General features: G+C 41.5%; 2 protein-coding genes across 2 annotated transcripts; one reads left to right on the top strand and one right to left on the bottom strand.

Annotated features, from left to right (window-relative positions):
* Window positions 1–17,131: 17,131 nt before the first annotated feature.
* Window positions 17,132–58,686, bottom strand: HEATR9 (HEAT repeat containing 9; the record flags this gene model as incomplete). The annotated part of the gene is made up of 17 exons (XM_081319001.1): window positions 17,132–17,194; window positions 19,354–19,644; window positions 19,893–19,986; window positions 21,652–21,743; window positions 21,844–21,930; window positions 22,763–22,814; window positions 25,412–25,485; window positions 27,502–27,621; window positions 28,919–29,011; window positions 31,079–31,267; window positions 31,402–31,532; window positions 34,358–34,421; window positions 37,890–37,946; window positions 42,552–42,608; window positions 46,486–46,576; window positions 47,715–47,890; window positions 58,648–58,686. 17 exons carry the CDS (start codon window positions 58,684–58,686, stop codon window positions 17,132–17,134), a joined length of 1,770 nt encoding a protein of 589 aa, XP_081175127.1.
* Window positions 58,687–61,340: 2,654 nt separating this feature from the next.
* XYLT2 (xylosyltransferase 2) lies at window positions 61,341–108,830 on the top strand. The gene is made up of 11 exons (XM_081321626.1): window positions 61,341–61,482; window positions 83,060–83,531; window positions 87,803–87,978; window positions 90,113–90,315; window positions 91,604–91,684; window positions 92,821–93,037; window positions 97,563–97,739; window positions 99,069–99,331; window positions 100,329–100,524; window positions 102,753–103,086; window positions 106,399–108,830. Exons 1-11 carry the CDS (start codon window positions 61,342–61,344, stop codon window positions 106,719–106,721), a joined length of 2,583 nt encoding a protein of 860 aa, XP_081177752.1. The 5' UTR covers window position 61,341; the 3' UTR covers window positions 106,722–108,830.
* Window positions 108,831–138,080: the final 29,250 nt, after the last annotated feature.

The following is a 138,080-nucleotide window of genomic DNA, read 5'->3' as shown; positions in this document are numbered from 1 at the left end:
GAAAAGAATGGGGAAGCGCACATCCTAACAGATGTGAGAGAGCAGCTGCCACCCAGAGAGATATGGAGGAAAAGCCAACTGGGATAAATATCCTATGCTTATCTAAGTGGGGAGTAGAATATTGGAGTAACAGTACTGAAGTAGCCGAAGGACCGCTCGGGACGACAGGCTAGTTAAACAACAAGTTTATTTAGAGCAAGGCAAGACAGAGAATAACTTGTCCGGCTTTTATAGCCGGCAGCTGGTAGCGAGGACCAATCAGATGTATTTATTTTGGCGCCGTGTCAGGCAGGGACCAATCAGCGTCGTCTTCTGTTGACAGCTCCGGCTTCCGCGTGGTGTGGTGTTTTGACAGCCGCGAGCTGTCAGTGGCTGCGCCTGCGCAGTGTGGCGGACGCTTTGACAGCTCAGTCTTCTTCACGGTCCGGAGTTTGACAGCCGCGAGCTGTCAGTGGAGGCGCCTGCGCAGTACGGGGAACTTTGACAGCTGTCAAAGTTCCCGCGTGTATTCCTGTCAGGCGGCTTCCCTTATATATGCTTTGACGATGCTTTTGTGCTGTTAACATATACACTCAAGGGAATGTTTACATCATGTTATATCATATATAATACACCCCTTACCCCTCCCCTGGTGCGTTTCTTTCCTCTTGGATGTTTGACCCTGCCCACTGATAGTCCTTTAGGTAAGTGGGTGGTCTTCGATTCCTGGATGATCGGCGAAGGGGTGGTGGATGGTCTGGTTCTGGTTCTTCGTTTTGGTGTTCAACTTCCTGGTTTGGGATAGGCAGCATTTCCGGTGGGGGTTGTAAGTCGGCGTTGGTTGGTTGCTTGGAATTGTGTGGCGGTTGTCTGGGTCTGAGCTGGTCAATATGGCGGCGTATGTTGCCCTGTGCCTGCGTAGCTATGAGGTATGAGATGGGCCCTGTTTGTTTTATTACTGTCCCTTGAACCCACTTGTTTTTATCTGTGTATGATCTTGCCCATATTAATTGACCAGGGTTGAGTGTGCGGCCGGGGTGGGGGTGCTGTTTTTCTTCTGGGTATGTGTCGGGGTGCAGTCTGTCGAGACGTGTTATTAGCCTCCTCCCCCATCTTAATTCCGCTGGTGATTTGCCCGTTGTGGAGCATGGCATTGTGTGTTGTGACAAGAGGAACTGGCTGAGTCGTCTCTGCCAGTTTCCTTTAACGAATTTTTTTAATGCTTCTTTCGTGGATCGTACCATAATTTCAGCCATTCCGTTCGACGACGGGTGGAACGGCGCCGACGTGACCAGCCTAATACAATTCTTCGTAGCGAAGATCTGAAATTCACGAGAGGTGAATTGAGGTCCATTGTCGGAAACTATGGTGTCAGGTAGGCCGTGCGTTGCGAATATTTTTCTTAAGGCTTGAATAGTGGCTGCGGACGTTGTTTTCCTAAGGGGCGTGACTTCCAGCCATTTGGAATAGCTGTCTACTGCTATTAAGAAACTTTGGCCCTGGATAGGTCCTGCAAAATCTATATGTATACGTGACCAGGGGTTCCTTGTAGTCTCCCATTTATGGATCGGTGCCTGGGGGGGTTCACTCCTGGTCTCCTGACAGGTATAACACCCACCCACATACTTTTCAATTTGTTTATCTATGCCAGGCCACCATACATAACTTCTAGCCATTGCCTTCATTTTTACAATTCCAGGGTGCCCTTCATGTAAAATGTGTAATGTTTGGTCTATGTTTTTCTCTGGTATGATGACCCTATTTCCCCATAGTAGGCATCCTCTATGTGTTGAAATCTCGTTTTTCCTGTTATAATAAGGTTGGAATTGGGGTTGTGGGTTTTGAGCTGGCCACCCTGTTGTGGCCCATTTGAGGACTCTGGCAAGTATTTTATCTTTTGCTGAATTATTAGCTATAATGTTTGCCGTCAGGGGGCATTCTGGAAGCTGAGAGATTGCTAAAATTAGGCTGGCTGGGGCTGGATCTGAGTCCCTGGTTTGTATGGGCAGTCTGCTGAGGCAGTCAGCATGTCCTAATTCCTTACCTGGTTTATGTATTAGTTGATAAGAATAGGCTGCTAAGAACGTTGACCATCTTAAGATTCTCGGGGAGAGAATTTGTGGTGTAATTTTATTCCAAGTAAATATGCCTAGCAGGGGTTTGTGATCTGTAAATATCGTAAATGGTCTTCCATACAGATAATCATGAAATTTTTTGACCCCTGCTACTATCGCTAGGGCTTCCCTGTCAATTTGTGCATAGTTTCTTTCTGCTTTGGTCAGAGTGCGAGAATAGAAGGCTATGGGTCGTTGTGTGCCATCCTTGAATAGGTGACTTAAGACTGCCCCAATTCCGTAGGGAGAGGCATCGCAAGCGATGCATATTGGGGTGTCTTCTCTGAAAAGGGTGATGGTTGAGCTTTGACAGATAATTTTTTTTAACGATTGGAAACTATTTTCATGTTCTTTGGTCCAGGACCAAGTTGTACCCTTATCGAGGAGCCTATGGAGAGGCTCTGCAATAGTGGCTTTGTGGGGAATGAAAGCATGGTAAAAGTTTAACAATCCCAAAAAGGATTGAAGCTCTTGCTTATTCCTAGGGCTGGGTGCGGTTTGAATAGCCCTTAGTTTCTCAGAGGTGGGGTGGATGCCCTGGCTATCGATTTTATACCCTAGGAATTCTGTAGAAGTGACTCCAATGGAGCACTTTTCCCGCTTAAGTTTGAGACCGGCTTCTCTGAGCCGGCTCAGCACAGCTGACAGCCTGTCAGCTAAACTAGCTTCGTTTTCTCCGGCGATGAGAACATCGTCAAAATAGGGGCAGACCCCGGGTATTCCTTTCAGGGTCTTTTCCATGATACCCTGGAAGATACCCGGGGCTGCAGATATGCCGAACTGAAGCCTCTTAACTTTAAAAGCACCGCGGTGGGTGACAATAGTTTGCGCTTCCGCGGTGTCGTCTGTGACAGGCAGCTGTAAATATGCCTGCGAGAGGTCGAGCTTGGCGAAAATGGTGCCAGAGCGGATGGAAGCAAATACGTCCCTTACCGCTGGCACCGGGTAAGCATGGGGGCTGAGGGCTAGGTTGACTGTCGCCTTATAGTCAGCGCATACTCTCACTTCGCCATTAGGTTTGATTGGGGTGACAATAGGGGTCTCCCAGGTTCCCCCATCTGTTGGCTCCAGCACCCCTAGACTCACGAGTCGGTCAAGCTCATTTTCAATTTTTTCTTTGAGGGCAAAGGGTACCCTCCTAGCTCTTATTTTAATTGGTTGGATTGCTGGATTTAATTGCAGGGAAATGGGGGGACCTGTATATTTCCCTAAAGTGCCCTCGAAAACGTCGGCGTACTTTTCGCAAACGGCTTCCAGGCTGGGTGTTTGAATGGTATTAACCCCAGATAAGGCGATGCCAAGTGGCGTGAACCAGTTAAGCCCTATCAAGTTGGTACGGTTCCCTGGCGTAACTAAAACCTCCAGGGTGCCTTTGAACCCCTTATACTGTACAAGGACCTTGGCTTTTCCTTCCAGCGGAATAGGGGTTTTCTGGAAGTCTGCAAGGTGAACCTGAGTTTGTTTCAGGGGAATTTGTCTTCGGCCTTTCTGACAGATCTCCTGATAGGTAGTTAGCGAAATTAAGGAGACCGCTGACCCTGAATCCACCTCCATGTGGCAAGGCACCCCCTGAATTCTGACCCAGACCTTAACCTTGGAACTTATGCAGTTTACCCTATCGATTGTCTCAACCCGGTTGCCTGGTGGGGTTTCCCTGTTGGCCTGGGCAGCTGGCCTACCTGGGGGGTTTGCCTCCACCTCATTGACGTTGTCCCGGCCCTTGCTGCGGCACACCGGCTTGATGTGGCCAGTCTTCCCGCAGTTGTGGCATTTTGCGTTCCTAAAGCGGCAGCTTCCACGGGCATGGTTGCCCCCGCAGCTGGCACAGGCGGCTCGTTGCACGTAACGCGGGGGTGGCGGTGGAGGGTCCCTGACTCCTCGGCGGTCCGACGTTTTTCCCCTCCTCGGCTGTCGGTGCTCCATCCTGCGCTGTAGGGCTTCTCCATCGGTGAAATCTACCGACTCTCCGCTGTCGCTGAAGGTTGCGCTTTCCTGGTAGACGGTCGCCGGGGTCTCTGGGGTCATGTTCGTCGGCTTCTTTTTGTGGCTGTGTTCATATGCCATGATCTCCCTGGTCAGCTCAGCCAGATTCATGTCAGGTTTGGACGTCAGTTTTTTTTGTAGTTTCTCGTCCCTCAGACCGATCACCACCTGGTCCCTGATGCGGTCTTCCAGGTCGGGGAAGCAGCAGTTCCGCGCGGCGTGTCTGACCCCGGCGATGAACTCGTTGGCGGGCTCGTCCTGCCGTTGTTTCTTTTGTGCGAATTGCACCCGCCAGTACAGTTCCGAGCGAGCCGGCATGTAGTACTTGTTCAGCTGGTCCACCAGGTCCGCGTAGGAGACGTCCGTGATGGGCACTGGGCTGAACAGCCCGACGGCTGCGTCGTACACCGGGGGCCCGCTGATGTACAGCAGGGCGGCGGCCTTTGCTCGGTCGTCAGTAATTTTACTGACGAGGAGAAATCCTTCAACTTGGCCGAGGTGTGATTGCCATCTCTCGGGATGGCGGGTATCAAACTCCCTCACACGGCCGAAGTTTGCCATGTCGTCCGGTCCTGGGTTGCTCCGATGGAAGTTAAAACTTCCGTGTCAGCTCTTGCCGGGAACTCTCTTCCTCGGCCGTGACTTCAGCTCCGGAGCGATCCCACCTTCGTCGCCAGTGAAGTAGCCGAAGGACCGCTCGGGACGACAGGCTAGTTAAACAACAAGTTTATTTAGAGCAAGGCAAGACAGAGAATAACTTGTCCGGCTTTTATAGCCGGCAGCTGGTAGCGAGGACCAATCAGATGTATTTATTTTGGCGCCGTGTCAGGCAGGGACCAATCAGCGTCGTCTTCTGTTGACAGCTCCGGCTTCCGCGTGGTGTGGTGTTTTGACAGCCGCGAGCTGTCAGTGGCTGCGCCTGCGCAGTGTGGCGGACGCTTTGACAGCTCAGTCTTCTTCACGGTCCGGAGTTTGACAGCCGCGAGCTGTCAGTGGAGGCGCCTGCGCAGTACGGGGAACTTTGACAGCTGTCAAAGTTCCCGCGTGTATTCCTGTCAGGCGGCTTCCCTTATATATGCTTTGACGATGCTTTTGTGCTGTTAACATATACACTCAAGGGAATGTTTACATCATGTTATATCATATATAATACAAGTACTCATACTATCTTTAGCTAACTCTCTAGATCAGAGGTCCCCAGGCTTTTGAGCACCAGGGACCAGTTCCGTGGAGAGAGGTTTTTCCGCAGAGAGGACATGGTTTCATGTACTGCCTGTATTCCATGGATGGGGCTTTTCTTGTTTGCGCAGACCAGTTTTTGCCATGCCGTCATCCGGTGCCGGTCCACAGACTGGGGGTTGGGGACCCCTGCTCTAGACTACCAACACAACAAGGGAGATTTCATTAGATGCAGGAAGCCTTACTTTGCCAGTAGAGAAAGAATTCATTCTCAAATGCCTGGGCAGTCACTTCTAACTCAACCTGCTGCTATTGGATTTATTGCAGGTGTTATCTGGGCCAAGAGGAGGAATTTGTAAAGAAATATTGCTTAGAATTGAATCAAAATGCTCGTGTGGCTTTGCTCACTGTATAAAAAGAGAACAATTCACAGGTGCTGCCTGATATGCTGTATCTTAAATTATAATCCTGAGAACTCAAACAAGCTGGACACATAGAGTTTTAATAAATATACTATGACTGTAAAAGCTGAAGTTCAAAAAGGTAGATGTATATTCATTTTCTCTCTCTTTGGGAAGGTCTGTAATGAAAAGTTTCCTTTCCAATTCATGGGCGCAATTCTGTTTGTATTGTTATAATTAATTCTATTTATTTCCATTTCTGATACATTGTGTCCCACAATGAATTTAGAGGAAAATTTAATCTTTATTACATCTTTTTTTTCCAGACAATTGGCATGTGTGACATTGATCTATAAGAAATTAAATTCTGCTTTCTGCAAAAAACATGAAGATTTGGCTTGCCAAAAACTGGTTTTCACATCCTCCAACATGCTTTGGATGCAATAAACTTTGTCAAAGACAACTTAAGATAAAGAAATCCTTCCAAACAAGTATTGAGAAATAAATTTGGAAGTTTCTTGTGTTTCTTGTGATAGTGAATGGCTTGCCTTTTTTCATATCTATCAGTGTTTTCCAGGGAGTTCTCCTGTTTTGCTTATTAAAATGACAGACGTGCAGGGACGTAGGAGAGTAGATGGCTGCCCTGTGCAAATTTATATTTTAACTTTAAGGCATAGAGCAGTGCTTCTCCATCTTAGCAGCTTTAAGATGTGTGGACCAGCTCCCAGAACTTCCCAGCCAGCCTTGCTAAGTGGCTAAGATTGAGAAACACTGGCATAGATCAACATGTCTTCTCTGTACATTAGCACGAAGGTTGAGCTTTTGGAGAAAGTGAATAGAATAGAGCTGAAAGGGACCTTGGAGGCTGCCTAGTCCAGCCCCCTGCTCAAGCAGCAGAACCTATACCATCTCAGACAAGTGACTGCCTCTTCTTAAAAATCTCCAGTGATGGAGCACCCACGATTTATGGGGGCAAGCTGTTCCACTGGTTGATTGTCCTCACTGTCAGGAAGTTTCTCCTTAATTCCAAGGAGAAGTCTTTTCAAACTTAGAACTTCAACTCCCAGAATTCTCGGGCTCAGACATCCTACCTGGGAAATTCTGGGCATTCAAGTCCATCCCTCTGGAAGCTGAGAAGGGCTGTTTTGAAACTCCTCATTATTTGTTATTGTTTCTTGCTGCAGCAGCTTTTTCTTTAGCACCATAGATCAAAAAAGAAATTATATCTGGCTACTAAGCAGCCAGACCTAATCTCTCCAGACAACAGCAAAATCTAGTGCCAGTTCTGTTTCTACAGAGTGAATACGGGGATTCGTTTTAGCTTTCTTAACTCTCTCCTGGAAATACAACGATTTTCTTTCTTTCTTTTTCCTCAGTTTCCAACACGACAATATCATTGAACCTAACAGCTCCAATGCTTGAAACCCAAATTAAACTGCAACTAGCTGTCTCAGAAAACTATCCACCATGCGATGCTGGCATGGATGGGATAAATAGCAAATGTTTCTGCAAATGAAGCTAATGTTAGATTTAAGATGGCATTCTTCTCTGTAAGAAGAATAGCAGATTTTTTTTAAGTCTACCTCTCAGAGATAAGTAGTCCTCTACTTAAACCAGTTACTTAGTGACCATTCGAAGTTACAACAGACCTATTCAAAAGCTACTTACCACCTGGTAGTAAAATATGGCCACTGTAGTACCCCTCACAGTGACATACATAAAATTCGGGTAGATTCGTCCTTATGACTGGCCACAGGGATGCTGCAGCAGGACCTTTCACCTATCTTCCCCCTTAGGGTCCCCAGTCTTGGGCATGCTTCCCACCTACCAGTAGATACATTGCGACCTTTTGTTATTTATTTGTCTCTTACTTCCAGGGCTTTGAGACACAGGTTGTCCTTGCTTAACAACCAGTCACTTAACAACCTTTCAAAGTTACAACAGACACAAAAATAGTTATTTATGAACTGTTCTCAAAATTATGACTGCCTCCTCCCCACACCACACACAATCAGAAGAAGGCACTGGGGCACCTGGAAGCTGCTTCACATTTACAAGTTGCAGTATCCCACGGTCACGTGAAAATGATTTACGACATTTCCCCCCCCCGCCCCGTTTTCTGGCAGAAAATGGCAAAAACGGCCCATTGGATATAATGGATCCACTTAACAACCCCAGATGGTCCACTTAACAGTCATGGTGACGTGCTTAGCTAGCATCACAAAACTGATTGTAAACTCGAGTCAGGTCATGTAATGTTGCTCTTAATGACAGCTATGAATTACAATCAAATTATCTGTACCAAGGAGAAATACAAATAGGTTAAGGGATGTCTCGGGGTGTGTGTGTCAAAAAAAGCCAAGAGAACAGCCACAACTGGATTCTGCCTCCTTTTTACATGCATTTTCAGAGGCAAGGCTTCAGTTATAGAGTCATGTCTGTCCTTTCTATGCCTACCTTCCCTAGAGAAGTGTTGATCTATTTTGAGTGAATTACCTACCATTTTCCACTCCTCTATTCCTTTTTCCATTTGAACCTAGTATGCACAAACCATAATAATTTATCCCTGCATCTGTCTGAAAAAGGCAACAATTCCTTGCTTGTGTGCTCTAGCCTCAATAAAAGCAGTCAAAGTTCTTCCTGATTAAGCATGCAGAAGCATGAAAAAAATACCACATCTTTGTGGCTGAATAAATTATTACCAGAAGGGACCCTCACCACACCGAAATGATGGAAGGGCAAAACCAGTGGGTGCTGGAAAGATTTATTAACCAACTGGTTTCTCAATTCCCAACCATGTTTTGAATATAAATCTTGTTCCTTGGAGGAAAATGATATAACATATTTTTTTTAAAAAAAATCTATATTTTGATTGCAGTCTCACCCTATTTACTCCAGGGAAATTGGAGTTATTCAACGGTGACAGAGTTATTAGAAAAAACGGGGGAAATCCATTCAAGGCTGTTTGTCATAGAAAACATTCCTCTGCTCCCTACCCACTTCACATACACACACTTTGCGAATATGTTCAGTTGTGAAATCAATCTCTTTACTGTGTACAAACCAGAGGGCATTTCATTCAGTTAAAAAAAAAACTGGCTATGCAACTGGTATAGATGCTGCCAGTGCCACTGCTGGCAATGGCAAAATATAACAAAATAAGTGACCATTTGTTAAGCATTGCAATATTCTGAAAATGTAGAAGACCAGATGGAATATGACATCTGTGTAATCAAGCCTATCATCAATTTAAACACTCAGCTTAGGAATTATCTGGTCATGACAATGTGAGGTCAGTTCTTCATATGCTTTGAGTTCTTCCCAAGACCTAGGATGTCATAATGTATTGGTACAGTATTTGTGCAGATCCAAGCAGCGTAGGCTTTTGCAATTGACAGACGGAAATTTTGCCAATGAGCAGATTTTATAAGTGCCATCCAAGATATTTTTGTATGGTATCCAGTGTGCCAATAAGCACTGGGACCATCGTGCCATAATCCTTGAACTTTGATTTTCAGTTGTTGGTATTTTCTGATCTTTTCCAATTCTTGGTCATCTATTCTACTGTCCCCTGGTGTTCCCACATCAATTATCTACAGGGTGTTTTTTTTAAAATCACAGTTCAATCTGGTGTGTTTATGAGTCAAGACATTATCAGTTTGAACTTGGAAATCCCACAGGAGTACTGACAACCTCATGTGTACAAAGCAAGAATGAATGCTGCGCACTGTCAGATATATCCTTAATTCCTTTAAGAATATTAAGTTCATAATGACTAGACTCATTCTTACAAGTGACCATTTTATCAACACTGACCAAACTGGCAGAAGAAAAATGAGGGTCAAGTGAAAAGGAAAGAGAGAGGGTGTGGGTCAGAGGAGTAAGCAGCTTCTAAGCATCTCAATCTTTTTTTTTTAAGGGGGGAGGCCTTTTAAAACAAAACGTCCATTTTGATGGGCAACAGAACTATAATATCTCCTGTTAGATACAGTTAACTCCAGTAGAAATTTAGCCTAGCAGATGTTTCTTACTGCCTAAACCTCTTGTTGAATCTGCTTTTTTTCCTGGTGATTTTTGTCCATTGCGTTCATTTCAGGAAAAACATTTTCAATCTACCAAACATGAGAAAGCAAATAAATGTAATCATTCCAAGTTATTATGCAGTCTTAGCATTCATTTTTCAAATGTTTCATCATATTAAACAATTAGCTTGTCCTTAACAACAAACAGTACGTAATTAATTGTTCAGATCTCTGCTTCCTTTGCCTGATCTGAAGTTTAGTCCATTTGTAGTTTAGTTCTGTGCATGTCTATTCAGTCTTTTTTTGAGTCATGCTTATCACCAAAAAAAGTATGCGTATGCTGTAATTACCGTCTCTGAATGTTCTTTCACTTAGAAGAACTGATTATGGACTTATTGTCTTGGAAATTTTAAAATAAAGTTACATTTATACCCCTAGTTGCCAAGTGTGTTTATTTCATTTTAGCTTCCCGTTATTGAAAGATGGGGGTGAATTCTGCAGAAATGGCAATTTATTTTTGAAATCTGGATCCTACTTCAACCAAAATAATTTTGGAAAACAGAATCCATCACATCTTATGTTTTTTGGTTCAAAGGTGGTCAGCCTTTCAGCTATGTGAATATGAGTTCACTTAGCACTACTTGAATGCTTCCAAAGCAAGAGAAAATCCCAGCCACTCATTCCTTTCTGAAGAACCCTCTAGAGCTCGGTTGCCTTCTAGAAGAGGTCATGATCCTGGAACTTTCCTGCCTGCCTTCTAGATTCTGAGAATTTTTCTAAAAGAAGCTCCAAGATAAATTATTATCCAAAGGGAAGAGGGAGGAGATTTTGGCAGATACTAGGGGGATTTTTTGTCATGCTGACATTTTCCCATTATGAAGACATGAAAATGTGAACAGTCAGCAGGTCGTCTTCAAAAACAAGAGAATTGTCCAAGTTTTCATGTCGCAGAAGCAGGGCTTTTTTTGTCACAGAACTCTCAGAATGGAGTTCCGGCACCTTTTTTGGATGGAACCTTGTAGGGTAGGCAAGGCGGGTTGTATGACATGTGTGAGTTCCAGCACCTTTTTGTTTTACAAAAAAAGCACTGCGCAGAAGTAAAGGCAGTTGCAATGGGGAAGTTCTAAATTATGCAATATGAAGTTGCATAAAAATCAACATTAAAATATGGTAGCGACTCACCAGTCTTAACTTTGTCAAGACTTTTAAAAAAGACATGGCTTTTTACTGGCATGCTTACAACATGGCTAGATGACAAACAATTTGCTTACCTTCCAGCTCATGCTGCTTCTCTGTTAAGGAAACTAAATTGGGAGGGAGGAGCCCAATAGCACTCCTGTGTTCCCATTCAATGGCCAGAGTGAAGTTTCCACTAGTGGCTTAGGACACCACTGCCTAATAGTAGACTTTCAGATAATGTATTTTTAGTTGCTGGATTTTTAAAACTAGTTCCATTCTCTGCTCCTTGCAAAGTATGGAAGAGATCCAGCAAATAAAGATAGTATTACTGACTACAGCACATGCTATAATGCTGAGGGATTTCAAAGGATTCTTGAAGTCTATCCCAAAGCAAATTAGCAATAGATTCTTGCAAGTGACCAAAAATCTTTGGGGAAATTGTGGTAAGTCAAAGAAATGCAGTCTGAATCCTAGGAGGACAGGGTGCCCAGAAATACTTTCCAACCAGACCCCTGTCCTTCTTGATTTAATTTTTAAAAATATGTTTTCAATTAAAAAAAGAGGGAGGTATTTGGCAGACAAAAAGCAAGCATCAGCCTCTAATATCTTTATTTTGAAGAATGCTTCTTTATCCCAGCTAAAACCCTCTGCATCCATAGTGAGGATTCAGCGCTTCTAGAGCTTCTAGAGATTTTCTGCAAGCCAGAGAAGTCAGCTTCTGGAGCAGGGGTAGGCAACCTTGGCTCTTTTATGACTCATGGACTTCAACTGGCTCAGGAATTCTGGGAGTTGAAGTCCATGAGTCATAAAAGAGCCAAGGTTGCCTACCCCTGTTCTAGAGTGTTCTAACCATCATTGGGCCAACAGAGAAATATTGAGTAAAGGCTGGATAACCTCTAGTTAGACTATGCTATTAAGTTACTAGTGGACACATGGTTTTAAAATATAAACACTATGGCAATTCACTGCTGTGTTGAGAAGTGCCTACAAAAATGAAAAGGCTAAGCTACGATAGTAGAGAGAAATTGGAGGTGGGTGATAGACAAAGAAGGTTGGCAATGAACAACATCAACACTTTAGCTTTAGGGAAATGGAACTGTCAGAATTAGCCAGGCATGCCTATGACACCCACTTCATGATTCAGTAAAGTTCTTTTGGCAACTAAGTTGTAAAGGAGCCCATGGCACGCTCTCCAAATTCTCAGTATTCTCAGAACAGGTTTCAAACATTTGCATGTTGCAATCTGGGTGCACCATCTTTAATAGATTTTTGCTATCAGAAACTGCTAAAATTCATGCCCATTGTCTTCAGACAAAAGGAGACGGTCTGATCATTTCCTCTCATTTTTTAACTCTACCAAAATAAGTTTCAAGCCACTTGAATCCAGGTGTTCAGTGGATACAACACCTATCCTCGTTAATCACTAAGAAGTAAGCTGTATCCCCCTCTTCCCATCCTCCAATCAATTGCAAACATATTAATATTTGGCACATATTTATTTTGCAAAGCTTAAGTGCTCGTTTAATTAAACATGATGAAAAATATGTAATCATGCTGCTCTGCATTGATGCAGGCCAAGCTCCATTTAAACAATCGTTTGCATTTGTTTGTTTTTTTTAAAAAAAAATCCGGTTTGATTATAAAGCTGGTTATTTTAGAAATGCAGCAGCAACCAACCCATGGCAGCATGGATGTTTCCATCCAAGCCCTCTATTTGGAATGGCAAAGAAGCTGCCTGACTATTAACAATCCCAAGGAAACACAAAATGCCCCACTCAGTGCACTGCCATGTTTTCATACAGTGAGTCCTTAAGACCAGGGGCCTCCAAACTTGGCAACTATAAGACTTGTGGATTTCAACATCTAAAATTTCCCAGCCAGCATTGGTAGGCTGGGGAATTCCTGGAGCTAAAGTCCACAAGTCTTAAAGTTGCCGAATTTGAAGACCCCTGTTCCAGACCATAGCCATATTTTCTTTTATGATTCCCTTTTTTCCTTTCAAAAAGCAACCGTTCCTCTCCTGGAAGATAGCCCTTTGCTGCTGATCCACAGAGTTAAAAACAGGCAGGCTCAACAACTCACTATAACCAGAACAAAAGCAGTTTTGCATTTGCTGTGGCAACTAGTGGCCAGAAATAGTACCAATCTGCAAGAAAGAAAAATATTTAAACACAAAGGTGATGTGTGCCAGTGTGTGTATTAGAAGTTCAGTTTTCCTAAATGCGGCCTTTCTGCTTATGCATTTTTATCTACAGTAAAATAAAATAAATAAAAATATCAAATAATCCTGCTGACCTGAATTTCAGCTTCTCCAAAATTCAAAACTCTCTCGTTCAAAGCAAATGCTTTCTTCTGATTTTCAGTGTTATGGAACAAAATCTGAAAAAAGTTTCTGGTAAAAACCAGAGCTGATGCACCTTCAGGGCTCTTTCCTAGTTAGAGTTCATTTCTTGCCTGGGCAACAGTTTCTGAAGAATTGACCCTGGTATTTGCTTGAGGTGACAGCAGCAAGATAGATGTAACTTGGAATTACATTAACCACATGGCAATGTAGAGCCAACAGTCTGCAGGAAAACTGGCTGCACACAGAGAACCTCAAACAGATGGCTTGAACATCTGGCATTTACTGAATCTCCTACAAACGCAAATGGTACCCTGAACCCGCCTGGTCAAAAACAGGCCCTATATTTGGTCTGTTCGGCACACTGGAAACCCAGAGGCAATGTTTTAATGCACCATTTGTGTCTGCATGCCCCCCCCCCAAAAAATCTTTTCATTGGATTATAAAAGAGCGGAGCATCAATTCTTTCTGAATTTCTGAGCGTTGGTCAAGTATCTCCAAGGCTTTGCTAGACTCCCTGGAAAAAAGGAGGCAGAGGTTAGAAAGGGGGAAAAGAGAAGCAAGGAAAACAAAAATAGAAAAGAAGGTTGCCAACAAAACTCCCTTATGATATATGTGTATTTCAGAAACATTAAGAATGTCTGATTACATCCCTTGTAGTATGTTTGTTTGCTGACTTAGTATCTTCGTTGGGAAAGTTGACGCTGCTGAACTGTAACTTTTGACTTCCGTTATGGCAGGGTCCCCAAATGACAGATTTGGACCTCGTCCAGTTAAGTCTTCAGATCCACTTTATTAGTCAGTGCAGTGAAACACTGAGTACTTTCATAGATTGTCCTAAAGCACGCTTAAGCACTCAGCAACTTGCACTGCCTGTCCCCACCATTCCCTGCACCCTCCCAGCTACTGTTAGAAAACACACTGGAGGTGTTTAATCCTACCCCAGTGCAGATGCAAATGCAGCATGCTTGACAAAGGGCACAGCCAAATGGTTGGCTGCGAGACCACCTGCTGCCATTGTCAACCTCCCATCGCCCAGTTCGGTCCCTCAGAGTCGGCCTCCTCAGGGTGCCGTCGGCCAGGCAATGCCGGCTGGCGACCCCCAGGGGGAGAGCCTTCTCTGTGGGTGCGCTGACCCTCTGGAATGAACTGCCCCCGGAGCTGCAGACAGCCCCTGACCTTCGGTCCTTCCACCGTGACCTGAAGACCTGGTTGTTCCAACAAGCGGGCCTGGACTGACTACGGTTTTTAATTAGGCTTTTTACCAGGTTAAATTGTCTCGTAATTTTGCATTTATTGTTTAATTCTTTTTTTAAAAAAATTATTCTATGTTTTTTTAATTTTTATTGTTGTGAGCTGCCCTGAGTCCTCAGGGAGAAGGGCGGCATATAAGTTTAATCAAATCAAATCAAATCAAACTATAGTTCACCAGCATGTTGGCATCAAATTTGTTACCGTACTACCCAACCCTATTTTGCCATGCAGCTGGAATGAAGCTGAGGAAGGACATTGCCTTTCCAGTTCTAATATGGGGCAGGTTAATATAAACGATGAATGGATTTTCCTGGTTCAATTTCCCCTCCCACTGAACATCACATGCAAGTGGGAACAACAGTCACGCCTCACTTCGCCTTGCATGGGGTTGGGATTGCAACTTGGGGAGAAGATGCAGAGTTTGGAGAGATAGCCATCCATGAGTTACCCCAACCCCTGCAAGGGGAAAAGTGGCAGCATAAACTGAGGAGATGGCTTTTTATCCACCAGCTCACTGACCCCATATGCCAAGAAAGAGCAAATAAATAACTGTCTTTCCCTGCTTCTCCTGCTTCCCTTCCAAGCCCTGACATTAAGCTAGACTGATTCAGGCGGGGAACAGCGGCAGGAGAAGCAGAGAGGATCTATCAGACAGCCTGAGAAACAGCAGAAAGGCACAAGGGAGGTAGGGAAGTGAAGCAATGATGACCTGCTTCACTGATCCATTGCTGTTTTGAAAAAGAGCTAAACCCATGCTGTGGTGCTTTCAAGTGTGGGTTTAGTGCAGAGGTCTCCAACCTTGGCAACTTTAAGACTTGTGGACTTCAACTCCCAGAATTCCCCAGCCAGCTAGGGGGTTGAAGTCCACAAGTCTTAAAGTTGCCAAGGTTGGAGACCTCCAGTTCAGTGCATTTCAGAACAGCAGTGAACCCCTACTTAAAGCAGAATAACTGGTGAGGGAATAGTCTCTACTCACGATGCAGCTTCTTGCTGTTCTCACAACTGCTTCATGTCTACCACCCAAACTTATTCTATTTTAAACACAGGTTAATAAGGTTTAGAGCACAGCTAGAATTGTTTGCAGGAGAATCTGGAAAAGGCAGATTTTTAATATTAGTTCTCATTCTCTTGCTTTACTCTGCAACCACCACTAGGGAACTGTTATTTAGGCTGATCCGGTGGGAGAGTTATTTCTTATCCTGATAAAATATCTAGCAATTAACAAAATGAAGAAAAAAATTTAGATTGCCTCCCCTTCACAAAAGAGGCAAGCTGACAGCCCTTCCTATAAAAAAAACAGGAAATGAACATGAATCTTTTCATCATAAATTGTTTATACGTAGATAGATTTCTCATCTAAAGGCATGGCATTCAAGTGAAATTCTAACTTCCTCTTCATAAATGCCATAAATCGGATCCTAGTTTCTTTCTCCTCAAAGTAATTGTTAATCGAGAGTGTATCCACTTGGGATAGTGAGTTGGGCAGCATATACATTTAACTTAAAATTAAATAAATAAAATGTTTCCAGAGTAGACAGCCAGGAGGGGAGTCTGTCGTCCATGTCTGTGAGTCAGCAGTTTTCTCTAGGGCAATGTCGATCCTTTTAGAGACCAAGTGCCCAAACTGCAACCCAAAACCCACTTATGTATCATTGGGTGCCAGGTGGGCATGGCTGACATGGTAATGGCAGACTGGGTGGGACTAAAAAATTCAATCAATCAATTCCAACTTTACGAGATCTTTTTTTTCCCGCGAGAAGTTGAAATTGATTGATTGATGGAACCTTTTTTTGGCACACGGCAGTGGAGGCCTAAAGCGAAAAGGTTTTATGAAACCCAGCTGAAGGCATAGGACTGGGGCGACAGCGCAGGTGCCCACAGAGAGGGCTCTGTGGGCCACCTGTGGCACGAGTGCCATAGGTTCACCACCACAGCTCTAGGGGAACCTAGTTTGAAACCGCTTGATCAGAACAGCCTTTAGTGCTACCATCAGACTGGAACAGCTAAAGACAAAACTGCCTCACTTGAGGGCTGGGGATGAGATCAAGGCAATAACAGTCTCGGTATGTAAAAATAGTTACCACCAGGACATGTTCAGGTACAGGACTTGTTAAATCGGGTGCGGCCGCATGGACACAATAATGAGTCAGCATCGTACGTGATGTTGTTTATTGATTACATGATGGAAAAAGTGAAGCCCAACCACCGGTTCCCCCATTTATGCAACTGAAGCCCCTGAAAATCAGCCAACCCGGTTGCTCTATTTTCCCGCTGGCCAGGAAACATCCAACCCGGCATTGTACCTTTCCCGCTGGACAGGTTGACCAATCAGGCCAGCTGACCGATGCCACCTGGTGTCTGGTTTCAACTCCAGCCTGGCATCTCTCATACATAACACCCCTTCCCCCCCAACGAGGACTACTATTTTGAATTCCTATATCTACCTACCACCCGTACCCCTTTAAGGCCTCACAAAGTCCTTGAAGTATGCCAGGCTCTTGTGAGTCCTGGCTGGGTACCTTCCCGGCTGTTTTCCGGTTGCTGACTCACTTCCAGGAGTTACGCCCCCTACCAATGGCTGATCTGTTGAAATTTCCTACAGTGGCCTTTCTGCTGGTACTGTTTTACTGTCTGTTTCAGTTGACATTGCTGGCCTTGATTGAGATGGAGTTGGGTTTGCTACTTGATGAGCTGCTGCAGGTAGTGGTGGTTGTACTCCATCCGATAGACCCTCTTGTGGTTCTGTAGATGGCCAATTTGGCTGCTGAGTGTAGCCCTCTTGTTGTTGTTGCCGGTTCTCCGGAGCCCTCTTCCTGAGTTGGTCAATATGCCTTCTGACCTGCCGGCCCCCTTCCCCCTCAACAACGTATGACAAGGGCCCAATTTTGTAACCACCACTCCTTGCAACCACTTCTCTCCCACCCCATAGCTTCTGACCCACACTAAATCCCCCACAGACAAGTTTCTGACTGTGTTGGGTTGTTCCACCTCTGCGGCCACCCTATCTGGGTGCAGTCTGTCCAATCTGGTTAATAGTCTTCTACCCCAGCGCAGCTTGGCTGGGGTCTTACCCATAGCTGTACATGGTGTTGTGTGTTGAGCCAATAAGAATTGAGCCAGTCTCTGATGCCAATCACCATCAATAATTCGTCGCAGTGCGTCTTTCATTGATCTTACTATTCTCTCTGCCAAGCCATTACTGGACGGGTGGAAGGGTGCAGCCGTTGTGTGTCTAATCGAGTTGGCCTTGATGAAATCCTGGAATTCGGTAGATGTGAATTGAGGCCCATTATCAGATACAATCACATCAGGTAACCCATGTGTGAAAAAGAGCCCCCTCAGCACCTGTATGGTCTTAGCAGACATCATACTTTTCACAGGCACCACCTCTAACCACCTAGAATAGCTATCCACCACCACTAAGAAATGTTGCCCTTGGAAAGGTCCAGCGTAATCTATATGTACCCTAGACCACGGGTTGTGCGTGGTTCCCCACCTGTGCACAGGAGCATGTGATTGCTCAGGTCTGGATCTCTGACATTGGTAGCATCCCGCTACTTGTTCCTCAATGGCTTTGTCCAGGCCCGGCCACCACAAGTAGCTCCTTGCCAGGGCTTTCATGCACACAATTCCGGGGTGATCCTCATGCAGGTCTTTTAAGACTCTGCTTCTGAGCCTGTCTGGCACTATCGCTCTGTTGCCCCATAACAGACAACCTTTGTGGGAGGACATTTCGTTCCTCCTCACAAAATAAGCCTGAAACTGGGCCCCAGGGTTTTTCTCTTGCCAGCCAGATTGAACCCACAATGCCACTCTACTGAGCACTGCGTCTTTTGCTGTGCTGGCTGCAATGTCTCTCGCCATGAGAGGGCATTCAGGGAGTTCTTGTATGGCTAAGACTTGACCTGCTGGTGCAGGATCAGGGTTAGTTTCTGATAAGGGCAATCTGCTTAAAGCGTCTGCATGCCCCATCTCCTTTCCAGGTCTGTAAACTATTTTGTACGTATATGCAGAGAGGAATATTGACCATCTAAGCATCCTTGGGGACATGATTTGAGGTGTTTGTTTGTCTGCTGTAAATAGTCCCAGCAAAGGTTTGTGGTCTGTGAAAATAGTAAACTCCCTTCCAAACAAATAATCATGGAATTTTTTAACACCTGCGACTATTGCCAATGCTTCTTTATCAATTTGGGCGTAATTCCTCTCTGCCCTGGACAAGGTTCTGGAGTAGTATGCGATGGGTTTCTGTTCCCCATTTGCCTCCAGATGGCTTATTACAGCGCCCACCCCATATGGTGATGCATCACAAGCTATGCAAATGGGCTTGTTTTCAATGAAATGCGTTACTGTGGAGCTACTTGACAGTAACTGTTTGAGGTTCTCAAAACTATTATTATGAACCTTATTCCAAACCCAAGGTGTTTTTTTGTCTAGTAACCTGTGCAAGGTTCAGCTATAGCAGCCTTATGTGGCAGGAATGTGTGATAAAAATTAATTAACCCCAAAAAAGCCTGTAACTCTGCCTTATTTTTTGGAGCTGGAGCCAATTTAATTGCTTTAATTTTGGATCCAGTAGGATGAAGGCCCTGAGCATCAATCCTATAGCCCAAGAACTCTGTGGATGTCACTCCTATGGAGCATTTCTCCCTCTTTAGCTTGAGGCCAGCTGCTCTAAATTTGTCTAGTACAGCTTCTAGCCTGTTAGCCAATATTCCCTCATCCTCTCCAGCAATTAGCACATCATCAAAATAAGGACAAACCCCAGGAATACCTTTTAAAGTTCTCTCCATCACTTCTTGGAAGATCCCAGGTGCTGCAGAGATGCCAAACTGCAATCTGTTCACCCTGAACGCCCCCTTGTGGGTTACAATGGTTTGTGCATCCGCAGTTTCCTTGCTTACAGTTAACTGCTGATACGCCTGTGCTAAATCTAATTTAGCAAAGATGGCGCCCGCCTGGATAGTGGAGAGGACATGCTTCACCGTTGGAACCAGGTAAGCATGCGGATTTAAAGCCCTATTTAGGTTGGCTTTATAATCCGCACAAATTCTAATTTCCCCATTGGGTTTCAGGGGGGTGACGATGGGGGTTTCCCAGGGCCCTCCTTCCACCAGTTCTAACAGTTCCTGGCCTACTAACTTTTCCAGTTCGCTCTCAATCTTGTGTTTGAGAGTGAATGGAACTCTCCTGGCCTTTTCTTATAGGGAGAACCCCGGGGTTTAAATTAAATTTAATGGGGGGGTCCCTTGTATTTGCCCAATTTCCCATCGAACATGTCTGCAAATTTTTTGCAGACGGATTCGAGACTCCTGGGTTGGATTGAGTTGATTCTCCCCAACCAGATCCCTAATGCCCCGAACCAGTTAAGGCCTACCAAACTAGCTCTCCTGCCCTCAGTTACCAGTAGTTCCAATGGACCCTTAAACCCCTTAAAACATACCTCTATAGTGGCCTTGCCTTTCAATTTAATCAGGGCCCGTTGGAAATCTGTTAACTGGATGGGGGTGGGGGTGTAGGTGAATCCGGTGGCCGCTCTTTTCCGAAATTGAAGACAATGTCTCCCATGAAATTATTGAGACAGAAGCCCTTGAATCGATCTCCATCTTGCAGGGAATTTCCTGCAAGAGGACTTCGATTCTAATTTTTGGGCCTAGCATTTGATTGATTGTACAGCGGCCTGTGGATACCACCCCATTCCCCCAGTTAGTGGTTAGTGCCTGGGGCTGAAGGGACTCGGTGCCGCAACGCCGAAAAATTTTGGTACCTGGTGCCCATGCTTCTAAGTCGTGGAGGCTGTCCCGGATCCGGCTTCTGCAGATGGTCTGAATGTGGCCCATCTTGCCGCAGGCACGACACTTTGCATTTTGGAATCTGCACAATGCTCTCGAGTGGTTTGCCCCACAACTGCCACATTTTTGCTCAGCGTCTCGGCAACTGTTGTTAGTGTCCTTCGGTGCTCTGGTTATTGTTGGGTTCCTTTGCCTTCCTCTGGTGTCGCAGCCGTCGTTTCGGATTGGAGTCCTCTCGAATCTTTGGGTTATTTCATCTATCTCTGTTTCGAATTCGAGGTCTCCCACTCCGCCGTCCACAAGGCTTTCTTGGTGAATGGAACTGCTCATGCCATTGCTATGACGGGGGAAGTCGCGTAGATTGGTGGTCTCATGGGTCATTAAATCGTCCAGGACTTCTTGAAGGTCCCCTGTGGGCTTCGCAATCACTTTATTTTGTAACCGTTCATCCCTTAACCCTAAGACCACTCTGTCCCAGATCCTCTCATTTAGGTCCACAAACTTGCATCGGCATGCAGCTTCTTGTACTGCTGCTACAAAAGTCTGTCAGGGACTCGCCCGGTAACTGGTTCCGACGCTCGAATTTTCTTCTCCAGTAGAGCTTGGATCGTCTAGGCATAAAATGTTGTCTCAGTCTTTTATTTAGTTCGACATAAGAAACTGAGGCAACCGCTGCCGGGTGGCACAGTCCCACAGCTATCTTATAAACCGCCAGTCCGCTGAGGGCTAATAATGCTGCCGCTTTCCTGCGGTCCTCATTTATGCTATTTACTAACAAGTAGCCCTCGATTTGGCCCACATGGTCCTCCCATTCCTCCAGGGGTCGGACATCAAACTCCCTCACAATGCCGAGCTTCGACATTCTTCCACCTTAGTTGACGGGTTTTTGAATTTCCCGCGGTGCGCAGCTGTCTCTCGGCTTCTTTGCGGCAACGCTAGCTGGCTTTTTCCGAGTCCTGTCTTAATGAGCTTCACAGAATCCCACCCTCGTCGCCACTGTTAAATTGGGTGTGGCCACGTGGACACAATAACAAATCAGCATTGTACATGATGTTGTTTATTGATTACATGATGGAAAAAGTGAAGCCCAAACCCCGGTTCCCCCATTTATGCAACTGAAGCCCCTGAAAATCAGCCAACCCAGTTGCTCTATTTTCCCGCCGGCCAGGTAACACCCAACCCGGTGTTGTACCTTTCCCGCCGGACTGGTTGACCAATCAGGCCAGCTGACCGATGCCACCTGGTGTCTGGTGTCAACTCCAGCCTGGCATCTCTCATACATAACAGGACTCATACCAGGATAAGCCCCAAAGTTCCTTTTTGGTTCTCAAATAAGCACTTGTTTAGAGTTGGAAATATGATTCTATACTTTTGCTCTAAAGTAACAGCTTCTCTTAATGTGCATAATACCTGCCCAGAATTCCTCCTCCTTGTTTCTTCTTCTTAAGGCTCTTCCTCACATTTATGTTATCAATTCCCAGAGTGGAAAAGGTTCTGATAACCTGTAATGGGAAGGAACACATCCAAAATACTGACCAATCAAAATGATGCAGAGAACGTAGCCAGCCCTCTTCTGTCTCCCTGGAGTGTTCTTCTACTGACCTGTATGCAAACTGCTTCATTGGTGTCCAGTTCTAGCATCTCCAACAAGGCTAAGAACACACTTGTACGGCGGATACCAAGAACACCCTAGTTAAAAACAAAGTAGGGGGATCTTTATGGATTGCATCTAATTAGCCAAATATCTCCCAACAGCCTTTCCCTTGCAGATTCTTAGGCAATGCCCCAATCTGCTCCAGAGAAGTCGGAGGCCCTCAGCATGGCGTCTGAAGGAACATCCAGTACTGGGAGGGAGAAGAATAGAATAGAATAGAATAGAATAGAATAGAATAGAATAGAATAGAATAGAATAGAATAGAATAGAATAGAATAGAATAGAATAGAATAGAATAGAATAGAATAGAATAGAATAGAATAGAATAGAATAGAATAGAATAGAATAGAATAGAATAATAGAATAGAATGGAATGGAATGGAATGGAATGGAATGGAATGGAATGGAATGGAGTGGAGTGGAGTGGAGTGGAGTGGAGTGGAGTGGAGTGGAGTGGAGTGGAGTGGAATGGAATGGAATAGAATAGAATAGAATAGAATAGAATAGAATAGAATAGAATAGAATAGAATAGAATAGAATAGAATAGAATAGAATAGAATAGAATAGAATAAGAGTTGGAAGGGATGTTGGAGATCTTCTAGTCCAGCCCCCTGCTCAAGCAGGAGAACCTATACCATCCCAGACAAGTGACTGTCTAGCCTCTTCTTAAAAATCTCCAGTGATGAAGTGCCCACGATTTCTGAAGGGAAGCTGTTCCACTGGTTAATTGTCCTCACTGTTAGGAAGTTTCTCCTTAATTCCATGTTGCTTCTCTCTTTCCCTCCTGAATTTCACCTATAAGACCCCTTTTGGAGATTGCAGATTGATAAGTTGAAGCTAATGGGCTAGGCAGGAACTAAGACTTACTAAGGTAATTACCGCCTGCTTCCGGATCACATCATTCTCATCCTCAAGCTGCCTGTGGAAGGGGAAGGGACATTTAAATGAAATAGAAAAAGACATTTTCTCCATAGCCTTGATATTTAATAAAAAGAGAGGGAGAGGCATTCCAGTATACCATTCTTTGAAAGAACCCTTTCTAAAGATCTCAAATAGGGAAGCTTTTCCACTCCATACAGGTAGGCCTCAACTTATGACCAGAACTGAGTCCAAAATTTCAGTTGCTAAGCGAGACATTTGTTAAGTGAATTTTGCTCCATTTTACGACCTCTCTTGCCACAGCTGTTAAGTGAATCACTGCAGTTGTTAAGCTAGTGACATCTAGTTAAGTGAATCTGGCTTCCCCATTGACTTTGCTTGTCAGAAGGTGTCAAAAGGGGATCATATGACTCTGGGACCCCGTGACCGTCATAAATATGAACCAGTTGCCAAGCATCTGAATTTTGATCACAGGACCATGGGGACGCTGCAACGGTTGTAAGTGTGGAAAAAAAATGGTCATAGGTCACTCCTTTCAGTGCTGTTGTAACTTTGAATGGTCACTAAACCAACTGTTGTAAGTCGAGGACTATCTGTATTTCCCAGCTTATCGAGTTGGATGACAAACCCTAAAGAATAGCCCAGTTCTGAGTGGTCAGTGTGGCCAGTGAGCCAGAGGAGTCTCCACTGGAGAAGCTGAAACTATGCTGCTTCTCTTAGTAAACATGGCTGGACATGAACAGGTGTTGATGTTTTTGTTGGATTCAATATTTTGGATATGAATCAGGATTGTCCTCCGCCTCATTTAACTTTGTACCAGCATTATGCTTCTGGCTCCACTCTAGGGTTGGACAGGATATACTGTTCAGTCTCCATCTTTGCCTTAGCTATCCTCATTGCCTCTGTGTGTGTGAGGGAGGGAGGGAGGGAGGGAGGGAGAGAGAGAGAGGGAGGGAGGGAGGGAGAGGGAGAGAGAGAGAGGGAGGGAGAGAGAGAGGAGTTCTTTGCTTATCTGGGCCAGTAAGGACTGTTCTACTCAGTGCTTTTTTTGTAAAAGAAAAAGGTGCCGGAACTCACACATGTCATACAACCCACCTTGCCTACCCTACAAGGTTCCATCCAAAAAAGGTGCCGGAACTCCGTTCTGAGCGTTCTATGAGAAAAAAAGCCCTGGTTCTACTACCATATGCTAGTTTATAGATCTTTGGAATCTGTGCCTCACCTCAACCCTCTTCTGCCAGATATACTCAGTTGCAGAATCTCTACAGTTACGAAACAATTGTTTATAGGTAAGATTCATTGAAGGTAGTGAAAATTATTTTTTTAGTAAACCTACATAAGACTGGAGTGTACCTATGAGATTCCATATTTATTTGGACCAGTAGAAATTACTATCAGTTTACTTTTCCTGCTGTGCTGGTCTTCTGTACCCAGGCCTCAGAGTTACAATGCAAAGTCACCCAAGCAGGCCTGAGTCTCGCTACTGAGAGATAGAATCCCCTTAGATCTTTTATGTTAATAATTCCTAACTACAGCCTCTTCCTACAGTACCCAGAGAGAGATCCTGAGGGCAGGATTAGAGCAAGCATCTTCTGATTTTATCACTTTTACTACCATACAGCAAGTCTGTGTTTTTCTCATCACTTTTTAATTAACTCCACACACACATACATACATATAGCCAATACTGATAAAGCTGTCTATGCCATATTTTATCAGACTCTCTAAAAAAATAATCATCTGTGTATAAATGAGGATTTTGCGACCTTCAGAATGTGGTCTCTCGTGTACAAAAGAATAAACACAACAGTGATTATTCTGGAATATAATTATGTGAATGAAGCTCACAGAATTCTCACAGTGCTGCTGCAATAAACAAATTTTGTCTCTTAATGGGTTTCTCATATGAGCTGAAGGGGGAAAAATGGAGCACAATAGGAAAACTTCCAGAAGGGATCTTTGGGCTGTTTCCAGATCAGCACTGCATCAACCAACTCCTTTGCTTCTCTTTGGCAGGTGAATTGATTTATTTCTGGCCCAACAGCCATACTTCCGAAATCACACTAAAGTCAACTTCCCTCTTGAGATACAGAAGGGCATAACATATCTGTACGAAATACTTTACTTTACTGTACGATATATTTTACTAATACTTTAATCATCAACTTACAACCCATTGCTTAGTGACTGCTCAAAGTTATGACAGACTCCCCCAAAGTTACTTACAACCACGTTTCAAAGCTACAGCCACTGCAGTGCCCCTACAGTTGTTCAGCCTTATGACTAACCACAGGAATGCTGCAGAAGCCTCCACCACCACCTACCTCCCCCTATCCATCCCACAAGGTTCTTGATCACACAGTTTGGACTGCCAACTTGACTTTTTAAAAACCTCTTTCCCCCCCCCCAACACCACACACTGGCAAATGCCCCTGCCAAGCACATGTGTCCAGCCTGTACTAAATTATGGAGGAGGATTGTTTGAATGTTTTGCACTCTGATTTGTCAGTACAGGAGAGAGCACTGATTGGCTTGTCTGTTCTCGGCGGTTCAAAACTGGCAGCAGCTAAGATGTCCCTGGGTCACTTTCAAGTCACCTGAAAGAGAGGCAGATCTTTACATTTGTATGCAACTTACCTCTCCACTATTTCCCAAACTCGCGTTTTCATTTTGAGTTCTTCAATAGCCAAAGCCATTTTCTGTCTGACTATCTGAATGATTGATGGAAAGAAACAAGTGAAAGGTTTAGGGACAAATAAAGGGGCACTGAATATTTGAGCAAAATGATCCAGCGTGACTCAATGACTGGATTCTCCTAATATGAGATGGAGTCCTGACGCTTATCAGACTTGCAAACTTTCTGGCCTTAATAGAGGGACAACTGTTGAGTTGGAGAATTTGTTCTTTTTGTGGGCTAGAACCTCAGGCCTCAACCCAAGGATTACTTCCCAATTAGCTGGTGAGCTCCTTCCATAATGCTTCCCATGTAGGGGGTGCATTTACGATAAGCTTTTTTATGCTGCTGTATGCGAAAACCCAGCTCTCTGGAAAAGGTTTTTATGCTAGGAAAGGTGGATGGAAATAGAAGAATAGGACAATTGGCAGCAAAATGGATTGAGTCAGTTACAGTGGCTGCACCATTGAGAGACTTGAAAAAACAGGCTAGGGATAGATCATCATAGAGAAAATCTGCCTAAGTGGTTGCTAAGAGTCAAAAATTATTTGATGGCATATGATAAATAAAAAATCAATATTATCCATGGCTTACAGCACACCACCTGAAATGTATAAACTGTGCATTCTTGGATAGCGCAGCAGCATGTCACTAGAACCAGGGACCTATACCCATTCTAGGACCGCTTTGCCATCTCTGTATTGGCAGGGTTTCAATTCCCCTGAATCTGAGTACAATAAACAGCTTCAGAAGTTGGGAAACATGAGAGTTGAAGTTCTGGCAAACCTGGGAAGGCTGCTATTTTAATTACTTCCGTGAAAGATCCAAGATAAAAAAAATGTGCCTGTTTCTTTCAAATCTCATAGCTATAAAGACCTCATAATTGAGGTACAACATGAACTTTATCTGTGAAGACCCTGTTAGAACAGAAATGAGAGCAGCAGCTGGATAAGCAAGACGATGTACCTAAAATTTGATCTGCAGCAGAACATGAAAGAGAGCGACAGTTTCTACCTGTGCCAAACTTCCTTCCAGACTCAATTTATCTTTCTGGTCTCAACAGATTCCACAGAAAATATGCATAAGATCTTCCATGGAAGCTCCCTGGCCTGTGGGCAATAGCAATGTGGGAATTTTTGCTATGCCATATTCATGACTTGCTATCTCCTTTCTTCCTATAAAACTGTTATGCTTTTCTCCAAGTCAGCTCCTCCTCCTCCTCCTCCTCCTCCTCCTCCTCTTCTCTTCCTCCTCCTCCTTCTTCTCTTCACAGACTTTTAACTTCCATGGTTAGTTCTTGTTCACCATTTTCCATGAAGACCAGGTCCCCCTGATTTTTGATCTCCATCTGACTTTGAGCATGGATTAGATCAGTCTTGACTAACTCAAGGAACACATTTAATATGCTGAGCTATTTCTGGGAGTGGTTATCAGCACAACACAGGCATACTGTTACCAAACTAGCAGAGCAAACTGGTTGGAGAGCCGGGACCTGGACCTTCTCAGGAACCATTTCCATGTCTGGCTTAGCACAAGGAGCTCTATTTAGAAGGCTAGATGGTCAGCAGCAATCACCTAGTTGAAGCTCAGACAGCCTTGTCTTTCCCCTGACTGATAAAGTGTGTCCACTGTACAGAATAAATGTGGTAGAAAGAAAAGTGTCAAGGGACAGAGGGAGAGGACCTCTGATCCCAATTGAGTCCTAAGAAAAAAATAATGAGACTCAATAATGAACCATCACAATTTGATGATATAGTGGTTATAAAGTTAGACTAGGACCAGAGAAAACCATGTCCATGTCTACTTTCAGGCATGGAAACTCTCCAGATTAATTTGAGATGGATACTCAAGAGTTGCTTCTTGCAAAATGGGCAGCCATAGACACGTGATCAATCAATCAATTAATCAATCTTCTCAGGTTCCCCCCCCCCCAAGGTGGTTACTGTGTGAAAAACTGAAGGGGACAATGCTATGTACATCACCTTGAGTTACTAGAGGAAAGCCTATATATAAATCTAATAAATAAATAGGTACAAAATGTCTTCATCCTTACCAGAAAAGGCTCGTCAGATATCTTCTTGAGCAGCACATTAAAAACATCCTCCTCTAGTCCTTCCTGTTGGATTATTTCAAGGCCTATGGTGGTCAACAAATCTGTGGAATCAGCACGATGCTGGATGGAAAGAGATAACAGGAATGTGAACTACTCAGCTAGTAACAGGATTTGGATTTCAGCACAAGCTTTCTTCAGCTTGGCCTTTATTATTAGACTATTTTGCATCAAGTGGAATGCCTGTTTCCTATTATTGACAGTTGTTCACGCACCAAACGTATGGAAGAACACATACATCAGAGAGGTCCAGAAGGAATATATACATTGTGGTCTTTATAACATCATAATTTGCATTTAGATTTAGTACCAGGCATAGTTTTCCTAGAAATGTAACCCATTAAATCCAGACCGAAATAAGTCTGCTGAAAGGCTATAAACTTTATTCTTTTCCACTTTTCTTAGACCACAGCTCTTTTTAATTATCTGTACACCATCCAAAATCACTCTATGAGGGAGATGGGCGGTTTCTAAATATGACAAATAAATAAATTAGATAGAACCCATCGACTCATGCATTTATTTCAATAATGCTGTAATATTCTAGGAAAGGTGTTTTAAACTCTTTTCTGATTTTATCAAATAATATATCCAGCTAAATTACTTTATTGATGTACTTAGTTCCTACCCAAAAGTTCATAGCAGTGTTCTTCAATCTGGTAGCCATCCAAATATATTGAAGGAGATTTCATTCTCCAAAATAGTTGGGGAAGGGGGATGAAAAATGAGTATAAAAGGACCTGGACCTAAATCCTGCCTGAGCCAAAATTGCCCTGTTTAACAGCATACAGAGGGGAAGCTATGCTAGTCTCTTACTGAAAAATCAATGGGTAGGACACTGTATATGAGTTATGTTTTTGAAACCTTATGCTGAATAAAGTACTCTAAGGTATTTATTTTTATTGTTCTAGCTGCAAATTTCCCTAATGTCTAAAACAAAACTTGAACTGAGCATAGATTCCTAGCAGTGATGAAGTCAGACTCCATGTAGCTTTTGCGGTCTCTCCTGTCCCCCATCCTGTTTGATTCTGCAACTTATCCACCAAGCTTCTCATTCTTAACTATACAGTATTCATTTTGAGAAGACTTATTTTAATGCTTACAACATCACCTGAATCATTATGTGGACAAAAAGATGGAATTACAGTATGAATGAATCAATGAATGAAAAATCAAAAGAGGTAGATTCATTAGAGTCTATATACTAAAGACTGATAGTCAACAATCTTGAACAGCCAAATCAAGACAGTGTGCAGTAGGAGAAAGATCTATTGACCGGCGCATTGGTAGGAAATTAAATTAAACAAGTCAAACAAAAATTAAATACTGGCTCACACAGCCATAAAATGAAATCTCTTACCTTGTACACAGGAGAGCATTCCAGTTGTTCTAAGACCTTCCGGATAATGATAGCATTCATTATGCCCATGTGCTTTACCAGCATAACCAAAGCCTACAGAAGGGAGATGTGGCTAGAGTAACCCAGGTTCAGAAGGAAAAGGAGAAGAACAATTTACGTTGTACCTCCCAAAGGCCTATTTAGATAAAATGGCATTAAGGGAAAACATGGAAAGCCTCAGGCTACCTAAGCTAGGTTTTGAACTGTAAATGTGATTCTCTTCTGCTAGCTACTTGTCCCAACAACTCCTGACAAATCTCAAGACAAGAAGATTCCAAAATTTCTTTTGCAGTTTTTTAAATTGTTTGAGTCTTTGCATAAGACCTTTCCCTGTGGCCTTCCTAAAGGTGCTTTTTCAAAAGGCAGCTGTATTTTCTGTCCAGTTTCTGTCCAGAAAGTCCAGTTTCCTTTTGAAAAAGCATCTTTGGGACAACCGTGACCTAGGTGACTGAGAATCTCCATAGACATTTCCTCATGGCCAAGCCAAAGGGCTACCCACCAGACCTTGAGCCAAGAATTCACAGTCAGCAATTTTAGGACTTGAGTTTAGAATGCTTCAAAATGAGCTAATATGAGTAGCATCCCTTGAGAAGAGTGCTAAACCCATATTCAAAAGCAACCCAAACAACAGCTGAGCAAAGTGGAGGAGCAGTGGTATACTATCAAGTGGCAGAGTTTTCTCTCTCCCTCCCTCTCTCTCTCTCCCTTCTCTCTCTCCCCCTTCTCTCCCTCTCTCTTCCTCTCTCTCTCCCCCTCTTTCCCTCTCTCTCCCTCTCTCTCCCCCCTCCCCCTCTCCCTCTCTCTCCCCCCTCTCTCCCCCCCTTTCCCTCTCTCTCCCCTCTCTCTCCCCTCTCTCTCTCCCCTACCTCTCTCTCCCCCCCCTCCCCCCTTTCTCTCCCTCTCTCCCCCCTCTCCCCTCTCTCTCCCCCCTCTCTCCCTCTCTCCCCCCTCTCTCTCCCTCTCTCTCTTCCTCTCTCCCTCTCCCTCCTCTCTCCCCCTCTCTCCCCCCTCTCTCTCTCACTCACACAGACAAACACACTTACTCTCACTCTACCGGATAGTCAGCTGCTCATCCCTCACCAACACTGATCAGCTATTTGGACTGATTCAGGGCTCCAAATCATAGAATATCTTGGTGACAAGGCTGCTATATGATGATAGCCCAGTTTTAAAGAACCAGACTCTCCCATAGTTCAAAGAAGAATGGCCATAGTGGATAGTGTTCAAGGAAATGTCTACTTACCCCATTCTATAGTAGCCAATAGGTATCAGGCTGATACCACCCCTTAAAACTCATGGAAGATCTGCCAGGACCTGTTGCCTGCTTGAGGAGGACAATAATACTTAACTCCGAAACAGCCAGGGATTACTTTAAATTGCATCAATTATGAGTTTGGCAACACATAAAGGCAACCTCATGAGGAAAGAGCAGAAAAACAAGACTGCTCAAATATGTTTGTGCCATAGTTAGGTACAGGTGGGGAAAGGCTAATGGCAACATATTTTTACATCATAGGAACCTATCATTCTGCCTTTGAAAAATTGTCATCTCAATCCTAGCTTTCATCACTAGCTTTTTATTATTGCCTTTTTTTTAAAAAAATGCAGGTTTTTAATGCAAGTTTGCAATGAAGAATACATTAATGCTACGTCTGTTGTCCTAACGCTATAGCTTCAATCCAATTTTCCGTTCCATCTTCTGCAGCTTTTTTCTTCCTTGGAGATCTAATAATTCATTTTCTAACGTCTTGTCTAATTCAGTCAGGATCAAAGCTTCCATTCACCATTGGGTGGAGCCACAGAGCAGATATAAGTCAGATATTCTTTGTGTAGCTTTGTGTATTTGTTCTCTTACTCATCAAGGTTGTTACTAGAAAAGGGGCTGTCAGGTAGAAAAGGAAAGGAAAGCTCTTTGAGAACAATGAAGATCATTTTTTAAAAAAAATTCTACATATTAATTAGAAGTATTAATAACCCCAAGACAGCTTTCTTCTCTGATTAAAATACAGGTCAAATCTCGTTTCCTCCCTTCCTTTTCCTGGGCTCCTGAGATACCCTCGAAACCTTTTGAGAAGATAGAAATGCAGCTTAAATCTCTGCCTTCACATGTGGCTTCCCCACCTGAAACTTCTTCTTCCTCTCTACATGGGTCAAAAACATGAACATTGCCTCTTGGGCAATTGGATTGGACTTGTCCAGGTACCCCAGGCAAAGAGCTGCATTGAAGGTGATGCCGTCTAAGGGTTCCTGCAAATTCACCAGGCGTTTCAGATTTCGAATTAAACTGGATCGAGCCCCAATGCAATAATACTGCGAAGAGAGAGGAACTGAATTAGTTTAGGTACAGCAGTGTTGTCATGAGTAGCATTCCAGAAAGGAAATGGCTGCCCAGAGCTTGGGTCAGCATTAGCCTATCCATAGTGTTGTACATTCTGATATATTACCTCCAAGGAGGGTGTTGTTGACCATGCTTGGAGAGCAACTTTCAGAGCAGCCAGTGTGTCTTCCCTCCGATTCAAGCTTGCCACTTTCATGTGTCGAATTAGCACTTTCATTACACAAGTCTCTAGGCAACCTGCTCCAGAGAATGAAGAAATAATGAGACCAAGAAAGGCAAAACAAAAACAAACAAAAACACCTTCATTGAAAATTCATCAGCAGTCACAGACCGTATAGTCTAGGGGCAAATAATGGGGGAGTTGTTCTAAGTTTCCTCCAGAAGCCTATGTATGTAATGGATTACATCTAGCATTGTCCTCAGTTTTTTTAAAAAAACACAAGGAGTTCTGAGCTACAGTCCTTTCTCATCATTTCAGCAAGAGTTTTCACTGTCAGGCTAGGAGGACTATGGTCAGACAGCAAAGAGCCAGAGGCCAAACACATCCATTACAATTACACTTTTACTGACAATGACTAGCAGCCTCAGCCTCCAGGACACAGCTCTTTGATAAACTAGTTTGTTATTATAGCTAATGAACTGTCATATACTAGAAAAGCTGTAATAGATCAGAAAGCCAGTCACACAATATACAGTAGCAAGATCTCAAGGTTCTTGTGATTTCCATCCTTGAAGTGTATATTACTGAGCAATGTAATGGAGTCTAATCATATGTACAATTCCTTGCACATATGGCCCATTGCTTGCACTTAGGTTTACTCCCAGTTGTGCACAAGTTGCCTGTCTTAAACCTCAAACCAGAGGCCGCCTGGAAATATATGCCTCAACATATATCTTTGTTTCTCCATAAGGTTTGATACTAGCCTTAGAATTAAAACCCAGAAATTTAACAAGTTTACAATGCTAAAACTGGTTATTAGTCCCTTTCTTGGAAACAGAAACCAATTTTAGCCTTGATTTTAAAAATGTGCGCTCTTATACTAAATACCAGGCTGCACAAGGTTTGTGGTTGTCTGCATCTGATAAAATTAATAAGAATCATATATACATTGCACTCTCTGCCACAAAAAGTCATGACAGCTAAATCCCCACCCTTTCCATGAGACTAATTCAGAACATTGGCCTGAGGCACATTCCTATGCGAGTATTCTCCACACAACCCTTTCAAACATCTGAGCACTTAGATTTGTGTTTCCTTTCAGCACCGCCAACCTTATTTTTCTCTCAAAAATTCTTCCTTGACTAGCCATCAGATTTTTCTTCTCGTTCATCCTACATTTCGCAAAGAAGGTTTTAAGATTTCTAAAAGTTTCAATCTGCAAGGAGGACATGTCTGCTGTAGTGACACCTGTAACTGTCATATGGAGTGGGGTATTGCTTTTTTATTAATATTTTTATCCTTTGCCTGAAACAGCTGTGTGGATTCCTGTTTCACCTACCTTTTCCCCACTCCACAGCTACATAGAGCTTTTGCTATGTACCTAATCAATTACTTCTGTGCACGTGCTCATTTTGTTGACTTTGAAAAAACTTTGGTCCATATTTTGTCTATTTTCCCCTCAATTAGACCACTGTGCTCTGGGAAGTGGCATTAAACCATCTGAGAAAGACAGGAGGTATTGCTTTCTTTTCATTCAACGATGCCTGCTAGGCAGCAATCGCTTTTGGATAAAAAAAAATCTCAGTCCAGAGGCTACTTCTCCAATGAAAGAGATCCAATAAAAATTATGCCTGGCCTGCCTCTCAGCTTGAATCCCTGTTTTCCCATTTCTTACCATCTGAGTGAGCACACAATCAATAAAGAATTCTTCCTCAGACCAAAGGCAAGAAACCCCACTACCTTCCAGAGGCCTGACTTAAATTTGCCTCAGTGTTCATGTACATCACCACTCCACCACCTTCCACAGCTAACTGTATTTTCAATGCTTAAGTAATTCACCTGGTTTAATGCATGATACAAAGCAAACAATTGCAATGAGCACTTTAGAATAGAATAGAGCTGGAAGGGACCTTGGAGGCCTTCTAGTCCAGCCCCCTGCTCAAGTAGGAGAACCTATACCACTTCAGACAAGTGACTGTCTAGTCTCTTTTTAAAAACCTCCTGTGATAGAGTGCCCACAATTTCTGAAGGCAAGCTGTTCCACTGGCTAATTGTCCTCATTGTCAGGAAGTTTTTCCTTAATTGCGGATTGCTTCTCTCTTTGGTCAGTTTCGAAGCATTGTTTCTTGTCTTGCCTGCTGGTGCTCTGGAGAATAGTTTGATGCTGTCTTCTTTATGGCAGCTCCTCAAATACTGGAATACTGCTATCATGTTTCTTCTTTAGCCAACCCAGGTCCTGCAGCCGTTCTTCATATGTTTTAATCTCCAGGCCTTTGATCATTTTAGTTGCTCTTCTCTGAACTTTTTCCAAGGTCTCAACATCTTTTTTGTGGTATGGTGACCAAAATTGTTTACAGTATTCCAGATGTGGGGTTTTATAAAGCGGTACTAATACTTTGCGTGATCTTGATTCTACGCCTATGTTTATATAACCCAGGATTGTATTAGCTTTTTTGGCCGCTGCCGCACACTGCTGGCTCATATTCAAGTGATCGTCTTTTTGAGCCAGGTCTCGCCTAACCTGTACTTATACCTTTGATTTTTTCCTGCCTAAATGTAAAACTTTGCTTTTCTCCACATTAAAATTCATTTTGTTGGATAGGGCCCATTGTTCAAGTTTGTCAAGATCTTTTTGGATCCTGAGCTTGTCCTCTGGGGTGTTGGCTATTCCTGCCAGTTTAGTGTCATTTGCAAATCTGATGAGTTTCCCTTCTATTTCCTCGCGCTGTTTATAATGATGTCCTGTTGTAAAGAAACACTATGGCAAAGGCCCAGGATTACAAGGACCAGCAGGGAAATCAAATCGTCCAGTTGAACAATCTAAAATCAGCAGGCCCCACCAATCTAATGCCTTTCCACTGGAGGTCTCTTTGTCTGTGATTTGAGAAGAAAAGTCACTCACCAAGCAAAGCCAGAGATCGAGCTGCCTCATACTGCAAAGGGGGGGTATTGTCACATTCTTGAACCTGAGGGCATAAGCACTGATAAAAAACTAAAAAAAGAAATCCTGCTTAAATACCACAGAAACAAAGAACTGGAAGGATTCAAACTCACTCATTGCAGCCCAAACAAGAATACTGTGTAGTATAAGAACAGAACAGATGCACAAGAGGCAAATAACTATCAGTACCTCAAGACATTTTGTATTTTCAATATAAAACCAGCCTTTTCTGAGCTTATGGCTCTTGCAGTTGTAATCTAAGAGCAAAACACCTCCAAAGGTAGTCCTTGTTTAACAACCATAGTTGGAACCAGTAATTCAATTGTTAAGTAAAGTAGCTGCTAAGTAAAACTGTAGTTGTGTTTATGATCTTACTTCAGTTTTCCTTTGCTTTACAGACCTACAAAAGTGGTAAATGCAAGGACTAGTTGCAAAGTTACTTTTCCATCACCATCATAACTGCAAACAGGTGATATACGAAGCAGTTGATAAACGAGGACTACCTGTACCAAACATGCCAATTGGTGAGATTTTTATAACCCTGTAATCCCTTAATCCAGAGTAGAATCAGGGAGACTGGATGGAGCTGAGTGTTTACTGGGCGGATGCCCTTCCTGATGCCACAGGGAGTTTGCAGCAGATAGTTTTTTATTCACCCCCAAGGAGTGAAACACCTGCCCCTACCCGGATTGAACTTTCAACCTTCCGAATGGCAGGCGAGTGTCTTCACTACTAGGTCACACATCACTTGGTATGTGGCCTAGTGGTGTGATCCTTAATATATGACTAAAAATTTCCAATAATGCCTCTGGGCTCCCTATTGAGACCCAGAAGCATTAAGAAAAATTAAGCTGGGTTCTGCAATTCCTTTGTCTTGTTCTTTACTTCCTAGGTCTACACATTGTATGTGTGGAGAGGAATGGTTTTTTTTAAAAAAAGAGAAAATTAAAATACGAAGGCAAGAAAGGCTGAAGGGAGCAGGGTTTGCTCTATCACCATAAGCATCATACTGAGGTTTTGCAGGCAGATACCACATCTGATGATTTGGGGCAGGATGTGGGTCACAGGATGTGGAACTGAGCCAAATCCATAATCTAGTTTTATTTTTAATGTTGTTTTTGGTTACTTTATCTTGAGGGTAATGAGCGCTTTGATGTTTTTAAAAACTGTGTTAACAATATGTATGTATGCATGTCTGCACGTATGTAAGTATATATTGATGTATGCATGTATGTACGAATATATGCCCCACCATAAAATGGTAGGAAACCAAATTCTAGTAGTACAGCCACAATAAATTTCAAAACCTCATTCGCTAAAACTTCAGAAACCCACAGAAATATTTCTTCTCATCTGGAATCTTATTTGAAGAGATGCCAATGTTCCATTCTTGTATCGTTCTCAAACTTCGTCCCAGAGTGCAACTCTGAGATTGTCCTGTCATCCCTTTGACAAAGAAACAGATTTTTTTCCCCTTAATAAATACTGTAGGTCTCCCTATTTTGTGCCTTCCAATCAAATCAGTTATTCCTTGGTGGAATAGGTCAGGTTTAAGTCAGGTGTATATCCAACCCCTAAGTTTTCAAATGGTACAATAGCGCGCGCACACACACACACACACACACACACACACACAGAGAGAGAGAGAGAGAAAGAAAAGAATAAGTTGACCCTTTGTTCAGAGGCCTGTTTATGTTAATGCAAAAGGCCTCACTCACGTGATCCTTTTTATCCAATGTAAAAGTAATTAAAATTAGCTCTGGTTTTTATCTTTCAAGTAAAGGTCAATAGAAAAGTGAATTCAGCCTACAGAGATTTTTGATTTACCAGCAAGCCTCAGGCCATTTGCTGGAATTGGGAACCATCAAACCCCTGGAAAAGGCTGGCCTTCAATTATCCTTCCAGTTCTGTAAAATTGACAACCAAGGTCAGAAGAAGAAATGAGAGCTTACTAGAGGACATCCATGCAATGATCTTTCTCTGTTTTAATTTCTGCAGTGAACTCTGAATAGGTTCTGAAATCCAGAACCTTATTCAAGCAGTTAATAATGAGAAGCTAGTTCAGCAAAGCCAAGGTTTTATTTGAAATTATGTATGATTATTGCCTTTATTTCTCCTTTCTACTGTATATTTAAAGATGGGTCTCATTGGTTTCCTAGATGAGTTTTCCATTAAAATCTTCCCCAAATGCATAACACACAGTTTAAAGGGCAGCACAAACCTATCTGTTTCCAACCACCGTAATGTCAAAATGATGAAATATTTGTTGTGTTGCCACAATATCAGTTCCAAGGTTTTGTACTCGCCTCTTCCTTGAAGGCACCTTCAGATACACAGTTTGTTAAATTTCATATTGCTAATTTTGGCTAGGAAAATCTAAGGCACTTTCTTTCTGAGTTTTGGAGGACTAAGTCAAAGGAAGAAGTCCTTGGGAGGAACACTAAGAATTCCCCAGTCGGATAGATGAGGCCATGTTGCTGGGTGACATCCTGTTGTAATGATCTATTCCTGAAGTAGAGTGGGTCTGCAAGTGAAGTATTAAATTACCACCCATTCAGGATAGAGTCTAAAAGGAAAAATCTGTATCTTGATACAGCCCATAATAATGAGAAATGTTAGAATTGACCCTGTAATGGTCATAGTGTTACATACATGCCAATTTACTGTGAAGGCCTTGCCATTATCAGTGTTTATGTCTGCCACTGTCCCTCCCTTCCTTCATCCTTCTCCACAGCAACCTGGGTCAAAAGCAAGGCAAGGTAGTCTCTCTGTCCTGCTCCACTAATGGACACACTAACGCTTCCTTCGGCTTCCTTGATGCCTAGCAGACTTCCATCTTTTTCAACCCATTTTAAAGCAGGGTTTCCAACCTTGGCAAATTTAACATACTGGCTGGGGAATTCTGAGAGTCGAAGTTCACAAGTCTTAAAGTTGCCATGGTTGGAAAGCCCTGTTTTAAAGATTTTTCTCATTTCAAAAAGATAAGAAATGGGAGCTTTGCATGCCTCAATCATTGTCCTTTATTTCCTGCCCTGCTTCGAGGACCACTTACTTTAATGGAAGCATTTTTAGAAAATAAAAATATAACTCAGTACTCTAGTTTGCTTGGATCTGACTATTCATGACAAATACAAAGTTAAGGTAAAGTGGTTGGGATAAAACTGACAGCTGGATTCGGCAATGGGGTAGCACAATGGGGCATCCAGTTTGCCTTTTTGAAAATGGGTATTTCGTGGCTGGCAATGCACATCATTCTGGGAATGGGTAAACCTCTCTCCTCCCACCATGATATGAGAGCATAGCAACATGGCCTCAGAACTTGAAAAGTGCTGCTCATTACAAATACTAGAGAATCGTGGATCAACCACACTGACTACAGTTCCCATCTTCCTAGCCATCAATCATACAAGTAAACAGTCCAAAGAAAGGAGGGGAATTGAAGCTTAGGAAACTCTGAAATTTCTAAAACTTCAAGAGGAGTCCACATACTTACAATATTATAAAGTGCAGCTATAACAGATTCTTCAGCAATCCCAAGGTGTCCAAGAGCCTAGGAAGATTAGCCATGAAAGTTAGAAGAAGTTCCATACTGCAGCCTTGAGACATGGACATACAGTAAGCCAATCAAAGGGCTCTTCCAATTGACTAAAGTGGGGAAAAAAGCAATCAAAAATGCCTTTTTCTCAAATCAGCTGCTGTGCCTGGAGTAATAAAACTACCTGCCCCCTCATTCTACACAAAAGTGTAAGATAGCACCCCCGAATATATTACAACGCCTGTAGAGTGCATTTCTCTGTTCATTTGAAAAGAAATCTGGGTGATGGCTACAGGAAGAATTCAGCTGGCACAGGTCTATCGTTCCTCCAGAAACCATTATAACCCAGTGAAACTGGAAGAATAGCATGTCGTCAATGTTTCCTATCAAGCATTTTCCACAGTAGTTCTAGCTTGTTCCTTCAATAACAAAAGCAGAGGACCAAAAGTAGAGGATATAGCAAACCAAGCAGTTTTTAATTGCTGCCATATGCTTGCCACTCTTCCTGGGTGCATAGCAGTCCAGGCAGAGAACAGGGGTAATGTTGAAAAAGAGCTGGATTCTCTTCCCCCTTTACCTCAGCAGCTTGGCTATTGGGTTGTGGTGGTTTTCCATCTATTGCCTTGAAACAAAGTCCCCTCCCCTAAAATCTTTTATATGAAAGTTATCTGGGGGTTACAGAGACAAAAGCCAATGATTTCCCTGAATTCAGGAGCCAGGAAGTGAGGAAAATGTCCAGCTAGTGAGGGAAATAGACTTTCGAAGATTCAGTGCTGAACCAAACAATGCCAGCTGTTGAACTCAGAAAGACGTGGGACCACAGAAATAGTCCCAAAGATGCTTCCAGGCTGCCACACAGTCCTCAAATAAAGGAGTCCATGACAGCTGCTTCCAAGTCCTACAGAATTTCAGCTCAAGCTAAGAGAAGGAAACTTCAAGGAGGGGTTTTTTTTTTTGGCGGGGGGCGGGAATTTAAACATGCCAGATGTTATGTATGCGGGCACCTGCATAGCAACAGCCACCAGGGGGCGTAGGCCTGAACGGTTTTGGCGGGAAACTCAGTTTCGGCGGGAAACCTAGGGCCAACCCCATTGGCTGGCCACCTACCTGGCTAGGTATTTACGGAGGCCAGGTAACCCTCATTCTCCAGTACGCTACCCCCCCCCCATAAAGAGCTGAACTCGTACTCCGGCTGGCGTCTCTTCCTTGCGTCGGACCCACTACATTACACCAGAAGCTTAAAGACTAATGTCCAAAAAGTCCATGATAGGACATAGACTTAACTGACCTTGATTAGTCTGTATTCTTCTGTCTCTTCTGATAACAGACCTTCAGCACTCAATTTTATCCCTAATATGAACTGAGCAGTACGCATCAAAGCAAGTTGCTACTGAGCAAAAAAAAAGAGCCTCCAGGGGAACATAATGTGAGGTCAGCCTTTTCTTTTCTTTTTTTTTTTTTGCTCTAATGCACTCACTTACATAACTTACAAATATCCCAAATTAAAAGAAGTAAGCATAAAAATAATGAGTGATTAATCAAGATTTGGGTGGGTGGAAATCTATAGCAGCTACTGCAAAACAAACATAGGCTGCAAATTATTATAATTTGATGGCACGGGTCATGTTGTATGATATAGCAAATAGCATTAGAAAGAAATGACAAGTCTGAAAGCCATCAAACCATTTAAGTAAATTAGCATATAAAATAAATATTTAACAGAACTTAATGTTTGTTTGGGATAATACAATTGTGCTGACGTCCAGTTTCAATACTTCATCTCTGAATTAGTTGGAGAATGTCAGAAAAAATTATAAATTGTAAGTTAAACGGTTCCCTTTCAGCAGTGTTTCTACAATAAAATTAGCTGTTTGGAATTTGTAAAGGAAAAAATATCTTGTCATGTTCTTGCTGGATTTGGAAAACAATCTTTAAGTGTAGGAGAAGCACAGACAGAGCTGTGGGGTGGAGTTAAGTGCTTTGTCAATTTAGAGCAGGGGTCTTCAAACTTGGCAACTTTAAGACTTGTGGACTTCAACTCCCAGAATTCCTCAGTCAACCAGCTGGCTGGCTGAAGAATTCTGGGAGTTGAAGTCCACAAGTCTTAAAGTTGCCAAGTTTGAAGACGCCTGATTTAGAGTCATCATTTGCACATGCGCTCCAAGTCCAGCCCCTCCTGAATTCCATTGACCCTTATCTGGCATCAATTTGGTGTCAAACCTTAGTTGGCCAGATTCTCTTGTGTAGGCTTGAATAAATCTTCAATGTTGCAGACTTGCAAATAGTCCTTTTGCACCTGATATTAAAGCCCTTGACCTGAAAACCTCTTTATCCCTGTTTTATTTCATTCTGATCCAAATCATTCTGCCCTGGCTACACAATTTGCCCATTTCTCTGTTTCAGGCTTGGACTCTCTTTCTTTCCTTTTCCAATGGCCCTCTCGCCTATGAGCAGGAGAAGCCCATTCTGAAGTCAGTTCTGAATGCCTTTTTGCTGTTGAAGAAACAGCCACACTGAACACTTCCACAGGTTTCTCCTGCCAGCAGTGAAGTCCAGATAATAACTACAGAGAACTCTGCCTGTCATTCATTTAGTGTGATGTACAAATCAGACATTCTATTTAAAGTCTGAAGCTAAGAACTAACTAGGAAGAACATTGCCATTGCAGCAAACACTGACTCTTTTCTCCATTTTCCAGAATCTGGGACTGGACTCCTATCTTTCATCACAGGGCTCTGCAAAGGTCAGATTTGTCCTTTTCCTATTGGGAGAGGGGAAATTCTTCAGGGTATGTTTCTAATTTCGACTATTCTTTGACCTTTAAAGATGGCTCCCTCCCATATATGCATTCTGGCTGCATGGAGGAAACAGTAGAATCACGTCTTTAGACTTTCTACTTTCAGGCCTTGTGGCTTATCATATGAACCATCCCAAAAGGAGGAAACTATATATGCATAGACTTTTCTTGAGGTTGAGACAAAACCTGGCTGTGCCTATCTGTGGACACAAGAACAGGAGTAAATCCTTGCTTGAGGAGGCATAAAACCTGAAGGATGTAGCCAGTGGTGGGATTCAAATACGTGAACAACCAGTTCTCTGTGTGGATGCTACTTCCGGAAGTCCATTCTGGGCCTGGGCAACAAAAAATTAGCTACCGGTTCAGCCGAAGTGTTGCGAACTGGCTGAATCCCACCACTGGATGTAGCTGATGGGATGTTCTCTATATGAAATATCTGAAGCAATCAGTAGGACTCAATAAAAACCGGGGTGTTTATTTGGAAGAACCGAAATAACAATATGCAAACTCTCCTACCAATCTTTACCAATAACTCTCATTGCCCCAACTCTGAAATCAACTGGCTAACAGAATATGCTGTAAATCAGGAAGGCCACTCTAAGCAAACCTGTCTCTATATAACAGGCAATGGTATAGGTGTAAACATACAACCAGTTACAAAAATCATAGGAAGATCCTGTACAGGTAGTCCTCGACTTATGATCACTATTGAGGCCAAAATTTATGTTGCTAAATGAGACATGAATTAAGTGAGTTGTGCCCCATTTTATGACCTTTCTTGCCAGAGTTCTTAAGAGAATCACTGCAGTTGTCAAATTAGTAAGTTAGTTGTTAAGCGAATTGGGTTTCCTTGTCAAAAAGTCACAAAAGCAGTTCACATGAACCCAGTACATGGCAACTGTCTTAAATATGGGTCGGTTGACAAGCATCTGAATGTTGATCACATGACCATGGGGATGCTGTAAGTGTGAAAAACAGCCATAAGTCACTTTTTTCAGTGTATTGTAAATCTAAATGGTCACTTAATGAACTGTTATAAGTTGAGGACTACCTGTATTGCATACAGCAACACCCACAAATGACAAGAGGTCTAAAAGCAACACCCCTTTTAATCCTCTCCCAAGTCAAATGTTTTTTTTTAATGATTAGGAAAACCTGGTTGAAATCCTGCAAGGTTATCAAATCTCACAGGATTGAGGTAAATCAAGCACAAAAATTGTCACATCTGACATAAAAAGTCATTAGATTTCAGCTTTCTCAGGCAAGATCCCATAAGGTATTGGGCTGCTAGAAGATGGAGGGCCATTGTTCAAGATCACCAGATAGCCTCCATGTGAAGACCAAAAAAAAGGCCAGTTCCTAACTTATATCAAGTTTATGTTTCTTATTAATAGCTTTGGAACAAAGTCAGATTCCTCCAGTCAGAAAGAAAGAGGGAGGACAGCAGGGAAAGTCAGTCTGCCAGAATGTGGCTGTAAAACTCTATACCACAAGATGCCAACAAAGATTAAGAGCATTCTTCATTCTTTTATTACCTTTTAGTGGCCTTTCTGGATTCTTGCATTGTTAGCTCCCAATAAATAGTTCCAAATAAATAACATCTATGTTAACTAATGTGTTGAAGCCAGTGGGAGTGCACGACTCTATGTGTGTCTTATACAGTATATCTGAGGGATTTTTGGATTTGAATCTTTTCTTCATGGAAAATTTCACTTCCAGTCAAGGGACTTCACTGCAGTATGACTTCTGATGTGGAATGTGCAGATCTTTTTCCAGACATCCAAAATCCCTCTTAATAACGATTATATCCAAAGCTTTTTTACCTGAGCTGCATAGAGTTGTTCAAGTTCCACAGGAGATGCCAAAGACTTTATGAGAACCTGCAATCAATCAATCAATCAATCAACCAATCCATCCATCCATCAATCAAAGAAATGCAAATGTTCTAAAAAGGAAAGGAAATGATGGTAAAAATCTCCAATCTCTGTTATGTTATGAGAGAGGAAAAAAATATCTACATTGTTCTTTTTTCTAAGTTGAAAAGCTTCAAATTGTCCTTTGCAGAGGAACTCACAAGCTTTCCTTCTCTATCTCTATTTGCACATGGCAACAATATGATAAATCTGCAAGTTACCAGATCTTGGCTGTAAACATCCAGATCATCATGATATGATAGCAAATGTTTGTTTACACTTTATAAGGCAACTATGTTAACAAATTCAAAATATACAGAAAAAGAAAAAATACAGAAAGCACAAAAAAATGTAATGCAATGAGAATAAAGAGCAAGTGCTGCACATATGCAGATTTGCCATATACTGTATACAGTATATGTTATGTTATCTAAAGTTTTCCAACGTTGCATAATTATTATTTTTGGCTGCTACAATTAAATAATAAGTTCTTTATTTTTAAGCTTATGATTTGGTCCTGTAAATAAGTGCAGTAAAACATAGCATTGAGGTACATTCAATTCTTAGATTAGTAATAATACTTAGATTATCTCTCCAAAGATTTCATGTCACAAGGATATGACTTTAACACATGGTTACCAGAAATGAAAAAAATCTTTTTTGATGACTTCTCCAACTTTTGGAAGAATAATTTTGATACATATATGACAATCCGACGGGAGTCAAATGCCAAAAATGTATAATCTTCCACTGTAGTTCTTGCGTTGAAGCCAAAGTGATTATCCAGTTTCCACAACCTCTGCTAATTAATCTCCCGTAGGGCATTACCAAAACCAGTGTCGCAGGCTTCCTCTAAACCAGGGGTGTCAAACTCAATTTCATTGAGGGCCGCATCAGCATTGCGGTTGCCCTCAGGGGGCCGGGTGGGTATGGCCAGGGTGGGCGTGGCCTACTGGGTGGGCGTGGCTAGAGTGTGTATGGCCTACTGGGTGGGCGTGGCCAGCTCTACATCGTTCGTATCAAGGGTGTCTATGGGGGCCTGGGCAGGAGTGGGACAGATCTGAGGGTCTCTGGCAGAAGGAGGGTCTCTGGGCCAGGGCCAAGGCAGTGGGGGCCATTCCCTCACTGTTTCCAGGATGGCTTCGCGGGCCACATGAAACCACTTCGTGGGCCAGATCCGGCCCCTGGGCCTTGTGTTTGACATGTCTGCTCTAAACCATATGGTGGATGTCCTATTTCTAATCAAATAATAATGACCCATACATTTTTTGAAATTATTCTCTCTTTTTTTCTTTTTTCTTTTTGCCATCTCAGTGTCATTTCTAATTTTTGCTGCAAATATCTAGTAGCTTTAGAGCAGAGGGTTTTACTGCTCATCTTACCCAGGGCAATGCCTACCATGCAGTCATTGTTCTCATGGTCATTTAGACTGGAGCTCTTTGTTTGTTTTTTGAGTCAGTCTGGACTCCTGTTGACTATATAACACCTCTGTGAAGCTTTATTGGCCACATTTTTAGAAGTGGTTCACCATTACCTTATTTGGGGATGTTTTTCAAAGTTCCAGTCTACAACTGAGAGAGTGTAGCTGGGCCAGAATCTTGTAGTTGCTAAGAGAGGACTGGAACTGGGTATCCCCACTCCTAATCCAGCATTTTAAATGACTACAGTACACAAGTTTTATACCAAGACTTTTCCCATCCTGATGTTTGCCACTTGTGATGGGCTATATGGCCATATTAGCTGGGGATCATTTGTCTTATGGCTGAACAAATGTGGAATGTGTCAGCTTGGAAAATATGGCCCACAGCAAGGAAACCTAATATTCTTGAAAAATGCTTTACTATAAGATTTCTTTTTTCTAACCTTGATCCTTTCTGGTTTCATCGTTTCATTCCAAATGTAAATCTCTCTTTTTTTAAGGACTGCTGACTTGATAAACTTGGAGAGTAAAAACTGAGACCTGAATGAAAAAAGAAGACATCATTAAACATTTTTTTACAAATTAGTTTCTGTGCCTTGTAAAGGTGTTTTTAAGGGGATAATACGTCCTAGCAAATGAAAATTTAGAATATATCATTAAGCCATATGTCGCTTGACTCCGTATTTTCTTTTCTTTTAGGGAGGATCATTGCACAATACAAAGATCACTGCGCAAGCATCAGGCATCAGAGCACAGTTTAGAACTGTATTTTAAAAGTTAAATGAATTAAATATAATTGTCATTTTTATATAAGGTCTATAATTGTGTTAGACTTCCAAACCTTATGAATGCCAGTTTTCCTTCTTGAAATATTTTGAGATTTCAGGTAAGAATGTCAATGCCTTATGACAGAAACTTTCTAGAGGATATTGGCTATGTAGTCTTCCTTAATGACCGGTTGCTTAATGATCAGTTGAAGTTATGATAGACTTCAAAACCTATCTTTAAAGTCATGACTACTACGCACACACGCACGCACGTACACACACACACACACACACACACACACACACAGAGTCATGTGAGAGCATTTTGGGTGCTTGACTACTGGCTTGCATTTCCAACAGGTTACAGTGTCCCGAGGTCATGTGACCACATTTTGCTATGTACTTGGCCATTCTCTGGCAGAAAATGCCCATTGGATATGCTGACTATGCTTTAACAACCATGTGGCTCACTTAACAACTGCAGTGGCTCACTTAATGACCACAGCAAAAACAATCGTAAAAGCAAGTCAGATCCCATGTTGACCTACTTAATGATCACAACATATTACAACCAAAATTCAAGGTTCAATTCTGGTCATAAGTTGAGGACTTCAGTATCCTTTTTAAAATCATTTTGGAATGTTTTCCAGAGACCATCTGCAGTACTTGCATAGGCCACCAGAGATCTCTATAGATCAGAGGTCCCCAACCTTCTGAGCACCAGGGACCGTTGTCACGGAGAAAGATTTTCCCACTGACCAGAGGGGATGTGGTTTTGAATACTGCCTGCATCCCGAGGATGAAGCTTTGCTTGTTTGTGCGGCCCATTTGCTGGCATGCTGCGGACTGGTGCCGGTCCATGGACTGGGGGTTAGGGACCCCTCTATAGATCACAAACTGGGAATCAGTGATTTAGAAGATGGAGTGGCAATTCTTGGGATTACAGCCATCAGGAATGGCCAAGAACTACTGACACTGTCTCAAGACATTTGGGATAGGTTGGGGACGGTTGTCCCAGGTCTCAGCTATAGGGCCACGATAATATGGCAACAAAGATTTGGAGTTTTCAATATCTCTATATGGCCATCTGGTGGTTTGTCCGGATTTTCAGCCGAGATCTTCTGATATCAGAACAGGGAATGGAAGGCAATAATGCTGTTTCCTGAGTAGTTAATAGCTGGGAGATTTGTATTCTCCACTGAGAGTTAATCTATTTCATGGAGTTTATGTACCCAGTTCTAGTTAGGCACCAAGTTACTTCAAATCCAACCTTCAGCTATTACAATATGGGCACAACAGTCATCAGCCTGCCTGTGTCTAGAGTCCTTCCCCCTTCCTTTTCTCCTTTCCAGTGCAGCTAATGGGAATAAGATTATTTTAATCAGGGCTAAGAATGGAGTAATATTCCACAGCAAACGTTGGTAAGACCATAATCTAAACATATGTAGAACCTGACATAAATGCACTTCTCTCCATGCCGTTTGTGTTTTCCCCATAATTCCAGCCACATGATTAAGCCACATCTTAAACCACTTGGTTGTATTTCCACCACACAGACAGATCTGCGTCATTCCACAGCATTAAATAATTGCACTCTGCCTGGAGAGAAAGTTTCCCCGTTGTCAACTGAAGGGGCATTGAATAACTTAATCCTCACCGTAGTGTCCTTACAATATCCTGACCTCTCATCTCCTGAAAAACAATGAAAGTGGTAAGGAAAGTGCTCCATCAGCAGCAAATGATACGATCTGCATGTGAGCAGCCCATTGTTATTCAAGACCGAGAGGTCCACTGGATACAAGCATGGATGAACTCAGTAAGGCGGATCTCGCACAGACAGACCAACCTGCATACTTGAAAAGATAGGTTGTTAACTCCTGGAATAGGACAATAACCCAAGTTCTCTGGTTTAGAAAAAATAATGGTCTCTGTAATAAATCCATTAACTGGATTCTAGGGGGGGAAATGTTACTTCCAAGTCAAAATTTGGAACTAAACTATATATTTTTGTACGTTTCCAAGTAAAAGTAAAAATGTGCCCCTTAGCTGAGCAATATAGTAGAAGGAGGATCTACTATAGTATTAACTGAAGCTGCTTTCCCCGAACTGGGCACCTTTCAAAGGTAATGGGGACTCCGATGCACCCACTACAGGTAGTCTTCGGCTTATGACCACAACTGAACCCCAAATTTCTGTTGCTAAGAGAAACATTTGTTAAGTGAAGTTTGCCCTGTTTTACAAGCTTTCTTGCCAGGGTTGTTCAGTGAATCACTGCAATTGTTAAGTTAGTAACATGGTTGCTAAATGAATCTGGCTTCCCCATTGACTTTGCTTGTCAGAAGTTTGCAAAAGGGGATTCACATGACCCCAGGACACTGCAACCGTCATAAATGTGAGTCAGTTGCCAAGCGTCTGAATTTTGGTCTCATGACCCTGGGGACACAGCAATGGTTGTTAAGTGTAAAAAGGGTCATAAGTCACTTTTTTCAATGCCGTTGTACCTTTGAACAGTCACTAAATGAACTGTTGTAAGCCAAGGACTACCTATATGTCCAACCTGCAAGTTTAAAAGATAACTTTAATTTTTGCTTCAGGGTAATTGTTTCCATTATTCAAAACAAAATATTTTCGGAAAGTTAGATATGCTTCAAAAGACCAAACCTTAATTGTTGAAAATTATTTTACTGTACCATCTATTTGTTTGGGCAAAGGATACCATGAGCCTAAGCAAGTGGTCAGCTTACCAAAGGGGATAATATAAGCCAAACACAATAAGCCCCCCCCCCACTTTTTTTGCACTGCAGGTGGCAACTGTTAATTGATGCTATAAATATAACTGGTCTTGCCTGCCTACTAGTAACAGAAACTCAGTATCCCATCCCTTACTTTTTCTTTACAGACTTAGATTTCGCCTGTTCCAATTTCTTGCGATATGGGCACTGCTTCTTCAAGCTGGCTGGATCAGGTAGCTCTACAATTCTAGGTGGGATGAGACCAGGATCAAATGAGTAGATTTTGGTTCTATATTTGAAAGGACTACATGGGTAAGTTTCAGAAGGAATCTGGAGGGAGATTAAAAACAAAAATCGTCAAAATTGCCTTGGGCACAAAACATAGAGTTCATGTTGTCAGAAACATATTTGTTGTCCACTAAATGGTGTAGTCCCGGCAATCCTAGACCACCGTGGCTGATTTCAGAAAGCTGAGCAGGGCTGGATCTGGGTGGTTCTTGAATATGAAATTAGCAGTAAAATCTAGGACTGTAAACTAGACTAAAAGGTTACTTAACCAACAAGCAAACAAACTAGAATGCAATGGTGAAGTGCATCCATATTAACTGCCAAGAAAATGTCAGGGACATATCTGTGAAGTCGTCAGGAGATGAACTCGCCTCAAAGGAAAAGTCACCTTTGTTTTAAAGACTGGTTATTTGTCTCAGAATCCTTATACCGAAATTCTCATCCAGTCTGAATAACTTAGTTTCTTTATTTTCATTTAGGTCAGTAAGTGCATGCCCCTCCCTATTGATGGAGTCCTGGAAATAATTTATGTGCTACTTGGGCTTGTTGCTTCATGAATTGCAACTGTAATTTCCTCAGAAGGGCAATGCCAAGTGTGAATGGTGGGAGAATGCAGGATAAAGTTAATCAGAGCCTACACCAAGATGTTGCTCTTAGTCATGAATGGCAAAGCTCATCTAGATAAGTTGTTGGTAGAAGGTAGATTGGAATTTATCACCAGATCCCTGGATGATCTGCAGTAGGTCTGGAAGGATTGCTAGCTCCCAATCATTTAACAAGAGCAATTTCTTCAATCTTATTTTATTACACAATTAATATAATTCTTGCTCTAAGCAACTTGCAAATGTCCATTTTAAAATGCACAGTAACAAAAATTAAAGCAATTAAAGCCAATTAATTTAAAACAATTAAAACAAGCTCCATTAAAATGCAACATGATTTTTTCTTCTTAAATTAGGCTGCTGTAAGAAAGAAAGCTTGGCAAAGAAAATGAAGGATAGATTTTTGAAAGTCTTGAAAACAATTACTTTTGAGCCCCTGACTGTAGTTAGCAAAACCTGAACCTAGTAGCAAATTTAGCTGACTTTAAAAATTCCAAATCTATCTCACTTACACACACCCACACGGAATGTCGCAATTATTCCAAATTTCACACCCACAGACAAATCAGACCAGACTGAGGCTTCTACTATCTGCATCTATAAAATATTCTGTGAACTATTAATAGCAATAGCACTTAGATTTATATACTGCCCCACAGTGGTTTACAGCAGTCTCTGGGCAGTTTACAATGTCAGCACATTGCCCCCAAAATCTGAACTCTCATTTTACTAACCTTGAAAGGATGGAAGGCTGAGTCAACCTCGAACAAGTCAGGATCAAACTAATGGCTGTGGACAGAGTTAGCCTGCAATACTGCATTCGAAGCACTGCACCGCCAGGGCTCCAGTTAAGCAAGTGTTGTCTTCCCCCTCTTTCTCTCACACATAATATCCGGGCTAAGTTGCCTTTTATACCTCTGCAATTCATCCCCCTCCCTCCTGGCGATCCACCACCTCACTTCATTCCATCACACCTATTAAACTATCATTCGTTGGGTTCATGCAAAACTCAGGAGTCCTGCAGAGTGAGCAGTGATCCACTCCTGAACTTTTCTCCTGGGATGCTTCCAGATGTAGGATTAGTGTACAATCATACAGCTTCTTTCACAGAATGTTTAATGTGCTCAGTGGTGGCATGCAAATATGTGAACAACCGGTTCTCTGTGTGGATGCCACTTCCAGAAGTCCATTCCTGGGCCTGGGCAACAAAAAAATAGCTACTGGTTTTGCTGAAGTGGTGCGAACCGGCTGAATTCCACTACTGAATGTGCTCCTCTTTGTTTCCTTCCCAGGATCTACTTCTAATTTTACAATGAAAATCTAGTAAGGTAGGGAAGAAAGATTTGTACCACGAGGTCCTCCTATAGTACAAACCATCTTTGGTATAAGGTACAAAGTGTAAATACGTAAGTGGAAAGTGCATGCATATATTGTGGTATGTATCAGGAGACTTCACAACTAACAAGCAAAAGTCACATACCTGGTGGAAAGAGTCCTTTGGTGTTTTGATTTGAGCCTTTCTGGCCGCTGTAAAGAGTGAAGCACAGGAGATGGAGAAACCACCATATTTAGCAAAAAAAAATTGGTCTACTTATTCATTTGTTTACATATTGAATATATAGAGAGCTCTTCTCTCATTTCATTCCCACAACAACAGCTCAGCAAGAGATAGGGATTAGCCTAAAAGCTAGCCAGGGATATCTGTTGCAAGCAGGACTTGAACTGGGTCTCCCCAGTCACAATCTGAGACTGTGATCATTATGCTGCCTTGGTTTAGTTACTAAGTACAATGCCATTAATTTGAACTAACTTTTTTTTAACCAAATGCAATGCATCTGCGCGCTTTTCTTAAGCTCATTAGTTTAAGAAAAGCTAAAGAAAGCACATGAAAAATAAGAGGCACAAACCACAAGGTATATAATAACAATGACAATAACAATAGAGTTGGAAGGGACCTTCGAGGTCTTCTAGTCCAACCCTCTGCTCAGGCAGGAAACCCTATACCATTTCAGACAAGTGGTTGTCCAATCTCTTCTTTAAAACCTCCAGTGTTGGAGCATTCACCACTTCTGGAGGCAGGTTGTTCCACTGATTAATTGTTCTAACTGTCAGGAAATGTCTCCTTAGTTCTAGGTTGCTTCTCTCCTTGATTAGTTTCCATCCGTTGCTTCATGTCCTGCCTTCAGGTGCTTTGGAGAATAGCTTGACTCCCTCCTCTTTGTGGTAGCCCCTGAGATATTGGAACACTGCTATCATGTCACCCCTCACCCTTCTCTTCGTTAAACTAGACATACACAATTCCAGCAGCCGTTCCCTATATGTTTTAGTCTCCAGTCCCCTAATCATCTTTGTTGCTCTTCTCTGTACTCTTTCTAGAGTCTCAACATCTTTTTTACATCGTGGGGACCAAAACTGTATATAATGTGCTGTTTTGCCTATACTGTCTTTAAGCAGTATAGGCAAAACAGGGCATTTGTTCCTCCAATCCTCTGATTTCTATTTTCTATTTTGTACTATTGTTTTATTTTTTTATTTCAACTTTTCTCTAAGAGCTAAAGGAGATATATGTCATCCACCCTCCCTGCTACCTAATTTCATCTCGATAAGAACTCCATACTGGTTAGGCTGAAAAATACTCCATTAATAAACATAACGGTTGAAAATCTAAATGGTAGGGCATCTCTAGTCCTAATTCAATATTTCAATCATTACTCTACAACGTGCTGGGTCCCCAAAGTGCTGAGCATGTGATTAAAAATCGTTCTTGGCTGTAAATCTCTTTGAATTTATCTTTGAGCCAATAGGTACAGGAGTCAAGAGTGTTAAATCTAATTAGCAGCCACCAGAACCTAAAATCAGAGATAGGGAAGATACTTTTAAAATCACACTCAGTTATGGTAGGAGCATATCCTGACAACATCCTATTTCTACTATGCTGCCAAAACTTTCCCTTCACCACAGCCAATGAGAGAGACATATAGAGGTTTATGTTTACCTGTTCTGGGTTCTGAGTGGTGTTTTCCACTTTTAGCTGATAACATCCAAGTGATATGCTTTGAACTTACCTGTTAGGGCCAAAGGCAATCTCAGGTAACTAGTAGTGACTGGGACTGGAGTGATGTTTATTGCCACATCAGATTCATGCGGGCATTATAATTCTTCCCTCTAGCTCCTGCTCAGCCTGGTTAGCTGCCACTCTGCTCCTGTTTCACTAAAGTGAGTCATGCTCTAGAGATCTATCAGAATTGTTCAATAGCACTAAACTGTTCAGCTGACAGTGTTGTCGGTACCTTTAGGCGATGGCCATAATAGTTTAGCTCAAGGCTAAAATAAAATAATAGACGACGAAGAGAGAACCCTACTCCCCATCGCTGCTCAAAGAACAAAGGAACTGGAAGTTGGCATTTGTTTTTTATTATTAAAAAAAGAAAAGATATCTCACGTAACTCCACTGCCTTACATTCAGTACTGTAATGTATTTACACTGTCCCTTTTTTTTATTAGGCACAAAGCTGGCTGGTTGACTTTGGGCCAGTCACTTTCTCTCAGCTCTAGGAAGGAGGCAAGGGCAAGTCACTTCTGAAACACCGTACCAAAAAAAACCCCACAACAACCCTGCAGGGGCTTCTCCAGGCAGTCTCTAAGAATCCATCACAATTGAAAAGAAGGGGAAAAATACATATGCATGTGCAAATATATTCTATAGCTATTCAATGGATAAGCTCAGCAACAATTCATATTACAGTAAAAGATCCCATAAGCATGAATACTAACTTACCCTCATCTTCTGGTGTCTCTATCATGGGACTCCATAATAACTTTGGAGGCGGTTTGGCGCCATAGGGTATCTCTGGGATCATCTTTGACCCACCCATTCTTAGCCTTTGTATTGCAAATCTTCACTTTATTCAAGGTATCACTTCAGTGACTGTTGGATAAAATAAGGCGCATCAGATGTGTAGTGTTTCTCAAGTACTATTTTTTTTCCTTCCTGAATTGGGAGTGGGTGAATGATGTCATAAACCAGTACTATTACTATGTTTTCATTGTACATATGCCCAAAGTGATGGCAACTAGACATTTCTGGATTATATATTGTCTATCTGAATTTATTTCCATCTGACTTGGTGGATGGAAATAATCTCTGCAGTATTTGATGTTATCAGCCATTGGATAATATGGATGTATCACCAATCCATCTGGATTCTGGTAGTTGCAATCTTTCTCAAGGGTAGGTTTCAGAAATTGATGCTGGAAGACTACAGATGGACACCATGTCCTATTGATTAAAATATCTCACAAAGTTCCATAAATCAAATCCCTTCTCATCCTTTAACCCCGCCCCCTTTTGATCTTATTTCACAGGACTTAATTTTTAGTTCCTTGATCATCCTTGAATCTCTTGTTATTTGTCATTACTAACAGATTGTCAGTACTGTAATTCCTCAGTCCTCTTAGATGAAATGAAAAATAGATTAAATTACCCCAAAAGGAGGACATCATAGGGATATAGTCTGGCGTTGGCATAAAAGCTGCACATGGAGAGTTCTCTGTGGGAGTTGTTTGGACTGGCCAGTGCTTGTATCTTTGTTGACTCACTTTCCTGTTGTCTTCTTGTGATCCTCTGATTTATGTTTCCTACATTGTTTCTAATATCCCATCATTTTTAAACTTTTACATTTGTTCTTAATAATAATCATGGTAGATTTTTTTTCCAGAAGGACAGCTATACATTTTTTAAAATCTCATTCCTCTACCACAGGGCTTTTCAACCTTTTCACCCATTGTGCCACTTTTAGGATATGGCAATATCCGAGTACTACCGGTCGCCTAGCAAGGTGTCAAAAACTTGATGACCACAAAAAAAAGGAAAAAAGTGATGAACTACAGGTAGTCCTCGACTTACAACAGTTCACTTAGTGACTGTTCAAAGTTACAATGACACTGAAAAAGTGCCCCCCCAAGGCACAGCCAAGCAGGACATGTGCCTGCCTGCCCAGCGGCGCTCCTACTCCTGTCTGAGGTTTTCATTGTTGTGAGCATTTCTGTTGAGGATTGGCAGCGGGGGTGGGGTGGGGTTTAGTTTTTATTCTCCCCCCCCTCTGCTGGGTGGTTGCAACAGGTTTTCGTCACTTCACATGATCCTGGGACACTGTGACCGTCATAAATATGAATCAGTTGCTATGTAAATGTAAATCACATGTGATTTACATGTGAATTTACATGTAAATCACATGTGATTTACATTCACAAGACCCTGGAGATGCTGTAACATTCCAGCTGATTGGCACTTCTTCTGGGCTCAGCAGAAGCGCCAAGATCAGTACCGAGCTCCAGCTGGAGCCTGGCGCTGATCCTGGCTCTTCTACTGAGCCCTGACAACCCAGCTGCTCTAGCCATCTCTCGCTTAGGCTTGTGCGGTGCTACCAAAGGTTCAGCTCATTCCCCTCCCCCGCTACCACTTTTCTAGGATGGTTACGTACCACCTGCTAGGTGCCAATGTACCAGAGGTGGTACCTGTACCACTGGTTGAAAAGCCCTGCTCTACCATACTGAATGTAACTTTAGAAATTGACCAAGTCAAAAAATGGAATAAGGAACATTTCTGTCTCTCTGTGTGTATGTTTAATGACAACACTAAAAGTAATATAATAATCTTTATTTCAGTCACAGACCAGCAAAAAAACCCCATAAAATTATACAAACAGAACAAGAGCAACCATTTCAGCAACTGAAATTTAATATTACTACCATAACACTGTAAACATTACAGTTGCAAGTTTTATACTGATGCTAATGCAAGCAATAAAATACAAGCTGAGTGTTATGTATTGGGCTCAATTGTAATACCACGCGGTTAGCTGGAGCAGCTAACCCAGGTCTCCAGTGCTGCTATTGGCTGTCCCCAGGCGGCAATGGTTGCTTTAAATCTATTGGCTGCCGCCTAGGGGCTAGGCTATAAATTGCTGCTAGTTGCAGCCCAGTTCTCAGTTCAGATCCTGCAAGCAATAAACCATGAGCTTTGTTGAACTCACTTGCCTCATCTCCTTTCCTGCGTGAAGAACCCGCTGCATAACACTGAGATAGTATTAAAACTTGTTATAATAACCATTAATAAACTCTTTATCTAAAGCTAATTAAAATCAGTATTGATTTAGTTATAATTTGTAAAATGTAAATATCTATTCAATGTTATTTCAGAATTTACAAAATTTGCTTGTACTTAATCAGCTTCTGATGAGCCATATAAACTACAGCACTTTGCACGTTATAGAGGGATTATAATCCATCAGCCACATCAGCATGCTCTGGCAGCCTTGTCAATATCAGAGAGATAAAACTATTACACGTCTCTATGCAGCACGCACTGAAGGATGTGCTTGGCCCTCTCGAGTTGGCCAATCCTCAGGGGCTTAGGTTGTTCCATATATATGGGATCATCTCATTACCTGTCCTCTGCAACCATAGAAGAGAAAGCATTCAAATGCATCAATCTTACAGTCTTCGTGCCCTTGAAACATTCAATTGCCTGAAGTGTGCCACTTGAACTACCATATGCTTCAAATTTTCAGCGACTGCTTCATGTACTCTACCTGGTCCTTCTTTTCACTAGACTAGCCATGCCCAGTTCTTCAACATAATACAAGCTTATTCACATCCCAAAGAGCAGAGGCTAGCTGCGGCCAACTCGCCACGGCCAACTCATCACAGCCAACTCACCACAGCCAACTCGCTGCAGAACAACTCACTGCAGGACAAGAGTTACACTGACTCTTGTACACTGGTGTACAATCTAGGCCAGGAGTAGGCAGCCTTGGCTCTTTTATGACTCGTGGACTTCAACTCCCAGAATTCCTGAGCAAGCCTGGCTTGCTCAGGAATTCTGGGAATTGAAGTCCACAAGTCATAAAAGAGCCAAGGTTGCTTACCCCTGTATTCTAGGCCAACCTTCTTCAACCAGGACGCTTCTTGATGTGGTTGACTCCAGCCTTCCATTTTCAGATAGATTTCCCATTCTCCCACACACATTTGAAGGGCAGAAATTTGAGGAAAATTTCTGAGATTCTTGATGCTCAAAATTTACATTGAAAAACATAAATTTAGACTTTTTTCATAAAACAATAGTGGAAGAATTCAGCCCATGTTTTCCATGCTGGATTGTGGCCTTCAATTGTCATGATGATTATCACTTGTATTATGTTGTGAGTCTTTGAAGCAATTCTGTAACCTTGCAATAATGTTGTAAGTAGGTCTGAATTACACAAAGCATGTAACTTAGTCTATGATTTTATATTATTTATCTGGAAGAAAATAAGTGCATTCAGATAATTTATGGCACATGACAACACTGAGTTACAGATTTCCTGATTCAGATCTTAGTATCATCATCTCTTCCGTCTCTACAGTATTTGCAGCTAGTGTCTTATTCCTGAATTCTTCCTCTGTGCCTTGAAATTTTGGTAAAAAAAAAAAGTGTCAGGGACCTGAATCCAAATAATAGCAAATCCTATATAATGACCTGAATTACCATCAAAACATTGAATTCAACAGAATATTTCAATATTATTGGTCAGAAGTGAGCACTCATTTCCTCAGAGAGCTCTTAAAAGATCATTTCCTCTGAAAAACTTAGTGAACTGTGACTGACATTAAATAACCTTATTAATTCATAATCCACAGTTCATTAATTCACAAAGTATAATTAATTAATTATTGAGTTCTCAGTTCATAATGTGTCATTTGTAAGAAGGCTTACAATTTGCACATTAATGGCATTCATTTAAGAAGACACAGTTTCAGATTAGGTGTTTTTATCCAGTTCCCACAAGTATATCCATTTGGTCTGCAACTTTACAAAACCTATTCAAATGTCTAGAGTCTATTCTCATGACATGTGGAGCTTGTGTCTGTAACAGATAGACCTTTAATCTGCAGGACAAGCTGATGCGATTGAACGTTGTTTCATTAAAGAAAGGGTGCAGTTGTATGAAATTTGATGGGAAAGTTTTAAGGTATCTTTTCTCCCTGTCAAATACCCACTTTGTGTACACAATTTTGTGTGAGGAGCAATTAAATAATATGAGCCTCTGCCTGGCATCTGAAGTGGTAAACTTCAAACATGCATTTATAGCTTGATTGGGCCAACATCAGTAGCCAACATCCTGTGACACATTATCACCTGATACTTAACTGCATCTTAGACCTGTAGTTTATTCAGCAGCTATTTCTGAGATTTGCTTCCACTGGAATTCCTAAAAGACAAACCAGTTTCCTTCAGTAGTGCTGCCACAATGGTGTGTAAATCAAGATGGAATCCAGTTTAACTTTGTCAGACAAAATTTAAAGCCCAAAGAAGATCTGCACATACAATTCTCCTTGTCCAAGGGTACAGCAAAGCCAGGAGATTTTAAGAAAAGAGAAATCTGTCACAGCAAGTATGCATTGCAGAAGCCCTAGGATCTCATTTGGTAGGCAAATACAAGAAACCATGAAGCTCTGGGGATCTTGTGATCAGAACTTTTTAGATTTTCAGATCCTTTTCCTTTCCTATCCTGCAGATTGCTTGCTTGCTTGATTTATTTATTTAGCTTGTATGGGTATATGAATGTCTTAGCCCAGAAGTCCCCACCTTTTGGGGCACCAGGGACCAGTTCCATGGAGAAAAGTTTTTCCATGGACTGGAGGGGGCGTGGTTTTGTGTGCTGCCTCCATCCCACGGATGGGGCTTTGCTTGTTTGTGCGGACCGGTTGCTGGCATGCCACAGTCTGGTATCAGTCCATGGACTGGGGATTGGGGACCCCTGTCTTGGCCAACTTCCTTAAAATGTACCTTTAATTTCTGGTAGAAGAATAGTGTATAGTTGCTGTAGATGTAGCTTTCATTTTAGACAAGCTCGGACAAAATGTACATTCCTTCCTCTCCTATAGTACACTCATTTCAAGAAGGGAAAGCTGTATGTACACAAAGCCAGATCCTCCAACCCCTCCTTCTGGTAGACATATACCAAATTTGGCCCTTTTAAAACGAAAGTGATAAATCCAAACGAGAAAAGCAAAGGACTATCATTGTTCTTTCTGGAAGCCTCAGAAAGTTATTGCTAGAACATAACTAGCATCTTCTTGTGTTTGAAGAAATAGATAACCAGTCAATCCAAAAATTTGTGTTAGATTTTTTTTCCTCCTGCGTGTTGCTCAATTAAGCATTCATCTTTGGGAAAGTTTGAGGCAGCCATTTAGGAGGGAAGGGAGGAGTAAACCTTTGAGGAGGAACTTGGACAAGAGATACTGTAACACAGAGATAGAAAAAAATGGGAGAAAGATAAACTCCAAATAACCTCATATTAACTTTATTTAGTATAAGACGGGACAGAGAGACACCTTGACAGGCTTTCAAGGTTATATGACTGTATCCTACAACTATCAAGTATTGTTATTGCTACTGGTAACAATCAAGTAGCATTGCTGATATATCCTGAACTGTCTGTTTTTTGACCTAGCTTATTTGAAGGGCTGACAGAAAGAGAGATGAGAAGTCTGGAAAAAAATGTAATGTATGAATTGGTGGAAACAAATATGGTTTGCAAGATTCAAAAGACACAGAAAGGCAATAGTGTTCCTGCAAACCAGTGTAAGTGGTCTTCCTTTTATTTCCTGTAATTTCTTTATGACTTTTTTCTTACACTTTTTCTGTTCTCTTTACAACACTGCATACTCCAAAAATAAATAGCACAATGGATATGCATGTAACTGGTTAAGGACAGTTGGCATAAATTATACTTCTATTGCAAATATATCATGAAGTTCTAGCAAACACTTCTGCATGATGAAATTAATACATAGTAGAGGAAGCTACATAGATATCTATCCGATCAGGAATTAATCATCTAAGTTTAGGGGGGAAAAAAGAGAATTACAACCTAGATCATTGCACAGCATAATTTATTTATTTATTTATATTAGATTTATATACCGCCCCTCTCCCGAAGGAGTATGTCAGTGACTAAGAGCAGAGACAACAGTGGTCAGATCCCAGGAGGTCTGGCACAAGGAGCATGTTGTGGGTTCCATTAATCAAGGACCTTAGTTTGGCTGGATCAGGAGAGGAGCCTTTTCTGCAATGGCACTTACCCTCTGGGACATCATTCTCCACAAAGTGAGATTGGCTCCAACTCCATTAGCCTTCTGGGAAGTACTTACCGTAATATTTGGTTCTACCATCAGGCCTAGAGATACCATGGAAGTATGAAGCCTGTTACATGGTTGGATAGTGAGTAGTTTAGAATGCACTCTCCCCTTTTTGTTATTGTAGCTTTTAACTGTTTAAACTATGTTTTAATGTTTCTGGATTTAATTATCTTGTTTGGCTTTGCTTTTAATTGTGTGCGATCCAATAAAATCCTTGGAGGCAAAAGAATCAGAAGGTTCACAGGTAATAATTAAATAAAAATCAATATGTTTATAAGAAGTTATTTATGATGCTACTAGAAATGAAGTGCAAAAATGTGGCCTGCCAGTTTTCCTGTTAATATTGGAGTTTGGGGAAATTTTACAGGGCAAGAGGAATGCCTTAGCTTTTGCCAGCAATGAAAGAGTCCATTAGATTAAGATGAGCAGCTATAAAAATGGAATATATAAATAAAAAGGCACCAATTTCACCCTAGGAAACTCCTGAAACTCTTTCCCTAAAGGCTCTGGTCCCTGTCATTTTTGGAATAAGGCCCTTCACGGGTTACACAAAACCTTGTAGGGGCCTTGACACTCCCGATTTGAATCCTGTCTCCTCCAGAATGCAAAGCAGTTGACATGCTGTTTGCTCTGTCCCCATTCTCTTCCTTCCATTTTTGTTTTCATAATTAAGCTAAAATACTGATTTTGTAGGAGAGTGGTGTCAAATCCATGGTGGCAAAAAAAAATCAAAAGAAATCTAGGTATTTTATTAAAAGGCAAATGTTTCTGTGAGCTGCAGGTAGGACTGAGTGACATACAAAGTTCCAATAGAAGAGTAGTTATTTATAGCTCAGGGTTTAACTGTGGGGTCCTTGGTGTTTTCCGAGTTTGGTCATTGGCTTGCAGATATTTGATTACCTAATTAGGTATTAACATCAGTGCAAGCTGAGTTTGGAGTTTGCTCCGTTTATATATAGTAGCTTGCCCTACCAGTTTTAGTATGGGTATGGTTTTCTCCTCGGTAGTTCCTTGGTTAGGATATAGTTTTCTGCTTTTTTATTGTTTGCTTGGTGTTAATCCCTACTTATCTGGGTGTTGGCTGCTGGAGATGTGTTCTGCTCTTTTTCTTATCTTTTGTATTGTCTCTTTTGAATGGTGCGTAAATATGATTTATTTCTATGTGGCAATTGATGACTGGTTTGTCTAAATGTCAAGCTTCCAGGAATTGGAACAATGAGCAAATTCCACACTCACTCATACTGAAGATGATCCAACGTTATTGAGGGAGACTGTTGTCTGAGTACAAGCCTAGATGTTTTTAAGTGCATGTTCAGTGTGTTCTTTTATACATCCAACAAAAATAAATAGCTAGGAGGTGGATAAGCCCATCTTGCAACTCTGGAATACAAAGAACAACCACCTTGTAACAATGGCAGAGAACATTAACTATCTTGCAGCACTAGATCCCTGAATCACACCATATCGACCTTTCCACAAACAAGTCCATAGATGAGTAACATCAGAACTCTTTTGTACATGTTGTACTCACGTAGCGTGTCTGGGAGCAGTTTGGAACTCGCATGGTCAAAACAACCAACAAAAAAGAAAATATATCGGTCCAAACAGCTTTATAACTTTTTTTTTTTAAAAAAAAAAGGCGCATGCGTGTTTTTAAAAAGTGCCCCCTTCCTTTAATATTATATTTCCGTTCTTCCTTTTTCTTCAAAAGATCTCAGAACGGCATGTTACAGATCTGTCTCATTCATGTAGATCAGGGGTCTTCAAACTTGGCCCTTTTATGACTTGTGGACTTCAACTCCCAGAATTCCTCAGCCAGCATACGCTGGCTGAGGAATTCTGGGAGTTGAAGTCCACAAGTCATAAAAGGGCCAAGTTTGAAGACCCCTGATGTAGATTAAAGCCGTGAAAGAGTTCCCGCCAAGGTCACCCAAAGGATTTCCCCCTCCACCGTCCCGATTCAGCCGGAACAAAAGTTATCCTCCACTCATACAAATGCCCGTTTCGTAGTTTTTCATCCTTGCCTCCAATGTTGTCCCCGTCGCTGATTCCCTTTCAATCCCTCCCCGTACCCACCTCACGTCGTACAGAAAGGGCTGCTGCGGGAGGTGGGCGACCTATGGCCGGGCACGAAGCGCCAGCCAGAGGGGTGTGTGTGAATGTACTTTGCACTTGAAAGGGGAGAAAGGCGAAGAGCCCCCCCCCCTCAGGCAAACGCGGCTGTCTTGTAGCCTTGACGAGCCCTATTGGCAAGGATAAAGCTTGTAAGCCGCCCTGAGTCTTCGGAGAAGGGCGGGATATAAATGGAATTAAAATAAATAAATAAATAAATAAATAAATAAAATAAAGGAGGTGGGTGGGAGGCTCGTCAGACGTTCAAGCAGCGAGTTCTTTTCTTCTCCGGGATGCCTCGGTCCCCGTCAGTCCGTCTCTCGCCCTCCCTCCCTCCCTCCCTCTTTCCCATCCTGGGATTTACAAAGCTGGCCGAAACGCCCGCCTCGCCTTCTCGGCAACGGTTCTCAGCGATCCGGGTTGCCTTCCCCGGCCCCGCCCCTTCCCCCTCCCCGCCCGCGCGCGGGCGCGCGTGTGTCCGCGCTGTGCGTGCTCGCGCCCGCGGTCTGCAGGGTTTCTCAACTCTGCCGCCTTCTTCGCCGGGCTCTTCCTTGCTCTCCTCCCACGCCCTCCCCCCTTTGCCCGCCGCCTGGAATGAAGATGGTGGCGAGCGTCCGGGTGCAGAAGCTGGTTCGCCGGTACAAGCTGGCGATCGCCACGGCGCTGGCCATCCTGCTCATCCAGGGCCTGGTGGTGTGGAGTTTCAGCAGCCTGGAGGAGGACGATCGGGGAAAGGTGAGGGGGAAAGGCAGAAAGCAGAAGCGGGAACCTGCGGGGATTTGCATCGCGCGGGAGAGCTACTATCTCCCGGAGAAGGGAAGAAGGCTGGCGCCGGGGAAAAGTGGGCGCTGGAGGGTCGGGGCGGGATCGGTGCCAAAAGCTGCCGATGGACTTTCCCGTCTGGGGCTGGGAGAGCGGGAGACCTAGCGGCGGCGCAGCGGTCAGCCCTGATGTACGGGTAAATGGTGCTCTCTGGAGTGGAAAGGCGTCCGTCCGCTCTCGGAGGCGTGCGGGTGTTGATGCCTTCGGGTCAGGCGTCACTAGTGCGTGAAGAACCGAGCGGGGTAGAGGTGATGGACGGGAGCGGAGTACTTTGCCACGGGGAATTGCACTGGGGAAGTGGGAGAGGGACCGAAAAGCAAGGGCCGCCCGGACGATCGAGATAGGATAACGGGGATGGGGTGGGGGGAGAATCCATATAGTTTTAGGAGTGGATAATTCGTGTGGCAAAAGCAGGGCTGAATCTTGGAATTGGCCTTTGGAAAAAGAAGAAGGACAGAGCGGCGAGGATTCGCGTACCGTAGCTGTTTCTCTGAAGGAGGACTGGGAGCTGTTTCCCAAAACCTCAGAGTCTCGTGAAGTTACTGTAATTGGAGCCTGGAATGAATGCAACCGAGACGTTGGCTTGGTCTTGCGGATGGGAGACCGCGCTTCTTTGTACGCCCTCCGAGAAAACTTGGTGTGGCGATCTAGAGGCATGTAATAATACCGAGCAGTTTGCAGATTTCCCTATGGATCCTTCTGCAATTAAGAAAAATGGATTATGAAGACGAAATGCAGAAGGGTGGATGGAATGTGAGATGGTGTTGCAGCCGGAGGGAATAAAGGGATGTTAAGTGGTGTTAAATCATCATTAAATACAGTACAGGAAAAATGGAAAATATCGGAAAAATTGACAGATAAATCCTCTACTTCAAGACTGTGTTGCATGTTAAAATTGCTCTGAGTTGCTCTGTGATGCTACTATATTATGAGCTATATCTATATATGGATTTTATTTTTGTCACTCTGTAGCATACAAAGAATTTTTTTCGGCTTGGTTATTTCCACTGGGCATGGCAAAAATAATCTCACCCCAGGAGGTGAGCTGCTGCTGGATCTTCTATCTAGACAGTAATCAAACTACTGACAGAGAACAGGGCCTGCATGGGGGAGGGAGGGGGAGTATCCAGAGCTTCAGGACAGAGACTAACAGCTTAAGCCCTACTATTCACCATGTAGAAATATAGTAGCCCAGACAGGGAAATATTTCAAGGAGGAGAAAAGCAAAACAGGTGTAATTCATGCTAGGCCCTCGATAAATTATTGTGCCTGGTTCTATCTACATTAGCATGTTTTTTGTTCTTCACCGAGTTTCAAACTAAAGTTGGTTTGGCATTTTCTTTCAGTCACATTCAGGATATATATACTTGCATTCAGAGTTCTGAAAGTACATTGAAAAATTCACAGCAAAGGTCAACATAGCCACCTCAAGTTTATTGAAGAAGTAAAGCAAAAATAGTAATAATGCATGCCATTTTTTTGTTTCTTTCATTGAGTTAATAAATATTTGTGGGGACGGGAAATATCCTTGGACGTGAATTGAGAAGCATCAACTTGGAATAACTTAGAAATGTTCATTTTGTTACATATGAGAATTTGGAAATTGGGTCACGCTAAGTCATTCCATAATTTTCAACGTGCCTTAAGTTGAACAGATGTGTGTCTGTGTGCATGTGTGTGTGTATAATTAAAATAAAGTAGTTATGACGAGTTTAATCCTGGTAAAGACATTCAAGCACCTGAAGAATTTGAATTACTTGTTGCTGTGAAGTTCTCCAATATTCGTTCCTAATTTGTGTTCTTCAGATTTTTGCATTTTCTCCCCTGATTTTAATATAGTAGTGCAGCTTTTTCAAAGCTGTATTGGTTGCGGAATATTCGAGTTATATGGTGAGATACATGTACTGTTTTTCCAGGTATATAAAATAGCGTGGTTGTTTGAGATGGGCTTGATCCTTCTTATAAGGCCTACTATAAGAATTGTTAATATGCTTTTGCCGTCACATGTGACAGACTAATTATGAAGAGATTTGTGTTTGGCTTTTCTGTTTGGAAAATCAAAAGTTATGGGTGACTTAAGAACGCATCCTCTAAAAAACAAAGGAAAAGTCTCCAAACCCCTTATCATAGTTGAGTACTTTTCTGCTGGAGATAATCTTGATTTACGACCAGTCGTAAATAGCCATCATCTCTCTCTCTCTCTCTCTCTCTCTCTCTCTCTCTCTCTCTCTCTCTCTCTCACACACACACACACACACACACACACACACACACACACACTGATGCTGCAACAGTTTTAAATACATGCCAGTTGCCAAGCACCCAAATTTTCTTCCCGTAACAGTGGGGATGCTGCAATGGTCATAAGTGCGAGGGCTAGTTGCAAGTCACTTTTTTCATTGCCTTTGTAACTTTGAGCAGTTGCTAAAGGAACGGCTGTACGTTGAGGACTTCATATACTTGTCTTCAGATTCTGTGACTTTCAGAAGCACAAAGTATTGCTTGGCAGTTAAATTAAAACTGCCATATAAGAAGAAGGAACAAATATTGCTTCTTAATTAAAATTAAATGCAACTGAAGAAGCCATAGAAATCAAACTTCCGGACAAGAAGTTCTGCCATTGTGACAGCCACCAGTTATGTGGATGCAGTCGGGTAGTAATCCACATAACTGGTACCCTCTGTTGCATTAGCAGCTTTGCCCTACCTGGCGCTCTCCATATGTTTTTACTACAAATTGCGTGTCAGTGGGGCAGTCACTGGGGATTATGAGAGTTGAAGTCTAGCACATCTGGAGAGCAAAAGCTGGTCAAGGATCTTCCAATTAGAGAACAAGTTAAGTAGGTTATACAAAAGGTAAATTAGTCATATTGGTTGGGCCTGAAAAGGCAGTCTTGGGGAATATATGCTTCACACTCTGGGCTTAATTAATTGACTTTGGACTAAACAATCCTACAGTAAAGCTCCCCTAAGACTGTTATTTCAGAAGAATGTGATAAAAAGTAATATTCAACCTGGCAACCTTTGGGCTAAAGTTTCATCAGTCCTAGCAAGCATGGGCAAGAGCTATGTCCAAAATATGCTGGCTTTCTCAAATCAACTCATCTAGTCTGCCTGTTATTTTAATATTAGAGCTTTTTTAAAAGTCCAATTTGGTGTCTTGCCATCTGCTGTGCTAGAGGGTCACTTTCAGTGTTCTACCAAATAAGAGACACATTTGCCCTATGGAGCTGTTAAAATGGCTGGCAAATCCTTCTGTATTGATCCTTCTGTGAAAATATTTTTATGGAACTGCTTTCACGTCTGTTACCTCTTCTTCTTAGATGCTCAGGAGCTTTCTGGTTTTTTTCTCTTTTTCTTTTAGCGGACCCTAATATCAACAACAAAATTACTTACTGTTGTGATTCATCTTGTTGAACACGTCAGAATATTCTAAAGCAGTGTTTCTCAAACTTGGTAACTAAAGGTTGTGTGTACTTAAGGTGCTGGCCTAGACACTGGGAGACTGTGAGTTCTAGTCCCACCTTAGGTCTCAAAGCTGGCTGGATGATTTAGGTCAGCCTAGTTCACAGGGTTGTTGTGGGAAAATAGGAGGAAGAAGAAGTATTGTCTGGGTGTTGGCTGCCTTGAGTTACTTATAAAAGCAGGAAATAAATATTTTAGATTGTGGAATACCGTAATTTATTTTTGTTATCTGAAAGGGTTTATGTGTCTTCTCATTCAAGTGAAGACATGGAAGCCATCCCTCCTAAGATTTCTATTTAGTCACTTTATTGACCAACCCAGTATTCTTTTGAAAAATGCAGTAGCTACATTATCATGTAAATTAAAACAGGCTAAAAAAAGAGAAGTTAGTATAGATTTAATCAAGCCAATATAGAACTGTGATTCACAGTGCATATAAAATAATTAATCCAAAAGATGATGATTCTATTTTTCTTTGCAGGGAGGGTGGTGTTATGTAAATAAATTAGAGGCTTATCTTTTATCTGCTATGATTTTATCAGGTTTTGATTGGATGGTTCCTTAAGGGACTTCTGACAAAAAATAAATTCCCAGTGTTTAGTTACTGCTTCTCTGGAAAAAATATCCATTAAGCCAATTACATCCTAAAATGTAATTTTAGTCAATTGCAAGCAAGATGACCTATTGATTTGGGGGCTGTTGGATAGTAGTTGGAGAAGTGATACTATAGTCTTAAGTGTGTGTGCTCTTGAACTTAATGGAGTTTACTGTTGTACTTGACAGAGGAGCGCAGCTTGAATGAACAGTGAAGAATTCAAAGGCTCTCCTGGTCATACTCCAAAAGTCAGTTGCCAGTTGAAACTGAACTCCCAATTCATGGCTCCTTTATTTCAGGAGAAATCCCACTGATTGTATTATGAAGATTCAGGAGCGGCAGTCTTTGTGCATCTTGATATTGAAATATAAAAAAGAAACCAGCCTTTCCCAACACACCTTTTATCTCTTTGTGACATATGAAAGCATCAATGGTTGCCTGCAAGCGCTATGTGACTCCCTAAAGAGACAATTAGTTGCAAAACGGGTCATTCAAACCACGCCTTTTAAAGCAACAGTTTGGGGTTTTCTGTTTTCCGAAAATTCTGCTGCCCTTCCTGATTTCTTCAAGTTCTGTTTGAAGACAAAGGCTTTTGCTTAAGTAGTGTTTGTATGGCCTACCTTAAGAGTGAAATTGGAAGCTGTTGTGGGCTGTGTTGTTCAGGAACAGAAATAGGAGTTCTGGAAGAAAAGGAAAAGAAGATGAACTTTTTAAAGCAATCGTTTAAAGCAGTGGAAGGCCCGGAAGCTGTGCCTTGGGTGGGACCACATCAATATCATGGGTGGGGCTGAGTTTCTAGAGGTTTCCATTGTTTTAATTTTAGAGCTCTTAACTCTCTTCCTTTCATGCTTTCTCATTTCCAGTGTATAGGGAGTCCTTGACTTATGACCACAACGGAGTAGAAAAATTTCTGTTGGTAACCGAGATATTTGTTACCTGAATTTTGTCCCATTTTATGACCTTTCCTGCGCTTGTTGTTAAGTGAATCACTGCAGTTATTAAGTTAGTAACACAGTTGTTAGGTGAACCTGGCTTCCCCATTGACTTTGCTTGTCAGAAAGGCGGGTAGGGTGATCACATGACCTGGGACACTGCAACGGCCCTCCAGGTGTCTGAATTTTGATCCTGTGACCATGGGGACGCTGCAGCGGTCCCATGTGTGAAAAACGGTTATAAGTCACTTTTTTCAGTGCCATTGTAACTTCTAATTAAATGAATTGTTGTAAGTTGAGGACTGCCTGTAGCAGGAAACTACTGTCAGCGTTCAGCAAAGCAGTAAGGATGGCTCCCGCCCCTGTTGCTAGCAATCATGATGGAGGGGGCATGGAGGATCAGGAGCAAGGGAGATGCATCCCTGCTCCAGAATGTTGCATTTAACAAATACTTAAAGAGTCCAGATATCATCATGGTGGGTTGGGGATGGGATGGTAAGGGATGAGGTGGTAAGTGGTGTCTTTCTCCTAGATTGTACATTGTTCGTATAAAGGAACTACTAGGAAGTGTATTAATTTGCAAAAAAACCCACCATACTTTATAAGTCACCAATATAGCATATATGTATACATAGTTCCATTGTTGAAACAAGAGGATGTTCTTTTAAAAAGCAACGTGAAATAGAATGTAAACAGGCTTCATTCTAAAGCATACATTCAAGAAATAAAGTCCTTTAAATTCATGTGGCACTTCAAAGTAAACATGGTTGCATTCCAGCTGTGGGGTCCTCAGTTGCTTGAAGTGTTTCTTGGTTGCACTGTTTTATTTAAAACATCCACTGAGAGTTCAAATCGGAGAGATGAGAAACATCTCTGTGAATATTTTATGCTAATTTTATTTATATATATGAATGTCTCCTAAAAGGAAATTAGAAAATTGCATTAACTTTACAACCTGACATGTTGAACAGAGAGCATTCCAAAAAAAGAGCGGGGACAATTCAGTCTTAACAAGATACCTCAACACCTCTACACTGGTTATATAAAAACAACAATTACATGTTAATACAGGCAGTCCTCGACCTTCGACAGTTCATTTAGTGATGGTTCAAAATTACAACGACACTGGAAAAAGTGACAGGATTGCTTCTCACACGAGTGCTGCGGCATCCCCATGATCAGGTGATCAAAATTCAGACGCTTGGCAACTGACTCATATTTACAGCGGTTGTAGTGTCTCAGAATCATGTGATCATCTTTTGCAATCACTTAACCGCTCTGGCAAGAAAGGTCGTAAAATGGGGCAAGACTCACTTAACAAATACCTCACTTAGCAACAAAATTTTGGGTTCCATTGTGGTCGTAAATCAAGGGCTACCTGTACTTTGTTGGTATTCCAGTTCATATATTTGGGGCAAGCCTGGAATACTTGCTCCTGGTATCTCCAGACTAAAGCACAGAAAATCCAGCAGGCAGCAGGAAGGAATTTTCTAAAATGCTAAACTTACTAAGTACCAAAATTCTTCTTAAAATTGGTGAGTGCCTGACATAATGTGCAGGGAGAATCATGTAATGGTGAAGAGTGTTGCTCTTCATTCTATACAATTTGAGTAAAAACTGTTTCCATCCCCCACAAGAAAAGGATTTTTTTTTAGACTCTTACATTTCGACTTAGAATTTGGATAACTTCTCATCCAGTCTGTAACTCACCAAAAAGCAGCTTATGTGCTGTTTCAGAACATAATCTGCGACTCAGGGAAGTCCCTTTTCCCTTAGCCTTCATGGCTGAGGATAATAATTGCTAATGCTTCAGAAATCAGAAGCGGAGGATCTTTAGCTTTTGGGGTAGCTAGGGTGTGGAACAGTCACAGTTCGTACGCTTTATTTATTTTTTACAGTATTTTGTAGTTGGGGGGATTGAAGCTTCAGAGAGACATGTAATGGCTGGGGTGAGAATTGACTTAATTATCTAGAGTCTGTAGGTTGAAACTTCTAAAAACTCTCTCAGGCACAGAAAGGAATAACCAGAGAAGGGATTAGCAGTTCTTTTATTGTTAGGTAGTGTGACATCTCTGTGGAAAGAAATACAAATTCTGGAAGCCAGGCTTTCTGCATTTCCTTGCTAAACTTTAGGTTCCAGCTGATATATGGTAGTAGCTGATCTCGGGATCCCTGCTTTCAACATTGGATTGGCCTGTGATTCTTTTGTGTACAAAACCTTCTTTTGTACATGCTTCAGTTTCTCTTCTGGCAAACCCAAGTACATTTTAGGTAGAATCCACACAAAAAAATATAATATCTGAATGAATCTGTTGGTAAATAAATCTGTTGGTTTTTCAAAATATCCTTAAAGCCCAATCTCCAAAAAATTGTGAATATGATAGAAGAAATCATTTCGTACCATTATTCAATGGTATTTGACTGTTCTTAGAGTTCATTTAAAATAAAATGTGACATGGATCAAAATATGTGCCCAAATGTTGGCTACTGCATGACAGAACTTAATTTTCAGCTTCTGTTTATATACACATAGATCAACATCAGACTAGGGACAGTGGCAGGCATATGGAAAGTTATGTTCGCAGCCAGGGGATTGGGACAACGAATGAGCTGGGTAGAACAGAACAGAAGTAATTACTATAAAAATTATTGCTTACTGGATCAGTCTGGAAAAAGCCCCAGATACTATGCATTGCATCCCTCAAATGTCTAGTTGTGCAAACAAAAGAGGAAAGGAAGAGGGATCCCTTTTTGATCATGAGCCAAAGAATGAAACAATAAAATGTTGATTTTCTTAGGAATAATATATAAGCCATATTTTCTTGGTTATATTTTAAATTACCATCATTCTCCTTGTCTTAGATACTAAACCCTTTTATTCCTATCCCCACTTGAAGTCAGTATTTTAAAAAGTATCACCTTACGTTATTGTGTATGCAACAAGCTAGAGATACAATGAAATACGGGACCTACAGTGGAAGACTAGATTATAAACTTACCTGAACTTGCAGAAATAGCGACGCTGACCAGTTTGGTCAGAGGAAAAATGATAAAAGGCTTTTCGGAAACACTGGAAACCTTATGGGGACTTTTGGTTGAAACAAGAAAAATCAGATTGATAATGTTGGGACTTGGAGATTTAAAAGGACAAAGAGATTGGGGGAAAGCTTAAGATGATAATTACTTGATAGATAGGAGGGCAGAAGGCATACTAGCATGCTTTTTTATTTCTTTGTTTAATTTCTTATGTCCTTTCTTGGGTCTGTATATTTTTACTATGTTGAAAATTTCTAAATTAATAATAATAAAAAAATCTCTTCTGACCCCTATGCAGAAGAGTCTTCCTCAATCTCGGGTCCTATACCAGAGAAGAGTTTGAGGGTTGTGCACGTTACCTTAGCTGTTCCTAGCACTTTTCTGGACAGAGAATGACAAAGTTGTTCCTGGAATCTGTTGGAGCTTCTCCCCCAACCTAGGGTATTCACAGATCCATGTGTATGGCATTGAGCCATAGGCTTTCCTATAGTATATCCAAGTTTTGCTCAGATTACTCTTACTAGACCTTGAATCTTGGGCAATTGCTGTATCTGTGAACAACTGGCGTTTTGAGCCCCTGGTGTTTTTCCCAATGTTCTTCTGAGCTGTGCCCATATGAAAGCTATGATGCCCAGTAGGACTTTCCATGTTGTGTGGAGGCAGGTTATTGGCTGGTAGTTAGAAAGTGTTGTTCCCAGACTTCCGGTTTTGCATTGCAGTGAGACGGGACCCAAGAAGGCAGAGCTCTGCCTTCCGTGACCAATTTTGCCCTGCTAGGAGCAAAAAGGGCCTAAAGTCACCCCGAAGAGGCGATGAAGAAGGAGGGGTGCCTTGTCAATCACAGAGAGACGTTGGTCTCTCCCTTCGATCCAAGAAAACCCTCTAAACTGGCAGGGGAAAGACCGGCCACACCGCTGCGGCCGGCCATTAACTGCTGACAACCAAAGAACAAAAGCTTTAATAAGCACATCGTAAACAGCATGTTTGTACTGGTGAGAATATTGATCCTTTCTTTACTATTTTACAACTGAATTATCTGGGAAAGTCTCCCAAGAAGCTTAAAACCTCTGGATGTGAACGGAAGCGGCGTTTTAAATTTTGTATGGGGGACAGAAATACACAATACTGAAATGAAAGTAATACAGAACTACAGTTTTGATAAATCTGAGAACTGAGATAATTGTTAAGATTTTCCCTTTGGGGAAAAAGCTATTGAGATGAAATATAAGAAATAAGACATCAGTCATTTGTTTTAACAGTGGACAATGTACTTTGGATGAGATCTAGTGGTGGATTTGAGTACAGCACTATAACTAGCTCCTTGACTGCTTGGTGACTTTCAGCTCAAGAGAGAACAGTTGGCAATAAAGGAAAATATTTTGGCATATTTATCATCCTGACCTTCATGGACTATAAATACCTACTGGGCTTGGACTTTTAATCTCAAGAGCCAGAGGGAGAGAAAGAAAAATTTGATTTTTGAATATGTCTGGCTGCAGGGAGGTTGAATGTTATGAACACTGGGGACATTGTGGATTACAACCTTGTCTGACTGATAATTTTCAGGATACTTGAGAGAAAGGGTTATATAAAATATTGCTATTAGGATTGGATTATAAAGGCTATATACAAATACCAGAAAACTAGAGGAAATTTTGTTCCAGTCTTACTGAGACTGGTGATACTACAGGATTTCTGGAAATGATGCCTCAAGAAAAAACAAATCCCTTTCAGAAGGAAATACTCTCTATGCTACAGCAAATTCATCAAACAATTCTTGCACACAAAGAGGACAAAAAAAGAAACCATAAAGAGACTAAAAATAACCTAGATGAGGACCAAATCTCCAACTTGAAGCTACAACTAGAAAACTCCCAGACAACGACTACAAAGTATGAACAAATAAACCAGAAATCAGAGGGTGAAACTGAAGAAATGGACTTAGAGATGGAGGAGATAGGAGAAGGGAAATATGGACTGCCATACACAAATAAAATACTGCAAGACCTATCTATAACAATGAAAATACAAAAGAACCTTTACTCCTTTCTCCAAAATACACCTGATGACAAGGAAGAAGATTCTAGAAAATGGAAGATAGAGCGGGCAACGGAAATGTCTAGGGAATATGGATGGGCAGAGTTCCTCCCCAAAAATACTTTACCTAAATTGTCTTTCTCATGCCAAGCAGCTTTCACAAAAATAAAAAGAAAATTCTTGGGCAATTTAATTGCCTTGGCCTGGAAAGCTGCTTGGCAAAAAAAAAGAAAGCGAGAGATAGACTTAAAAAACAGAGAATTTCATCTATCAGAGGGGGCACTATCTCTTTAATATACCTGTTTGAATATGATTAAAAGAACGGATGATCGTTAGATATAACTAGATTTTTATAATGGAAGATATTATTTAGAATTAAAATAGCATTTTTTTTCTTCTTTTGATATGGGAAAGTTGAAAATAGGAGGATTGGTATGAATCAATTTTTTTAGCTGTATAAATATAATTAATATTGAGAAAATCATAACTGAAAAGATATTTTAAAAACTGATGGGAAATCAAACTTAATAAGAGCATGAACAACAGGATATTGATTTATGAATTAATATTATTGTTATTTCTATATTAGTAAAATATGATGAAGATAACTATATCTAATTTTGTATACATCAATAGTACTAAGAATCGTAATTGTTTAATGAGAGGAAAAGGGAAAAACATGGGGAAGAAAGGAAGATCAAAGAAAGAATACTGGATTATGCAGTACTGAATAGATTTATATTAAAGACACTAATGTTAAATATGTGAACCCCGACAACATGTTGTCTATTAAGCTCTAAAGATTGTAATTTTAAAAAATTAATAAAACCTATTAAAAAAAAGAAAGTGATGTTCCTTTGTGGGGCTCTTTCATAATCAGCACTGCCCTTCCTTGTGTTAGATATTCCAGTAGAAGCCAGCTGCTAAAAGCCAGTTCATCTATGCCAGGGCTTTTCAACAAGTGGTACGGATATTGCCTGTGGTACATTGACACCTGGCAGGTGGTACGCGACCATCCTAGAAAAATGGTAGCAGAGAAGGGGAATGAGCTGAACTGGTGGCAGCAGCACACAAGCCTGAGCAAGAGACGGCTGGAGCTGTAGGGCTGCCAGGGCTCAGTGGAAGCGCTAGGATCAGCGCCAGGCTCCAGCTGGAGCTGGGCACTGATCCTGGTGCTTCTGCTGAGCCCAGAAGAAGCGCCGATCAGCTGGAATGTTGCAGCATCTCCAGGGTCTTGTGATTTACATTCAGATGCTTGGCAACTGATTCATATTTATGACAGTCACAGTGTCCCAGGATCATGTGAAGTGACCAAAACCTGCTGCAACCACCCAGCATACGGGGGGGGGGAATAGAAACCAAACACCCCCCACCCCACCCCCGCTGCCAATCCTCAACAGAAATGCTCAAAACAATGAAAACCTCTGACAGGAGGAAGAGCGCAGCCGGGCAGGCAGGCAGGTGTCTTGCTCAGCTGTGGCTTGGGGGGGCACTTTTTTCAGTGCCATTGTAACTTCAAACAGTCACTAAGCGAACTGTTGTAAGTCGAGAACTACCTGTAGTTCATCACTTTTTTCCTTTTTTTTTTTTTTTTTGATCATCAAGTTTTCGACCCCTTGCTAGGCGACTGGTGGTACTCGGATGTCGCCATACCCTAAAAGGGGCGCAATGGGTGAAAAGGTTGAAAAGCCCTGCTCTATGCTGCTAAGTGTTCATGAATGCTGTTAGTTTCTTTAGCCAGTCAGTGTGGATTATGTCCAGACCAGATGCTGTCCAGCTCTTCATGTTCTTGACTCCCTGTTAGATGTGTACTACTGTGATGGCGACTAGTTTGTTTTCTGGGAGATATGTATATAAGCGCATAAGTATCATGTTATGTTTTACCAAGAAATCTGTCTTCTAATGAATGGCCAAGTACATCCGCAGTCCACCTGTTCTACAGGTATAGGAATCTGAGCTGTGACAGATGGTGAAGCAGAGCCATGAGAACCACCTGGGGAGCGGTAATAGCATTTTTCTTGTTGCCTGCCAAGATTGGAGCCTCTGGATGCCTTGAGGTTGTATAAGATGCTCTGTAGTTCCTTTTGCTTTTGAAGAATGTGTGGCTGCCCCTTTAGTGTAGTGAGGTGGAGCAAGCAGGGGATTTAGGGGTGGGGGGGTGGACATTTAATCCAGACACAGGCAGCGCCAGCCCAGAAATCTGCAGCACTGTATTTCTTTTCCTTTGTGATTCAAGCAGAAGAGACTTCTTTGGCATTAATGAATGCAGCAATTAGGAGCTACAGAATTCCTTAACTGGCAGCTGGTAGCAGGTGTAAAACCTGGACGGATGTGCTTTTGCCAGTCATGGTTCACATGAAGAGCTTCTGGGGAAAAGATCAGCCTACAGCTGTGTTTGGAGACACTGTTTAGAAGGCCCAGCTTTAATGCTTGGCAGGCCACGTTTACAAGAGGAACAAGGAAGAACAGCAAACAGGTGTTTTTACAGCTGGTCTTTCCTTGTCTTTCCTTGCATTGAAGGCACTTTTGTGTTGCGCTGAAGAGCACTTTTTTTTCAAAAAGAAGATGCCATGAGCTTGATCACCAGAAGGCAATCAAGAATACAGAAAGGAAAGCTTTTAGCACAGATCCTACCAGGAATTCAAGTATTTGAATAAAACAGTTTTGTTCTAGAAAGAAATTAAGGCGAATACATTCTGTGGATCCAAAGTACAAGGTCCTTGCTTGCCCAAGCTGAAAGGGAAGCTCCTTACTTTACAAAAAGATGGAACTGTCTTCTTCCTAGCAAGGATGCTTGTCGGGATGCGTGGATTGAAAGGGGAGCAAGTCTTACATTGTTTGCCTGTCTCCTTCTTTGGCTTTCACCTCCTGAGTGGAGAAAACAGGCCTGCAAATCCCTGAACAGATGGCTCCGGCTGGTGACTAATGAACTGTTATCTCTGCCTGTTCTAGCATCTCTGTAGGATGCACATTTGAAGTAGAAACCTGAGGAAGTGTTTGATCTTTGTGTTAAGCTTGTTTAGAAAACAGAACTGCTGATTTTTTTTTTAAATCCTCTGTAGGACAAGTTGATCGGTTTGATCATTGAAATGTTAAAAATTCAGTGGACGGTGTGAAAATCAGAAAGGTGCAAACACTATGGGCTAGTTTGGCTTTTAGTGCATTGTTTTCAATAGATCAGAAGTGTACTTTGTGGCATGTGTATCTCATTTGGTTGGCATTTATTTTCATCCTTCCATATTTTATCTTGGTTAGGATAAGCTTTTCTGGAATCCACAACCAGTCTTGTTCAACAGTTGTAGAAATCAACCCGTGAGCTATTGTGAGCAGCTTTTTTTTTAATTTAATTTAATTTTTTATTATTTTATTTTATTTTTTATTTATTTGCTACCCATCTCAACCACAAGCTGATTTTTCTTTTCTTTTCTTTTCTTTTCTTTTCTTTTCTTTTCTTTTCTTTTCTTTTCTTTTCTTTTCTTTTCTTTATTATTTTCTTTTCTTTTTATTTATTTGCTACCCATCTCAACCACAAGGTGATTCTGGGCAGTTTACAATATTTAAAAAAATAAAACAATACAACAATATGAATATAATAAGAGTTAAAACATTATAAAAATACAAATTATCAGCTATAAATTAAGCTAAAGGATGGGAGGGAGGGAATAAGCTGAGCATGGGGAGGGGCAGGTGGGATCTGTTATTAATCGGTCCACCACTTCAAGCATGAGGTTCCCCTACTGGAGCCCCAGGTCAAGTGGCAGAGCCAGGTCTTCAAGCTCCTGCGGAAAATCAGGAGGATCGGAGCTGACCTCACTCCTGGGGGCAAGATGTTCCAAAGGGCAGGAGGAATGGCAAAGAAGGCTCTCCTCTTGGACCATGCCAGCCAGAATTCCCTGGCTGACGGGGCCTGCACCATGCCTTCTCTGCCAGCCCAGGTGGGCCAACCTCTAGGATGAGATGGTTCCTCAAGTAAATTTGACCCATGCCATGAAGGTAGTTTAAAGGTAGTTTTCCACATTGTGGCATCTGTGAAGAGCAGCTGGCTGTCCAGGAGTGCAGCAGGACGTCTGTAGTGAGGAAGGTTTCACATGTGCTGTTATACATGTGAAGACTTCAATATAAGTCCAAATTATCAGGTTCGAGTTATTTGCACTATAATAGAGAAGATCAAATAAAGACTTAATTCTCTGGCTATGCTTCTTATAGAATAGACTCTGCATCTATCATTTACTACAGGGCTTTTCAACCTTTTCACAGATTGTACCACTTTTAGGATATGGCAATATTTGAGTACCACCAGTCGCCTAGCAAAGGTGTCAAAAACATGACCAAAAAGGGGGGGGGAAGTGATAAAGTAGTCCTTGCCTTATAACAGTTCGCTTTGTGACTTACAGAGGCACTGAAAACAGTGACTTGTGACCATTTTTCACACTTATGACCATTGCAGCATCCCCAGGGTCACATGATTTACATTTGGATGCTTGGCAACTGATTCATATTTATGATGGTCACATTGTCCCAGGGTCATGTGATCCCATTTTACAACCTTCTGACAAGCAGAGTCAATGGGGAAACCAGATTCACTTAACAATTGTGGCAAGAAAAGTAGTAAAATGGAACAAAACTTATTTAACAAATTTCTCACTTAGCAACATAAATTTTGGCCTCAATTGTGGTTGTAGGTTGAGGACTATCTGTATACCCTCCTACCACACTTTTAATGGGAAACTTGTGCCTGTTTCTCAGACATTAATCTTTGCACTGTTCTATCCTATTCTCTCCCTCCACTTGTCTCAAAGATGCCTCTCCTCTTCTCCATCTCTCTTTCTCCACCCCTTCTCTTTCCCATCGTTTTTTTTCTCTCTCCTTCTCCCACCAAAACCTCCTCTTTTTGTATCCTCTCCTCTGTTCCCCTCCTCCTTTTCTCCTCAGTGCAGCTCCAGCTGACTCCTGCCCAAGGCTATGCGTTTCTCCATCTCCCTTTCCCCATCCCCTTCTCTTTCCCCATCTTTTTTTTTCTCTCCCTTTCCCACCAAAACCTCCTCCTTTTGTATCCTCTCCTCTCTCCCCGCTCCTCATCCTTTTCTTTCCAGTGCAGCTCCAGCTGACTCCTCCTGCCCAAGCCTGCACTCTGCTCCCGGAAGCGCCAATCAGCTGGAGTCCCAAACTGATCCTGGGCACTTAGCAGAGCCTGGGCAATACTGCAGCTCCAGCTGACTCTCCCACAAGCCTGTGCAGTGCTGCCACAGCTTTAGCTCATCCTCCCGCTACATTTTTTTAACACTTTTTTTTTACAGTTCTTTTCAACCCGTCGTACGCGTACCACCTGCCAGGTACCGAAGTACCACCAGTGGTTCATGTACTATGGGTTGAAAAGCACTGACTTAGTAGATAAGAATGTCACAGTTAGAGAACCTATGAAGTAATAAATATAGGTAGAGTGACTGGCTTGAGTCAGTGTCAATGGGTAGTGAAGCCTTGGCCAATTTTCATGTCCTCCAGAGTAACAGACTCCAGATGAAGTCTTTCCTTGCCTTGTCTGAAGAACCCCACATCCAGAATTCCACATTTAGATTGAGGAAAAGTAGTTTAATGAGATGATAATACCATATAACTTTTTAATTTTCAGATTGTGTGGGTTTCTGTAACATTCTTATGACCACAGTTTATCCAGATTTAAGATTTAATTATTATCCTTCCCTTTTACTAGGGTAATTTTTTTTACAAAATCAGTTTAGCTTGAATCAGATATAACCCTTTGGATATTTTTGAAATGGAAACTATAAATTTAAAGCTAAACCCAGGGTTGCCACTAAAGTATAATAGATAAGTAATATCCCAGGAGGCAGAGGTATTTATAGAATGAGTTTGTCATATCAATGGTCTGTGCTGGGACAAAAGACAGTAAAGCATTTTCTTCCAGGTGGAAAGCACGTAGTTAAAATGGTATTTTATGAAATGATGTCATTTTTTCCAGATACACATTGTCCTTCCAGCTGACCACTTAGAAGGGGTAGCTTCAAAATTGTTTATATGTCAACTGGCCCTAACTGTACAAATTAATTTTAAGAAAAAAGGACAGTTTTCCATTAGTTTGTGTATGGTGGTGATGGTGGTAGATCAGAAATGGTCACTTCTGGCCATATCATGGTAAGTATATGGATGTTGATATTTTAAGCTTGTAATTCAAAAATATTTAGAGTTAACCTATGTCCAACCATCCATGGTGACTCAAAATAGAAAAGTTAGAATGTGAATTCTCTTTTTCACCTGTTAAGCAGTCTGCTTTGTTAGCATCTTCTTCCTTGGTTTTTAATACTTACCTATACTTAGATTCTTGTAATAACAAGCTGCAGCATAATTTAATGATACCTGTATTAAAGTAATTGGCTTGAAAAAGAGCAAAGAGTGCGAGAGGTTAGAAGGCCACAATAATAGAGGGAGTAGATATACTTTATTCAACTGTCTTTTTTAAGTAAAGCACTTTCCCTTGAGGGGACATCAAGCAAGGTAATAATGACTTTTAATCATAAAGGTGTATAATAAAGGAGATTATATTTCAAATCCCCTATAAGCATGGGTGCCAATGTTTGTACAAGAATGTGTCAACTGAGCAGATTTTATTGGCACATTCACTTTCTATTTAAACTTATTCCAGGGTGCTCTCGTTTCTCAAAATTATGGTTAAACCAGTTGGGTAATTTTGTCCCTTCAATTACATACAAGTCTGGTCTTGTGAATCAAACTGAGCAAAACCAGAGAAACGGTAGAGTAGCTTTCCCCTCCTTGGTGTCTTCTAGGCATGTTGAGATCAGGAGTGTCTTGGACATTAATAGTTGAGAATTTTTGGAAGGTGCATCTATACATACCTAGAGGGACACCAGGTTGAGGGAAGATTCAGAATACTTATTATCTTGACTGAAGCAGGATAATGCATTTGTAGGATGCTGTTCCGATGATAGAAATCATTACTATCAAGCAAAGAAAATTTGTCTTATTCCCAGCACGCATGGACCCCTTTACACTATGCTAGCTCAGTGTAAATGCTCAGCATACAAAAATAGTGCAGAGGAGGTTGACGTGAGGATTGGAAAGCCTTTTCTTCCTAGTACAATTTCATAACTGTCTCTGTATCCTTAATGGAGTAGTGCATTTAGTTATAGATCAGCCTTCCAACTGCCTGAGATTCAGTCAATTCCAGTGTTAGGCATGTACTCTTGTGGTTGAAGAATGTTCTGTGTTCACAACCTGATCCCTCCCCCCTCCTTCTTCCAATTGCATGCAAGCCAAATTAAAAACAAATTGTGAAAAATGGGAATGGAAGTGGCGTCATGTTGCTTTTGGGATGCAGCACACTTTTCTTTTTCCCTTTGTACAAGCTATCAGAGTTGTAAGCCTAAGTAACCATCTTCCCACACACTTAAAAAACAGTGAGTGGGAGGGACTGTATGAAAAGCTTTGCAGTCAGTTGTTATTTAAAATGAATTCAAATCTAATCATCTTTCTGTCTAATAGCAAAGTCAGCTGATGAGCGCCAACAAGATTGTAGCCAAAATGGGGCCGCTGAGAAATAAGAGGAATATATCACCATGCTCCGGGGAAACATTGATGATTGCAAAAGTAGGGAAAATATTTGCAGGATAGGAAAGGAGGGAAAAATAAGCCCAGCAGTCTAAGGATGACTGTGTAGCTACAATAGAATGGGAATGCGAAGCAGAAAAGGGGAGAAAAGAAACTAGAACCCTTCGCTCTTTTTTTGTAGATTCCAGTTTGTCAGTTATCAATCAACCAGCAATAAAAATAATTGTCCCAAACTGTTAGGATAGGAATGGTAGGAAGATTTTTGTGATGGACATTATAGCAATGGCACTTAGATTTATATACCGCATAATAGTGATTTACAGCATGCTCTGGGTGGTTTACGATGTCAGCATATTGCCCCCTTTAGTCTGGGCCCTCATTTTACCAACTTTGGATGGATGAAGGGCTGAGTCAATCCTGAGCCCTCGTCAGGATTGCACTCTCCAGGCTGTGGACAGAGTGTGCCTGCAATAATTGCATTATAACCATTGTGCCATCAGGGCTCCGTATCCAAGAACAGTACTAAATATTAAGCCTATCTGTTTCAGAAGTACCGGTTAAGACTGCAAATTATTTGGAGGGTTGCACAGAAGACATTTGAGATGAGACTACCACTAAAGTGCCTTGCTAAAAGCTTTGTGCAGCCCTAGAGCTAGTTTGAGAACCTCTTGGTGTAATAGTTAAAGTCACTGGGCTAGATAGTAGGAGACCATGGTTCTAGATCTGCTTTCAGCACAAAGACAGCTGGGTAATATTCAACCAGTTGCTCTTTCTCGGCCTTAGGAAAGAGGCAGTCATAATCCATTTCTAAAATTCTTTCATGAACAGTCACTCCATGGATTTGTCCAGGCAGTCATCAGGTTTCAAGGTGGATTTGAAGGAACACACATCCGAAAAATGAATTTAGGCTTCTTGGTGCTATCCTTTGACCTTTTGTTATAAGCAGAAAGAAGGGCACAGGTACAAGATCAGGTAGAAGATTTCACTGGAGCAATTTAAAATTATAGGAGAACTGGATATCTGACGAAAAGAAGCAATGGGTGGACAGACTGTTAGCCCTTCAAGGTAGTCCATACAATAACAGAATGTTCCAAGGAAAGAGATGAAAATATCCCTCTTTCTTTCATTTTTATTCTCCTGAAGACTAGGGGAAAATCCCTTCTGAAGCATTTTCAGCATCTCTCCTCTTAAGTTCACTTATCAGACCATTGTCTAGACCAGACGTCCCCAACCTTTTGGGCACCAGGTACCAGTTACATGGAGAGAGGTTTTTCCGTGGACCAGAGGGTGCGTGGTTTTGTGTACTGCCTGCATTCTGCAGATGGGGCTTTGCTTGTTTGTGCGGACTGGTTGCTGGCATGCCGCGGCCTGGTACTAATCCACGGACCGGGGGTTGGGAACCCCTGGTCTAGAGTGTGGCTTTTCCTTGTTTCCCCCAAAATCATTCCCACATGCTATTCCTTAATCTGGTACCTTCCATTTATGCAGAGAATATAAATTTCATCAGATCAACAAAGTAAAGTTGCTTTGAGAGAGAGACAGTGTGGTGGTTAAATATACTAGATAGGGAGCAGGGAAACCTGACTTCTGGCCCTGCATAAAACAGTGACTTTGGACTACTCACTGTCACTCAACCTGGGAAAATGACACGGTATTGGCAAGAACACTGCACAGACCTTCCACATAGTCATCACAAATCAGGGCAAATTTGAAGGGCCATAATAATAACAACAAGAAAGCCGATTGCACGAGGTTGGAAAAGGCAAATCTGTGCTATGAATTGGTGTCAATTCCCAATTAAATTGAGTGGTATTCGTTGGACCTATAAATTGATAAACCCATCAATTTATTTCATGAACGTACTTTTGAGACTCAGTTTAGACTTTTATAACAGGATATTGATGAAAAGAGGAACAGTTTGTCTAGAGATTCTAGTAAAGCAAAGGATGGAAAATCAACACTGCACAAAACGGGCTCTATGCTTTCAGCCTCTCAAAAACCTTTGATGAAAATTGTCAGGACATATAATTTTGAATGGAAGTATTATTAGAAAGAGATGTGTTCTGTTTGTCATCCTTAGTCCATCTCATCCACATAGTCTTTTTGCTCTGATGCCCCTCTTATTGTTCACTGAGAAGATGTCCTCACAGCACAGCCTCCATCTTGGTGCCAACCAACTGCAGAGGCAGGCTGAAGCAGGGTCAAGGTGACCCACCAGAAACATGCTGCTTTCTATGGAAAGTGGGGAAAATACTCATATGTTAACCTTCTGCAGAACATGAGGAGTAGCTGTCAGAAGCTCCAATTGGACCACTGTAGCATGGCCTCCTCTTAGGTGGAGGACACTGAACAGTTATACACCGTGGCTGCCTGATGAACTGACACTTCATCAATGCATCCTGTTTCTTGCTTGGTTAGGTTTTTTGTTTCACATATGGGAATTCCCTTCTTAGGGAAGACAATCCCATGTCTACCAAGAGGTCAAGATTCCCATCAGCACCCAAATCTTTACACGGATGAGGAAGAAAGGAAGGGAGGTGGAGAGAAGCTCTCTGATAGCACCTAGCAAAGGGAAAGGATTGGATTCTAGCCAAGAGGTTTATCGCCTTGCCGATGATTTTACCTTCCCCTTATTTGGAAAGAGGTAGAAAAGATTTAGAGTCCTTGCGGTAGAAGCCTTTTAATGGGAATTGGTAAGTTGAAAGATGGCAGTGAAGAAGGAGGATGACCAGCAGAGATTGTGCTCACATGGGCAGAGACAATTTCCATTCCTGTGCAAGTGAAGAATTTAAAGTGGGGGGGGGCTCCAGACAGAAGAATTAATTGCTTCCCAGGCAACAATGCTACTTGAGTCAACCTTGACGACAACCCTTTTAAAAGCCACATGCTCTCCTCCTCTCTCAACATTTTTGTATGTAGATGAGCCCTTCCATTCTGAAATGCCAAAACCGATATGGTTCAGCAGATAGGCACTTAAGCTTGATGGTTTTTATTCAGGTTTTGGACTGATAGTTATCTTCTCAGGGCTATATAGTTCAGGAAGATAGAACACATTTATAAATCATATGTTCTAGAATCAGAATGTAATCCTTTGTGTGGTATAAGTGTAATTGCTATTGCTATATTCAGCTGAATGGAACTTGTTTTGGACGGAACACGCAAAGCATCTGGTTGTAGCCCATAAGTCCCTCATTCATGCAAGAAACTCAACATTTGTCTAAATCTGAATAAAATTGTGATTGATTTACATCAAAATACATTACATTTTTTATCTTTTTCATTATAAACCCACTTTTGTCCTTCATATCTTCCGTTATTTGCATAGCCCAGGGCCACACAGCATTTTGCCTCATTTTACTTAATATAAAATGGGGATAACAGTCACCTACCTTAGAGAGCAATTGCAGACCTGCAATGCCAGTTGTGAGCTGTCTGTTCATGTCATGAATAGCTAAGCGTGTACTGCATTTATTCATGGCTGAAGGGGGGATTTTAAAGTGGGCTTCTCCAGCCTTACTCTGCTGTTCTGACATCGTAGTGGCTGATAGTAGATGCAAATGCTCTATTTTTTAATCCTGGGTTGTTCTACGGACACGATTAACAAATTCATATTGGTGCCCATTATTATTTTCCCTGTTCCATTGTCTGTACTAAACAGGATGCATTATGAATGAGGTATGTAAAACTTTCAGACTGAATATTTATCTGGAAAAATAAAACGTTGCTTGAAAACACACAGCAGAGTAGCTAAGTGAACTGTCTTCAAGCTAATTCTTTCTCCATCCTGTCTGTTTTGTGTTCGTGTCTCTCTCCTTCTCTCTCTCTCTTGGATGGAACCGGAGCAGATTCAGCAAAGGAAACCCCAGCTTCTTGAAAACAGTGATGGGTCAAAGGATTCAGATAGCTCTGCAGGCCGGCGAGGCAGCTTGAACAGGAAGCACGAAAGGTGGAAGAATCGTCTGGATAATCCTGGCGTGCTGGTTGCCAAAGTGGTGAGGGCCGTCACAGTGAAGCACGAACCAAGCTTCCAGCTGCCAGTCTACTTGGATACTTCCAGCCGAAGGAACCGGACGCAGCTTAGAAGGGATGCCCAGCTGGCCATGTTCCAGCACGGAGACACTGGCAGCGTGGAAGGGGCCCCGCAGCCTACGGAGAACAACTTCACTCCAAAGTGTGAAATCACAGGCAAAGATGCTCTGTCTGCATTAGCCAGAGCTAGCAGCAAGCAGTGTCAGCAGGAGATTGCCAATGTGGTGTGCCTGCACCAAGCTGGAAACCTGATGCCACGGTCAGTACCACGGCAGTGCCAGCTCTCAGGTGAGAATGGAGAATTGTCCCCCATGAACTGAGTGGGAGTGTGCGAGCCTTATATCAGGACAGGGATGATTATCCTTTCCATATGCACAGTTTAGGAGTGCAGCTGCCCCTTGGCTTAGGCCCATTTACCAACACCTGAGTTGTTCCTCTTGGGATGCCAGCCCACAGTCCTGTCCCAGCCTTGCTGATTGGGAACCTTCACCTCCTCCTGCCCAGGCCATCCCTTGGAGTGCAGACCTCTTGCATTCAGAACATCTGCTGTGTCACACAGCTGTGGCCACCAACATAATAACCTGTGACAGACTCCTTGATTAAAGGAGGTACAGACTGTCCAATTAAGGCCGTTCTGTTGACTAAATGAATCCTACTTGTAATGAGGTTGGTTGCTCCACTGATGTTATTTCAGCGTCTGAGAGGTTGCCAACTAGCCAAGTGGGGAGAAAAGGGGAAAGGGTTAGTCTGAATGCCGCAAGACTTTTAATCAGGAAAGCTTATCTTTCTGGGGAAAGTACAGGTAGTCCTTGACTTGCAACTATTCATTTAGTGGCTGTTCAAAGTTACAGTGGCACTCAAAAATTGACTCATGACTGTTTTGGACATAACCATCGCAGTATCCCCACAGTCATGTAATCAAAATTCAGACCCTTGGCAACTGACTTATATTTATGAGGGTTGCGGTGTCCCGGGGTCATGTGATCACCTTTGTGACCTGCTAACAAGCAGAGTCAATGAGGAAGCCACATTCACTTCACAACCGTGTTAGTAACTTAACTGTGGTGATTCACTTAACAACTGTGGTTAAAAAAAGGTTGTAAAATGGGGCAAAACACACTTAACAACTACCTTGCTTAACAACAGAAATTGTTGGGCTCAGTTGTGGTCATAGGCCGAGGACTACCTGTAGTGGTATGTGGAGAAAAGGCAGTGATGAGATGGCTTATGACAGAGTTACATTCTTTTACACACACACACACACACACACACACACACACACACACTGCTGCTGTTTCTGCCGCCTCATCTAGCGTCCTTCTGAAAAAAGGGACAGACAGATCCTAAGGAATTGCTTGCAGAGGAATTTGAAAATAGCTTGAAGATCTTCCACCTCTACTAGGAACAGTTCAAATGTCAGTAATCCCTGAGATGTGCAACCAAGACAAACCAGAATGGCTGTGTGCAACATGATTTCCTTTCCCCATTTCCCGCTTTTTTCTAGTATGTGGTAATTGCTGTGAGACATTCCTGTTCTCAGACCTCTCGCTGAACTTAAGGGTGAACATTCTTGTTCCTTAAGGCCCGATATCTGCAAAAAGATAAGGGCCCAACTCCCCAAAATCTATCATTAAAAATTGAAGGTAGAACTCTCTAAACTTTGTACTTGGCAAAAATAAAATTAAAATGTAGCAAAGTGACAACCTCTGAATCCAAAAAGTTAAATCTTGGACATATCTTGACGATCATTCTTGGCCTCATCCTGGGTACTGAGTGTCATGAGGCATTTTTGAACCCATGTTTGCAAATATGTGTGGACTAGGGTAGCAGCAGAGTTGAATCTGGAGGGTGAGAGATGAGAGTTCTTAAACCCAGAAGAAGAAACAATTCTCTGTCTCCCCCATCTAGACCAACCCGAATAGCAGCACTTGGCAGTAGCTCCAAGGCTGAACTAGAAAATAGAATGGAATAGGAATAGAAATAGAATACTTTATTGATTAAGTATGAGAGGACATACAAGGAATTTGTCGCCGGTGCATAAGCTCACAGTGTACAAGTAATAGGTCATAAGTCATATTCATAGTTACAATGAATCATAAGTTACAAACAACAATTGATAAATCATAAGAAACTAATAGGAGAAGGTAGCAGGAAAGAGGAGAAGAGGAGAAAAGATGAGAAGTGAGACAGTGCTGTGGGAATTAAGTGTTCAGCAGAGCGATGGGGGGGGCTTTACGTCTGGTTGTTTTGGCATGCAGTGCTCTATAGCAGGGATTCCCAACCCCCGGTCCGTGGACCAGTACCGGGCCGCAGCATGCCAGCAACCGGGCCGCGCAAACAAGCAAAGCCCCATCTGTGGGATGCAGGCTGCATACAAAACCACACACCCTCCAGTCCACGGAAAAACCTTGCTCCACGGAACTGGTCCCCGGCGCCCCAAAGGTTGGGGACCTCTACTCTATAGCAGGGACCTGAGGGGAGAAGTAGAAGTAGAAGTCAAGGTCTCGACTTCAGCCCTAGCACCACTGGTGCCACTCAAAAAGGCTGCCTCACGCTGTTCCCCAAGGGGCAATTGTCCCTGCAGTCCAGCACTCCCCAGGAATGGCCACTTGCCATTTACCTTCGGGCAGTGTTCTCTTTCTGTTGACAGGCCTCTACGGCCTACCCAAAGCTGTTCTGGGTCGCACAAGGTCTTAGTTATTGAAGGGGCAGCTTCTGAAAACTGCACCAAAGCACATGATTTTTGAAGGCTCCAGAGTTTTGCAAGAACCTGTCCCTCTCACACAACTTCTGGGGGGTCCAAGGGTTGCATGAGAGACACCACATTCTGGCACAGCCTCCGAAAATTGCACAGGAACAGGGTGTGCTTTCAAGAGTAGTTACTGTCAGGTGTTGGTGGACACTGGTGTGTCATCCAAAACATTTTGGCGTGTCACATTTGACACACGTTTCATAAGTGCACCATCACTGGCATGCCAAGCAAACACAAATGTAAAAAGATATGGGACACAAGGAATGAAATAAATCAAATGCATTCTGTAGCTTCCTTCTGGTAAATGTCTGACTGAGGAAATCAGTCTTCTGATATGACAGTTAGGTCAAAAAAAGTATAATTATAAAGTATAATTAAAAAAAACCTTTATGAAGTACAGAGGAAATGTAAGCCTGCTTTTTTAACTATGCAGTTAAACATTCTGTGGCAAAAGAGATAAAAATAGAGAGCTGCTAAAAATAAAGATGGGAATCGTCCATAAAAAGCAGTCACAGCAGATATAAAATTGGGAGAGATCCAAGGTGTAGTAAGGGCTCTGCTGCTCAAAGAGCCCAGGGTATAATAACTGGCTTGCACAGATACAGTAATCCTCAGAAACAGGACAGTAGTCATCATAGACAAAGACTGTAACAAGCATACACTTTACAGTAAATCAAAGATCCAATCACAGATTCTTGGCAAAAAAACTTTTACCTATACCTTAGAGACAAACTGAATTCCTGAACTGAAAGATTATTCTTTGCTTCCCTGGAGTTCCCCGGTTGGAACGTTTAATGAGGGTCCCAGGAGCATTCTTTCCTTTTAGCTCCTTTCTTCTGGCCTTGCTCCTCCTTTCTCCTTTTGTTTTCCCATTTCTATTTTTTTTTAAAGGGGGCCTTTTTACCCAAATAGGGAAGGTATTAGGAGCAGTATTTTCTGGGCTTTGTGAGCAAGAGCCTGTCACCCTCAGGAAGATCCTGCTTGGCCACCTGGGGTGATGGGGCTATCCCCATACCAGTTAGATAGAGAGGAGTAATGGTGCACTGAGAATGTGGCTTTTGCTCACCTCTCTTGAGGTTTCTAGCACAGCACAAGCTTTCCAGCAGCTGTTGTGATTCAGGGTCAGCCTGTGGGTTCGGCAGTTGGGTCGGACGACTCAGAGGAGGAGGAGGGGGGTGTTGAAGAGCTTGTTGAGGGGATTGGACAGCTTGATGAGAGCCCCCAGCAAGGCCCCTCCCACCTGGTTACGACGCAGACCCAGCTGTGTGAGCCTGACAGCGTGGATGAAGATGACCCACAGCTGGCCCTGTTCAAGGACGCCCGACACAGGAGGCAGTCAGTCAGGAGTAAACAGAGGAAGGCAATGGGGCACCTCGGAAGGAGGCACAGAGAGGCCACGCCCTGAACTGTATTTAAGGGGAATGTGTGGGAGGGCTGGTTTGCTGAAGGCAACCGCTTGGATTGTTCCTGCTTCTTAGCTCGTGTTTTATGGTTGGTGTCTTGTCTTACTCTGTTTTATGTGAATAAATTTGGCAGGCGTAATTCCAGCCTCTTGCCGTTTCTAAAGGGGTTGTCCCTGCCTTTTCTGCAGGGCCGGTAGCAGGCTGGTACAGAACAGCAGTTGCAAGTTGGATCAAAATAGGAAGTTGCCATTAGTGCTGTCGTTCCTTATTGTGTGTGTGTGGATCAGGAGAAGTTTGGCTTGTAATCTAAAGGTCACTTGGCCTAAGGAGCTTATTCAGTGGCTCCCTGCTTTTCTCATTCAGACCATGCTGATCGTAGATGTGATCCCTTTCAATCTCTGCAGGGAAGGTTAGTCCTGTGATCCAATGGGATGAGAGCAAAATGGTCCGGGCCTCCATGGACAAGCCAGTTCGAATTGCATACATGCTTGTGGTTCATGGGAGAGCCATTCGCCAGCTGAAGCGCCTCATAAAGGCTGTGTATCACCAGCAGCATTTCTTCTACATACATGTGGACAAGGTAAGACATGTGGCATTTAAGAGGGCAGTAATGACAAAACGAGCCAGGGGTCCACAGATCTCTAGACCAAAGCATCTGTCTCTCAGCTTCTATCCTCTGCTATACTAGATATGGGAATCTCATTTCCTGTGTGTATGCGCTGTAGACAGTACAAAAGAAGAGGTGATATTTGCTTACTCACATCCTTCCTACATGCAGTCCAGATTTTATTATGAATAAATGAATGGTTGGATAAAGCAGACCTCATGGGTCTACCCTCTTTTGGAAAGACAGACAAAAATCCCAAGCTATCCACCACAAACAGGGTGGGTTGGCATTGAGAATACCCAGGGGCAGCTGATGTCCACTTTACCCCTTAATGTCTTCTTGCAACTAGCCAAAACTAGACTGAAAATTTTGATACTGCCTATTTTACTGGATGTCCTGTTGCACTGAGATCCTTGCAGATCCCTTTTAAAAAAGAAAATCGATTTTATTTTTCTTTATTCAATATTTGATTAAAGCCAGGAGCTATAGTCTTCATTTTGGGTCCTTGAGGGAGTTAGAAAAAAATTCTCAGTGGCAGGTAGTCCTTGTGGATGAAACCAACTTTCATGATCGGTGTTGTGTTTTGCCTTCATCCACACTCCACCTGCTTTGTTCCCTATGTTGTCTTGAAACCTCCAGAATTCTGTTGCAAAAGTCAATGGAAAAATGCTCAATCAGTGAACAAAATAATTTATCTCTGTGGTGTTGGGCATTTCTATTTCAAGGCGTCCCAAAGGATGTTTTGTAACCCAAACCTGTTCTTATGTGTATATATTTTGCATTGATTCCCTAGAATTTTTCATCAGCCTTCTACTCTATAATAATATGATGGTTCAGACGCTGGCTAACCACATTGGCAAAAACCTCTAAGACATCTTGTGGTGCATGTTGAGATAAAACACCAGTTTAAATATACAAATTTAGAGGAAGGCATACGTTAAAATAACAAGGTCCAGAGTTTTGGATGAATAGAGTTTCCTGATTTGCTTCCTGCTAATCACTGTTTGGTTTGGACACAAGGAAAACCTTTGGGGAAAGCAAGACAAATCCTAAGATTTAATGCATAATCAGTGGGAGTCTTGCACTTCAGATGGTTTAGAGTACCAGTATTTACCATGCTGTTCAAGTTAATTAGGTTAATTAACCTAATTAATTAGGTTAATTTCAGTGGAAGGGCTGCAACTTGAAAGGGTAAAGCAGAGATGAGGATAGTGTAGGAAGCAGCTGTTTGCATAGTTAGCAGAACAATACCTCTGAAACAAAGAATAAAGTCTTGTGTCAATATCAGAAATTCTATCTTGTTCTAGTAGACGTGGGGTTTTGTTCTGAAGTTGTTGTTGTTTTTTACAAAATATACATATTATCAGTTTGTTGTTAACTTTATTTTTAATGTGAAAGCCGAACACCTGAGGATCAACCTATTCTCCAAAGCACCTGAAGGGAAGACAAGAAGCAAAGGATGAAAACTAATCAAGGAGAAAAGCAACCTAGAACTAAGGAGAAATTTCCTGACAGTTAGAACAATTAATCAGTGGAACAATTTGCTTCCAGAAGTTGTAGGTGCTCTAACGCTGCAAGTTTTAAAGAAGAGATTGGACAACCACTTGTCTGAAATGGTATATAGGGCTTCCTGCCTGAGCAGGGGGTTGGACTAGAAGACCTCCAAGGTCCCTTCCAACTCTGTTACTCTGTATCTTGCAAATGAAAGCTGACATGTGAAACTTCTGTCAAAGCCAGCATTTCTGTATTTATTTCCACCCATCCATCCATTTGTAAGTGGCTTCAATAACTCAGATAAATCTAGGCAACTTATATAAATAGGATTAAAACAACTATCAGAATAACAAAAGGATAAGAAGCAAAAACTCCAGTCTATATACGTATTATACCTGGGGAATAATAGGTTCAATGGTTAAAACAATAAAATCAACTACAATACCAGGGAGGTAAGTTTCTGTGCCGCACCCCAAAACTTGCTGGAGCTTCTTTACATGCTTGCACTACCAGACACCTGGGAAAGAAGGGGCCAAAGGGAGATGTGGTGATCCTTGTGGTATCCTAAGCCCTGGCATTCAATTTCCTCTCCCTGTTCCCGTCTCCTTTACAGCGTTCTACATACCTGCACCGTGAAGTGATGGAGCTGGCCCAGCGTTATCCTAACATCCTGGTTACCCCCTGGCGCATGGTCACGATCTGGGGTGGGGCCAGCTTGCTGAAGATGTACCTGCGCAGCATGAAGGACCTGCTGGAGGTGACAGACTGGGCTTGGGACTATTTCATCAATTTGAGTGCCACCGACTACCCCACCAGGTCAGTCTTTAGGAAAAGGAAAGGCCCAGCAGGCAGCAAAGGGTTATGCTGATGACCTATGAACATTGAGATCACATGAGACAAGCTTTGAATGGAAAGCATCAGGGTTCTCCTTCTTCCCACCCCCCACCCCCCAGTTTAATGCAGAAATGCATTAAAGGAAACAAAGAGGGAATTTCAGAGCACACAAGAGGCCACAGCATATGAGAAGTTTTGGTGCTGAGTGGCTTGGGTTAGAACTGAAGAAACTTCTTGGATGAGAAGTGAAATGTTTTCAAAGAAAAAAAAATCAAGAAAGTCCAGTTGCCTTTTGGAAAAGGACCTTTGGGACAATGACACGAGACACGGTTTGGTCCTGGATTTTGCCAAAGCCTCTCAATAACTAGATAACTGTTGTTTGAAAGATACAGGAGACAAGGAAAATGACTATTAAAAAGGAAGGTTGGGAAACATATGTGGTTAAGTGGAAATCTACGTAGATGAGAACGTATTAATTCTGCTCTGTTTGCATCTGTTCTCTGCTCTTCCTCATTCCTCTCTTCTCCGATCCCTCTTTTCCTTTTGTTTTCTTGTCTTCGAGCTCAGTCTTAATCTGATTCTTCTCGGAATAGGACAATCCTGCAGAAACACTTTTAGAAGCAATTGGGGATAGAAGCTCTGCCATCATACTAGGAAGGTTTCACACATTTAGAGGACACCCAGATTGGAAAGATGGCCTTAAAGTTTAGGCTTTTTTTACTATGCATTTCATGTGTACCGATTCTCCTTTTCTAAAGAACTGTTCTATAACCTCTAAAAAATTTCCTCTTTAAATAAATTTGTTCTACTATTTGTCTATCCAGGAACAAATTCACGTCCCTGACAAAGTGTTTGGTGTTGCATTTTCTATTCTATTGTTGAAAAGATTAGTAATGATTTTATTACAGTCTTATCTCTGTGCAAGTGTATAAACAAGATTCTTTGTACAATGGGAGCCCTGACAAAATAGAATTTCCAATCCAATCGTGTATGGGTACAGCTTTATAACTGGTCTAATTTCAGAGCTTCCACAAATGTGTATATATTGGAACTCCATTCTTCCTCTCTCCTGATCATGACTAAAGTTTGAAGGTGTATTGGACTAACTTATCACAGGGCCCATCCAGCCAAAGTATTGGCAAAGAATTGTGGTTTTTCTAATCCAAAACATTTGGATGTACTTCAGGTTGCCTTTCCCAGAAAGCTGGCCAGTCTCCTGTCAGTTTTCTGCTTTTTCTAATTCTTTCTTTTGATTTGCTGCCCCCTGCAGGACCAATGAGGAGCTGGTGACATTTCTAACAAAATATCGGGACAAGAATTTTTTGAAGTCTCATGGACGAGATAATGCTAGGTAATCCAGAGAGTTTTGACATTGGGGAAGAGATTAAAAATGGCAAAAAAGCCCAGATAAATTGCTGTTGGACAGAGAGCATTCTTGGCTGTGGTGCCCCAGTTGTAAATACCCTGCCTAGATCACCTGGCAACTGCTGTTTTCCCTCTTCAGACCCAGTTAGACTTTATAATATTTATTATACTATCTTTTAGTTGTCTATTGTTCTTTGAATATTTATGAACTTTTAAAATGCATAGAAGCCTTTCCCACTGCCGTTAACCTTGTTTTCATTTTATCCTGTGCGGCTGTTTTTATCTTCTATTTAGATTTTATGACAATAATTTTTAAATGTTCTTTTCTTTTAACATGTTTTTTGCCAGCTAGAGATTTGCTGCTATTAAATACTATCTATAAAAAGAGAGGAAAAGAATAGCTAAACAAATGAATGGTTAAAAAGATGCCATTGGTTGCAGTCATATCACATTCCTGTAGTATGGCAAGTTCATGGCACTTGAATAGATTCTGTTGCTTTATTCATCTGAAACCGAACATAATCGAAACCTATATCTGAAATCCATTTAGAAATAATAGCATTTTTCTTTGTTGTCTTTCTGAGTTTTTTGCTGAATCGTGTCTTCAAAAAGAGCTCCAAACTTCATAATTGTAAAAAAAGAAAAGCATTCAAAAATGTGAAAAGCTTTGGAGCTATTTTTGATTACAGGCTCTGATTTAGAGGAGTATTTTTTTTTGTTGGGCCAAAAATCGTATGTTCACTTTGTAGTTTCTACTCCCAGTAATTATCAAAAAAATGATCTTTCAGCATCTTCCACAACTTATCTTCATTTGCTCCTTAAATGCTGTAAAGAAAAAAAGCTCCTGGAATGTGTAGTGTTGGCGGAATCATGGCAGCTTTTGAAGCCTCCAATGGTTAATCAGACCAAACCGAAATCTTGCAAACAACCCAGTTTCCAAAATTGAATCTGGAAGATCTAAAGGCTGTGTATCGATATGATTATGCCGATTGCCTGGAACTCTCAGATTATAGAATCCAATGTTTTCAAAGCGCAGCGTTCTAGAACTCTTCTTGTTCGAAACTTAATTCCTAAAATTCCATGTTGCTTCCTAGTGAATCTGAGGCATTCATCTCCGCATAGGTTCATCAAGAAGCAGGGCCTAGACAGACTTTTCCACGAATGTGACTCGCATATGTGGCGACTGGGTGAACGGCAGATCCCAGATGGTATCGTGGTAGATGGTGGCTCAGATTGGTTTGCCCTAACGCGCAGTTTTGTGGAATATGTGGTGTACACCAGCGATCAATTGGTCTCCCAGCTGCAACAGTTCTACACATACACACTTCTCCCAGCAGAGGTAGGTTAATCAATTGTAGAGGCTTCAGGTTGATTGTGGTGAATGGGTAGGTTTTTTTTTTATGAGATGGAAGCTTTGTACAGCCAATACAGCCCATAACAGGCTGACTACTAAGCTGCCCGGTAAGTGTTATTATCTTAATTTATGTATGTAAGGAAATAAATCAGGCTTCTAATAGCATTCCTTCCTACTTCCCAAGTCTCCATTTTCTAGGCCTTACTGTGTTTAACTCAGATAAATGCATACACTTCTGCTGCCTCTGTTTGTTTTCTTAGTGATTTTTTATTGTACCTCTCTTTGGGCTGGGTTCTAGTCTCTCATATTTTGCAAATTCTGATGCTACTTAAGTAATAATCCTTTCTAAGAAAAAAAAATATTGCTTAACTAGAAGAAAAGGAACAGCCTGGCATAGAAAGCAGAACCAAATATTGCATAATTTTGAGCTCTTAACAACCCCTCGTCCGTGAAAGCAGGAAAGACGCACAGCTGGAACGGGTGTTGTTTCCAAAGAATTGCATTTATTTCGAGACAAACAGCAAACCAAGAAAAGGCGAAGTCAGCGTTGGCTGCTACTCGCACCCAACGCTGCTAAATAGCCGGCCGAAGCACGCACCCACAGCCCCGCCCAAACAAACCAATATCCGGCTCCCCCCTATTTACACTCCACCCTCCCCCGTCAGCTCCCTTTGATCCCTGCCTCTCCCTCAAACTCACCGTGCTCCTCTTGCCAGGTACGCACCCACCCAGCCCTAATCCCGCGGCCCCACACCCCATCACCACCGTTCACAACAACCACCTCCTACCCAAGGATGTTCCCTTCATGGCTCCGGGCCCCAGAACCCTCACCACCCCCCACGGTCCCCGGCACCACCGCAGTCCCGGTCCAGCAGGCTCGCTTCATAAGTCCAGGCTCCAGCCACATTTTATGAGGGCTAGCAGCCGCTCCTCAGCAGGGCCGCCGGCAAGGCGTCCTTGTGCCAACGCAAGGCCCGGCGCCGGCTTCGTTGTTGCAGTCCCCAGTATCGGACGAGGTTCCACGCGAGGGACCTGGGCAGGCGCACCCTCCTCTGCCAACGAGGAGTCCTCAGGGCAGGCCAGCGACGGGTGGGGGCCTGCGCGGCAGCGTTGCACAGGCACGCCTTTTCCGGTCAGCCGGGAGTCCATGGGGCAGGCCAGCAGCGGGCGGGAGCCTACTCGGCGGTTTTGTGCAGGCACGCTTTCCTCAGCCAGCCGGGAGCCCACGGGGTGGTCCGGCACGAGCACAGCCGGTCGGAGAGGTGCCAGACGTCCGGGCAGTGCATCTCCCGCGGGAACGGCGAGGCCCGTACTTGCTGGCTGCGAGTCCCTTGCCGCGGGATGGGCGGAGAGGGCCCGTGGATGGGGTGTTCCAGCCACCCATCACCCGCCCTGCCGGATGTCGGGCCCGCGGGGCTCGACAGCGCTATTAGATGCAATTTGGTATTGATGAAGGATTAAACAGATCTGCTTTTTATCCAGATGTGTTAAGCTATAACAAATACTGCTGAAGGAGGATCTTTCTAACTACAGTAGCTTGATATTTCTTTGCACCTGCTTTGCCCAGGTGCCAGTACCGAAAGCTGTGGGGAAATAGATGTCCATGTTGTGACTGCTCCCATGTCAATACCCTGATGGAGTTAATAATGGGAAATAGGAGGACGGAAAGCAGATTTGTTTTTTGTTTTTTTTTTAAGATGTTGACTTTCATACATGTAGTTAAGAAAATAAATTGGGTTTTTATATGCTCGCACATGCTTCTCCCTTAACTTTTCTAGTGAGTGTAGAAACTATCCATGGTGCAGCTGAATTTTTTCTTCTTCTTCTTTAATTTCTGTGCCTTTACGCTGCATAGAAGGACATAAGTACATAAAGTCCATATTTATTTCTAATTTAGTGCAGAAGGCAATGAAGTACATGAGGTGGACTTTACAGGTATCCTAAATTTTCTGTGTTCATATTTTGTCTTCAGACAAGAAACTTAATTTCTTTCTTCATCCTCATAACAAAGTTCTAAGTCAGTGGCCCCCAAACATTTGGGCAACAGGGACCAGTTCCATGGAGAGAAGTTTTTCTGTGGACCGGAGGGGGCGTGGTTTCACATGCTGCCGGCATCCCACGGATGGGGCTTTTCTTGTTTGCACGGCTCAATTTCTGGCATACCACAGCCCAGTGCCAGTCCTAAGTGTAATATACCCACAAAACAACAGGTAATCTTGACTTATGATCACAATTGTGGCTAAAAATTCAGTCGTAAGTCACTACAGACATGAGTTGAGGCACCCATATGACCAGACCTGATTTTTCAACTATTTTTATGGCAGTCATTAAACGAATCTCTTGATTGTAAGTCTGAATCACACAGTCATTAAATAATGAATGGAAGATTATCAAAGAGAGATCCAACCTAGAATTAGGGAGAAATTTCTTGACAGTGAGAACAATTAATCGTTGGAATAACTTGCCTTCATTCCACTTCATTCATTAATCGGTGGAATGACTTGTGGGTGCTCCATCACTGGAGTTTTTTAAGAAGAGATTAGGCAACCATTTGTACGGCATGATATTGTGTTCCCTACTCGAGCAGGTGGTTGGACTAGAAGACCTCTAAGGTTCCTTCTGTAAGTTATTCTATAAGTTCTGTAAATAAAATGGTTGCTAAAAAAAACAACCAAAAAAAGAACATCGTCCATGCCAGAACATTGCAACTCATGGTCCCATGACCATGGGACGCTGCAGTCAGTCGTAAAACAGAAGCTGATTGCCAAGCACCTGAAATGCAACCGGGGTGGAGGGGAGCATGATATTTTATAAAGGCCAGAAGGGCTTTACATAAAGCATCCTTTCTAAGGCCGTTGTAACTTTGAGCACTCATTAAACAACCATTTGTAAGTCAAGGACTATCTGTAACTGCAAAGTTGAAGAGCAGCGGGGACGGAGAAGCTTCTTTTTTTTTATTGAAAAGTTTTACAGTACATTTTATTTTTAACAAAACAAAACAAAACCCCTCCCAACCCCCTCCCCTCTTCCCAACCCTCCCCAACACCTCCCTCCCTCCCCCTCCCCCCTCCCCGACTTCCCAGAGCTAAATACAAGGTATAACAGTAAAAACAATCATAATCTACCATATGCAAACAACAATAACTATTAAATCTGTCGCACTTTAACTCTTATAAAATAACTACAAGCAATATAAATATCACATCAATACTTATTCAAATGCTAAGTGAAACTTTTTAGTCCCATATTTATTCTGAATATACTCAATCCATTTTTTCCACTCCAGAATATATCTCTGTTGCGAATGGTCTTTCAAGTACGCTGAGATCTTTGCCATTTCCGCCAGGTTGGAAACTTTTAAAGTCCATTCTTCTATAATCGGCAGTTCTTCCTTCTTCCAATATTGCCCTACTAAAAGTCTTGCTGCCGTAATTAAATTCAACATCAACTTAGTGTCCACAACAGTAGTGTCAGAAGCTTCTTTTCAGAGGTCTTCCGATGTTCAGCAAAGACTCTTCAGATGAAAATCTCTTACTTGGAATCAAGTGAGATGCACATAATATCAGTAGCACAGCTCCAAGTGCTTTGTAAGAGGCTGGTTATAGAAACAATGGCTTCCCCAAGAATATCCGTATCAGGCTGAAATGTTAACTTTTCTGTTAGTTCATTGCTAACCTAGATGCTTGGGACACTTGAAAAGAGGGCGTGCATGAGGAGCCCTGGTGGCGCAATGGTTAGAGTGCAGTATTGTAGGCAAACTCTGCCCACTGCCAGCAGTTCGATCCTGATTAGCTCAAAGTTGACTCAGCCTTCCATCCTTCCGAGGTCAGTAAAATCTTTCCGAGATCAGTATTGTTGGGGGCAATAGGCTGCCTCTAAACTGCTTAGAGGGGGCTGTGAAGCATTATGAAGCGGTATATAAATCTAAGTGCTAGTGCTAATATGCAGATCTAGAGATGTTAAGAACTATCCTCTCTCTGTCTCAATGTTCTGCAAACACAAATGTATGATCTGCCAGTTGTAGGCTGTTCTCATCTTCAAAGGATTCCAACACCCGATTTTATAACTTGAGAAGGTGAGGCATGAGATCCAGATAGATCCCTCCTTGAGGAGATTGCTGATAATATCATTGTTCCTGTTATTCTGGCCTCTGTTTGACAGCTTTCAACTTCTTGCAAAGTGAATACGGTAAAAAGTCAAGGCAAACATCTGCGAACTGATTGAGAGATCAGGCCAGGCGGCAACTGGCTGGCTCGCTCACTGGCTGAATGACTGGTTCATTTGTTGCAACAAAATAATGATAATAATAATTCGATCACCTCCAGCTGAGGTTCCTTCTGCAGCACGTGGCTTTTGTTTCAGAGTGAGAAAGTGTTTTTCTGAATTCGGAGTCCTGCCCTTGAAATAAAGTTCTAAGTTTAGAATTAGTGCCTTCTGGGCATGTGAAACGTGGTAATTTCTGCCTGGGTGGAGCCAAATTTATCACGATGCTTCTCCTTTTCTCCTACAGTCCTTTTTCCACACTGTCTTGGAGAACAGCCATGCCTGTGAGACCTTGGTAGACAACAACCTCAGGGTGACAAACTGGAACCGCAAGCTGGGCTGCAAGTGCCAATATAAGCACATAGTTGATTGGTGCGGATGTTCCCCAAATGACTTCAAACCACAGGACTTCTTGAGACTGCAGGTACCCTAGACATTTCCATTTTTTATTTTTATTTTTTTGGCATAATGTAACATTACTTCTACCCTCAGGAAGTTATTCATCCTTCTCCGTTTCATTTGCCCAAACCATAGTAGCTCAGCGCAGGCAAAATAGCAGAACGATAACAAGAATAGGCCCTTAAGTCAAACTCAAATTCGTCCACACAGTTTTTGTGGCAGCTGTATAGAAATTGTTTGCCATTGCTTCCTTCGGGATGTGTTTTTCTGACTTTCCAATCTAGCTCACACCCTGGAATACCTTGACACTCTCCCATCATCAAAATACCAGCCAGCTTCAACTCTACTTCATTTCGAACCTCAGGCAAGGTCAGCCAGGTTGGGTTACCCACTTCCTCTTTGCTGAGCAGTGGTTTTAGCTCCTCAGGTCCACCCCGACCGTAACATGGAGTAAGATGTTGCTTTTAGCCTTTGGTTTTATTTTTAGACGGCTAGCATTTGACAGTGAATTCTTTTGCACTGGGATGAAATCAAGAGATGGTTTTCATTCTGGTGGTCTTTCTCCCCCTCCCCTCCTTAAAAAGCAGATCAAATTCCATAAGTATTAGGCGATATTTTCAGTATTAAACGAAATCCAGAAGATGAGGGCATCACCTCAGACTGGCGGGAGGGAAGTGTAAAACGAATGTTAGAATGTATTCCTTCACAGAAAGAGTAGTGGAAGCTTGGCACCAATTTCCAGCAGAGGTGGCAGATCAGTCATCAATCACTGAATTTAAACATGTGTGAGATAAACACATGTCCATCCTTTGGCAAAAATTAAAATAATAAAGAAAAGTAAATGAATTAATTAAAAAGAAAACAAAAAACAAACAAACTCAGAGGGCAGACTCGATACACCACTAGGTCTTTTCCTGCTGTCAATTTTCTGTGTTCCTAAGTTAAGTTTAAAAAACAAAGAACAAAATAATTATCATGATATGAATTTCATCCATATATACTTTTTCTTCTCCTGAGGCTTTACATATCCGTAGTTTATAATTAATAACCGTCAGAGATTATTAAAGATTTATTGGCCCTTGCAAACATAAGTTAATTTTCAAAGTGATGGCTAATACATTTTCATATACAAGTATGTGGGGTTCGGGAGCTTCCGTTAATTCCCAGGATTTTGCGAGAGATATTTTAGAACAATTATTACATTGGAAAGTTTTAGATTCCAAGTGCAGACTGCTTTCTGGTAAGTTTCTTTTTTTTTAGTGTTACAGATTTAGCATTGAATCATGTTAGGAAACTTTTCCCTCTGTTTCTCTCTCTCTCTCCCATTTTCCAAATGTTTTTTTCTTCTTTCCAGCAACTCTCCAGACCTACATTTTTTGCCAGGAAGTTTGAGTCAACCATCAACCAGGAGGTGCTGGAAATCTTGGACACTCATCTCTATGGTAACTACCCAGCTAACACGCCAGCCCTCAAGGCCTATTGGGAGAGTGTCTATGACCGTGTGGATGGGCTGAGTGGGCTCAGCGACGTCATCCTGACTGTGTACACATCCTTCTCCAGGCTGGGGCTACAGAAAATGATATCTGCACCAATCCAGAAAAAAGACAGGCCATGCAGGTAGCGCAAGCGTGTGACAGAGCCTGGGGTTGCTTTGAGGTGGGAGAGCCTGGTCTGGATTTCTGGCCCATCGGTCATGTGGCCTGAAGGGAAAAGACATGTCCTATCCTGCTTGAGAGTTGACTACTTGGTCCTTTGGATCTCCCTTCTTAACAGAGGGATGGGATACTTTACCTCTGGAGAAAGACCTAAATCTCATGGGATTTAGGTTTCACAAACAGGCAGTCCAAGTTTTGCTTCTGGTATCTGCCTGTAGAGATTGCTGTCATTTGGGATATCTAAGATGGGTTGATGGACTTACTGGCATAAAATAACTTTACTTTCTCAGTGGCATTGGATGCTCAAGGTAAGTAGTAGTCAGAATTTTCAATTAGGATCAGGACAACTCCGGTTCAAATCCATGTTTAGCTATGGAAGCTCACTGAATGACTGAGTTGTTCACTATGCATCTTACTGAGGAAGCGAATTGTTGTGTGGATAACCTGGAAGAGGAACCATGATGAGGAACCACCTTCAGCTCATGGGAAAAAAAAGACAAGATCAAATTAATAAAACAGTATTATTCCAATAGGTCTCCTTGGTCTTGAAATAGTCTATAGATGGCTCATAGATGTAGAAGCGTCTATATCTATCATGTCGGTTTTGAGAACTGATCTTTTAGACTGGCTAAAAGACTTAAGACCTCAGTGGAAAATAAACCTATTGAAATCATTGGGGCTCAGGACATTTGGTTGTGAATTTCAAATTTGGAAGTTGATGGGTTGATTCTCACTTCTACTGTTTAGGTGGGCCACAGTAAGCAAACTCTCTACCTGACTCAGTTTTTTCATCTGCAATATGAAGGATAATAATAATGAACTTTTCAGAGCTGTTCCTAATTATGCTTATCAAATATTCTGACTGTTTGCAAGTGCTATTCAGGGTTGTTATTGCTATTGCTATTGCTATTACTACTACTATAATTAATATTATTGTAATTGTTATCATATTTCTCTAGGTTTGAGCCGCAGGGTTTTCCCTCCAGTGTCCACTTGTATTTTTATGATGACCATTTCCAGGGCTACTTGGTGACTCAGGAAGTTCAGAATTCTGCAACTCAGCAGATGGAGTCTCTAGAAATATGGATGATGCCCCGTGGGACTCTCAAATTAGCAGCTAGTGGCAAGTCAGCCAACCGTTTGCAGAATCTTGAGGTGCGATTCCTGTTTAGCTATTCTGTTGTTCTCTCCTGGCTCTAATTAATCCAAATGCTCTCTCTGCTTCAACCAATGTATCCACCTTCTCCCCACCCCCACCCCACCCCTACATGTTATCAATATGCAGCTGACGTCCAGAAGATGCAATCATTAATTCAACTTCTTGAAGGAAATCATGGTAGTCAACGACTGTGGATGGACTTGATATTGCTGAGCAAGCACCGTCTCAACAATATATAACAATTTCAGTTTATCTGCGTTTCTGTTTTATGAGAAGTCCTTTCTTCAGTATTTTGCAGCTTCCTCCAATTCTGTCTGTTCCTGACAGTGACATTCAGTAGACCAGCAAGTGGAGACAGAGATTAGTCTTTACTCCCTGAGCTGTACTGTATGAAGCCTATGGAAAGTATGAGGCAAAGAAAAGATGGCCTCCTCCATTCAAAATAAGGTCATTGAAGAATACTTGGGCAAGAAAAGGATTCTGTGGTTGAGAATGGGATCTGTGAAAAAAAAAGCCCCAAAGCAAGACTGTAGGAATTGAATATGACTGAAATAGCCTTCTCTGCAACCACAGAACTTCAGTTTTTTTTCATGATTCTGTCCTATGTGGCTGTGAGGTGTTATAATATAATTAATAGGGCGATAAGTTGTGTGAGGGAGCGCAGTGGCTTAGCAGTTAAAGACACTGAGCTTTTCTGCTGGAAAGCTGACAGCCTGGGTTCAAGACCCAAGTGCTGCAGGATGAGGTGAGCTCCTGTTTCTTGCCCCAGCTCCTGCCCACCTAGTAGTTCGAAAGCATGCAAATGCGAGTAGCTAAATACCTCAGTGGGAAGGCAACAGTGCTCCGTGCACCTTGGTGTCTAGTCATGCTAGCCACATGACCACCTAGAGTCAGACACAACTGGAAAGGGGAAGCCTTTGCCTTTGGGATGTGTGAATCTTTCCATCCAGATGGGTCATCTTGAGAAGGATGGTGTGTCAACCCAGACTTGAGTTCTCTGAATAGTGCTCCCCATGTACATGATATGAACTCTTGTGGGTGGCTGAACGAAGAAAGCCTTAGGCAAGGCAAATTTTAAATCTTTTTCTGTGCGGATATGCTAGCAGAAGAAAGGATTTTTTTTTCCTAACAGCATTTGGAATAGAAATGCATATGGCAATATATTCTATCTTTGTGTAGGAATACAGCTGGTCCTCGACTTAAAACTGTTCATTTATTGACAGTTCAAAGTTACAACAGCACTGAAAAAAGTGACAACTGACCATTTTTCCACACTTAACAACTGTTGCAGCATCTCCATGGTCATATGATCAAAATTAAGACACTTGGCAACTGATTCATACTTATGACGGTTGAATTGTTCCTGGGTTCATGTGATCACCTTTTGCAACCCTCTGACAAGTGAAGTCAATGGGGAAGCCAGATTAACCCCACAGCCATGCTACTAACTAATCACTGCAGTGATTCAGTTAACAATTGCGGCAAAAAGGTGGTAAAGTGGGGCAAAACTCCCTTAATTGTTGTGATTCAGGGTCAGCCTGTGGGTTCGGCAGTTGGGTCGGACGACTCAGAGGAGGAGGAGGGGGGTGTTGAAGAGCTTGCTGAGGGGATTGGACAGCTTGATGAGAGCCCCCAGCAAGGCCCCTCTCATCTGGTCACGATGCAGACCCAGCTGTGTGAGCCTGACAGCGTGGATGAAGATGACCCACAGCTGGCCCTGTTCAAGGACGCCCGACGCAAGAGGCAGTCAGTCAGGAGTAAACAGAGGAAGGCAATGGGGCACCTCGGAAGGAGGCACAGAGAGGCCACGCCCTGAACTGTATTTAAGGGGAATGTGTGGGAGGGCTGGTTTGCTGAAGGCAACCGCTTGGATTGTTCCTGCTTCTTAGCTCGTGTTTTATGGTTGGTGTCTTGTCTTGCTCTGTTTTATGTGAATAAATTTGGCAGGCGTAATTCCAGCCTCTTGCCGTTTGTAAAGGGGTTGTCCCTGCCTTCTCTGCAGGACCGGTAGCAGGCTGGTACAGAACATTAATAACTGTCTCAGCAAGGGAAATTTTGGGCTCAATTGTGGTCCTAAGTCGAGGACCACCTGTATTTCTTTTCCAAGTGCTTACTCGATGAAACGTTCTAAATGTTTCTTGCCTATTGAAGAACATCTTTCCCGTGCTGTGGGTGGGTGTTCTTCCCCATTACAAACACCTCTTTTCTGTCCACTCTTTAACAGGTAGGTACTGAGTGGGACCCCAAAGAGAGGATCTTCCGCAATTTTGGTGGCCTGATTGGGCCTTTCGACGAACCAGTGGCCATGCAGAAATGGGCACGGGGACCCAACCTCACGGCCACCGTAGTTTGGATTGACCCCACCTATATCATTGCCACGTCCTACGATATCACAGTAGATGCAGATGCAGAGTACACACAGTACAAACCGCCTCTCAGCCGGCCCCTTCGCCCAGGTGCTTGGACCATCCGCCTTTTCCATTTCTGGGAGCCCTTGGCAGAGAGCCAGTTCCTAGTGGTCCCCCAGACCTTCAATCAGAAGCAGCCTCTCCGGAAAGGTAAGTGGGCTAAACTGGGAGTGCCTGGAAACAAATAAGGAGTGTGAACTCAGGAGAAGGTTTCAGCTAACGAAAGGGACCTCTACCTTTACACGTGCGCTTGTGTGTATGCGTGTGTATGAATTAGAGGGAGATCCCATTTTTCTTGCATATGTAGCTCCCTCGGGAACAGCTAAAAAGAGTTGCCGTGTGACCAGGTGGACAGCAAATAAATAAATTAAATAAATAATAAACGATTAAAGGCTTGTGCATAATGGAATGTGTTGAAAAGAAAAACCAAAGGCAGACAAACTGAAGTGACAATAAAGGCAGGTACAACGGTTAAACGTATCGAGCATTATGTAGTCTGCCTGGGAAAGAAGCATCTTCTAAAATCAGAAGGCCTTGAACAGACAACAAGCAAAGAAGGTACCAATTCTGTGAGACACAGTCCCGTAGTTAATGTGATGTCAGTCAGAAGGCCCTTCTTGTTCCACTAATCATACTTCCATTATGGGACGCACAGAAGGGCTTCTCCATCAGAGGACACTATGGATAAAGTATTATGGGAGAAGGCATTTCTAAAGGTAATCCGGTTTTAAAGGGCCAACACCAACACTTTGATGTGTATTAGAATTCTGCACCAATGATCAGTTCAAGACCAGTGTAAAAAGCAAATAGCTGGATTCTGGAGTAATCGCAGTTCACAAAGCCTATTTAGAAGGAAACTCCAAGTAGAATGTGTTACAATAATCCAATCTGGATATAATTAAGGTGTGTATCACCATGGCCTTCTCTGACGTCATTAGGAGTTGTCCTATATGAGCATCCAAGTTGAGCAGAAGCACTGCTGGCTGCAGCTGTCTTCTGAATTTCCACATGGAAGCCACCCAGAATTGCTTCAAAAGAGATATGTGGCAAATAAATTTAATAAAGCAAAATAAAATAATAAAAATAAAATAATAACAAACTTGAATCCAGAAGAACCTCCAGATTAGCTATCTGATTCTTCAACCTCCAAGACAGGCTGAAATCAGTTTTCTAATTCCATCTGCTTCCTGACTAAGACCACCTCTCTCTCTGGGTTAAAGCAGAAAGTATTAGCCCATATCCAGTATCCATTATTGCTACTAATTCAGCATATCAGCAGTTTATTGGCAGTAGATAAAGAGATATGGAGCTGTGTCTATGTGTATGCACATGCATGCGTGATGTGTTTTTAAGGGCCTCCAGTGTATTCATACATTACACTTATGACTTAGTCTTTTGTGTACATTTATGACTTAGTCTTTTGTGATTCCCTGAAACATAACTAATTTCCATCACTCTGTTGTCTGCAAATGTCCTATATAACGTTGTCAGAGGTTTGCATTAAATCCCTCTTTCAGGATGAAGGGGATATTATGTAAATATGACCCTTGTCAAAACAGCAACAATGCAGTCCTTAGCATGGATATTTTGAACTCTGACCATGTATAGCAAGCTCAGAATTCGCTTTTGAGGCACAGCAGCAATGATCTCTCTCCTCTTCTCAAATTAGGGTGCACACATCATAGTTTTGAAAATGTACAGAGCTTGATTTAAAAGAACATTTAATTCCAGATCAGTAGGCGAAACAAATATAATGCAGATTTTTGTGTTGCCACAATCTCCTGCCTTTCAAAAAGACCCAGAAACTATAATTGTTATAAAATTAATCTATAAAGCTCTACATAGTTTGATTCCAAAGTATTTCAGGAATTGTCTCCTGCAAGTAGAATGTGCCTAATTTACACATGTATGTGTGGAAAGAAGGTTTATGGTCCTGTCCTTGCAGACTCCTTCATATTGGCCCCCAGGATTTGGATACCCTGCTTCTGGATCTACACTTGCTCCCTTCCAAAGAATATTTCTCAGGCGTGAACACTGCACTATTTAATTGGGTGTTTATGCTGGGTGACTTTTATGGTTTTGGTTGACCCATTATAGATGGGATAACAAGTTCTTCTCGTTTATATTTATGGTCAGGTTTTTCATTGAAATGCTTGATTCCTGTATTTTTAACCTTACTACTATAAATCTCCTGGGATTATAAGCAGTTTTGAAACTTGTTGCAAAATTCTTGATAATGGCAACAAGAAGGGAGGAGGAATTTCAGTTTACTGATCCATTTACATTAGCAGGATGCCATTTTACATTCCTGTTTCCCTAATGCAGGTGTCCAGCTCCTTGCAGAGACTGGATATCTTGTCTGTGATTAGGGGAGAAATATCCTTAGTCGCCCCCAAAATGGTGCAAGTTTAAATTCAGAATGATAGGTGAAGTAGATATGGGTAGAAAGTAAAGATGATCTTGAGAAAGAAAGGTGGGGTGGAGGGGACTTAAGCACAGTCCGACTTACAAAGATTTGGTTATGGTAGCCAATATTAGTAAAAGTGAGTTTTAGCCTTCTTGTGGAGTTAATTTCTTGCTTGGCCTTCTCAGTGGGGCTGATAGTGTGCCTCCCCTTCCCCAATGATGTTAAAGAGGGAAGGGAAGGAAGGCTTCATTCTCCCCTCCCCCACCCCCGCCTTCAGTTCCATCCTCCAGTTATTTTGCCCAAAGGCCACCAGTAATAAAGACAAGAGACAGGAGGGATTCAAGACCAATGACTGTCCGTTGAATTGGTTCTAGTAGAATTGTACAAAATGCTCCATCACGGAATCATCTCAATTGTTCTGAGATCGAACCATTTGCCGAACAGTCAGAAGTTATACTCCAGGTTAATAGCTTGCTTCTAGCCTAGTACAGGTGGTCCTTGACTTACAACCATTCATTCAGTGACCATTGGAAGTTGCAACGGTACTGGGGGAAAAAACGACTTACTGTTTTTCACACCTTTACAACCACTTGCAGCGACCCCCCCCCCCGTGGTCACGTGATCAAAATTTGGATGCTTGCCCGCTGGTTCACATTTGCCACAGTTGCAGTGTCCCAGGGTCATCTGATCACCTTTTGCAACCTTCTGACACACCAAGTCAACGGGGAAGCCAGATTCACTTAACCGCCGTGTTACTAACTTAACAGCTGCAGTGATTCACTTAACAATTGTGGCAAGAAAGGTCGCAGAATGGAGCAAAAATTCACTTAACAACTGTCTTGCTTAGCAACAGAAATTTGGGGCTCAGTTGTGGTAGGTCGAGGACTTACCTGTACACATGATTCCTGTACACTATTTGGGGGATGGCATTTAAATAAAAATATATGTAAATATACACATACGTACTTAAAACGTGGGCAGATTTATAGGAGCTCTTTGTCTTTGCTCATCTCCTCTCTCTCTCTCTCTCTGTCTCTGTGTGTGTTCTGACTCAGATGATGGCAAGTGGCTCCATGCTGGCCCTCCCCGGAACGAGTACATGGAGCAAAATTTCCAGGGCCTGGCTGGGATCCTGAACCTTCCGCATTTGGATGAAATCGGGCGAGCTTCCCAGCAGCATGCGCAGCTCTTTGGCCATGCTCTAGAGAACTGGACAGACAGCAGCATCAGCAGTTTCTGGTCAGTAGCTGGACTCTGTATGGCGAGCCCTTCCAGCTGCTCGCCCTTGGAGCTCTGTAACAAAACCTCCTGGAGCTCACTGTCCCCGGACCCCAAATCAGAACTGGGGACCATCAAGCCTGATGGACGGCTAAGGTAGCAGGGGCAGCCGCAGCACATTCTTGGGATCAAGGAAGCATCCCCCATGGAGGGCATGGGGTGAGGAGGGGGGATATGAGCCCTCCTCTCTGCAGGGAAAACTCTTTATAAGACTTCAGCCTGTGAAAATGCACCATTGTCACGTGGGACAAACACGGGGACAGAAACATTTTGTCGTGGCAGGCTTAGCGGTGCAAAAAGTGGCAGAGCAGAATTCCCCACCACCGTTCTCAGGATTTGCTGGAAAGCAGCGAAGGCAAGGAAGAGGAGCAACATATTTATAAATCAGAGCAACGGAAACGTTCTTGACTGACAGATTCGACCGTTAGCTTCCTGGCTTCAGCGCACCTAAGCCAGCGGGACCTCATCAGTCATGGAGTACGCTCTGCAAGATCAGGACACTCTGTTCCCAAATGGTTGCTGGCAAAGCATTCTGGGAAATGACACTATGGAGTCGAGGAATACAGGAAGCCAGTTCCTTGACAGACCTGTTTTCCATCTTCTTCCTCCATCCCTTTGGTTCTTATTTTTTCTCTCTCTTTTTTTTAAATAAAAGTGCATGTGTATATATAAGACAAAAGTGCAATATAGACCACCGTCATCTTGCCTCTCCCTCTTCTGCCTCAGTGTTTCCATTCTCTTCTCTAACTTATTGTCTTGATGTTTTATAGGGTAAAAAAATTGAGTGCCCTCCTAGGCATACTAGGTGATTGGGTCTTGATGCTAAGATTTAAACGTTTTTTCTTCTTGGGGGCAAAATGGAAATGAGCTCCCCTTTCTGGCCTTACAGGAGCTGGGCATTTCTGGCCAATGTGCCAAGCTCCCCTTTAAATGGAACTGCCAGTGATGCCAAATCCAATGTACCCACTAATGCCTGTTGTGAGGTATCTTAAGCCTTACCGCCTCATCTATCTTTCCTCTTCCAGTGTGAATTCTAGCTATGGCTACACATTGTTGCAGCTAGGCTAATGGCCCTAACTATTCTTTCTAAAAGACATCTGAAGCAAAGCATTATATATTTTTCCATTTGCTTCTTTTCATTGGATTGCTGGACATCTGCTATCTCCTGTTACCTCCCTCGGATTCCCCTAACCTGTTTCATCTTTGCGACGGTTTCTTCAGTGTTGTTTCGTCTTTCCTTAATTTTTCATTAACACTTAAGCTTGTCAGGTTCAGACATTACTGTGTCCTGCACACATCTACATCTCCTCAACCTGCCCTTTACTGGAAAAGCTGTCCCTTTAAGAGCTGTTGCTCCTTCAGCCAAAAACACATTTCCCATCCTCAGAGAGTGATGCTATTCTGTACTGAATGTTGTCCAATGTCTATAAACATATTTCTTAGTCTGATCTGCTCTTTCAGATGCATCCTAGAAAGCTGAGTGAACCACCCCCAGTTGAACTGGGGCCAGCAGTGTCAGAGTTTGTTGTCTTTTCTAATGGTTATTGGAGGGGGGAAGTATTAAGTCATTCTTTGGAATACTTTTAATGTGTGCCATATCAGAATATACTGATCAATACTGATCAGGGTTGGAGAGCTGATGCATTCCCAAATTGTTGAGTTTCAGTTTTCATAAGACACTGCTAACATGGCCAGTGGTTAAGAAAGATGGAGGCTGTAGTCTGCCATTGGAAGAGCAACACGGGGAACCCATGACTTATTTCAAGTAGAGTGATTGTTGCCTGTGAAAAGGGATTTTAGAATGTGTCTATCCCCCACTCCCCCAGCTGAAGTTCTGAAGCAACTTCAGAAAGATTTTAAAAACATTCTGGTCTCTGGTTTTGGTCCAATCTTTTCAAAACCTGCAGGTGGTTAACCTCCTGGGTCAAAAGTATAGATGACCAGGGTTGTCTGGTTTTAAAAAAATAACCTTCCATTTTAAGATCTGCACTGATGTAAGAAGAAACAAAGCAAATGGAAATGCTTGTTGATGAGGTCTGGCAGAACAATAACACAATTGTTTAGGATCAGTTCTGCCACACGTAGCATAGACCATGGGGCTGGGGAAAGAGTAGTACCTCAACCTGGAAAAGGGACTCACAAAGCCACTTTCCTATACTGTGCTAAAAGGAATAACTAGGCAGAATGTCAGCTGCAACCCTTTCCAAAGAATGAGTGATGAAAAATGTGGTGTCAGAGCATTATGTAAAGTTGTCTTATATATGCAAGATAAATATATATCTCTACAGCGTGAAGAGTGTGAAATTCTTGCAGTTGATTTCCTTGACTCACTCAAGAAATACCAGGTTGTGTTTTGCAGGCAGGCTGGGGATCAGTAGCAACACAACCTGCTGTCATAAGGCTATTAGAAGGCAAAACTGGGAGAACAGAAAAAGGAGGCTGTATTTCAGTGGTTAAAACTGGCTTCCAAAAAAATCTATCGCCTTTGCTGGAAGGAAGAATTAATGTAGCACCCATTGACTGTTAACAACTTAAACTCTGAACACCAGACAAACTTTTGTGCCTCTAGAAGGAGGATGGAATGTGTCACGATTTCTTCCTCTTTCTCTGAGCAGTCTATACAGTTCTTTACTAGCTTTATTTAATTAGGATTCCCAAATCCAGGATACTTAAAAAAACTGGATAATCACTGAATGACACTCAGAATACTATAGTTTTCTTGGCAATCTGTGCTGCCAATGAATGATTGTCTAGATTTTTGCAGCCTGGATCCAATAGTCCTGATTTAATCAGCTTTAAATGGGTAATCCAGTCCTCTGCAATTTAGTTACCTCCAGATAAATGGACTTCATCTCTGGATTTTGAGGAAGGACGAAAATAGCTGTGAACTTTGAGAAGTAACATCCACGTGTCTGAAAGGTGCTAGCCTGAGGAAGATGGAAATAATAACTTGTTTAGTACATTATGCTAACTAAGCAATTCACTGTCAGTCTGTATTTTATTTACAAATTTGGATTACTTTGTAAGATTTAGACAACTCGTTAAGCTCTAAATAACATAAAAGGTAAAGGTTCCCCCGCACATGTGTGCTAGTCCTTTCCAACTCTAGGGGCCGGTGCTCATCTCCGTTTCAAAGCCGAAGAGCCAGCGCTTGTCCGAGGACGTCTCCGTGGTCATGTGGCCGGCATGACTAGACGCCAAAGACGCACAGAACGCTGTTACCTTCCCACCGGAGTGGTCCCTATTTTTCTACTTGCATTTTTACGTGCTTTCGAACTGCTAGGTTGGCAGAAGCTGGGACGAGTAACAGGCGCTCACTCTGCTACGCGGCACTCGGGATTTGACCCGCCAAACTGCTGACCTTCTGATCGACAAGCTCAGCGTCCTAACCCACTGAGCCACCGCGTCCCTAAATAACATAAATAACATACTGTGGTGAAATTCATTAGGCTAAATCAGATGTCTTGAAATCATATAATTCTTCCACATTATCTGTTCATCTTATGTTCCTATTCAAAAATTAATTTTGTCCAAAGCAAAATTTTGGAGTGCACATTGTATGGAGCCATTTGATCCAGAAGCTGATTTCAGAAAGATTTTGTGCTTTCCCTTTTTAAAGTTTCTAATTCTTATGGTTATGGGCAAGATGATTTCATCAGCAATGCAGCTAAATTTGAGCAAAGTTTTTAGTAGTCAAATTGGATGGATCGCAGCCTCTGTTTTTAATTTTATTACATGTCTTCAGTTGTTGCAAGTAAGCAGACCTGGGATGGGATTCGGGATAAGTAAAGCAGCAATTGCATATGTTGGGTGCCAAATAAAATCAAAGTTAGTAATTATGCCAGTGGAGAGCAATGCACAAAATGAAGTATTTGTAGAATCTGCTGATAGGAGCATATCAAAAATTTGAAGGATTGCAAAGTTACTGTGTTTGCAAAGTCTGAATGAATTCATTATTGCGTTATTGCAAAGGAGATGAATGAACTAATCTTTGTGGAGTGCTTAAAGGCCACTTGCATAAAAGCTGGTATAAGAGCTGTCAGGTGTGATTAAGCTCACCATCTCCCCTTTTACTATCATACACTCCACGGAGGCTTTCTACCTTCTGATATTATCACATTCTTTTAATGAACCTAATGAGAGCTGATTGAATAAATATGGCATTGTTCCAAACCAGTAAGTAAACTTTGAAACAGCAACAGGGAGATTTATTTTCATTGGCTGCTGATTGTATGGAAAGGGGGATGAGGTGGAATGTTAAAAATAGTGCTGGGTTTGTAGCCTTCATTTGCTTGAAACTTAAGATTAAGAAAACCAAGATCATGGCATCCGGCCCTCTCAATTCCTGGCAAATAGATGGGGAAGAAATGGAGGTAGTGACAGATTTTATTTTCCTGGGCTCCAAGATCACCGCAGATGGTGATCTTGGAGCCCAGGTAGAAATTAAAAGACGCTCCTAGGAAAGAAAGCCATGGTAAGCAGAGACATCACCCTGCCAACAAAAGTGCGTATAGTCAAGGCTGTGGTCTTCCCAGTTGCAATGTATGGATGTGAAAGTTGGACCATAAGAAAGACTGAGCACCAAAGAATTGAGGCCTTTGAACTATGGTGCTGGAGAAGACTCCTGCGAGTCCCTTGGACTGCAAGGCATTCAAACCGGTCAGTCCTAGAGGAGATCAACCCTGACTGCTCTTTAGAAGGCCAGATCCTGAAGTTGAAACTCAAATACTTTGGCCACCTAATGAGAAGGAAGGACTCACTGGAGAAGAGCTTAATGCTGGGAAAGATTGAGGGCAAGAGAAGAAGGGGATGACAGAGAATGTGGTGGCTGGATGGAGTCACAGAAGCAGTAGGGGTGAGCTTAAATGGACTCCAGAAGATGGTAGAGGACAGGAAAGCCTGGAGGAACGTTGTCCATGGGGTCGCAATGGGTCTTCGCAACTAACAATAACAATGGTCAAGCCCTAAAATTTTGGGACTAGTCTGTGAATGTTGCAAAAGTTCTGGTTGTAATCTCAATGGTTTTGTTTCTTAGCACACATATAGCAACAGTGCTCTCAGATCCATGGCCAGGATGGTTTCAAAAAACATTGTGAAGACCCAAAGCTTGAATCTGATCACAATGTGTCTCTATACTTTATACAACAAGAAATGCACAAGGAAAGTCAACGCTTCCCCCTTTCATTGGTTCATTGCCTGCAAACTAATGGATATTACAGATATTGGAGACTTAGCTTGCAATTGCAGTTCCTTCATGAATAGAAACTTTGGGCAGCTGGGAAGGGTGATGGAGAGGAACATGGATTCCAAGGATTGCCCTCAGCTTGGAAATGTCCCACCTTTTCTTCCCTTCTGTTACTGACATTTTATCTCCATAAAATAAAATAAATCTATTGAGGGAAAAGATGAAATCTTAGCTGTATTATTTGTTAGGATCTCATATGAATAGGGAATAGCAGAGCTGTAATCTGGATTTGTGAGTCAAAATAACATCCCAGGGAAAACAGTGGCAAAATTTTATTTTTGTTGTCAAGAAAATGACATGGCCATGCTTGGGCGTCAAATATCTTTTTTTTTTATTAAAAAGTTTTACAATACATTTTAAGCATAAACTCCTTCCCTCCCCCTCCCCCCCAAACTTCCCCTCCCCCCCCCCCCGACTTCCCAGAGCTGAATACAGGGTATTGCCTCTAACAAACTTGAGCTAAAATATGCTAACCATCTATAATTACACTTTAAATCCTACCACACTTTAACTCCACTTAAACATAACTAAATAATAATACATCTTATAATTCTAATACTCATTCATATGCTAAATGAAATTTTTTAGTCCCGTATTTATTCTGAATACAATCGATCCATCTTCTCCATTCCAAAATATATCTCTGTTGCGATTGTTCTTTCAAATATGCTGAAATTTTTGCCATTTCTGCCAAGTTTGAAACTTTCAAAGTCCATTCTTCTATAGTAGGCAGTTCCTCCTTCTTCCAGTATTGCGAAACCAAAAGTCTTGCTGCCGTTATTAAATTCAACATCAATTTAGTTTCTATACGGTACAATCTGTAATAATACCCAACAGAAATAACTGTGGAGAAAACCTTATCTTTTTCTTAAATATCTTCTGCATATTCCACCAAATTTTAATCCAAAAAGCTTTAACTTTTTTACAAGTCCACCATATATGGTAGTACGTTGCATCCTCACAACCACACCTCCAACATTTAGGCTGATAATTTGGATACATACATGCTAATTTTTTGGGATCTAAATGCCATCTATAAAACATTTTATAAAAATTCTTAAATTTTGTGCCTGAGTAAACTTTACATTCCTGACCCAAATTTTTTCCCCAGGTATCCATCATTATTGGCTCCTGAATATTCTGGGCCCATTTTATCATACAATCTTTAACAAGTTCCATTTCTGAATCTATTTCTATGAATGCATTATATATCCTTCTTATATGCGCTTGACTTTGATCTCTAATTTGTTTTACCAAATTTTCATCTGTTGTCGAAATGCCAATTTTCTGATCTTCTTTCCATCTAGCTTGTATCTGGCCATACTGAAACCAAGTTTGTACTATTTTTCCTTCTTTTAAAATATTAAATGGCTTTAATTGCCATACATTCCTTTCCAATCTAAGAATATCTTTATATGTAATCACATGTTTAAATCCCAAACTTATATTTTCTATCGCATGTTTAGGTATTGCCCAAATTGGTATTTTATAATTTAACTTGTATCGATATTTTTTCCAAACTCGCAACAGGGCGTACCTTAATATATGTGTCTTAAAAACATTATCCACCTTTTTATGATACAATAAATATGCATGCCAACCATATAATAAATCACATCCCTCAATATTCAATAAACTTCCTTCTGTTAAATTAAACCAATTACTAATTGACGATAAAGCCGCAGCCTCATAATATAATTTAAAATTGGGCATTTTAAGACCACCTCTTTCACGTATATCTTGCATTATCTTAAGTTTTACTCTCGGTCTTTTCCCTGCCCAAATAAATTTATTAATACCTTTCTGCCATTCCTCCAAATTTGAATCTTTTTAAAGTATAGGTATCATTTGAAACAAAAATAAAAATTTTGGTAAAACATTCATTTTCACTGCTGCAATTCTTCCCAATAAAGACAATTGTAATTTTCTCCAACTATCTAACTCTTTTTGTATTTTTAACCATAACAATTCATAATTATTTTTATATAATTTCGCATTTGAAGCTGAAAGATATACCCCCAAATATTTAATCTTTTAAACTATTTCAAATCCTGTTAATTTTTCTAGAACTACCTTTTGTTCTGTAGTCATATTTTTAGCCAATATTTTAGTTTTTTGCCTGTTTACCTTAAATCCAGAAACTTATCCATATTGCAAAATTATTTCCATTAAATCTATAACGGATTGAATCGGTTGACTTAATGTAATAACCAAGTCATCTGCAAACGCTCTCAATCTATAATCTTGATCTTTAATTTTAACTCCCTTTATTTTATTTGAGTCACGTATCTTAATCAATAATATTTCCAATGTTAAAACAAACAGCAATGGTGACAACGGACATCCCTGCCTTGTACCCTTTTCAATTTTGCAAACTTCTGTTAAACTACCATTAATTATTATTTGAGCTGTTTGTTTCTGATATATTGCCCTAATAGGTTGTAAAAACTTATCACCAAACTCCATCTTCTCTAAGACTTTAAATAAAATTGTCAATTCAATTGATCGAACACCTTTTCAGCGTCCAAAAAAATCAGCGCTGCAGGGACTTGATTATTTCTTTCCAAATATTCTAATAAGTTTACAATATGTCTCACATTATTTTTCATTTGTCTACCACTTATAAATCCTGTTTGATCACTATGAATCATTTGCTGCATAACCTTCATTAATCTATTTGCTAAAATCTTTGCAAATATCTTATAATCAGTATTTAAAAGCGATATAGGTCTGTAATTTTTAGATTGGGTAAGATCTTGATCTTCCTTTGGAATCAACATTATAAATGCTGTTTTCCACGATGGAGGCACTTCACCTCCAGATTGAATTGTTCTAAATCATTCTTTTAAAGGTTCCACCAACTCTAATTGTAAGTTTTTATAATAAATGGCTGTCAAACCATCTGTTCCAGGTGCCTTACCCACTTTTAGTTGTTTAATTGCTAAAATAATTTCCTCAGCAGTTATCAGTTGATTCATCCCTTCCCTTTGCTCTTGTGTAAGTATAGGGATATTCACTTCTTGTAAATACCTATCTATATCTAAACTTTGAGTTATATCCCTAGCATATAATTTGGAATAAAATTCAACAAAAGCCTTTTTAATAAGATTTTGCTGAAACACCTCTTTACCCTTATATTCTATCTTATCCATATTACATGATTTTTGTTTTTTCCTTAACAGATAAGCTAACCATCTACCTGGCTTATTAGCAGTGTAAAAAGTATTATGTTTGACATATTGTAAATTACTTGCCACTTGATCTGCCATCAACATATCAAACTGCCCTCTTAACAAATTAATTGCTTCTTTCAGCTTCTTATTAGATGAGTTCAAAATAAAAGCCTTCTCTTTCATCTTTATTTCCTCCTCTAATTCTTTACGCTTATATTCCAATCTACGTCTATATTTATTATTCAAATATATTAACACTCCTCTCATATAAGCTTTACTTGCATCCCAAACCATTTTAATGGGTGTACCCTTATGCATATTTATAATAAAAAATTATTTCATTTGTTTTTTGCATTCTTCCACATTTTCTTCATATCTAAATAAATTTTCATTTAACCTCCAAGATCTCCCATCTCCCTTCCCCTTATCCAATTCCATCCATACTGGACTGTGATCTGATAAAGTTCTTGGACATATCTTAATCTTCTTAACCCTAGAAAAAATCATTAGTAGTTAATACAAAGTTGATCCTGGAAAAAGATTGATGTCTATCAGAAAAAAAAGTAAACTCCCTTTCTTCCACGTTTCGTTCTCTCCAGACATCTCTCAGTTTCAAATCATCTTTCATATCAAAAAAGGATTTAGGCAATCTAGCATGATTTGGAGTACTTTTAAAAGGTCCTTTTTTATCTTTTTGTGTGTCCAGCACTCCATTCCAATCTCCCATTAAAATACTCGATTTATAATCCCATTGAATTATTTTATTATGTAGAAGTTTGTAAAATTCTCCTTGTTGTTGATTAGGTGCATATAATCCGATTAAAAGTATTTTCTTCCCTTCTATCAAAAGTTCAATTATAATATATCTTCCTTGTTTATCTGCTTCAATTAGGTTAGCTGTTAAAGTCTTCTTCACATAAATAACTACACCATTTTTCTTTTCTGGAGCAGATGCTATAAACTGTATACCAGCAATTTACTATAAAAAGTTGTTGCCTGAAATGATTGAACCCTTAAAGATTTTGTTTAATGAAATTCAGACTGGAGGTGTAGTTCCTCCATCATGGAGGACAGCTTTTGTATCGTTGATTCCAAAGGAGGATCAAGACCTTACTCAACCTAAAAATTATAGACCTATATCGCTTTTAAATACAGATTATAAGATTTTTGCTAAAATATTGGCTAATAGATTAATGCAAGTTTTGAAACAAATGATCCATAGTGACCAATCGGGATTTATATCTGGGAGGTATATGAAATATAACGTAAGACAAATTGTAAACTTGCTTGAATACTTGGATAAGAACAACCAAGTCCCTGCAGCATTGATATTTTTGGATGCAGAGAAAGCCTTTGACCAATTGAATTGGCAATTTTTATTAAGAGTTGTTGAGGAGATGAATTTTGGAGAAGGTTTTCTACACGCTATTAAAGTTATATATCAACAACAAACTGCACAAATTATAGTTTATCAAATATTTTTTATCAGATACACAGATATGCGTTTCCTGCAAACATATAACATCATTTTTAAATTGTTTCAAATACTGAAATATTTTCTTTCTCTTTTGCGGTGAGTTTAAACCATTAACATTCCATGTTAGAAACTTTGTCGCCATCTTTTGCAACTTGAAGCTTTCGGAGCATATCTTGCAGATCCACAAGCATCTGCCTCTTTGGTCTTGCTCCTCCCACTGCTTCACTATTAGATTACTGAGTTGTAATTGTAGGATACTGTTTCTGTTGCTGTTGTTGTTGTTCCTTTCATCTGGTTGCAGCCCGTGTCACTCTTTGAGCCTTTGATTCTTCTAATGGAACCAAGGGCTGCACAATTTCCAGAGTTTGCTGTGCTTCTTTTGGAATCAGCGAGGTGGTTTCTTCACCTCGCTGTATACCTTCCGATTGTATCTGTTGCACTCCTTCTTCCTTCCCACTTTTAAATTCTGGGGATGGCAGTGGGTCTGCTTTCAATACGTTACAATAAAAATCTCGTGCCTTCAAAACTGTATTAAGACGATATCTTGTACCAGCATAATTCACCACTATCCCAGTTGGTATCTCCCATCTAAACTGGATCTGTCATTTTTTTAATTCATCTGTCAGGAAAACAAACTTTCCTTTTTCTTAAGATTCTTGGTGGAATTTCTTTCAAAATTAAGACCTCTTGATCAGCCACTTTAAATCTGTTATTATAAAAGGCTTGAATAATCGCATTTCTGATCATTCTCTTTGTAAAATAAACAACCACATTTCTTGGTAATTTTCTTTGCCTAGCAATCCAGGAGTTGACACGAAATATTTTATCTATTTCCAATATAAAATCTTCAGCTCGCCAACCCAAAATAGGCCACAGGTTTTGCCAATATCTCTTCCAAATTTTCTTGTGGATTTTCTTTCAAACCTCTTATCCTCAAGGCAAACTCCATGTCTCTATATTGTATCATTACCACCTCATCATCAATTTTATCCATTTTATTCTCAGCTTCACACATTTTAGCCTCCAATATCAAATTATTTTGCTTAACTTCTTCCACACGTTCATCCAGACTCTCAATACAAACTGTCAGTCCCTGAAATGCCAACAAAATATCCTCTCGTATTTCCTTATTTTTCTCATTGATGAGCTCTGCCATTTGCTCAGATATTTGCTCAGATTGAAGTTTTAAAGCATCTTTTAAATCTTTTAGTGTTAATGTGGGTGTAGGTGCTGCGGGGGGGTGGCATCAATGTCTGAAGTCCAAATTGTTGAACTGGTGATGCCCCCGCACTTTTAGAAATGGTAAATCTAGGTGGTTTGGAAGCCATTTTAACACCCAATTAACTTTCGTTTCTCACTTTCACTTTTCCGCCCAAATTGCAACTTTGTTGCTTTACTGTTAAATATCCAAATCTTTTAAATCTCTTTTAAGCCAGCTTCAAATGTTTTTAACAGTCTTTTACAGCTTTAAAAATCCACTTTCTGTCTTCCTCCTTAATCTTTTATATTATTTTCCTTATTCTTTTGTTCTTCCCGCTTCCTCCAAAAAATTTATTCCAGCGCCATCTTCCTCCCCTTCTTTTAAGTTAAACCGGAGTTAAAGATCATATACTTGCTATTTCAATATTCTCCTGCTCAGCTCTGCCTGCGTCCAAGTAATCCAGAATACAATATTGAGTGCAGGGATGGTTGCAGCATCCTGCTCTGTTTTAAAGCCTTAAAACAGAGGAGTCCCCGAGTCTGGAGTTAATTCAGGCTCCAAGGGAGCTCTCACCCTTCGACCCCCAGATTGATAATTCTGGGGGTCTAGGGGAGCTCTACCTCTACCTGAATGCTCACCCTCCCCTCTTCTCCCAAGGGGAGGATTCCCAAACTGAAACAGCTGATTGTCACTGTTTTCACAATTCGAATGGAACAACGGGGCTGACAGTCAGAAATGACTGCCATCGATGGACCCTTGCCACCCAGAAGTCCGGGGCATCAAATATCATTCAATGGAGACCTTGGCCATCAGGAAATCATGGTAATATATAGAACCATGAATTTTTTTAATAGTCCAAGAAGTCCTTTTCTATAAAAGCAAGTAGAGGTCATGTACACTAACCTGGACTCAAGAGGATCTTCTTTAGGTATAGGATCTGCTCTAGCAGGGCCTTGGACTAGAGGACCTCCAAGCTCCCTTCCAACTCTTGTTATTCGGTATTCTGTATCAATTTCCCTTACAGTTTTTGGCTTTTTACATGTACCCTCTGCGATTAAAAAGAAAATATATTTATGAAAATACAGTGTTAAATTCTAACTCTACATAGCACAATCTTTGTCCCTACTTAATTTATTCCAGAATAATATTGTATGATATTGAGGTTATTAGCTCGGCATAATATTGACCAAACTCCATTTCTAGTTTTGATTCTTACCTTATTTCCAGCTTAAAGTGTGTGTAAAATTGGTAACGTGATTAAATTTTTGATGGCACAGATTACAATTCATTGTCAGCTATTTATACTATTTGGTCACCATTTTTAACACTATAAAGGAAAAGCAGCAATTAATTGTTGATTAATTGTTCTAACTGTCAGGAAATTTCTCCTTAGTTCTAGGTTGCTTCTCTCCTTGATTAGTTTCCATTCATTGCTTCTTGTCCTGCCTTCAGGTGCTTTGGAGAATAGCTTCTTTTGGCAGCCCCTGAGATATTGGAACACTGCTATCATGTCACCCCTAGTCCTTCTCTTCATTAGACTAGACTAAATATGAGCCAGCAGTGTGCTGCAGCTGCCAAAAAAGCCAACACAGTGCTAGGCTGCATTAACAGAGGGATAGAATCAAGATCACGTGAAGTACTAATACCACTTTACAATGCCTTGGTAAGGCCACACCTGGAATACTGCATCCAGTTTTGGTCACCACGATGTAAAAAAGATGTCGAGACTCTAGAGAGGGTACAGAGAAGAGCAACAAAGATGATTGGGGGACTGGAGGCTAAAACATATAGGGAACGGTTGCTGGAATTGGGTATGTGTAGTTTAACGAAGAGAAGAGTGAGGGGTGACATGATAGCAGTGTTCCAATATCTCAGGGGCTGCCACAAAGAAGAGGGAGTCAAGCTATTCTCCAAAGCACCTGAAAGCAGGACAAGAAGCAATGGATGGAAACTAGTCAAGGAGAGAAGCAACCTAGAACTAAGGAGAAACTTCCTGACAGTTAGAACAACTAACCAGTGGAACAACCTGCCTCCAGAAGTGGTGAATGCTCCAACACTGGAAGTTTTTAAGAAGAGATTGGACAGCCATTTGTCTGAAATGGTATAGTGTTTCCTGCCTTAGCAGGGGGTTGGACTAGATGACCTCCAAGGTCCCTTCCAACTTATGATGATGATGATGATGATGATGTCACCCCTAGTCCTTCTTTTCATTAAATTACACATACCCAACTCCAGCAATCATTCTTTTTGTTTTTGCCTCCAGTCCCCTAATCATCTTTGTTGCTCTTCTCTGTACTCTAGAGTCAACATCTTTTTTACAATATGGCAACCAAAGCTGATTAGAGAATGTGAATAGACTTTTTCCTTCTGTTTGTGCCTCCTATCTACTAGGCCCAACACTGTTTTTCAAGTCATTATCTTCTGCTCTCTTCAGCTGCCTTGCCTTTATAAGTCCTGTAAACTTAGCTCTCCTGCCAGCCATGTGCTGTTCATGGTCAGCACTCCTAATTTGGTTATCACAGTATTGCTGTAACCTTTCCTCCCTTGTTATCAGAATGCTTCTGATTTTGATAACATTCAAACTAAGTGCAACTGCCTCATGTAAATTTAGACCTTTGATCTATTAAACTGAGTGTAGGTGAGATCAATGTTCTCCAGTCTGGGGCCTTTGGACGAGGTAGATAGTAATTAATTTATGTGGGTGTACTAAAAACTACAATACTAGTTCAACTAGCACAGTCCCAGTTTGGGGGAAACAGGCTGATAAAAACTGGGGGCGGGTTTATAGTCAATACTACCAAGATGTAGTATTGACTCACTTCAATAAGCAAGCTAGATTTGCTTACTAGGAACAAGGTCTAGGAAATGTTCACAATGTTCCTTTCATCCAGTCCAATAAATATACATCTAAAAAATTATCCAGTATATTTTGCTAGGCAGCTGCCCTTTCCCATCTCTTGGTCTTCTATATTAATATTTTGTACTATCTTACTGAAGAATCTGGAAAGTATTATTTTTCTGTAAATATGTAAACCTGAAGGCATTTATAATGTTCTGAATGCTCAATAAACCTTCAATTTGTTGAGTAAATTACAGATGCTGAACCTGGATTGTCCTGCCAGACTTAGTGATGGTGTGGCTTCTTTTATGACACTTGATTAAGTTATTGTTCCTTGATTGCTAGTACTTTTTCCTATGTATCTGGGCATTGGTTGCTGAAGGAATCCTATTCTAAGCTCTTCATTTTCTTTCTAGGTTTTTGATTATATTTTTTAATTGGCAAGTAAATGAGGTTTATATGTCTATTGACATATGTACGTCTATTCATCTTGCAACACATGGAGAGACCCAACCATGGTTTCATCTGGGAAACTACATTTTAAATCAAGTTGAATCCAAAAATATCAGGAATTCCTGGAAGCTTGGTATTCAGACAAATCAGCCATTGGTAGACCCATAAAGCTAATTTCCATGCTCTCTCACACTTATGTAATTTTGCCTGGTAATGAAATGTCTCTAAGGAAAGAGCCCAGCTCAAGAGAGCATCAAGAACCCAACCATTTGTTTTTACTCATACTTCATTTTGTTAGTCATCTCATGATTCTAATTAACATGTCTGAAGGTGATGGGAGTCAATAGTCCAACCAATCTGAAGAATGCATTGTTGCAGATATGGATTGTGTAATTTTTGTTTTTCCTCTCCTCCCTAAAAGCTCAAAGTCTACCATCTTCAACACTTTGTGAGTTTTAATTGTAAAAGAACAAAAAGTTATTCCCATTCTTAAGGAACGTGGAGCAAGGATGAACAAAGTTTAAGTTGGTGTTCCATAGCTACATTTCAGAAAACAGGCAAAGCAAGGGTAAAAAGTTATCTGAAATCTGGACAAAAATTGAATTTTTAATTTAAATGTAATTACAATTACAATTTAATTTTAAACTCCTATAAAGTCTCTCCAAAAAGCATGGGAGGGTTTAAAATTCATATGTTTATCAAAACCTCATCTCTTTTTTATCCCCCAAATATTAGTATACAAAATAGATGTCCCAAAGGTCACTCAATATGTACCACTGCGAGAAAGGCTGTAATTCAGAGCACAGGACAAGCTCAGTTCCTGGGCATTGCAATGTAGAGCTGGGAAAATTCCTATCTTAAATTTGGGGATCACCTTAGGCCTGTAATAATATGACCGTTGTCACTGGTTACAAGCTGCATTAATTAATGAATATCAAAGACTTAATATGGCTTTAATATGTTCTGGGTATGAATGCCAAATAAAAGCATCCCCCGTCTTCACACTTTGTACCATATTGCCTCATTTTAACCAAACTCCCTACCGTGTAGCAATTAGCCCCCATATTATAAACACTTTGCATTCCCCCCCTCCAAGATAATTGCAGCTACTAAAACGTTCTCCCAACTGTCCCGTTAAAGTTTGTAGTTCTGCTTGGTTTCGTTACTTTAGGCAGCCAGAAGCCAATAATTCGGAGGAGTGAGAAATTACGTTGCACATTTTTATTTTTATTTTTTAAAAAAATGATAATGGACTGCCAGAGGAGGCGAGGGAGAACGTTCCTTTCGCCTCTCCGGGTCCACAGTTTCTATGGCGACCGCCGACACAATGTTCTATCCCGAGAATGTAGAGATTCTCACTTTGAACCAATCGGGATGGAGAGCGTTCCATCAGTAACCAATCGGGAGCGAAGCCTAGACGATAGGCGCAATAAGGCGATCGTGCTAAGATCTCTTGGCGAAGCTAGCGCGGGAGCCGTACATCCCGGAGTCTAAGGTAGCGGGGGGAGGGGAGCAGAGCGGGAAATGTTTTTTTGTAATTCCTACCCGGGATCGGAGCCTCTGAAATAAGCCTTTGGGGAACATCGCACTCCATCCCACCCCAATAAAAGATTTGGCTACTTGGCTGGGAATGCCGGGCGGTAGGGGCTAGGCCCAGGAGGTTTAAAGCATTTCGAGTGATTTCAGTGGAGAGACGGGTTAACTGAACGTAATCCGAAGGAACTGTGTAATTCTTAAAATGTTACGGAACGTGAGAACTAAACCATAATCCGAAAAAAAGTATCGCAGTAGCTTTCCCTCGCGGAAAGAGAAGGCAACCGAACCGGCTGCAAAAGAAACGAATCCGATGCAGTCGCCTGCGGGACAAACCTATCCTTTGTAAGAGAGCGGAGAACAGGAGGGGGGAAGAAGAAAAAAAAACAAACCCGGCTTATTTCAGGAGCGATCCAGATGTTCTTCTATCAGGCCTGCTCCGGAGGGAAAAAACTCGGAAGCGGCCTTCGGCCTGCCAGAAATCTCCTTATCACAAGCGGAGCGTGCAAATAGAAGAAGAGGCGAGCGGGATCGCCAGGCACAATAGGAGAGGCGGGGGCGGCACCCAGCCGCTCCTGAACTGCACTTGCCCAAGGAGCGAGCAGCCTGAGAAAAAAGACGCTATCAGGAACTAGGGCGGACTGCAAAGACTGTGGAGCTGGCTTGTTGAAGAGGCGAAGCGGGACGCCGATCTGAAGAGCCGCGGGTCCGGCAGGTGTCCCCCTCCATGTGGAGCCGCCAACCGAAAAGAGAGCAGAGAGAAGGCGGCCGACTCCGGCGATGACCCAGCTAAGCGAGGCCCAGACTAACACACCTGCCAACACTGTTCCTATGGACAGTAATATCGTGGCCATTATTATAGCTACCAGTGAGTATTTTGCACCGCCTGTCCTCGTCGTCCTCTTTTTCTTTTTTCCTTTGGGATCGATGTGTTTGCCTTCGATTCTCTTTAGGAATGTAGAAACGTCCACTGCCTTCCCTCCCACTTCATTGTGTTGCCAAAAGCCATGCTGTTTTCTCTTCTCCCTCTCTCGGGTGCATGCACATGGTTAGTTTCTAGCTGGGCTCTTTTGTGCTGCCGTGCTTGTGACTTTTTTTTTTTGAGAAAAGTGTTTTAGTAAATGCACTCCAGGGGTATTAGGGCTACAACTCCCAGCATTCCCAGGCTCACCATCGAAGGAAACAGATTGGGAAAAGCTGAATTACAGATGTAATAAATATTCTTTATTCTTTATCGTGGTTCCAGAAGCAAACCCAGATTTCAACTGCAGAAGTAAGCCATTGTATATTTGATCCTGGTTTGCTTACTAACCACAGTCAGCTGGGTATATACATTGTATTAAGATGTTAACTATGGCTATTTTGGCACTAAATCAAAATCAAACCAAGCCACATTGGGGCATAGTGTAATGTGTGAATTAGCCAGTGTCTTTGTGCATGGTGCTCTCTTGTATCTGTGTGAGAAGATAGGGAGAAGTCATTATAGCTCCTTGGCAGGGAATTCTAATTTAGAGCATACAGTAGTCATATGGGTCCTACCTGTACTGTAGTTTATTTAATTTATTTGGTAACTTTATATAGCCACCCATCTCACATGTATGACTCTGAGCTGAGTACAAAGTTAATAACACAAAAACAATGCAACAAAATAACTGAAAACATAATAAAAGTCATTTGAAAAACAATAAAAATCATTAGAAACCATAAACTGTTTATAATATGCCAGGTGATTCATTATCAAAATAATGACTTCAGAAATTGCCTCAGCCTTTGGACAAGCTGATCAGGAGTCATCACGAAGCCATGTGTTGCTGACATATTTGCCATAGGAACAGGATGTGCTGTATCATTTATTAAGAAAAATATTATACCATCAAAATCAAATGACTTAGGGATGCAATTAGGGCACCCAACATTTTCTTTTCTTTTTTTTGTATTTTCTTTGCATGCAAGTGTGTAGATGGAGACCTGAGGATAATGCTTTGTATTATCAAGTCAAAATCAAAATTAATGTGTTTATATTTTATATTTTTGAAAGCCACAGAAATATTTCTGACTAATGGGTAGACATCTTTGAAACTAAGTCTTGCACAATTTTATAGCTCCATGAGAGGAAGGAGCAGGGGCAGTAAGATGGCCAATGGGATGCAGGATGTAAGGAATTGTGCTTCAGTAACCTCCGGAGGTCATGTTTATACCTCTGCTACAGCAAATTGTGTTTTTATCCACACTAATAAAAAAAATGTAAAGACAATTTTAAGCAAATAACAGTTACAGATTCTTCCATAATCTAAATTCTGGGATCCCTGATTGTAGACAGTCTGTCCCTTGCATCCTTCTTTATTGCACATATTTTGTTTGAGAAAGTAGAATGAAAAGAATTTGATCACATTTTATAAAAAAAATGTTGCAGTTTCACAATGTGACAGTGTCCTGTGATACTTGCTATCTTGCCTAACCACCAATATTGACGAAGTTATCCATCCCTTAGAAGTTTTTTTGTTTTTAGGATCTTTTCAAGATTGTTCAAATAGAAAATATGCCTATCTTTCAATCAAAAAAATGCCCCAGAATTCATAAGGTAGAATAACTAAGAATAGTGGTAAAAACACAAATTATAATTGTCATGAAATGTTATTTTTTAAAAAATTTGTGCTTATTTATAAATAAAAACAAAAAGCACAGCATTAAACACAACAATGGAAAGAAATCAATAGATAAACTGGAGAAACCTAACCTGTCTGATAGATAAAAGCATGCTAGTGTCCACAGCTGGTATTAGGTATATTTTCCAGGATAAAGAGTTTTGCAATTTGAATATAGCTACTTTAAAACAGCCCCTCCTCCAGTCCCACCAAATGTATTGGAATAACACTGTCTATAGAAATGCACCATTTGGTTTCAGAACATTTCTTACTCAAAGATTTCTCCCTAGGCCAAAAGTTACATTCAGTGTCACATGAGCATATATATCTTTTTGCCTTGTCTCTTGTTCCAGATGTGCCCTGCAAGGCTTCCTGGTTTATTTTGTTTCATTAATCAATAGGATTCCCATTGCATCCTAAACCATAAACTTTGAAGCCTGGGTTTGCAGAACACTTGAAGCGAAAATCAAACCAGAAGTTAATGTGGTGCGTGAATCACAGCTGTGTAACAAAAAAAATTGGAGGGTTGGAAGAGACCTCAAAGGTCATTTTGTCCAATGTTTTGTCGACCCAGGAAGTCTACTTCTACAGCACTCCTGATAGGTAGCCATCTATTCACAAACAGTGCTTTGGATCAAGAAATTCTTTCTGGTGTTTACCCTGATGCTTTCCCTTATCATTTGAGCTGATTAAAGTTCAGACCTTTTAAGTGCAAGAAAACATTTTTTCTATCTATCATTTATGTGACACATACTTTAGAATATCTTCTGTTTAAGCATAAATGTTCCCTTTTTTCCCCTTAGTCAGTTGGGCCCTTTTGTGTTAGATTGGGAAGACCCTTCAAGCCCTCATTTTTCCCTGAAGCTCACTAGGTGATTATCGTGCTTATGCTATTTGGAGATAATGTTGGTTGGATGGATGGATGAATAAGATATTCTTAAACTTTGGTGCCTCAAATTGGACACAGTACTTTAGGATCAGTTGGCCAAATCCCCTAATGCTCTACTTGTGGTGATGCAGTATACATTTGCTCAATTGTGACCACTAATTCTTGTTTAGCTTCAAAGTCCAGAGATTTTCCCCCCCACACACACACACACACATGCATTGATATTAGTCCAGGGGCTATTACTTCCAGTCTTACTAATCTGTTTTATCTTAAAGCAGAAATTTAATCTTGGTTGAACTTCATGTTGATAGTCTTGGCTTTGTTCTCCATCCTGCCAAATCAACATTGGTGAATTGGCTTTTTAAAAATACAGTTATTTTGGGACTCATAATTTAATTTGATCCTTCTTGCAACGTGAACATAGTGCTGAGCAACCACATTTTTCCAGAGCAAGTCAGAAAAGCTAATTTAAACTAATAAAATCTCAATAAATACAAAGCAGATGAGAGAATTCTGCTGACTCCACGGACTCTAAATAAATACCAGTTTTCCTTATATTAACTACATTGATCTAGCCATATTTGATGCAGGTTATTTAAAATCAGTTTTCTGCATGTGAAATCAGGATGCTTAAATTAACATCTTAATTAGAAAAATAGCCAAAAAATGCAAACACTTTTTGAAACAATTCGTTCTTTTTGAACATATGCCTCAAATGACAGATCCAAATTTTAACATTAATATATGAGCTCTATAACTCTGACACTGCAGAAAAAAGTATAGTGCAGCAGCCTGTTGTATTTTTTAAACTGTATTCACCCAAAGTCTTTACACAGTATTTCCCAGCTCTCCAGAAGTGATAAAGTAGACTATATCTTCCAGAATTCCCAGAAGCTAATACAGGTAGCCCTCAATTTATGACCACAATTGAGCCCAAAATTTATGTTGCTAAGTGAGAAATTTGTTAAGCAAGTTTTGCCCATTTTATGACTTTTCTTGCCATATTTGTTAAGTGAATCACTGCAGATGTTAGATTAGTAACACGGTTGTTAAGTGAATCTGGTTTGCCTATTGACTTTGCTTGTCAGAATGTTGCAAAAGGTAATCATGTCACTCTGGGACATTGCAACTATTGTAAGTGTGAGTTGGTTGTCAAGCATCCAAATGTAAATCACGTGACTTTTTTAGTGCCATTGTAATTTTGAACAGTTACTAAGCAAACTGTTGTAAGTCGAGGATTACCTGTAGAAATATTGAGGGTCATAGACCAATATATGTAAAGACATCAGATTGTGAAAATGGAAACAAATAGAGTTTAGTTAAAATGAAACTGCTGGATTTATCGATACGCATGTCAAACTGCCGGCCCACGGGCCGGATGCATCATACTGAAACCGCGCCCACCCCATTGCCAGCAATGGGGAAAAAGTCACAATATGTCATATGATGTCACGTGATGTCGAGAGTTTGACATGCCTGATCTAAGAGCTGCAGTTAGTGATATTTGGTTTATTTTGATGAACTTCTTCAGAAACAGATTACAATTGAGAACTTAATATCTTGTGCAGGAAGGAAATGTTATCATCTAATCTTCACAAGTGGTAGAAATCTGGGCATGCAGAAATAAAAAGAGGAAGACCACCATCCAGAGCTCCTCATTCCAGTCCTTTAAAAGCCAATGGGACTGCTGTGAAGTAAACATTCAGCAGAATTACAGATTCTAAAGGCTGGAAGCTTAGTTCTATGTGTTCAACAACTATTTAATTGCTGATATTTTTGCTTCATTATGTGAGATATAGAAATTTCACTCAATTATTTGTCAAATGCTTCCCTCTTCCTGAGCATTATGTAGAGTAGAATAAAGAGAAACGCCTGCCCACGAATTTATGTTCTAAGAATAAGGAAAAGGGAGAGGCAGGGATTAAGGAGAGAGGAAATTGGTAAAGCAAAACCTGGTAAAAGATTCTTTCTTTCTTTCTTTCTTTCTTTCTTTCTTTCTTTCTTTCTTTCTTTCTTTCTTTCTTTCTTTCTTTCTTTCTTTCTTTCTTTCTTTCTTTCTTTCTTTCTTTCTTTCTTTCTTTCTTTCTTTCTTTCTTTCTTTCTTTCTTTCTTTCTTTCTTTCTTTCTTTCTTTCTTTCTTTCTTTCTTTCTTTCTTTCTTTCTTTCTTTCTTTCTTTCTTTCTTTCTTTCTTTCTTTCTGACAATGCAATCATTTTGACTGCAATCTGCCCATATCCCTCTCAGTAGACGAAAACCCCTAGCCCAACCTGATGCACTCCATATTGTTGATATCATTTGCAGCCAGCACTGTTGAAGATAGTAGTAGAAATTTACTATACCTGAAGATCACCAATTAAAAGTGAAATGTTAAAGGATATCTCTAAAATCCTATCTTCACTAAGAAGACCCCTGTATCTTGGTTATAGTAGGGATTTATTTGACTAATGTACAGCTATATATATACCTGTAGTTGCATTAAAAGAAAAAAACCCATAATAGGACAGAGAGAAAACTATGCCTGATGCCTTGATTTTTAAGATGGAGGATTGTTTATTTGATGGTGCATTCAGTATGAAGTCTAAAGATGCAAGGCCCCATTTCATTGGGGTCAAAACTGATAACAACTGGATCTTCCAGTATATTTTGTTTGATTCAGAACAGCTGGAGAAAGGAATAAAACTTGGAAGTTGAAAAAGCTCAGCATATCTTTATGCATTTCACTTTACAGACCATTTTAATAGATTACCTCAGCTGAACCCGACTCATATTGTGCTACAAAGTTCTGAGAAAGCATGTGGTAAGGAAGGGGTACCTAGGAATGGACTCTGTCCACTGAAACAATGTGTCCCACCTGATTAACCCCACCCATCAGATAGTGGACAAGAGCAAATTCTTTTGAGATATCAAGACATAAAGGTCAAGAGTGAGGAAACTAGGACAGTCTAGGGAAACAACTTTATTTTTTTATCAGCTGTAAGAAAGATACGTAGGTTTTGTGACACATGGATTTCCCAGTCCCACGTCTTTCTATGCAGAGCAAAACTTTGAAAAATTGTGTAAATGGATCTTTTCCTTCGCCACAAAGAACAAGAAGAGATCATGGAATGCCAATGGAAATGTATCATGTTTCATTTGTTTTTCAGTGACACACTATCTCTTATTCAAATTCATTGTTGAACCTAACGTCTTTTATTGAGTATCTGGAGAAAAATTCATCACACCATTCTTTTCCTATTTTTTAGTATAGCAGCTCCCTGAAAATGTAGAGAAGTTTCTCTGGATGCTTAGTACATGTATTATTTATATATGTTTTTATAATATTGGCTTCATGAATAGTCTTTTACCCAAAAATAATAATAATGGTTGGACAAGGCTTGAAGTCAAAAGCCAGGTTATGATTTCAGAGAAGAAATTCTAGCAGTGTTCCATCCTTATATAAAACTGAATTATGGAGATTCAGAAAATTAATGATTTTTTTGAGCTGTGCAGTGAAGTCATTGTTGGATTAGGAAGATCCAGGTTCAAAACTCCTTTTATCATGGAAGCTCATTAGGTATCCTTGAGCTCTCTCTCTTATTCTTTGTTCAACCTATTTCATAAGATTGTTGTGGTGGGGAGTTTGGAGAAGGGAATGTTTTATCCCCCACCATGAGCTCCTGGAGAAAAGGCAAGATATAAATCGAAAGAATCACAAATAATTTTATTTAAGGAAGCTTGCATATTTATAAGTATGGAAATGTTTGCCTGTTGGTTTGCTTGTTTTGTTTGGGAGATTTATATTTCACATTTCTTCAATAGAGTTGATAGGAAGACTTTGAAATCCAGATTGAAGCCTGGAGCCAGTTCAGGACTTCATGATCATTATTACAACCATGGAACTATCTCAGTTCCTTGTCAGCTCATGGGCTATTCTTATAACTGGCTAAAGAGAAGATCCAATAGTTTGCTGATCACTTTGTCATAAACAAATTACTTCTAGTATTTAGATTGCTGGCGGCAGATAATTTCTGGAGGTATATATACATCATTAGAATAGAGAAATATCTTTTTCTATAGAGAAAAATCCAAGTGATTCCTTAATACTCTATGGGATTTCTAGTTGGCAGAGCTGGTGATTATGTCAAATATCACACTGTGGAAGTATGAGATGGAAAGAGCCATTGAAACAATTGTACCTAAATACCCTCCTCAGCTTTGTGGAAACAGAAATGCACCTTTGCTTCTCACAATGCCTTGGGCTGTAATACATTGGGAATTCAGATAGTGCAAGTCTAAAATCAAACCTAACTAATTCTTTTGGGATCCTGCAGGGCAACTGAACAGTACTTGATGGTGATAACCCTTTAAACCTCGGGTTATCTATGATGAATTTGCTAAGCATTTTGAGAATATGGCTTCAAAGTAGAAGTTGATGTTTTACAACTGCAACAGATGTAGACAGAAAGATGGTGGTAGTTCCGATTGGTCATGGTTTAATGCAGGGGTCTTCAAACTTGGCCCTTTTATGACTTGTGGACTTCAACTCCCAGAATTCCTCAGCCAGTGTGCCTGGCTGAGGAATTGTGGGAGTTGAAGTCCACAAGTCATAAAAGGGCCAAGTTTGAAGACCCCTGGTTTAATGAATCAATTTAAGTTTCTAAAACCTGTAGATACAGATGAGATGGTTGCATCAGTTCAACTTACCACTTGTACCTTTGATCCATATTTATGTTAGCTATTAGCATCTAGCAAAGGAGGTCTGGTGGGTGGGTTCAGAGCATGGTAAATGTCTAATTCTATCAGGGGCAGATATTCCTGTGTTAAAAAAAAATCAGTGGTGCAGACACTCCTAAAGAGGGCGTTGTCTTTGGAGCTATGGGCTATCAAACTGATTGCATGCCCATTGCTGCAATAATACATTTGCTATTTCAGCTTTGGGCCTTTTGACTTCCTTGCTTTTTCTTATTGGCATTAGGACAGCAACTCTCCTCATTGGGGATGACAAGTGTTGTAGACCTTGGGGAAGTCTGGGCTGAAGTTGAATACATACTTTGCAGAGATTTTAGTGAGCTTGATGGTATTTGGAAACTGTACAAGATGTTTCATTGTATTTCCCTTTTTCTCTTCTTTGTTAGCAGTTTCCTCCTCTGTGTTCATTGTGGCCCTTTTGGTGCTGCTGCTCCTTTTGTACCACCGGGACCCTCTGTGCTGCCAATTTCTGTGCTCTTGCCGACTCTTCCAGAGCCCTAGTCAATATGTGAGTATCTTGCCAGTTGCCTGCTTCTTCAGGTTTGATCAGTCTCCTTTGCCCACCAGGCCTCACCATTCCCCCAACCATTTTTGATCCTGGGCAAAGAGCATGCCTCTTTGTGTTCTGCAAGGACTGGAGCCCACACGCTGTTTCCCTGCACAGTCTTTGGCAGGCCTCCCTTTGCATGGTTGTCATCTCACCCTTGGAATAACAGGGTCTAGTTTTTCTTTCCGCTGGCTGAATAGCAACTCAAAGTCTATTTACAGTGCTCTCCTGCCAAGTTATAGTGTTGCACACAAGGAGTGCCTGTTTACTTCCCACTCTGTCTACAAACAAAGCCTTTTCACCTGAACCTGTCCCCAGTTGGGGAGTTGGCTGCTTTTGAGGGTGGGTGGTACTATCAGGGAGCGTGTTTTGAAGTACGAGAACAGGTGGTAAGGTAACACTGAGGGAGTCGTGTCAGGGGGTAATGATGGTGCCAGGAGAACTGTGCCCCTCCTTACTTTTCTGGCCCAGTTCAGCCCCAGGCCTCCTCTTTTCCTTGTAGGGATGGAAAACAGCAGGGAATGCTCTGTAAGGAACTTGTAAATGCAGACAACCCCATTCTCCATTGCCAGTATCCCAGCAACCAGCTTTATACCTTTCACAGTTCACGACTGGGGACAGCCAGAAAGAGAACATTCTCCTGAGTTCCCCCTTTCTCTTTTTTGCGGAGGCACGTAGTGTTTTTTTTTAAAATAATGCTTGTTTGCAAGCACTAAAGACGTGGAACCAAAAGGAATCCAGAATGGGTGGATTCACTACACCACCCTCCCATCCTACCTCACCCGATCTCCTGTTAAAAATTCCAAACTCTCGGAGGGTAGCCTGAAGTCTATACAGACTTGCAATATGTATGTATTTCCATATCCAGAGGTACCCTTATATACTGTAACTTGCTCAGTTATAGGATTGACTTTTAAAAGAGACCTCTCCTGCCCTATGCCACAAAATGACATGCATCCTACCGCAAAATATCTGGTTTTCTATAATCCACATTTAAAGTCCAAAGAGCCTGCATTTCAAAGAAGATGTTGCTATGATAATTGTGATGCAAATAGATTTCTGGCCTGCACTACTCTCTGTTGCATCTACTACAGCAACCCCCAACCTTTTGGGCACCAGGGATTGGTACCATGGAGAAAGGGTTTTCTGCGGACCAGAGGGGATGTGGTTTTCCATCCTGGCTGCATACCGTGGATGGGGCTTTGCTTTTTGTGCAGCCCAGTTGCTGGCATGCCACGGACCGATGCAGGTCCACGGACAGGGCTGGAGACCCCTTGTCTACTGTATTTCCCCATTTGTTGCAGCAACAGTCCCTTGCAGGTTTCCAGTTTAAATAGACCATAGAGGCTAAGCTCTCTGTGATTTAACATAAGACTCCTTCTCCCATAGCTGTAGTAAGCATAGAAATTATGGTTTTAGTTATCCCCTCTATGATCAGAAGAATGGAATCATTATGTAGTAAATCTAAATCATATGGAATTATGGAAGTTAGAGATACAGTGTCATATCATTCTGTGTAGAAACTTCTTGAGAATAGCTTGGAAGTAGCTGACATCTGTCTCATCTATGATTCAGCCGAGTGTTTTGTGATTCGCTTTTCTTGGGACAGCTTTTTCTCAGGAAGTTCTTTATTACCAAATGTCCCCAGGGTAAGTGGAAAGGCTGCCTTCATGCAACATTTTTCTTAAGCAGCCCCGGCTCAGTAAGGAAAGAAAGCTTCCAGGGTGTAAGTGTGAGAATTCGCCTAGCTGATTTTATATGCAAAGGCATGTCAAGGTCTCACAGTGGTTCTCGCTGATTTTTCTTAGAAGTGCATCAGCCTAAGAACTATGTTTGTCTCTGTTTAGACTTAGAGCTTTCAAAATTTACTCGTTTTGTTTTATAAGCTGAGGTCTAGTCAAACTATCTTGGCTCGGAGAGCATTCCTGTGAGTAGATTGATGTCCCCAAGGATTTATTTCTCATGGTGGTTCTTGCTTATTTTTCTCAGAAGTGCATCAGCCTAATTGCTATGTTTGTCCTATGTTTAGAGCTTTCAAAATTTACTCAGTTTGTTTCAAAAGCTGAGGTCAAGTCAAACTTGGCTTGAAGAGTATGCCATGTGACTAGATAGATGTCCCCAAGGACTCAGTTCTCTTAATCTCTTGAAAATCAATTGCCTGGAAAGAAATCACCCCTTGCTTCCAGCCCATATGGATATCCTCTCTTGGATAAGAAATCAAATGGCTGGACTGTTTCAGAGGAAACATACTGATACTTAAGCATAAGATTAAACCTAGCCACTGTTTTAAATAATGCATAAAACTATTACTGGTTTAGTCATTGTTTGCTGAGTTAACCACAGTTGACTGGTTTTGATTGGTTTCTAAAAACAAACAAACCACATTGAAGCAGATCAGCATAAAAAATGTATCCTGGCAACTTTTTCTTTAACCTGTTGTCCTCTGTGTGTAATGGAATGTCCCAGGATTTTCAGTTACCAATCAAGCAGGGCTTCTTAAAGACTGTAGTATTTGGAGAGGAACAGAGAGGGGATGGATCCTTTAAGCCAGGGGTGTCAAACTGCCGGCCCATGGGCCCGTTGCATCATGCGGAGGCTGCACCCAGCTCTGGCAGTGCAAAAAAAGGTTGCGATATGTCACGACGTCACGTGAAGTGGCAACTTTGACACCTGTGCTTTAAGCTGTTGCCTGATTTGGAATTATCTGGCCAACTATACTTTTTTAAGTGGGTACACATATCCCATTTTTTCATGTTTACATGCCTATTTACAAAGGTTTCTGAAAAGTTTGGTTATTTGATGAAGGTAAGACTGCCTTGAAAATGTTGTTCTGTGGTGGTCCTAAAGCAGTCATGCTCAGCTCAGCTCAGGTCCGATGAATCTATGCCATGTGTCAGTTAAACTTGCAAAACCTAAAGCATTGTTTAAGATACGGATTTTAGCTCCCAGCCTATAGATCTTAAAGTGGCTGAGGTTAAGAAATGCTACCCTAAAGCAATATCAGGCTTCTATCTTATTTTTCAAATCCCGGATTAAGATTTCAGACCAAACATGAAACATCTCATGGGTGGTGGTGTTCTTTGTTTTTTTTTCCACTTTTTAGTTTGTTTTTGGTCTTTTGGTTTATTTGGCTGGCCTTAGCGATGGGATTAATTGGCAAACTAATATTCCTTTCCACTTGTCAAGGCTTTAGCTTCAAATAGTAGGTCTCTGCAGTCAATTCTGTATTTTAGAAAAAAAAGGGGGAAATGCAAAATGGAGGCTTTTTGAGCTCTATTAGTCATTCAGATTCATGCTTTATATTTCTTTAAAACGTGACTGGTCACACACTGCCTCCTATGCCTAATTACAATTTCCTGTCCCTCCTCCAGAGAGGGCTGCCCCATTGTTGCAACAAAGGACTTTGAACGCAATCAAGTGAAAACTCCCCTCCCCAAAGGAATCAGCCTGCAGAGAGCAGACATGGAGTGGAAAAACCTCAGGGAAGGACCAGTGATAGGGATTTTACTAGAGATGACTCACTTTTATTTTCACTGTGGCTCCTTTAGTCATAGCTACCCATGCGATCATTGTTCTTTGGATAGGACTTCAAGAGGGAACGCGGTCACAATTATTTTGCAGTTGCAAACATAGGCAGTTGCATATGCAAACCTTTGAGTGAATGGCACCACACTGCCTTTTCGGTTTACTAAAATAATATTGAAACAATCGAGATGGCTTGCGCTTTCTGTAGTCAGAGAAACAAATCTCTTTGAATACATTAGAACAAAAAGTTATATTAGAGCAGATCAAAAATGTAGTCTAGTCCAGCACTTGAGTTTTATAGATGACCCTGGAAAGAATACAAGAGGAGCTTCAAAACAGTCATATCCTCTGGACTTGCTCCTCAGTAATCAGAACTGAATGGCATAATTACATAGCAGTCATCAGGACTTCTGTGCATGAACATAGAATGGATCCCACTTGATAAAAAGCATCCATGAAAGAGACCTAAAACAAGATGGATTGATGACATCAGCAAGTATTGCAGCCCCAAATAGCAAAAAAAAAAAAAAAAGCTTGGGACCGTATTGGTTGGAAACATGCAGAAGAGGCCTTCATCCTGCAGTGGATAGACAGTGGCTAAAATGATGATGATTATGATGATGATACACACACACAAAGAGAGAGAGAGTTAAAAATAGGAAAGGAAAAAGCTTTCAAATTCTGCTTCATGTGGTTTAAACATTTGCTTCTTTTTACATGAGTTTTCATATTTTCCAAATGTAAATACATGTTTACATTTCTCCTAATTTTTCTACTAGGCTTTGCCTAATATATTTTTTCAAGTATTTTTCTAATAGAGTATGTTTTTTTTTATCTAGCGTCCATTTCCTAAACCTTTAGTTGGAGTATAATTTTACTGTATCTAGATCATTTATTATGCAAATTTGGCAAAGTTACATCAAACAGAACTAAATAAAAAAAATTTCCCACGTACTTATTTAAGGCCAAGTTTAAGTATCCTGAAAACAACAACCCCAGAATAAAAACAGTACCTTTAATGTGATACCCAATCAACGCCCTGCTTTTGTTCTCTCCTTGTTCTAGGAAGTAGGATTACTGCAGTATCGTACTGCCAGGTGGAAATATCCAGACAAGTGTAGGTTTACTCAAAAGCAGAAAAAATGCACCCCTCAATGAGTGATTGAAGAGAAGTTGCTGTCTGAAAAAGGAAATGTCGATTTGCAGAGGCATAACATTTCAGCTGATGCTGATCTCAAGAACAATGGCACTTTGCACAGTTATAAGGAGGATTAGATGAAGACAATCATTCTGGTGCGTGGGTGGGTGGGGCTTACTATGAACATGCCTTCCTCTATGTGAGAGAAGAAACACTTTCTAGACATCTTCTCTCTTCACAGTTGTGATTGAGACCAGTGTTGTTGACCCATGTTGCTGCCTTTAGAGTGGCTTTCTCCCAATGTATAAAATGATTTACAGTTACTCAGGTATGCATGACATGTCTGCCCATCCAATCAGTCTTGGAGCATTTCTGTACCCAAGCATAATGCCTACCACTCATCCTTGAGTCAGCAGGAAATAATACCAGCTAGGAAACTCATCATCTCCATGTGATCCTTCTCCTACCACTTTTTCAACAGTCACCTAATTTCTCTCCTGGGTTAATGGATGGCAGAGACTAATGGATTTTACCAACTTGAGCTGCCCTTAAATAGTGTTGGAATAAGAAGAAAAATGCCACTTTAGCACTGGTACAGCTAAGGGCAATTTAAGCGTGCCTTACTCATGAGCTGAGAATTAGAGGAAGGCAGCATTATGCGGACAGAGCAAAATATTTACCAGGCCATTATCTGTGCAAGTGGAGACACACAAAGGCCTCCTATTGGGACACTGAGGGAATTCCTCCAGGTAGCTGCACTGTAGTTACAGCAACCCTGTCCTATTACTGCTGAGATTGTTGGAGAACGGAAAAAGTGTGCAAAATGTGGTCTGTCCATTGGGATCCACAGTGGAAGGTGGATGAAACCGGCAAGTTGGTGGCTGCGGCCTCAAACTTCCCTTTTTCACGTGGGCATTGATGTCAAATGCATAGGCAAAGAGGTTGGACTTGCATTGCAACCCTGCATCCAACATCTTGCCTGTTTTAAACACACCCATGAAACCCCCAAAGGTGGCAGATGGCCTATCAACCTCTGCTTAAACTACCTGTTGCCCTTGGGCATAATGGAACATTCTGGGGCATCAACACCACCACCCAGTAAGATTAGTCAGCCACATCAGATTTTGTGTGTGCAAGAATTGTGTTGTTTTCATCTCATTTTATCTCTCAGGTTTGGCTGGTCAAAGAAAGAGTGAGATTGGAAACTCCTCCCACCCTGCTGATATGATATGGGGGCATATCTCAGGGGGCTTCCATGATCAAGAGCAGCCTTATGACTCTCGCTGATGGGACTATTTCTCAGCTCATAGAGAGTTGCTGCTAGTTTTGGGGAGAAAACAGAGAAAAGCTCAAGAGAACAACAACAGGATACCGAGAGGTGGTTTGGGATACTGCCTTTATTTAGCAGCTGTTGTTTGGGAATTTTGTAATGGTGAACTTGCCCTGTATGTTTCCATTTGGGGAAGGCAAAGTTTACTCCTCCCTTTCCTACGCTTACTCCATACATTATAGTGAAATATACAGAATGGGCTCCACAGAAAGGATTCAGTAGAATTAGTATTTCTTGTAGATCACTTTCTAGTTCATGTTGAGTAATAGGTTGCTTTTCCGCTCTGGAATTTCCAGAAGAAAAACACAGCTTTTGTTTTTAAAATTCTCCTCCCATCCCACAGGCATGTCCTCCTTCTTACTTCAATAGCAACCAGCGACTGGTGAGATCCCAGTCTGGAGCACAGCAAATGGAGACAGGTGCTGCTGAAAACCCTGGTGTCCAGGTGGGAGAGCTTTCTTTTATGGACAGATGGATCACTTAGAAAAAGAGATGGGGACATGGGAAAGGCATGGTTGGGTTGAGTATAGTAGAGGAACTTGGCAATGGGGCCTCAAAGGAACCATAATGAAGAAACTGTTTATCTGGATAACCATATGAATGTGGTAACATGAATTTAATTATTATCTTGTTCTTCTTCCAAACAGCCTACTGATTTTTTTTTCTCCTTTGCTTTTGGAATTGTCTTTTGAAGTAAACTGAGAGGAGGGCTTAGAATTTTTAAGAAGCCTTTGTT

This window comes from Vipera berus, assembly GCF_964194415.1.
Source record: "Vipera berus genome assembly, chromosome: 2".
NCBI lineage: Eukaryota > Metazoa > Chordata > Lepidosauria > Squamata > Viperidae > Vipera > Vipera berus.
Note: the sequence above shows the minus strand (reverse complement) of the source record. Positions and strands in the feature narration are given on the sequence as shown.

What these genes read in the sequence shown, in the direction of transcription:
- XYLT2 (XM_081321626.1), top strand. Translation starts at nt 61,342, where the DNA reads ATGAAGATGGTGGCGAGCGTCCGGGTGCAGAAGCTGGTTCGCCGGTAC. An exon ending in AGGACTTCTTGAGACTGCAG is followed by an intron (nt 97,740 to 99,068) that starts GTACCCTAGACA and finishes TCTTCTTTCCAG; the next exon opens with CAACTCTCCAGACCTACATT. An exon ending in ACCGTTTGCAGAATCTTGAG is followed by an intron (nt 100,525 to 102,752) that starts GTGCGATTCCTG and finishes ACTCTTTAACAG; the next exon opens with GTAGGTACTGAGTGGGACCC.